We start from the raw sequence: 144,179 nt of genomic DNA, 5'->3' as shown, positions 1-144,179 counted from the left end.
CCTCAGCTGCAAAAATGGTGACTGCGCCTTTATTTTCTTATTTGCGGCTCACCAAACTCAGCCTTTGCCTCCGGCTATTTCTTTACTTTTCTTACAATGGAGGCACACCCCACTTTAGCTGTAAACATCTTAAGCTAAAGCGCGGGTGCCACGATTGCTTTTAAAGTAAATAAATAGAAGAAAAAATGCATCCCCACGCCTTTTTTTTCTATTTCTTTACTTTTGAACCCAATGGCGGCACCCACGCTTTAGCTTTAAGCGACTTAAGCTAAAACACGGTGCCGCAATTGCTTCATAAAGTAAATAAATAGAAAGAAAAAAATACTGCTGCACACTTTTTTTTGTTCTATTTCATTGTAATATTTCTGCTTCTGCCTGGGTTGGCCACTGCACACAGTTATATGCAGGTAGTATGGATAAGGACCATGCTAACCCTGTTGTGGCGGGGTCTTTCTTCAGAGGAAGGGATAGCCCAACTAAGAACAATCTGGGTGGCAAGGATATTAGTTGTCGAGTCCCTCGGCCAGTGTAGATTGTTGCTCTGGGGTGGGGGGTTGGGGGGGGGCAAAGGAAAGGTGGGGTGAATTCTCACACGAGACTGGCACTTTTACGCCAGAGAATAGTGGTATCAGGCCCATAATGGCCAGTGAGGTCTTAGAAGCGATCAACTAGATTATCACAGGCAAAGCAGCTGGGTTAGACAAAGTGCCAGGGGAACTATTTAAGGCTGATAAGGATATTTGGAGTACTTACTTTACCATGATCTTTAATGCAATATTGAGAGGGTCTACTTTGCCCCCCCACGTGGGCTGGAGCAGAAATCATCTCGGTTTTTAAGAAAGGCTTAAGATAGTTAACCTCTGTAGGACTTGGCCATTTCCCCAGAAACTTTTTGCTTTTTATTCCCTTAATTTAGGATGTCCCCCATAGTAATAAAATGGTATAGGCCTTGTGTAGTGGAGAAAGCCCTGTGTAATGTCAAACTAATGTTAAGGTGCAGGTGCTTCCTTCCCCTAAAATGGCTGCCACTGACCCCTGCTACTGCAGCGCGGTCTTTGTGGGCGCATTCTAGTAGCCAGGAGCTGGCTAGAACCCTCAGACAATGTATCCATACTAGCTGCCCATAGCCAGAATGGTGGAACCTCCTGGAACCTTCTGGAACAGGTGAGGTGACACCAACTGCCACTACCAACTGTCAACTGGCACTATAGAAGGAAAGGGAGGGAAACTTTCCTGTCAGATTGAGGGAACACAGACCTTGGGGAGAACCTACGCAGGAGTTCTAGGCAGTGGGGCCTAGACAGGGACCTATGACACTGGGAGTGACAGGGCCTAGGTGCTACCTACCAAGTGTTGAGGAATTCTGAACTTGCCCCCTGATCTGGCCCGGCGGAAGGGGAACCCAGGGACCACTTGAAGGGAACTGGCTGAGGAAATTTGATATCAGCCAACAACTCAAACCCCCCCCTTCAAGGAACGCAGAGACTGCTATTTACAAGGGCGCAAGAAACATAAAGCGCCAAGAAGAAACCAAACCACCACAGGACTATTGAGAAATCAACCAGGTATTGGCGCTGTGTCGCTCCCTGCGCTCCTTGACGCCACCTGGGACCCCTTTTGCTGGTTTGCCACTGTTGTGTGGCCTGTCCTGTTGGTCCCGCTGATCTGATTCTAACTTAAATGAACGGTCTGCTGGCTAAGCGCCCCTATTCCCTAGCGCTACCATCCTGGACTACCTGTCCTGCCGGTGCTGACTGAACTGTCTTATCTATGGGAAGGGCCCCTGCGAAGTGATGTACCAGAGAAGCGCTATCTCCAGGACTGTCATATTCCCTTCCCCTACAACTGACACCAGAAATCCATTACCAGTGCTGTGAATTAGTCGCACTGTGTACCTGATCCCTGAAACCACTACCAGCGCTGTGACTGCGAAGCGTTGTGAACCTGTGAGCTCTGCTGCTGCCTGAGCACCCTTGAGGTACTGTGAAGAGCTGTACATCCAGCATCTGTCATTAATTTCAAGCGCTGCATCAGCGAGGCGCTGTTGGCCCAGGACCTGAATTTGCTGCCTGGCGCTGTGTCAGAAAGTGCCCTGTGCCCAAGATCATTGCCGCTAGTGTGAGCGCTGAGGCTGTGGAGAGCACTATGAGGAAGAGCGCTGTTACGCCCCAGAACACCTCAGCCAGTGCGAGCGCTGTGGAAGTGTAGAGTGCTATGAGGGGAAACTGTAGTTGGGCCCTGTTGGCCCTGATCAGGCCCATAAAAGCATCTGAACTGAGCCTGGTCCCATTTAAGAATTAACCCCCGGTTAGGGGTCTATTATGGCCCTGGTGATTCTTGCCACTGAGAAGGGTTAACAAGTTAAGGGGCTGCTGGGCCACTAAGGTTAACCCCGGCCTGGGAGTAAAGTTAAGTGCTCATTTTGGCCTTATACCGGGTTAGTGCTGGCTAATGCAATGGTTATCTTTGATGCCAGGTTTATTCTTGATGCAATATCTCCTTGCTGTAATGATTATTCCTGATGAATTGGTTATTGATGCTACAGTGATTAATAACTTGCTCCCTTTGCTCACATAATGAAATGTTGACCCCCAGTTAAATGCAAAGGTTATCCTGGCCTAATGAAATGTGGGTTTTTTGCATAATGACATATTGCCTGATCTTTAAGGAAGTGTTTTCTACTCCTGCCTGATGCCAGGGTCTCTGAAACACCTACATTTATATAATGAAATGTGTCTGCATAGGGAAGGGTTATATGCCAAGTGCAATGTTCCTTAAGTACAACTCCAGGAAATGTTTAATGCTGGGTAATGTAATGTTTTAACCTTTATTGAAATAAGTTATTGCTAATGAGAATATGAATGGCTCTACATGAAATGTTGTTCTCACCTGCGAACAGAATACTTCCTAATGAAAGGTCCCTACTAGATTAAGGGGGTGCTTACCCTGGTATTGGACTGTTTTAGAGGTCCCAAGCCCCACAGTTTATAGGCCTCAATTCATAAAAGGTTAACCCCTGATTAGAGGATGTAATGGAATGCCTACAGTACCAGGATGAAGAGAATTAGCGAGGGCTAGGCCCAAACCCAGGGATTATCCCTATTTCGCCTAGTGTCCTGCTCAGCCTAGGCCTTATGCATGGCTTACCTGTTATTAAATGTTTACTTCTGCTCAGAGAAGTGTTTACTTCCTGGATGAAATGTTGGTGCATAACTAATGAAAAGTTCTACTTCAACTATGGAACTGCTTAATGCTCATTCCTGCTGGGAGTGATTCTTAAAATGGTAATCCTGCAGAAGGGGATGTTTATCCTTAATGAAATGTTTTCTCCCCTTTAGTGCCGTATTACTGGAAGCCTACAGTTATTTATGTACATGTTCTTTGCTGTGGAACGCTCACCCTTGTTTGGTGAGGAGTGGGTAATATGCCTACAGAACTAATATGATGCAATGACATTTGGTTGCTTTTGTGATGTATTCCTTACAGGTGCTGATAAGAAGCAAGGCCAAGGTCAGGCCTGTGGTTATTTATTACTTAATATTTAATATTTAATATTTATCTTATATTGCATATTTATTTATCTAGTCTCCATTGCCAAGTGTTGAAACATATGAATTTTGAAGAAATCTAATAAGATATTGATATTGCAATTGTCGATCACCCTGACTCTGCTCTACATAAAAGTTATCTAATTTTTTTGTACAAACTAACTGGAGTGGTGTCACTCATTGCGTGCCCATTTTACTGTCTCTGTGGATGCGTGTGCTGTATGGTCGCTTTACACATAAGCTTTCGGATGCCTGCCCGCTCGTGCCATGCTACCCTCGGGGAGCTGGTGACCCCAGTTCCAACACCCTCCAACTATTGGCCTATTAGCCTGATTAATTCTTCTCAGAAACTCTTTAGCAGGATCTTGTTAGGTAACTCGCAAACCTGGATGGATGACATGGGATTATTGACCCCTTGCAGGCAGGGTTTTTTAGGGTGTGGACTAGTACCATAGACCAAGTGCTTCGCCTAAAACTTATGCGGTCTTTGTGGACCTCCGATCAGATTTTGACCTTGTGCCTAGGGATTACCTGTGGTAGGTCATGAATGAACTGGGAGTGCCCAAGTATCTTATAGACGTCATCCGCAGGCTCCACTTAAACTTCAGGTGTGGCTCCCTTGGGGAATTAACTTTACCTATTCCCATTATACGGAGTGTCCGACAAGGATGTGTCCTTGCTCAGACTGTTTTTGTCATACATAAATGACTTGGTGGCCCAGCTAGAGCTATGTAACCATGATGCCCCTAGCTTGGCTAACAGGAAGGTTCCGCCGCTTCTGTTTCCTGATGATACCCTGTTGGTTTCTAAATCTCCTATGGGTATCCAAAACCTATCAAATCAGTTTGGTGTGTTCTGTAGGCACAGAGGCTTGGAAATTAACCTCTCCAAAACCAAGTATATAATATTCAGTCTTTGCCCGTCAGCTCGTTCCCATCCTGTGCTAGATGGTGTTCCCTTGGAGAGAGTCCACAAGTTTGAATATCTTGGGGCTTTGCTCGGTAGAGCAATTTAGCTGGATGCTGCAGATATAAAAGAATAGATTAAAAGTGGAGCAGTATACTGGGGATGCAGCGAGGGGCATTCGAGTTGCTTTTCATCCTATTTTCCCCGTTTTGCAAATTTATATCTTGCAGGCCCTTGGAGCACCACTACATGGGGGGAATTCTGGAGCAATGCTATTGTTGGGGAGTTGGAATTAGTAGGGAACAGGTTCTTTCGCTCTCTAATTAACCTCCTGTTAGCACCCCACTTGTTCCGTTATGGCTAGAGATGGACCATATATCCTTTGCCCACAAAGTTGACCCGAGACCCCTGTTGTATTGGAGGCGGATATGTGCATCCCAAAAATGATTGTGCTATCGGTTGGGTCTAGAAGAAATTCTGAATCTACCAAGCACTGAAAGGATTCTATGGTTCCAGTTTATTAAACAACGCCACACTGAAATAGTTTGTGAAAATGTATGGTCTGCCCTACAGAATGCCTGCGCATTATCATATTCCACGCTCAAGGGAATTTATTAATGAGTGGGTGGGCTCACTCACTGTAGCCTTTCTGGAGTTTAAAGATACTTTTTTAGGTTTTGCTTGCACTTTGCTTGTGAAATCTATGGTTTTAATATAAACTTAAAAAAGGGCTTACATCCTGCCTCCTCTCTTTCCTGACTTTTCACTGGTTCCTGTGTGTGCCACTTACTTTTTCTCCATTTCTATTGGCTGTAGCATAATTTCCTGCATTTACTGTCTGCTTCTTATCAGTTTCATGTAGCCGAAATACTGCTAACATCAGCTTTGGTGGAATTCTTTTTTGATAAAGTTTTACCTCTTTTTGCTGTTCCGTCTTTCAGCAGATTTATATAGCAACTGATGGACAGATTAAGTAATTTGCACAGAATCACAGGAGGTTGTGCCTCCGAGACTGGAACCGGGATCCCCAGTTCTCGAGTCAGCAGCTCTGGCCACTCCACCACATCCTCTTCACTCCTGTGATACTTGTTTCCCTTTCCACTCTGTCAGCCCTTGTGAGGAACATAATTACATTATTTACCCCCACCTCATGAGCCTTCCACCAAAAATAAGCAGGCCACACAGAGACAGCCTCATCACAGCTAATTCCTCACCACCGTGCAGATTCTTTGAGACAATCAGATGTCTGTGCGCCGTTTAAGCAAAAAAGATCTCTCCCAGACAAACTCTTTCAGTGTCACTTTAATTTTGATAAAGTGTGCGGTTTCCTCTAGCCTCAGTGTAGAGCGCAACCAATAAATGAGGAAGGTTTTGAACACCTGCAGTGGTGGAACTATGTGCATCTCTTTCAGAGGCGAGAAGAAGTGACAAGCACAGAACAATCACCGTGACGAAGGTGTTCGACCCTTCAGCAATTATTCCAATGAGGTACAGAGAGAAACCCTTTTAAGCTCCGTTCGCAGCTGTTTTTATTTTCAGCATGTATTATTAGTTCACAAGGCTTGCAAAGCATCGCTGGTTATGCCCAGAGTTGTACTAATCCACTGGATCCAAGCTACCCTGGCAGATGAGGGGTGAAACCCCTGAAACCGGTCCTAGTATACTTGTTTCTGGTCCAGGGTGGATCTGGCTTGACTGTTCCCATGAGGCACAGGGTTCAAGACTGATTGCATATGGCCAGGTCTAAACTGGGTTGGCAGGGTGAGCAAAATAATGATGGATTTAACCCAGATCTCTTGAGTGGGGGTCAATGTTTTGATTTGTTCTGCATTCCTTCCATCAATTGTGTGGTTTCTGCTTTCCAAGCCTCTATTTCAGCACTAAGCCCCGCCCTCTGCAAAGCCTCAAAGTTATTTTATGTTTTGCGTGTTCAGTGGCACAAACCATGGCTTTCACGTTCGCTACAGGCAAGATGCCTATTGCAGTGTAGCACTACTTGTTCTACTAATTGCATTACAATTGTGCTTAAACAGGACTAGCTATTCTTTCAAACATGATGTTTGTGTGAATGAATAAGCAGATGGGGCGTGGAGTACAAACAGGTCCTTACTGCTCATGAAAGCATATTAGGCTTTTCATTAGTTAATTGTATCAACGCATAGATGTAGTGTACAGTGATCGTCACATATATGTTCTCTCTAATTATCAATTGTGTAGTGCGGTTTATTAATTACAGGCAAAACTCATGCATTACCAGTGCCGGTTATTGGAAGGCTACTTGGATGAGACTGAGCTGTCATTTGCTAAGTCACTTGATGTGAAATTTCTAATTGGGACCTTGCCACTGTGCACAGTTCCGGCGCAATGGCAGCAACCTGGATCCAAGCCAGATTTGTTCTGTTCCTTTTCAGAGGCATTCGAATCTTCAGATGATGTCCTTATTTTTTAGCCCCACGCATCATGCATCTAGAAGGAAGTGGATCTTGCCGTTATGTCGCAATTAGGGACTACAAGTCTGCGCTTAGGTTACCAAGAACTGATACATCACAACCGTCTCTTTGCTGTTTAATCTCAAACATGTGTCAGATTCAGCAAAACAATATAATCTCCTGAATTAAGTTGTGGTTGATTTACTACTTTCAACCTGTATGAATTGTTGGTCAAGTGTGTTTTTTATATTAGGTCGTATGTGCCTGGATGTTTTTGATGATATCAAATGCAATTTATGAACTATGCTGCTACTGGGTGTATACTTTATTTTTTTTAAATCCACAATTGTTTTAAATTCTTCTTTATTTTTAAATCTTTTTTAGCACTTGTATTTCTCATTCGGTGTTTTTATGGCACGTTGCCGAAATAAAAATGATGAAATATGCCATGACATGGCCAGCGATGGCTGCATCATAGTGCTTATTTCCACCCACACTCTTTGTCCATGTTGCCTCTCCTCCACCTTACACAAACACACACACAAAAATCCATCCATGTGTACATGGATAGATTGAAAAGGCACTGAGGAGACTAATAGCTCTATGCATGACCTATTGACTTTGACAATGCTCGTCTTCCTAACAGCAAAGCCTTCAGGGCTTTTGTTAATTTCATGCAGAACTATTGGGCAGAAATGTAGCTACCCACACCCTACACTTCTTCACTGGAGGGAAACCTGTCACCCATAGGCATAGGCTTTAGGCCACTCCCACTTCCTCAAAACCCATTTAAACTCTCCGCCCGGGCACCCAGTTCAAGGAACTCAAGGGTGCCTTTCCCATTGGGGCCTCGAAAAAGGATTCAGGCCAGAATCTTTGCTTATTCTCCTCTCCTGACTTGCTACTGAGCACCACGAACGGGCTGGTCACTCCTATGAGGACTTAGTGGAGTAAAATGACCTCCATTCGCCTGGCTCATTTAAGTCTTCACACTCAACTTATGTACAACAGGCCATGCAGGGGCGGCTTTAGGCTCATGGAGGCTCTAGGCAGCGGGCCCTGGAACTAGGCAGCGGGCCCTGGAAGAGGGGGGAGGGGGGAGGTCAGGGTGTTTGGAAGTGGAACAGAGCCGGAGGCCGCCAAATCCCTGCCAGGGGCCGCCACGCAAATATGTATCCATCCACAGAGGATTAATATATTAACCCCTTGGCTGCTGGAGTCATTCCCCTGCTGTGCTTGGGGGACTGGCACAGCGCCCTAGTGCTCATGACGAGCTGTGCTCGTCATGAGCCACAATGGTCGTGTGCTCATGACCAGCTGAGCTCGTCATGACCACACCCGTTTCATTGGAACGTTCGCACAGCAGGGGAATTTGCCCAGCGTGCGAGCGTTCTAACGGTCATGACGAGCTCAGCTCGTCATGAGCACACGAGAACCGTGGCTCATGACGAGCTGAGCTTGTCATAAGCGTGGGAGGGGTTAAGGATATATATTGGCGTGGTGGCCCCTGGGGTTTGGGGGCCCTGTGCAGAATACCAGCTCTTCCAAAATTGAATTCCTGGATGTATGGGTACAAGTCAACAACAGCTATATTGAGGTTTCACTCTACACTAAACCCACGGCCAGGAACACCTTATTGCTCTACGACAGTTTCCACCTGCGGAGCCAGAGAAATAGCATACCATTTAGCCAGTTTCTGAGGCTCTGCCGTAATTGCACTGATATGAGTGACTTTGAGTTCCATGCTGCACAATTAAGAACGAAGTTCCTGGATAGGGGCTACCCTAATAGATTAATTAGGGATTCGTACAAACGAGCCAAATATTTTGATCGGACGACACTTTTGACCCCGAAAGAAAAGAATGAGGGCCACAAATTCGTTGCTGTGACCACGCATTTCAATTTTAATGAGAAATTGAGGTACATTATCAATTCTCAATGGTATCTCTTGAATATGGATAAAACAACTGAGAAACTTGAAAAGCCTATCTTTGTGTTTCGACGCAATAGAAATCTGAGGACCTTCCTGTCCTGAGTCAAAGAAGCATTACTGGCACCAACCCTGTTCTCGGAAGCCATAGATGCTTCCGAATTGAATTGGGGCAAGAGAAAAATCCATTTCAAGGAAATGACTAATTGTCGGACTAGCAATGTGATTTATCTTCTCTGTCCGTGCTCCAAGGGTTATGTGGGAGAGACTGGAAGGGAGTTCAGGACCCGATTTTCTGAACACAAATCGTGTATTAGAAATTTACGTAGGGGGGCCCCCCTGGTCGCCCATTGGCAGGCCTTGAAACACTCAGTGGAGGACCAGAAATGGCTCATACTTGAACGCATTCACTGCCCGAAAGATGGGAACACTGATGCTCTGAGAGGCAAAAGGGAAGTGTTTTGGATTTTTACCCTTGAGACGGCGGTCTCGGGACTCAATGAGCAGGTCCCATGGGAAAATGCCATTCTGTAGACGCCCTTCTATCAGATTATTTCTGAATATTACCTTCTTTCCCCTTCTATTTGCCCCAGTGGGACTATTTTATTCGGTTGTTCCTATGAGTATCTGATGTACCGTTTTTTATATAAATCTTTATTTTGGATATAGTCCCCTTGTTCCGCATTTCCTCAGTGTATTCATTATTGGGATTATTGCATCCTGTCTTCCTCCTTTTTCCTTTACTTGTATAATGTTTTGCTGTTTGGATTCAGCAGGACTTCGGCGCCACAGCTGCCCTTAATGCAAGTCTTTTTTCTATGTTCTTGATATTCCTAACACTTTGGTTTTTTATCCCATGTCTTGTATTTTTATTTTTCACCCTTAAACCTTCCCTTCCCTGTGTTAAAACGACTCCTTTTTCCTTTTCTTTATCTATTTATTGCATGTTACTCCTTTACAAGACTCTCAAGAGAGTTGACGGACGATCGCCATTTTTCCACTTGATAAACGGAGAGAGCGGTCTAGTGGTTCTTTACTGGTACGCGCTCAGGTGTTTGAAATCGGACCTTCATTGAAGCATATTTAAACTCCTCATTTTGCCTCGGTTCTCATTGCATCCGACTCCTCGAAGCCCGCGAGAGGCGTCCCGATCGATAGACCTCCATAGACACGTTTTTGTCCACTTTGAGGTAAGCAGGCGGTTCACCCCCTTTTTTTATATATTTTTTGGCAGTATACTACTAGACCTCTGCCTTTAAATCTAAGAATTGTTCTTTATTTATTTTTTAGGATTACATAAACTTTAAATGTACTTCCCCTGGCCAAACTTCTGACGCAGGGCCTTTTCCGAATGAGTTATCTGCTCCTCTGCATACTATCAGGTATTCCATCTTGTGTCTCCGTTGTGTAGTTTTGTCACTGCTACCATTTTTTATGGGATTTCGCCAGGCTCCTGCCTTGTATAGTCGTACAAATTTTTTTTTCCCGTAGGGCCCCCGCTCCCTCCTTTAGAGTACTTGCCCCGTGTTAACATCTTTTCAAGCGTTGTTTGTTTTTTTCTTTTGATTCTGTGGGATATATCTAGAGACCTTGCTCCCCTACTGAGCGCCCGAGCACCTAAACCGTCACTGTGGCCACAGCGTCCTTTTCTTGATACATTGTTATGCTCTTACCCTGCATTGTCAGGCATTTGCTCTTTTTGAAGGGTCTCGTATATATTTCTTTCATTTTTTGTCCTTTTTAAACATCTTTGTGTGCGCTCTATGTACAGCACACTGAACTGAGCCTTACCACGCTATGTATTTCATTTAGACATACTGCTCCTTGATTGAACGCTTGAGCTTGTGCCTTACGCTACGTGAAGTGGGGAATGCGATTTCCATAGGATCCAAACCGAATATGTATACCCATGACTCCAGTTTCAGGTAAGCATTTACAGACTTTTCCTGTTAATGAACCTTGGTGGACCTGAGGACCCGATAGGAATATTGCATGTTTGTCAGTAGGCAGTTCTTCATTTTTATTTTTTTTTTTGCTAGTTTTTGAGACTCTATTATTATTGACGCCTGGATTTGTCCAATAGCTGACTCGGACCCATGATGTTAACTCGTTTATGTCTGTACCTACTTTGTATTATTCTTTACTGTGGAGATCTATAGCCATTTTCACGTTTTCATTTTCCAGCCCTTTGTCTTCACTATGGAGCCTGTAGGAATCTTTCGCTCTATATATTTTTCTGGAAGCATCTGAAGAAGCTTTGTTTATCCATATCCTATGGTATGCTATCAATTCGATGTATCTTTTCCTTACTACTTATCAGGCAAGGCCTATCATTGGACTATCCCTGTGAATCTGGTATTCCTTTTCTGCCCTGGTGGTTGCTGTGTAACTGGTTGTACTGTTTCTATTCTATCGGTGTATAAGGTATTACCTGAGGCACGACCTAAATGTTCCCCTTTCTTTCTAAGTATGAAGGGTGTGACTGTTTGTTTGAAGATGTGAGGACACACTGCTTTGCTCTTGGTTGTGACCAGCTTTTAATTTTGTATTTATATTTGCTGATATTTGATATATATTTTTCTCGCCCACAGATACGCTTTGCCAGCCCTGAATTTGACTAGGACACATGTCTAAAATTGGGTCTTTGGATCTTGAGAGACCGTGCTGATCATTGTATTTATGATATGCGCCCTGATGAAGGAAGCTCTTATTGAAGGAAGCTCTTATTGGCACTGTTCCGAAACGCGCGTCGGCGCATTCTCTGTACACTTGATGGATTGTTGTTACTGTTTGAGTATGTATGTGTGTAGTGGTTTGGTAATGAATCAGTGGTTGATAGAATGAGTGAATGATTTGTGTGCCATCTTCCATTACTCGCTGTGTTCTTGGGCTGTTGATGTGCGTTTTATGTGTGTTTTTTCAAAACATGTGAAATTTATATACAAATGAAATAATTAAATGAATTATGTATTGACTTGAACTATTTATATCTGATACATATATTTCTTCATGAGAATATAAATAAAACAAAAAATTGAAAAATATTTAGCGGTTCTGTGGGCGTTTTCTGTCTAATATTGGAACTTAATTGTGCCTTTTAATAATGAGAACTCCCCTTTCCATGTTGTTCGAGATTTACTTTACCCTGGTGAGTGGTTCCCCCTCCCTTTATCTGGTTTAGGCTTCAGGGTCCCTCTTTTGTTTTTTGTACTGTTACCCAGCACTTTGCTGTGGGGGTTTTGTAGTTGCTCCTTCTGTTCCTCTGAGCTAGGCAGAGCTGTGTGTTAGGAAAGTCCAATCGGACCAATGCTTGGGGTGTTGTATTGTGTGTGATATTTACTTTATGTTTTCAACTTTCTTAGGAGACTTTGTATAATTTTTCTTTGGTGTCCTTTGTCCGTATTTGGTTTGTGCTGTGTTGGGGTTCTTTCACCTGTCTTCTCACTATGGATGCCATCAAAACTTTTGGGTTTAGTGAAGAGGACTTCAACCGGCTATTGGGGCCATCTACTTGCTCAGAGCACCCCTTTTCACTCAATAAAGGATCAAACGATGAATGGCTTAAACTCCTTAATCTTAAAAAGAAAGCAAGAAGGACTGAGTCACATGCGGACTTATGATTCAGTATCTTAAGGCAGGAGTCATACCTAATGGTCTCCGCGTTAGGAATATTCCGGGATTCTTTATAGAGATCCAACGTTTCCTTGAGAGATGGTCCCTTATCGCCAATCAGTGCTCTAGGGACCTAATGTTACTGATTATTGAAACGGCCAGAGAGGTGGCTTTAGGACTTCTGAAGGAAATCACTGAAATGGAGGAATCTCTTCTTAAAAATGATGTGATTGGAGATGCTAAACGTAAATTGGAGGAAGTTAATTTGGAGCTTGACTCATTCAGTGATTATATTGTGAGAAGGAAAACTGATAAATTGAAAAAAGACATTCGGTACTTCTCAGAAGAAAAAGTATATCCATACCTGAATGCCCAATACTATTCTGCTAGGGATGCCAACCAACAAGGAGACTGTTGGACCTGTCTGCCCTTTGGGTAGTCCCTCCTATTTAATTATTTATTTTGTCCCCTTTTTGCCCCTCAAACCTTTTCTTTTTACCTTTTCATGTCCACTGGATTTTTTTTTATAGGTATTGACCTAGGTGTTAGATGCTCTTTTGCCCTTATAGTCCTTTTCCTGAGGCCTAGGTGACTTTTCTTGACTAGAAAGTATGGGTCACGCAAAATGGTGGTCAGCAACTGCCATAACTGTCACCTCAGGAACAGGACCCATAGGATAACACAGGGAGACTCTAGAACCTTCTGGCCTGTTCTGGACACTTGAGGCTAGGGGTATATAAGAGCAGAACCTGGTCGGCCATTTTGTGTAGCCACTGAACCAGTCGGAGTGCAGGCTGTGGGTATAGAGGGTTAGGAAGCTCAGAGGGTTGACTTCTTGTCAGAGGGTTACTGCCTTACTGGTGCCACTGCCCCTTTCCCACGGATCTGGCCCTGCTGAATGACCACCTTCTTGTTCCGACTTGGGGTCCCCTGACGAGTTAGGAGGAATTGACCTCTAGCCTTAGGAGAGACCGCGGAGGAGAAGGAAAGGATAGAGTGGGTGAGCTGAATTAGACTTCCTAACCACTATCCCTGGCGTGGGAGTTAATTACCGGTCCCCTGAGCTTTGAGAGAACCAAGGCCTGGACTGAGAGAAATAAGCCGCCTAAACTTTACCTGGGTCTTTTCTGGACACTGCCCCGCAGTCTGGGCCCCATCGGTTGTCTTCGTGTGGTGGAAGAAGTGGGTCCCATCCTTTCCTTGTCACGCTCCTGGGCAGGAGGGCACTGCCGCTGTGTGAGGAAGAGGTGACCTGGCCGTGGACCCGGTTCCGGCAGTAAACCCAATCCTTGTTCGTACTACGAGGCGAACGTTAGGTGAAAGAGCCGGATCGAGGAAAACGCTGTTCCCCTGCGCAGGCTCACTGAGTAGTGTCTGAAAGTGTCAGGGGGCGGAGTGGCCTTGGAGACTTCACCGCTGGAGGGCGGAACCTGCTGTGAGCATTGCCGCCAGCGAGAGGAGGAGGCCGGCCCTGCGCCTCAGACGCTGTTCCTCTGCGCAAGCCCAGTGTGCGGCTGGTGACGAAGGACGCTTGTGTGAAGAGACGACGAGACGCGATCCCGACGGCTCAACCTGGAGTTCCCAGAGCTGGCGCGGAGATCGGCTGGCAGATTCCTGGTGAGGCCGGGGGAAGTGGAAAGCAGCGTCCTGCCATCACAAGTAAGCAGGTTCTAAAAGGGAAGGCGGGGGAGTCTGAAAATAGACATCTGCATTCCCCGCTTAAAAGGCTGGATGGTCCGGAGCCCGAAGGAACTGAGTTAGAGCTGTGGAGCTGAGCTGAAGAGACCATCCTTGGAAGGCATTAATGACTTGAGCGGAGGATTCCTTAACTGAGCTTCTGGGTGGTCCAGACCGAGAAAAGCTTTGTGTAGTAACACATGTAGGTCATTGCCAGATATCGGTTAATTCATCTAGTGCCCCAGTAGATGAGGCGAGGGGAGTTCTTCAACCCAACTGAGGTTGTGATGCCCTGGTTCAAGTTACAAATAAAATGTCTTCTAATTTAAGCCTTACATCATAACCAGTGAACACCTTACAAGAGAATCTAGGTATAGATGTTAATCCTTTAGTTCTTGTGAACCTTGTACAAGCAAACCTCCTCTTGTAGTGCAATCCAATGTTGTAAACAGTGCCGAATCTGAGTACTAAGACAGTGCATCATAGTGTAAAATCATTGCAGGAAGTTTGAAATGCTAAGGGGTTGTTGAACTGAGTACTAGCGAATGTGTAGAAATTAAGCGACCAAGCCTGTGTTACAAGGTATGTTTGGGGAAAAAGTCAAGATGTACAGTGTATTTAATTGTTGAACTACAGAAGAGAGTGAAAATTTAACAAAAGAATTTTACAAAACAGCCCGTATTTTTCTAAAGAAGGTGTGGTGTCATTCTTTTCTAGTGGAGGGACATTGGGTTACTGAAGGGTGTGACGCAAACTTTGCACATGTACCTTGGAGTTAGGCCTTCCCACTTAGTGCCAAGCTACCCTAGGTGACTTGGAGATCCCAGGTCCAACATAATTGGTGTCTAGCGGTGGGATGAGAACTGTATTTGCGTCTACTCTGCAGTAACTAAGTGTACTCCACAGGCCTACACCTGGAGTTTTCTCCTGGCGGACTTCCCAATTACTTCTTTTGCTTTTCTAAATTTACTCCTGGTGGTGGGTGGAGGTAGTTTCGAATTGCCCCTTTGAACCAATTCTTCCCAAGTGATTGTCCCGATATCTCTCATCAGCAAAATGGAATTTTCTCTGGAGGAACTGGAAACCTATTCTGCAGCCCAGCTTAGAGTTTTTTGCCAGAGGATTGGAGTGTTTTTTAAGCGTGGTGCCAAGAAGGGGGAACTCCAGACCAGTTTGAGGGCTTGGGTGGCGGCACATGGAGAGGGAAAGGAGGAGGAAGAGGGGACGGACCGGGACCCAGTCATAGGGGTAGAGGGATTGTTCCATCCTGAGATGGAAAACCTACTCCCAGCACCTAAGACCTTCTCAAGGGGGGGGCAGCAGTGTCTCCGGTAGAAGCTTAACCGAAGCTGAACTAGTGGACAGGAGGGAAAAAAGACAGCTTAAGTGGGAGTTAGCCAGGTTGGAACAGGAGAGGGAAGAACAGAGGATGGCTCATGAGTTAAAACTGAGAGAGCTAGAACTCAAGGCCCTACTGTTAGGACCCTCCAATTCTCAAAATGGTGGCAGCGAGACAAAAGAAGTGACCAGGGAATCGAGACCCTACCTACCTAAAGATATAGTTGCCAGCTACAGCCCAGGGGATGATATCGCCAAGTGGCTGCCTGCCTATGAGGTCTCCTTAAGAGCCCATGGGATCCAGGAAAAGCACTGGGGGTGGTTTATACAAGTATATGCCTCCTACTGGCCGGGACACATTATTGGCCCTGGAACAGGAAGAGCAGACCCACTACCCCACCATGAAAGTGGCGGTAATTAAGAAGTTTGGGCTGACCCCAGAGAAGTATCGGCAAAAGTTCAGGGGGAGTCACAAATTAGGCACCCAAAATTGATTGGATTTCCTGGACTATGCAAGGAAGGCACTAGAGGGTTGGATACAAGGCAGCGAGGTGAAGGACTATGAGGGATTATATGACCTTATTCTCAAAGAGCATCTACTCGAGAAATGTTTTCCCGAGCTGCGTCAACACCTGGTGGACAGCAAGCTGACCAACCCCCGGAAGCTTGCAGAGGAGGCGGACATCTGGGCAAGTACCCGGGTGTCCTCAAAGGGGACTGGAGGGGATTCCCAAAAGGCCGGACAGGGCGCCCCCCAGAAGGAGGGGGGGAGATAAAAAGCGGGAGTTCTCAAAAGGTCCCCAAAACAGTTTCCAGGGAAAGGGAACAGGATTCACCCCTAAGGCTAACCCGCCCAGAAACCCTCATCCTGGCCAAAGCCAGCAGCCAAGGGTTGTCCACTGCTTTGAGTGTGGTGGTGTTGGACATTATAAGGGAGATGTCAAGTGCCCAAAGAGACCACCCCCTCCCAGCGGAGGAAAATCCCCGGGAGTAGCTAGTGTAGCGCTCGGGGAGGAGTTGCCCTTAGATAAGGGGGGTGAGTGGGCGGGTGTCACCTTAGTGTCCCTGGGAGACCAGGAGATGGTTCCTAAGATCCAGGTGCCCCCAAATACTACCAAGTATGGGCAATGGATCACCATCAATGGCCAAAGAGGGGAGGCTCTGAGAGACACAGGAGCCAGTATGACTATGGCAAGGAGTCAACTGGTGTCTCCAGAGCAGGTGATTCCACATGTACTCCACCCCGCCGCGATGGCGGACGGCAGATTGGGCTACTATCCTGTGGCCGAGGTGGAATACCGGACTCATTCGGAGATGCTGGGTACACCTGACTGGGCCTGTGCAAGCACCAGGTCTGCGACTGCCCAGAGAGGGAGTTCGCCTGGGCTGGAGCCTGGAACAATGGCCCAGCCCGCTGCCAGAAAGGGACAGACCCGAAGACAGGAGAAGCCTGCTTCGGCTTCCATGCCCCATGAGACAGATCGGCCACCTGCGGTGGTGGGCCAGGAGTCCGTGGAGGGGGAAGTAGTCTCCCTGGAGGACCTACCCATCCCTGCTGAGTGGCATGTGGAGGGAGGGCCTACCAGGGAGGAGTTCTGTAAGGGCCAGAAGGAGTGCCCTACCCTTGAGGGACTGAGGCGACAGGCCGAAGCCCAGGCAGCAGGGAACGTTGCAGGGCACTACCACATTTACTGGGAGGATGGACTCCTCTACAGTGAACCCAAGGTACCTTTACCCGGTTCATCACGGGCCTTGGTAGTCCCTCAACGATACCGAGCCTTTCTGTTAGAATTGGCTCATGAGATTCCCTTGGCAGGACACTTAAGTCAGGACAAGACCTTTGCCCGGCTTGTCCCCCACTTTTACTGGCCTCAGATGAGTGGCATCTGACACCTACTGTCAGACTTTTGTATCCTGTCAAGCAGTGGGAAAACAGGGGTGAAGCTGAAAGCTCCCCTGGAACCACTACCTGTCGTTAGCACCCACTTTGAAAGGGTGGGCATCGACATTGTGGGGCCATTGGATCCACCAACTACAGCTGGTCACAGGTTTATCCTGGTTCTGGTGGATCACGCCACGCGGTACCCAGAGGCAATTCCTCTGAGGACTGTCACTGCACCTGTTGTGGCTAGGGCCCTGATGGGGATCTTTACCCGAGTGGGTTTCCCCAAGGAAGTAGTGTCCGACAGGGGGACCAACTTCATGTCAGCATATATGCGGGCAATGTGGAAGGAGTGTGGAGTGACCTACCGGTTCACCACTCCATACCACCCCCAGTCCAATGGACTGGTAGAGAGGTTCAACAAGACCTTGAAAGGCATGATAAGAAGTCTGCCTGAGAGCCTGCGGAGGAAATGGGACGTCCTCCTACCCTGTTTGCTATTCTCCTACAGGGAAGTGCCGCAGAAGGGAGTGGGCTTCAGCCCCTTTGAGCTACTGTACGGGCACCCTGTACGTGGACCTCTCAGCCTGGTGAAGGATGGATGGGAAAAGTCTCCCAGAAAGCCTCCCCAGGATGTGGTGAGCTACATGCTGGCTTTCCGGAGCCAAATGGCTAAGTTATGGAAGCAAGCTTCTGACAACGTGGAAGCCAGCCAAGCAGTAATGAAAGAGTGGTATGACCACAACGCTCACCCTGTGGAGTTGGAGCCTGGCCAGAAAGTGTGGGCGATGGAGCCTGGAGAGCTAAGCGCTCTCCAGGATCGCTGGACAGGCCCCTTTGAGGTGTTGGAAAAGAAGGGCATGGCCACCTACTTGGTAGATCTTAAGACCCCTCGACAGCCCCTACGGGTGCTGCATGCTAATCGCCTCAAACCCCACCATGAGAGGCCAGAGGTCATCTTGATGATGGTGACTGATGGAGGAGAGGAAGCGGAAAGCGAGCCGCTCCCTGACCTGATTTCGTCTCAGGAAAAGGATGGGTCGGTGGAGGGAGTAATTCTCTCCCCATCCCTAACTCCTGAGCAGCGGGAGGACTGCCGCCAGATATTGGAGCAGTACTCTTCGTTGTTCTCCCTTGTCCCGGGAAGGACCCACCTGTGTACCCATGATGTGGACACAGGAGACAGCCCACCAGTGAAGTCAAAGACATACCGGCTGTCAGACAAGGTGAAGGCCAGCATCCACGGTGAGGTTACCAAGATGCTGGAGCTAGGAGTTATTGAACCTTCCAGTAGCCCCTGGTCCAGTCCGGTGGTTCTGGTACCAAAAGCTGCCCCACCGGGCACCACTCCAGAAATAAGGTTCTGTGTGGATTACCGGGGACTGAACTCAGTGACCAAGACTGATGCTCATCCGATCCCTAGGGCAGATGAATTGATTGACCGGCTGGGAGCTGCCCAATACCCGAGTACCTTTGACCTTACTTCAGGGTACTAGCAGATCTCCCTTACAGATGGAGCAAAGGAAAGGTCAGCTTTCTCCACACCTGAGGGACACTACCAGTTCTGTGTGATGCCCTTTGGGCTCAAGAACACCCCTGCCACTTTTCAGCGGCTGGTGAACCAGGTCCTCTCCGGAATGGATGCTTTCTCCGCTGCTTACCTGGATGACATTGCCGTCTTCAGCAGCAGTTGGGAGGACCATTTGCATCACTTGCATGCTGTTCTCCGGGCCTTGAAACAAGCTGGCTTGACAATCAAGGCCAGCAAATGTCAGATTGGGCAGGGGGTCGGTTGTGTACCTAGGCCACTTGGTGGGTAGGGGAACAGTGCAGCCCCTCCAGGCAAAGATTGAGGCAATCATGGCCTGGGAACCCCCCAAGACCCAGACTGAGGTCTGAGCTTTCCTGGGCCTCACAGGTTACTACAGTTGCTTTGTGAAGGGGTATGGCACTATTGTAGCGCCCCTCACAGAGCTCACATCCAAGAAACAACCTCACGGGTAGTCTGGACAGAGGCTTGTCAGCAAGCCTTTGAGAAATTGAAACAGGCAATGTGTGCAGCACCGGTCCTGAGGGCTCCAGACTTCTCCAAGGAGTTCATTGTCCAGACAGACGAATCAGAGCATGGCATTGGGGTAGTGTTATCGCAACTCAATGAAGAGGGTCTGGATCAGCCAGTAGTCTTCCTGTCCAGGAGACTGCTTCCCCGGGAACAGAAGTGGAGTGCAATTGAGCGGGAAGCTTTTGCAGTGTTTTGGGCTCTGAAGAAGCTGCGGCCATACCTGTTTGGCTCGCATTTCCTGGTTCAGACTGACCACCGACCCCTTCGTTGGCTGATGCAAATGAAGGGGGAAAATCCCAAGTTGTTGAGGTGGTCCATCTCCCTACAGGGAATGGACTTCCGGGTGGAACATCGGCCTGGAGTGGACCACGCCAATGCAGACGGTCTCTCTAGGTATTTCCGCCTTAGTGATGAGGACTCCCAAGGGGTTGGGTAGCTCTCCCCACTTTCAGCTGGGGGGGACGCGTGTTAGACCCGTCTGGCCTTTGGGTAGTCCCTCCTATTTAATTATTTATTTTGTCCCCTTTTTGCCCCTCAAACCTTTTATTTTTACCTTTTCATGTCCACTGGATTTTTTTTATAGGTATTGACCTAGGGGTTAGATGCTCTTTTGCCCTTATAGTCCTTTTCCTGAGGCCTAGGTGACTTTTCTTGACTAGAAAGTATGGGTCACGCAAAATGGTGGTCAGCAACTGCCATAACTGTCACCTCAGGAACAGGACCCATAGGATAACACAGGGAGACTCTAGAACCCTCTGGCCTGTTCTGGACACTTGAGGCTAGGGGTATAGTTCAAGTTCAAGAATTTATATAGCGCACTACTCACCCAGAGGGTCTCAAGGCGCTTGGGGATGGGGTTCATTATTTATCGAATAGCCAGGTTTTAAGTTCTTTTCTGAAGGAGATGTGGTTCTGTGTAAAGGCGGAGGTGGGTGGGGAGAGAGTTCCAGGTCTTGGCCGCCAAGTAGGAGAAGGATCTACCTCCCATGGTGGATCTTTGGATGCGCGGAATTGCGGCGAGGCCTTGATCGGAGGATCTTAATTGGCGGGTGGGTGTGTAGAAGGATAGTCGAGTGTTGAGGCATTCGGGCCCTAGCTTGTAGAGGGCCTTGTGTGCGTGGGTGAGGAGACGGAATGTTATTCTCTTGTTGACGGGGAGCCAGTGGAGGTCTTTCAGGTGGCCGGTAATGTGATTTTGGCAAGGGATGTCCAAAATGAGTCTCGCTGATGCGTTTTGGATGCGTTGGAGTTTTTTCAGTAATTTGGCTGTAATTCCGGCGTAGAGGGTGTTTCCGTAGTCCAGTCGACTCGTGACTAGTGCATGGGTGACAGTTTTTCTTGTCTCGGAGAGGATCCAACGGAAGATTTTTTTGAGCATACGCAGTACGTTGAAGCAGGAGGATGAGACGGCGTGGACTTGTCTGGTCATCGAGAGTGAGGAATCTAGGATGAAGCCCAGGTTGCGTGCGTGATCTGTGGGTGTGGGTGCTGTGCCCAGAGCCGAAGGCCACCATGAGTCGTCCCAGGCAGAGGGGGATGGTCCTAGGATGAGCACCTCCGTTTTGTCTGAGTTAAGTTTTAGGCGGCTGGTTTTCATCCATTCGGCAACTTCTTTCATACCTTCGTGAAGATTGGTTTTGGCGGAGTTAGGGTCTTTGGTGAGGGAAAGGATCAGCTGGGTGTCGTCAGCGTACGAGATGATGTTAAGGTTGTGTTGACGCGCGATGGATGCGAGTGGACTCATGTAAACTTTGAAGAGGGTGGGACTGAGTGATGATCCTTGTGGTACACCGCAAATGACTTCGTTAGCCTCTGATTTGAATGGGGGAAGTCGTACTCTCTGGGTTCTTCCGGCGAGGAAGGAGACGATCCAGTCCAACGCTTTTCCTTGTATTCTGATATTGTTGAGGCGTTGTATGAGGGTGCTATGACAGACTGTCGAAGGCGGCGGAGAGGTCGAGTAGAATGAGGGCCACTGTTTCTCCGTTGTCCAGTAGTGTTTGGATGTCGTCTGTGGCTGCGATGAGGGCGGTTTCGGTGCTGTGTTTGGCTTGAAAGCCGTTCTGTGAGGGATCGAGGGAGTTGTTGGCTTCGAGGAAGGCGGCGAGTTGGCTATTGACGGCTTTCTCGATGACTTTTGCCGGGAAAGGGAGGAGGGATATTGGGCGGTAGTTTTTGAGTTCAGAGGGGTCTGCTGTGGGTTTCTTCAGGAGGGCGCTGACTTCGGCATGTTTCCAGCTTTCTGGGAAGGTAGCAGAGTTGAAGGAACAGTTGATAACATCACGGAGGTGGGGTGCGATGATGGAGTCTGCTTTGTTGAAGATGTGGTGGGGACATGGGTCGGTTGGCGAGCCAGAGTGGATGGAATTCATAAGGCGGATGGTGTCTTCGGTGGTGATTGGGTTCCAGGCATTGAGATTGTTGGAGGGCGGTATAGGTTATGAGGGGGGTGGGTAGGATTGTTCGTTGGTATTGTTTTCGAAGCTGTTATGTATGTCGGCAATTTTGTTGTAGAAGAACCAGGATAACGAATCGCAGAGGTCTTGGGAGGGGGTGATGTCGTTTGAGGCTGCGGTGGGGTTGGTAAATTCTTTGACGATATTGAATAGTTCCTTGCTGTTATGGGCATTGTTGTCGAGTCGATTCTTGAAAGCTGATTTCTTGGTGGATCGAATCAGCTGGTGGTGTTTGCGGGTGGCTGCCTTGAAGGTGGTCATGTTGTCGGTGGTTGGGTTTTTTCTCCATGTTTTCTCGAGAGTACGGCAAAGTTTCTTGGATTTTTTAAGGTCATCGTTGAACCAGGGGGCCTTTTTGCTGTCTTGTTTGGTGTGATGGTTTTTCAAGGGTGCTAATTCGTCAGCGCTGTGAGTGATCCATTGTTTGAATTTGATGGCAGCTTGGTTAGGGTCAGATGAGAGGGCGGGTGGGTTTTGGTTGAGCGATGTGAGGAGTTGGTTGGTGGTGATTTTGTTCCATTTTCTTCGGGGAATAGGTTGTGGGGGGTTGTGGGTCGAGGTGGTTTTGTAGCTGAAGTGAACACAACTGTGGTCCGTCCAGTGGAGAGCTGTGGTGCGATCGAAGGAGATGTGTTTGCTGGAAGTGAAGATTGGGTCTAGCGTATGTCCGGCTATGTGGGTGGGGGTGTCAACAAGTTATTTGAGTCCGAGATTGGCTAGGTTATCCAGTAGGGTGGTGGTGTTGCTGTCGTTATTCTTTTCCATGTGGAAGTTGAGGTCTCCTTGTAGGATGTAGTTCTCGGAGGCGAGGGCATGTGGACTGATGAAGTCAGTGATGTCCTCGCTGAATTGTTTACGTGTTCCTGGAGGCCTGTAGATGAGGGTGCCTCTGAGTGTGGTTCTGGGGTCAGTGTGGACCTGGAAGTGGATGTTCGGCGGTGGAAAGGTTAGCGTCGGAGCTGGTCGTGATTTTGACGGTGTTTTTATGGACGATGGCGATGCCTCCTCCTGTTTGGACGGGGCGGTCTTTACGGATGATCTTGTAATTGTCCGGGATGGCTATGGCGATGTCGGGTGTTGATGATGCATTCATCCATGTTTCAGTGAGGAAGGCGACGTCTGGTGATATGACGTCAAGTAGATCCCAGAGTTCGGTGGCGTGTCTGTGGACCGAGCGGGTGTTCAACAGGATGCACTTCAGGTGGTTAGGGTCAGACCTGTGTTTGGGGTTAGTGGTTGTGGTAAGGGTCTTGACGCTGGTAAATTTGCAGGAGTGGCATACGAAGGGCCCATGAGTACGTCCTGGGGCAGCTTCGAAGCATTGGGGAGTACGTCCGGGGTTAAGGGCTAGGAGGGTGGCTGCATCATACTTGATGCGGCCAGAGTGCAGTTTGCGGGGGCCAGGGGGTCTGGCGCTGGGCGCGGTCCAGGCGCGGACGGGCGTAGACGGGCTTACCTTTGGCGCACCTTCGGCGCGGCCGCAGCGCGTGGACGGTGCTCGTGGACGGTGCGCGTTGGGACATCTGTCATAAATGGAGAGTGGAAGGGGCGGAGCGTGGGAGGGTCAGCTGGGAGGCGGGAGCGGGGAGGAGACAATGGGCCACAAGTAAACACAACAAAATGGCAGTAAGGTAGCGTGATCGGAGCAGGGGCACCGTCGGAGTGAGAGCGGAGCAATATTAACACACAAATCAGCAGTAAACACTTTTCCTGTACTTAACAAACAACGCAATGCAGGGCCAACGTGCAGGACTCAATGAATAAATGGAAAAGCGAAACGATACTATGCGCTATGTTAAATCGAAGCGCTCTAAGTTGTAGGCGATGTAGAGGGTATCCAGGAGCTCGGTCAGGCAGGCGGAGTGGTCAGCAAGCGGAGAAAAGCGTCTCTGGGCAGGCAGTGAGCTGGGGGAGCGACCGCTATGGAGCAAGTCCATAAGAGCAGAACCTGGTCGGCCATTTTGTGTAGCCACAGAACCAGTCGGAGTGTAGGCTGTGGGTATAGAGGGTTAGGAAGCTCAGAGGGTTGACTTCTTGTCAGAGGGTTGCTGCCTTACTGCTGCCACTGCCCCTTTCCCACGGATCTGGCCCTGCTGTATGACCACCTTCTTGTTCCGACTTGGGGTCCCCTGACGAGTTAGGAGGAATTGACCTCTAGCCTTAGGAGAGACCGCGGAGGAGAAGGAAAGGATAGAGTGGGTGAGCTGAATTAGACTTCCTAACCACTATCCCTGGCGTGGGAGTTAATTACCGGTCGCCTGAGCTTTGAGAGAACCAAGGCCTGGACTGAGAGAAATAAGCCGCCTAAACTTTACCTGGGTCTTTTCTGGACACTGCCCCGCAGTCTGGGCCCCATCGGTTGTCTTCGTGTGGTGGAAGAAGTGGGTCCCATCCTCTCCTTGTCACGCTCCTGGGTAGGAGGGCACTGCCGCTGTGTGAGGAAGAGGTGACCTGGCCGTGGACCCGGTTCCGGCAGTAAACCCAATCCTTGTTCGTACTACGGGGCTAACGTTAGGTGAAAGAGCCGGATCGAGGAAAACGCTGTTCCCCTGCGCAGGCTCACTGAGTATTGTCTGAAAGTGTCAGGGGGCGGAGTGGCCTTGGAGACTTCACCGCTGGAGGGCGGAACCTGCTGTGAGCATTGCCGCTGGCGAGAGGAGGAGGCCGGCCCTGCGCCTCAGATGCTGTTCCTCTGCGCAGGCCCAGTGTGCGGCTGGTGACGAAGGACGCTTGTGTGAAGAGACGACGAGACGTGATCCCGACGGCTCAACCTGGAGTTCCCAGAGCTGGCGGTGAGATCGGCTGGCAGATTCCTGGTGAGGCCGGGGGAAGTGGAAAGCAGCGTCCTGCCATCACAAGTAAGCAGGTTCTAAAAGGGAAGGCGGGGGAGTCGGAAAATAGACATCTGCATTCCCCGCTTAAAAGGCTGGATGGTCCGGAGCCCGAAGGAACTGAATTAGAGCTGTGGGGCTGAGCTGAAGAGACAATCCTTGGAAGGCATTAATGACTTGAGCGGAGTATTTCTTAACTGAGCGTCTGGGTGGTCCAGACCGAGAAAAGCTTTGTGTAGTAACACATGTAGGTCATTGCCAGATATCGGTTAATTCATCTAGTGCCCCGGTAGATGAGGCAAGGGGAGGGGAGTTCTTCAACCCAACTGAGGTTGTGATGCCCTGGTTCAAGTTACAAATAAAATGTCTTCTAATTTAAGCCTTACATCATAACCAGTGAACACTTTACAAGAGAATCTAGGTATAGATGTTAATCCTTTAGTTCTTGTGAACCTTGTACAAGCAAACCTCCTCTTGTAGTGCAATCCAATGTTGTAAAGGGTGCCGAATCTGAGTACTAAGACAGTGCATCATAGTGTAAAATCATTGCAGGAAGTTTGAAATGCTAAGGGTTTATTGAACTGAGTACTAGCGAATGTTTAAAAATTAAGCGACCAAGCCTAGTGGTGTTACAGGGTATGTTTGGGGAAAAAGTCAAGATGTACAGTGTATTTAATTGTTGAACTACAGAAGAGAGAGAAAATTTAACAAAAGAATTTTATAAAACAGCCCGTATTTTTCTAAAGAAGGTGTGGTGTCATTCTTTTCTAGTGGAGGGACATTGGGTTACTGAAGGGTGTGACGCAAACTTTGCACATGTACCTTGGAGTTAGGCCTTCCCACTTAGTGCCAAGCTACCCTAGGTGACTTGGAGATCCCAGGTCCAACAGAGACCAACAATATTGGTCTAACAGACAAATTCGTACCTTCTCCGATACCTCGGAATCAGACAACGAAGGGGCATCTGCCCCTAGGGATAACCTTTCCAACAGACATGCCTATTTTGATGGTCCCCAATGATCGAATCGTTCTTTGGGGAATCGTCGAGGCACAACTCGAGTCAGATTCAGACCTCAGGGGCGGTACCAGCAGACAGGTTACCAACAGACAGAGAATCCGCCTCGTTTTCTGAAGACAAGGCGGAATCAATATTGGAGGGAGTAACAAAATCTAATGATTCCTCCCTCATTCCTATTTTTAACCTGTCCAAAAAACCTTTGGAGAAAAATCACCATTGATCTTTTATCACGTGGACTTTCATTTGTCCCCAGTACTCCTTTCAACTCTTTTGAACTTAATAAAGATATACAGGCCTTTTTTCGAAAGATTAGGCAAAAAAAAAAAGTCTTCTCTGGCAAAGAAATGGAACCGACCAATAATATATCTGGCTTCCGACCCCCTTCGGTATTCACTCCGACCCTTGAACAGGTTGGCCCTGAAGTGGGCATTTTTGAAAGGAGTGTTTGTGCTAAAATCTAAAGCATGACGAAATTCGTCCCAAAACCAGCCTACAACTTGAGTTATGATGAATATCAAGCACTCAAAAAGTTGTCTGCTGATTACACCCTCACTGTTAAACCCAGTGATAAGGGGGGCGGGATTGCGGTTCTCGATAGTTCGGACTATAAGGAGCAAATTCTTTCTATGCTCAATTCTCCTGAACATTACCGTATGGTTACGTCATATCCCTCGAGAAGAATTGAGACCGAGATCTTTGATGTCACCCACAGTGTTTTACAGCGTGGATCCATCTGCGACTTAGAATTTGATTTTTTTAATAGAAACCTTTTTCAAAATTCCGGTTCTATATGGACTGCCTAAAATGCACAAGAGCCTTTCGGCTCCACCATAATGACCGATTGTGTCCACGATTGGATCACTCATGGAACCGCTGTCCAAATTTGTGGACGCCTGCCTCTCGCCCATCATTTGTCGCCTCCCTGCATGTGTTCGAGATACAGGCAACTTGATCTCTAAGATTGAGGGCCTGGACTTCAACATTAATACGGATATACTTGTCTCAATGGATATGGAGGCATTATATACAAACATTCCTCAGGAAGGCGTTTTAGAGGCAGTGAAAAAGTTGCTTGATGGGGCGGATTGTCCATCAGAAAACGTATTCATTTTGGAATGTCTAGCCATTGTGCTTAAAGAAAATTACTTTGAGTTCGACAAGATCATCTACCAGCAAGTGCTAGGCATAAGCATGGGTGCTGCCTGTGCCCCGAATGTAGCTAATGCCTACATGGGTGCCTATGAAGAAAGGTTTATTTACAATGAGATTGCCCCATTTTTCGAAAATGTCACTAACTATAATCGATTCATTGATGACATTTTCTTTATCTGGCGAGGACCTCAGGAGCAACTTAATGAATTTATCCAATGGATAAACCTTTGTGACCCACATTTGAAATTTAGTGCGAATACCAGCTCTTCCAAAATTGAATTCCTGGATGTATGGGTACAAGTCAACAACAGCTATATTGAGGTTTCACTCTACACTAAACCCACGGCCCGAAACACCTTATTGCTCTACGACAGTTTCCACCCGCGGAGCCAGAGAAATAGCATACCATTTAGCCAGTTTCTGAGGCTCCGCCGTAATTGCACTGATATGAGCAACTTTGAATTCCATGCTGCACAATTAAGAACGAAGTTCCTGGATAGGGGCTACCCTAATAGATTAATTAGGGATTCGTACAAATGAGCCAAATATTTTGATCGGACGACACATTTGACCCCGAAAGAAAAGAATGAGGACCACAAACTCGTTGTTGTGACCACGCATTCCAATTTTAATGAGAAATTGAGGTACATTATCAATTCTCAATGGTATCTCTTGAATATGGATAAAACAACTGAGAAACTTGAAAAGCCTATCTTTGAGTTTCGATGCAATAGAAATCTGAGGAATGTGTTAGTTAGGGCAGCCCTCCCTGACCTTCCTGTCCTGAGTCAAAGAAGCATTACTGGCACCAACCCTGTTCTCGGAAGCCATAGATGTGGCGATTGCCATGCCTGTGATCATGTTAGAACTACTTCTGAATTAAATTGGGGCTAGAGAAAAATCAATTTCAAGGAAATTACTAATTGTCGGACTAGCAATGTGATTTATCTTCTCCTCTGTCCGTGCTCCAAGGGTTATGTGGGAGAGACTGGAAGGGAGTTCAGGACCCGATTTTCTGAACACTAATAGAGTATTAGAAATTCACGTAGGGGGCCCCCCTGGTCGCCCATTGGCAGGCCTTGAAACACTCAGTGGAGGACCTGAAATGGCTCATACTTGAACACATTCACTGCCCGAAAGATGGGAACACTGATGCTCTGAGAGGCAAAAGGGAAGTGTTTTGGATTTTTACCCTTGAGACGGCGGTCTCGGGACTCAATGAGCAGGTCCCATGGGAAAATGCCATTCTGTAGACGCCCTTCTATCAGATTATTTCCGAATATTACATTCTTTCCCCTTCTATTTGCCCCAGTGGGACTATTTTATTCTGTTGTTCCTATGAGTATCTGATGTACCGTTTTTTATATAAATCTTTATTTTGGATATAGTCCCCTTGCTCTGCATTTCCTCAGCGTATTCATTATTGGGATTATTGCATCCTGTCTTCCTCCTTTTTCCTTTACTTGTATAATGTTTTGCCGTTTGGATTCAGCAGGACTTCGGCGCCACATCTGCCCTTAATGCAAGTCTTTTTTCTATGTTCTTGATATTCTTAACACTTTGGTTTTTAATCCCATGTCTTGTATTTTTATTTTTCACCCTTAAACCTTCCCTGTGTTAAAACGACTCCTTTTTCCTTTTCTTTATCTATTTATTGAGTGTTACTCCTTTACAAGACTCTCTAGAGAGTTGACGGACGATCGCCATTTTTCCACTTGATAAACGGAGAGAGCGGTCTAGTGGTTCTTTACCGGTACGCGCTCAGGTGTTTGACATCGGACCTTCATTGAAGCATATTTAAACTCCTCATTTTGCCTCGGTTCTCGTTGCATCCGACTCCTCGAAGCCCGCGAGAGGCGTCTCGATCGATAGACCTGTAGAGACACGTTTTTGTCCACTTTGAGGTAAGCAGGCGGTTCACCCCCTTTTTTATATTTTTTTTGGCAGTATACTACTAGACCTCTGCCTTTAAATCTAAGAATTGTTCTTTATTTATTTTTTAGGATTACATAAACTTTAAATGTACTTCCCCTGGCCACACTTCTGACGCAGGGCCTTATCCGAATGAGTTATCTGCTCCTCTGCATACTATCAGGTATTCCATCTTGTGTCTCCGTTGTGTAGTTTTGTCACTGCTACCATTTTCCTGCCTTGTATAGTCATACAAATTTATTTTTTCCCGTAGGGCCCCCGCTCCCTCCTTTAGAGTACTTGCCCAGTGTGAACATCTTTTCACGCGTTGTTGTTTTTTTCTTTTGATTCTGTGGGATACATCTAGAGACCTTGCTCCCCTACTCAGCGCCCAAGCACCTAAACCGTCACTGTGGCCACAGCATCCTTTTCTTGATACATTGTTATGCTCTGACCCTGCATTGTCAGGCATTCGCTCTTTTTGAAGGTTCTCGTATATATTTTTCATTTTTTGTCCTTTTTAAAACATCTTTGTGTGCGCTCCATGTGCAGCACACTGAACTGATCCTTACCACACTATGTATTTCATTTAGACATACTGCTCCTTGATTGAACGCTTGAGCTTGTGCCTTACGCTACGTGAAGTGGGGAATGCGATTTCCATAGGATCCAAACCGAATATGTATACCCACGACTCCAGTTTCAGGTAAGCATTTACAGACTTTTCCTGTTAATGAACCTTGGTGGACCTGAGGACCATATAGGAATATTGCATGTTTGTCAGTAGGCAGTTCTTTATTATTATTTTTTATTTGCTAGTTTTTGAGACTCAGCCCTAGAGCAAGTCTCTATTATTATTGACGCCGGGATTTGTCCAATAGCTGACTCGGACCCATGATGTTAACTCGTTTATGTCTGTACCTACTTTGTATTATTCTTTACTGTGGAGATCTATAACTATTTCCACGTTTTCATTTCCAGCCCTTGGTCTTCACTATGGAGACTGTAGGAATCTTTCGCTCTATATATTTTTCTGGAAGCATCTGAGGAAGCTTTGTTTATCCATATCCTATGGTATGCTATCAATTCGATTTATCTTTTCCTTACTACTTATCAGTCCAGGCCTATCTTTGGACTATCCCTGTGAATCTGGTATTCCTTTTTTGCCCTGGTGGTTGCTGTGTAACTGGTTGTGCTGTTTCTATTCTATCAGTGTATAAGGTATTACCTGAGGCACAACCTAAATTTTCCCCTTTTTCTTTCTAAGTATGAAGGGTGTGACTGTTTGTTTGAAGATGTGAGGACACACTGCTTTGCTCTTGGTTGTGACCAGCTTTTAAATTTTATATTTATATTTGCTGAAATTTGATACATATTTTTCTCGCCCAGAAATAAGCTTTGCCAGCCCTGAATTGGACTAGGACACATGTCTAAAATTGGGTCTTTGGATCTTGAGAGACCGTGCTGATCATTGTATTTATGATATGCACCTTGATGAAGGAAGCTCTTATTGGCACGGTTCCGAAACGCGCGTCGACGCTTTCTCTGTACGCGTGATGAATTGTTGTTACTGTTTGAGTATGTATGTGTGTAGTGGTTTGGATGAAAACATGTGTTCCTATCAAAGCTCAATGTGGTTGCTGCCCTATGGTTAATTAGTAATCTACTCTTGGCGACCTGGCTGTTCCAAGAGCTGGTGTTGGAGAGGCAAATACCCAAATATTCAAAGTCTGAGACTCGCTCTAAATTGACTCCCCCTAGTCTAACTGTTCCTCGAAATTGTCTATGTGGGTGGATAGCCCTGAATTTGATTTTATCAGCATTTATTGCTAGCCCATTGGTGGCACAAAAGAAATCTTTCTAGCAATAATTATAGGCCTTTGGGGGTTTTTGACACCAGAAGGGTGTCATCAGCGAATAGTAATGACGGGATTTTAACACCACCCAAGACCGGAGAGTCGTTTACGCACCACATTAGGAATTCAACCCATCTGTTAATAAAAAGAAGAAAAAGTGTTGGCGCAAGGACGCATCCTTGCCTTACACCCTTATCTACAGAAATATGATCAGTAAATTCACACTCTTGGCCCCATCTGACTTGGGCATAATTTCCAGAGTGCAGTCTCACAATTATTTCCAGTAGCGCAAGAGATTTTCATGTCCCTCAGGGCGGCCCAAAGTTTGTCTCCGGAAACCATATCGAAGGCAACTTTGAAGTCCACAAATGCTACGTAAAGGCTCCCTCCATTAAAGTCTATCATTCTCCACCTCAGCATCAAGAACCTAAAGACGTGATCTATGGTGCTTATTTTAGTGCTGAACACAGCCTGGAATGGGGACAGAATAATATTGTCCTCCAGCCACATGTTTAGGTGGTTCAGGACTTGTTTGCAAAAGATCTTCTGGGCTAGATCTATCAGGCTTATTGGCCGATAGTTAGCCGGGCTTCTCTCGCATCTTTCTTATTTTTAGGGACTATTATTGCTCCCTTCCAGGAGTCAGGGATGGGTGCACCTGCCGCGATGGAATTACAAACGTGGTTTAAATATGGTGCCCACATTTCAGGTACAGATTTAAACAAGTCCCTGGGAATTACATATGGCCCAGGAGCCTTACCAACTTTTAATTCAGGTTATGTTAGGTGAGAGGGCACATGCTAGGTGCAGGTCCATGGAGCGCAGCATATGGTGCAGTATATATGGCGAGAGATGATCAGACAGGATAGGAGGAGCTTGGTGGGTGAAGACTTTGTGCACAATACACAAGGTCTTGAAATGGATTCTCTTGTTCACCAGCAGCCAGTGTATTTTGGGAATGAGTTTTGACATTGAACAAAATTTAGGGTGAGCGAAGAGAGTACATGCTGCTGCATTTTGAACCCTCTGCAAACTATGTATTCCAGATTTGTTAGCACCCAGAGACAGGGAATTGCAATAATCCAATCTGGACTAAATCTTAGACTGGATAATGATCTGATGTGTTTGTGGGTCTGAGAACCCTAACAATGGCTTAAGTCCGCGCAGAAGCCCAAAACAAACCCCTGCCCCTGCCACTACTTCTGTTTGAGCTTCAAAGGAGAAGGCAATGCCAAACCCATACGCCCAGGTTTTTCACAGCCTCCTTGGGTGAGGGTTCAGACTCAAGCACATCGGGCCACCACTGTTCTGCTCATAAACAAGTGTCTTTTCCCCAACAGCAGAATTTCAGATTTGCTGGTATTAAGCTGCAGACAATTTGACGGCATCCAGTCCGCTACAGGCAGCATATTCTCATGAAATTTGATTAAGTTCTGGTTAGAATTTTTGGAAAAGGAAATTACCAGCGGAGTATCGTCAGTATAAGATTCAAATGACAGTCCTCTGTTTTTTGTCACCACAGCAAGGGGTTGTATATAGATATTAAAAAGCATCGGGCTCAGTATCGATCCCTGTGGTACTTCATGATTGACAGCATATTCAAGAGAGCAGTAAGGGGGTGCAGTAATCTGAAATGATCTGCCATCCAAAAATGATGTGACCCAGGCTAGTAAAGCACCTACAATACCAATCTCCTGCAAGCGCCAGAGTAGGATCTTGTGAGACACCTTGTCAAACGAGTAGGATCAAGGCTGAGGTGTTTCCCTCAACTAAAGAGCTACGTAGGTGTTCTGTGAGGAGTACAGAATCTCGTTGGACTCTATTTCATTAGCATGGAATTAAAGGATTCGCTGGCCTTAGCCAGTAACAGGAGCCAGGAGATGGGGGCGATAATTTTCAAGTTCAGATACGTCCAGAGGTCTCTTCAACAGCAGGGTAACTTTAGCATGCTTCCATGCAACAGGAACTGTAGCCGAAGCCAGATTAGATTAGATTAACCAACTCACAAGCAGAAGTAGTTCCTGGAATTCGTGAAACTAGTCAGGTTTCATAGGGTCAGCTGGGGAGCCAGATTAACTTTTATTGCAGAGGGTACCTACCACTGCCAAAGATAATGACGGGAAGGAGAGTAATGAGCAAACTGTGGTGCTTGTCCCTTCCACACACCTTACGCTGCCCCTAGTGATTTAGAAGTTTTTATAAATGTTCTGTACCTAGTTAATGAAATAGATGGCGAACTCGTCACACTGAGTATTTGAGATGATGGAAGGTTCGGCTACTGAGTTAGGATTCTTCAAGTCATTAAGAAGGGAGAAGATGGTCTGCATAGGGTTACTGCTATCTTTGATATTAGATGCAAAGTAATCAGCCCTGAACTTCCATATTAGCTTCTGATAAGCTCTGATGGATGCGCGATACTGTCCTTTTACGTCTGAATCGTAGGAGCATCTCAAAGCACGTTCTAAAACAGTGTTTTTTTCCGCAAGGGTCAGTGACTCATTTAAACCAGGGGTTGGTCGGAGTTCTTTGCCTGTGGGTAAGCTTAGCGGGATGCAGCTATCAAGGGCGTGTAGAAGCCAAGCCAGAAAGAGATCATTCACTGCCTCTATGTTGGGGGGCAGCTGGGGCTTCTGTGCTAGGAAAAGGTCACAAAAATGGTCCACAACCAGTTTATGCCATGGGTATTTCATAGTAGGACGAGTACGAAACTGCTGTGGTTGACCATGACAGCATATAGACACAGAAATGGATGGACTGTTGAGTTTCTCTCAATGTGAAAACTATAGTTTTGTTTGGGAGTCCTAGCCAGGACCCGGATGGATCTCGGCCCGTGTTTGGTTTGATCTTTTGGCAAGGGTTCTTGGGTGGGTGCGTCTCGCTCGGAGTAGGTTGGTTTACCCTTGGTATAAAGGGATTCAAAATGGGCCACCCAATCCGTGGGCAGAATTTTGATTTCAGTTTTTTTTTGGTCCGTATGGCTTTTAGGGCAGCCTCCCAAATTAACGAGTCCGAGGTTTTTTGTTTCCTGTTTTCAAGAATTACTTTATACCTGGCCCATGCTTTCCGTATTAATGGTTGTTGGCCATTTTCTATGGATTTAACTAGGGAGGTTTTATCTTCACTGCACTCTTTGTTATACCAGGCGTGGTTATTAGTATGTGTGTGGTTATGATTTCCTCTCATTTTAGCGAAGCAGGTGTTCCGGACAACAGTGAAACAGTCATCATGAAGCTTTACTGCATCCGCGGGGTGATATCATAATCACTCAATTGAGTTAGAAGAAGGCTCTAAGTGGATGTATAGCTTACTTAGGGCATCAGGATTTGAAACACCATCCCATTTGACATTTCTCCTATTGTTAAAGACATCCAAGGCTCCTGTGACCGAATATTTGGCCAGGTTTACCGGTTTAAGACCGCCCCCAATAGTTAAAAGCAAGGGGAAGTGGTCACTCATATCTTTTCTCAACTCTCATGTCAATCAGTGCTGCCCAAGAATAGAGATCTAAGAAAAAGTTATCAATATTATTTCTATAAAGAACCCTACTGAAAGTAGGATGCCTCTTTAGGTCGGAGGGAGTACATTGCATATGCCATTTCACAAGTGCATTTGTTTGCTATTCACTCGTTTTTAGGGTAAAGGTTACTGCTATAATTATTCATGCAGGATGGTGTTCTTATTTTCCATGTGATGTGTTTTCTGTTTTACTATTTGATGCTACGATGTATCTTTTGTTTCACACCATGGTAAGAGTTCAATTTCTCCATTTGGAAAGGTATAAAACATGATGTATTTGAGATGTGAGGTAGGTTTTTTCTGTGCGATATTTGTCTGCCTTACTAAATGTATACGTAAAGACTTCCCTGGGCCTTCTATTGAGCAATTCCCTATGACCCAATACTCTTTGCACTACACTTATGTATTTTACAGGACTTGTCATTGTTTTTAAGTTGAGCAGGCCTCCTGTCTTTCTTGCCAATGCATTATTTTGCTTTGTACTAGACTGTGTCTGGTCTTAGCCATTTAACTAGAAATAGGCTCAGTCAGTATTATCCTATAGCCAATGTGTTTGCATTTAGATACTTATCTGCATTTTGATTTAAATTAACAATTTAATGCACAGAGGCTTCATCCATTGGAACTCGTACATGCCTGATCCATCTAATTAGCACTTTCAGTGGTAAAAAGCGCCAGCAGCATGCAGCAACTAGTCAAGTCAAGTCAAGTCAAGTCATAAAATTTGTATAGCGCACTACATACCCAGAGGGTTTCAAGGCGCTTAGGAAGGGGAGGAGGAATATTTGTCAAATATCCACGTTTTAAGCTGCTTTCTGAACGCTAGGTGGTTCTGGGTGAGGCGAAGGTAAGCGGGGAGTGAGTTCCATGTTTTAGCAGCCAGGTAAGAAAAGGATCTGCCTCCCATGGTGGTCTTGTTGATGCGAGGTACAGTGGCTTGGCTTGGCTGGAAGAACGTAGTTGGCGGGAGGGGGTGTAGAAGGACAGTCGAGAGTTGAGGCAATCTGGTCCGATGTCGTAGAGTGATTTGTGTGCGTGGGTAAGCAGTCGGAAAGTGATCCTCTTATTGACGGGTAGCCAGTGGAGGTCTTTAAGGTGACCGGAGATGTGTTCGTTGCGTGGGATGTCTAATATGAGCCTGGCTGAGGCGTTTTGGATTCGTTGGAGTTTCTTCTGGAGTTTAGCGGTGGTACCTGCGTAGAGGGTGTTTCCGTAGTCCAGTCGGCTCGTGACCAGAGCGTGGGTGACTGTTTTCCTTGTTTCGGAGGGGATCCAGCGAAATGTTTTTCTGAGCATGCGAAGAATGTTGAAGCAGGAAGAGGATACGGCGTTGACTTGTCTGTTCATTGAGAGAGAAGAATCCAGGATGACGCCAAGGTTCCGTGCGTGGTCTGTCGGGATGGGTGCTTTTCCGAGGGCTTCCGGCCACCAGGAGTCGTCCCAAGCAGAGGTGGATGTGCCTAGGATGAGGACTTCTGTTTTATCTGAGTTCAGTTTCAGACAGCTTTGTTTCATCCATTCGGCGACTTCTTTCATTCCTTCGTGTAGGTTAGTTTTGGCGGTGCTGGGGTCCTTGGTGAGAGAAAGGATCAGTTGAGTGTCATCCGCGTAAGAGATGATGTTGAGGTTGTGTTGGCGGGCGATGTCCGCGAGGGGGCTCATGTATACGTTGAAGAGGGTGGGGCTGAGTGATGATCCTTGAGGTACGCCGCAGATGACTTCAGAGGCCTCGGACTTGAATGGAGGAAGGCGGACTCTCTGGGTTCTTCCGGTGAGGAACGAGGTGATCCATTCAAGTGCTTTTCCTTGGATTCCGATGTTATTGAGGCGTTGTAGAAGGGTGCTGTGGCAGACTGTGTCGAATGCTGCAGAGAGGTCGAGGAGGATGAGGGCGACTGTGTCTCCATTGTCCAGTAGAGTTCGAATGTCGTCTGTTGCTGCGATGAGGGCGGTCTCAGTGCTGTGTTTTGCTCGGAAGCCAGATTGTGAGGGGTCGAGTGATTTGTTGGCTTCGAGGAAGGCGGCGAGCTGGTTGTTGACGGCTTTCTCGATGACTTTGGCCGGGAATGGAAGAAGCGAGATGGGGCGGTAATTTTTGAGTTCGGTGGGGTCCGCTGTTGGTTTTTTCAGAAGGGCGGTGAGTTCAGCGTGTTTCCAGTCTTCTGGGAAGGTAGCGGAGTTGAAGGAGCAGTTGATGACGTCTCGGAGGTGCGGTGCTATGGCGGAGTCTGCTTTGTTGAAGATGTGGTGAGGGCATGGGTCTGTGGGGGATCCAGAGTGGATGGAATTCATCAGGCGGATGGTTTCCTCAGTGGAGATTGGGTTCCAGGCGTTAAGGGTGTTTACGGGGGGAAGATGGTCAACAGATGGTGGGGTGGGTTGGTTTCCGGGTTGGTTGTCAAAGCTGTTGTGGATGTCTGCAATCTTGTTGTGGAAAAAAGAGGCTAGGGAGTCGCAGAGGGTTTGAGAGGGGGTGATGTCGTTGGAGTTGGCCGAGGGGTTGGAAAATTCCTTGACGATGTTGAAAAGTTCCTTGCTGTTGTGGGCGTTGTTGTCAAGTCGATCCTTGAATGCTGTTTTCTTGGCTTTTCGGATTAGTTGGTGGTGAGTGCGGGTGGCGCTTTTGAAGGCGTCCTTGGTGCTGGTGGATGGGTCTTTTTTCCAGGCTTTTTCAAGGGAGCGGCAGAGTTTCTTGGATTTTTTAAGATCATCGTTGAACCATGAGGCCTTTTTGCTGCCAGGTTTGCTTTGACGTTTTTTCAGTGGTGCTAAGGTGTCAGCGGTGTTGGATAACCATAGGGTGAGGTTGGCTGCGGCTTCGTTGGCGTTAGAAGAGAGGGCTGGGGAGTTTCGAAGGAGCGATGCGGAGATTTGGTCCGTGGTGATTTTCTTCCAGTTTCTTTGCAGGGTAGGTTGGGAGTGGATGATGGGTTTCGGCTTGTTGTAGGTGAAGTGAACGCAGCTGTGGTCGGTCCATAGGAGATCCGTAGTGTGGCTGAAGGAGATGTGATTGCTGGAGGTGAAGATGGGGTAGAGTGTGTGACCTGCGATGTGGGTGGGGGAAGTGACTAGTTGTTTAAGTCCAAGGTTGGCGAGGTTGTCCACGAGGGTGGCGGTGTTGTGGTCGTTTATCTTTTCAAGGTGAAAGTTGAGGTCTCCCAGAAGAATATAGTCTTTGGAGGGGAGCGCGTGTGGAGAGATGAAGTCCGTGATGTCTTCACTGAATTTTGCGCGGGGTCCTGGTGGTCTGTAGAGGAGAGTGCCTCTGAGAGAGGTTTTGGGGTCGATGTGGATCTGGAAGTGAAGGTGTTCGGAGTTGGCGAGGTTGGTGTCAGAGCTGGTTGAGATGCGGATAGATTTCTTATGTACGATAGCGATTCCTCCTCCTGTGTGGCTGGTACGGTCTTTGCGAGTGATCTTATAGTCTTCAGGGATGGCAATGGTGATGTCTGGTGCGGAGGAATCATTCATCCATGTTTCCGTAAGGAAGGCGACGTCTGGAGAGAAGGTGTCTAGTAGGTTCCATAGGTCAATGGCGTGTCTGTGCACCGAGCGGGTGTTGAGAAGGATGCATTGTAGGTGGTTGGGGTCGGGAATCTGTGGTGTAGTCGTAGCGGAGATGTTGTCGGTGCCGCTGAATTTGCAGGAGTAGCAGGAGAAAGGTCCATGGGTGTGTCCAGGAGCGGCTTGGACGCAGTTAGGGGCGCGACCGGGGTTAAGGGCTAGGAGGATGGCGGCATTGTAGGTAACGCGGGGGGGCTGGGCAGCGCGAGGGGCAGGGGGTCTGGCGCTGGGCGCGGTCCAGGCGCGGACGGGCGTAGACGGGCTTACCTTTGGCGCACCTTCGGCGCGGGTTGGGCGCGGTCGCTGCGCGTGGACGCTGCGCGCGGGAGTAACTGTCATATATGGATGGTGGAGGGGGAGGGGCGAGGGCGCTTCAGCTGGGAGGCGGGGCGGGCTAAGGAGGACGACAACAACAACAAAATGGAGGTGGAGGGGTCAGGGCGGCAAGAGAGCTTGGGGGGGAAACGCAAATACTGCAACAGGGTCGCGCTATTGAACAAAATGCAAATGAGCAAAAGCGGCGAGATGTAAATAAATTATACTACAGAGTCACGCTGGCAGTATCACACTGCAAATAGGCAGATCGGCAAATTCAGCAATCAAAATGGGCAAAGCGGCAGTTCCAGCACGCAGCGGTAATTAGAGCGCACAGCAGGCTGTAGTTATTAATTACAGTCCAGAACAGAGCAAAAGCGCTGCAGGAGTATGGGAAAAGCTACATAAACACCAATACATCTAAAAAGCACAAAACACATTGTTTTGCATGGGGGCAGTTAAAACTAGAACAAGTCACTTTTAGTAAAAGTGAACTGTGAATTCTGACCCAAGAACAGGATCAGGAAAATACTCTGCGAGAACCTATACACATACTGGGCAAATATGCTATGAAGCTCACTGTGTACTGGATCTGGATACTCAATGAGGTCAGGGGAAAACTACGGACTTGGGGCTTTTATTTGCTTTGCAATGTCCAACGAACAAGTGCTAGTTCAAAAAAAGAAAATAGAAAAATACTAATAGGGACGACTGTTCCCTTTTAAACTGATCCAACCCTATAAATCCCAACTGACCTTCAATTGTGTTTTCTGGAGTTCAATACTGGAAAAAAGAAAATACGAAAGATCTACAAGGTTTTAATAATGTATTTATTTGAAAACAGTCACTGGACACGTAAACAGCTCAGCCACCAGGCATTCCTGAGATCGTGTCGCTTAAACGGTCGGTGCATTATCAACTTCAGAAAGTATTGTGGTCTCCACACACACCCTGGTAAAGCAACAGTCTTCCACTCATTTAGGTGTTTTGGCATCAATAATGAAGATTCTGTGGAGACATCACAAAACAAAGAGTAAGACTGCAAAGCAAGCAACAACTGGGAATAGTCATTTATCCCATGGTGCACATTCCCATTGGTAGCAGGAAAGAATAAGGGCTGGAGCAATTGAAGCCTAGCTTTAAAGGTTGATGGCCCCCACCTCTATCTTCAGCTCCTGGGGAATTATGGCAGCAGACACAGAGGGGCAAAATAAATAGAAAGCATGGGAAAGAAATAGACAGGAAAAACAAATAGAAGGGAAAGGAGGCTCGTTTGAATTTTTTCCATGGCTGATTTTGGTTTCCAAACTGTCCCAGTGAGAAGGTACAAAACATCAGAGGCAAATTACCCAACATGCACTGTCTTCAAGCCCCCCTTTTAACCCCACACATTCTTTGTAATTCACCAACCACAAAACCATTTCAATTGCACCTCAAAGGACATGGAATGCATATGTGCCGGTCATTGGACTACACAAATAGGACGAATAACATGCTATATTTCAAGTGAATGGGCTATAGCTGGTGGAAGGCAAATAATGTGATGCTGCATGGATCAGGAGAACAAACTTCTTGGAAGTTTAAAGACTTAACACGTTGGAAATAGTAAGTTCTTACTCTGAAGTATGGAGGAGTCGGGTCTGAAGCTGAATCTTACCTAGTAAAACCTTATAAAGGGCATCATGCCTTGAATAGGTCATAGAAGTAATTGAAGAGGATAGCCAATGGATAGCAGGGACACAGAATTAATAATTTAAACAATACAAACCAGATACATGGTACCTGATAGCATCAGTAGTGCCTTACTGTAAGATCACCTCCCCGTGGGATAGCACCATCTCCTTTCTCGCCACGAAAGCCTGGAACAACCTGCCATTTCACCTACGAACATCTCCCTCGCTGGAGAACTCAAGACCTGGCTTTTCAAATTAGGCCACCCATACCTCAGTACCCAGATACCCTCATGGAGGAGCAGCGCTTTACAACAGTGAGTGATTGATTGTAAGCATTGACTGATGCTGGCTTTTGCACCGATCATGGTTGGTAAGGGTTTACTGAAGAAGCCATACTGTAATGCTTTCCACAAACAGGCTCCTGAAAACATTTTCCTTTTGCTAATGATTACAATGACGTGTTTGTGTATGGTTCATACCACACTTTTGCTTTTTCCAAGCATTGTAAATAACAGGATTTATTATTATCCAGTTTAGAGGACGGATGAGCAAAATGAAAATGTGGCTCACTTACTGGTGAGAATCAATGGAAAAGTTTCAGTTAATTGTCTCTCCTGCTTTTGCCTTGACACCACCATATTTAAATGAATTCCTACAGAACTGTGTGTTGTACCTAAACCTGGTTTCCTAGCACACTGCGTTTCGTGTCAAAGGCCAGATTCTGTCCCAGAACTATTGGACAAGCACCTCTGTCATTAATTCTAATCTGCCATTACAATTCTGCTAAGCCGGACAAAGTATGCTTATCTGAATTATCAGTCACAACTCACTATAGACTACTATCATTGGCACTGAGGCTCTGCATCTCTAACACAGAGGTCATGTTTTCACACTACAGTGTTTTACACGGAAACCCATATTTCAGACTATCCATAAAAGCTGGCCAGAGAAGGCTAATGCTGCACAGTAACTGCCCAGGTGTTACAACAAGATATAACAAAGGTCCATGGTAGATTCAGGTCATATTTTCAGGTTATCCACATAACATCGCCACTGTAGTTAACTCCATCCCCTCCAGAGACCCTCAGCAGAGGCAAAGATCCTAGCCAACTACTGGTCTATCTCCCTGCTATCGTATTGGGCAAAAGTCATAGAAGAGATGATAAATCCCTTGTCACCCACCTCCTCAACACCAACCAATTCAGATTTAGGCACACCACTGTAAAGGAACCACCCTCCTTGCCCCCCAAAAACGACATTGAGATGATCATGGACAGAGAGGATAACGCAGCCCGCAGATGTTTCCACAGCTTTCTACACGGTCTCCTAACTAACAAATGCACGAAGCCGGCACCCAAGGTACAGCACTTTGCTGGGTTTGATCCTTCCTGATAGACCGCACCCAGTCGGTAAGTCTAGCCCCCTTCACCTCAGATGCCATCAATTTCATCTGCAGAGTTTCACAAGGACACTCACTTAGCTCCACTCTGTTTAACACCTACACAATCTAACTCGCCAGCATCATACACCCCCAAGGAATACACATTATACCCTATGCTGAAGACACCCAGCGCATACTTTCCTCTTCTGACAAGACACCAAACACCTGGACCAATTTCTACACCTCCATAATCGAAGTCACCAGATGGATGACAACCAACTGCCTCAATCTCAACACAGAAAAGACTCCAACTGGTGGCCTAACAAAGACGAACAAAAACCCCTCCCAGCAAACCACACACAGAACCTCGGAATAGTAGAATAGAACCTTGGAATAGACCACTAATTCACCATGATCAGCCAAGCAAATGCAGTTTCCATTTCCTGCTTCCCCACACTCAAGAAGATCTTAAAATGGCTCACCATCAACGCTTGCACAACTCATCACTAGCAAGCTGGACTGCAACAACAAATTATGCTGGAATCAACGTTCAGTTGACCAGAAGACTCCAGACACTACAAAACTCTGTGGCCAGGCTCTCCCTCAACCACTCATCCCTCATTTACATCTCCCTCCAACAAACAAGCGCTCTTAAAACATGCTCAAATGCAAAGCCTAAGACAACATTGCCCCCAAGTACCTCAACATTTACATAAACTTCAACAAATGTACTAGACACTACTGCTCAACCGGACTCCTACTGACTCTCTCTCTCCCACACAGAGACAGACAGACAGATATCCGGCAGTCATAACTTCTACCTCACACCTAAAACCTGGAATGACCTGCCCTGAACATCTGAGACTCCCCTCTTCAGTTGTTTGATTCCGCAAAATACTGAAAACCTGGCTCTTCAGCTAGCCCCATCCAGGGCTCGGCCTATATAGTGCCTCCTTCAGCGTTAGGATTCCCTCCTGGGTGAGATGTGCACTATGCAAATGCATATAGCATAACAAAATCTACAATGAACTATTTGGAAATGAATTACATAGTCAACAGTTATCCAGACAATCTGCTATGGTGCCCCTCACTCGAGAGATGTGTAGTTTTCTATTGATATGCCTTCAGTAGGTATTTTGGCGTCAATGAAGCATAGTGGATTAAAAAGAAACAAGTGAGTTGTTTTTTTCAAGCAGCACCACCTGGCATCATACTGGTGGGTGTATTTTACTTTAAACATCTCTAGCCGAGTCCTCCTTTTGGGCCTTTAATGCGGTTTAGCGCTCAGCCCATCTCTAGGTGGCATGCTTTGCCAGGCTCGCTTTAGGTATTTCTGTATCAGGTCAAGTTACCTCTGAGTGGTGAACTCCGTGAGGACACCTGGTGGGGATTTGTAGAGTCACCTCAGTGTGTTGCTTAGAATGGCTAGGGTGATATATGGTGACCCAAATGCCTCCTTTTGCTGTGGGTTGCTCAGATAGGGTAAAAGATTTTGTTAGGTGGTTCAATTGACATAGTGAGGTATATATAGCGGTAGGATGATAGGTAAAAGCAGAAATAATATGGTGGAAGCCCTCATACAAATGTGGTGTGTGAGGCTGCAAGATTTGATAAAGCCTGGTGTTCAAGCAGTCTTGTATTACGAGTTGCACTAGGTCTGCTGAGGGAATAGCAGCACATGTGATAACATACTCGCCCCATCCACACCCCCCACTGTGTAAAGTAAGAAATACAAGTGAGGACTCATTGGGTGGTTCAGGGGGGGGGGAGATGAAGAGAGTGGCCAGAAAGCTGCAGAGTAGAATAGGGGCTAAGCAGGACACCAGGTGAGAGGCTGTTGAGGTTTTACCTGCTGTTGGGTCATTGCTGTGGGGAGTAGTGGCAGCAAGCAAGGCAGAGCTTCTAGTGTGTAGTGATGGCCAACAAGTGGTGCCAAAGTTGAGAAGTGTGCTACTGTGGCAGTAGCAAAGGAAGGCCTTTAATGTTCATTTTAGCGAAGAGGTTAGGGATGTAGCAGAAGCAGTTTATAAAAGGGAGTAAGGAGAGAGAAGATTTATCAAGCATGAAGTGACAGGCAGTAATGCTAGCAGAGGATGTTGAATGCATAGACTGGGGGGGGGGGGGGGATGTTGAGAGAAGGAGAAATGGGGGAGGAGAACATTTAGTGATGGCGAAAGGATGTCCAAGTAAAAGGACAGGTAGCCACCTTGTGTGGAAGTAAACTGGGTGGTGAGGTAGCTGTGTAGACCCCTTCAGTTATGGCTAAGGGGGATCGGTGTTTGGGGCATGTCTGCTAGCAGCCTAGTGACTTAGATGGCATCCACAGGGCAGGATGGAGGTACTTGGTAGGATATGAGGCAATTACAGTGCCAGGCAGGCTGGGACACTCGTTGAAGACTGCATTGGGTGGGAAGGTGCTCTCTGTAAGGATTTTGTAGCTGACTTCTCAAATTTTAAGTGGAGGACAGGAGGAAGGCCATCACAGGATACTCAACACACAAAAAAGGTTTGATTAGGGTCGGAGGCCAAAATTTAAATACTAGCTGGAATATGCAGCCCCTAAACTAACTTGAACATACAGAATATACTCCAGCGTCTAGAAAATAAGAGAACTAAAGAAGGAAGTTCCCACCAAGAATCAAATATGTGAAATGGCAATAAACATAAAAATGTATGTGTATGGATTCCCATCATTCACCAAACCTGGTGATTAGCTTCATCATTTGGGTATCCCTTGATGTACGAAATGACAGACTAGCTCTATGAACATCAGAGCTTGCGAATGTCAAAAGGTATGTTTACCAAGATGAGCAAGATATAGTATGTGGGACCCAAAAGAATTTTTTGTGAATATTTTTAAATGCAGTGAAAAATGTGGGGTGTGAAAATATAAAATTGGTGCGTGAACAGACTAACTATTCTAATTCGTGTCAGTCACGATCAAGGATTAAAAACGTGAACGCCAGGACTAGTTTTGACAAATAGCTGTCCTAAGCAGTGGTGGTCAACATGTTTCAGCACTTGAAGGCGAAAGATAGAGCCATGCGCTTTCGTCAGGACCTCAACAAAACAAAACTACAATAACTGCTATTTATAATACATCAAAAAAGGATATGGTGCGAGTACAACAACATCTCACAATCCCGATTCCCTCTTGATATCTTCAGTTTTCTGAAAAATAATAATAAGTGAAGAAAAGTACAAAACACATGAGATTCTTGGAAAAAAACGACCAAAAAGTTCTCTCTTAATATGTGGCCACAAAACATTATGCCTACATATGTGCCCCTGAATGGTACGTAACTCCATCTTACCTTTGTAATATGGAAGATAAAGCCTCACCCCACCTGGCAACGGCTCAGGATATAGGAGGCACCGCTCTAAAAAGAAGAATACACCAAACTAAAAATCTTGTGGTGTATCAGACTTCAACATTAAAAACAATAACATCTATCCACAGCACACAAACACAAAACAGTTCGGTATTAGATACACTCTCAAAATGTGTGTAGTTTGACACCTAATGATGGTAATTAAAGATGGACCCAAAAGATGTCTAAATACGAAATGCTCAAGAATACACTGCAACTAAATATATGCAGAAGATTCAGCTGTTATGATACATCTTGGGGGAAAGGTTACTGCTACTTTCTAATAGACAGATGGTCATCCTCCATATACAAAGACCCATATGATCATATACTGCCAGTGTTTTTTTATAAAAAGCCAACTGCTAAGGTGAGTTCCGAAATCTAATCCTAGTTCCTTGTATTAAAGTAGTAAGTATCTTATGCCCCTTGTATGTGAGCAATACGTGTAAATCTGGTAGAACTGTCTCCAGAGATGCGATGTCAAAATCTTAGGCCAGCCTGGCCTTAGCAGAGCGGGACCCGGAAGACTGCCGTAGCTGTACAGTATACTTAATCCTGATCGCCCACCCGTTCGGTACCTCCCCGAAGGCTCTGCTGACCGTCCGAGGTACCGACGGAAAGGTAGGCGGTGACTCGATTGTTCCACATGTTAAAGAATCTCTTGGCAGAACGCGGAGCATGCGGTTACAGGGGGGCTGTTCTGCTAAGGCCAGGCTGGCTTAAGATTTTGACATCGCATCTCTGGAGACAGTTCTACCAGATTTACACGTATTGCTCACATACAAGGGGCATAAGATACTTACTACTTTAATACAAGGAACTAGGATTAGATTTCGGAACTCACCTTAGCAGTTGGCTTTTTATAAAAAACACTGGCAGTATATGATCATATGGGCCTATGTATATGGAGGATGACCATCTGCCTATTAGAAAGTAGCAGTAACCTTTCACCCAAGATGTATCATAACAGCTGAATCTTCTGCATATAGTTAGTTGCAGTGTATTCTTGAGCATTTCGTATTTAGACATCTTTTGGGTCTATCTTTAATTACCATCATTAGGTGTCAAACTACACACATTTTGAGAGTGTATGTAATACCGAACTGTTTTGTGTTTGTGTGCTGTGGATAGATGTTATTGTTTAAGTCTGATACACCACCAGATTTTTAGTTTGGTGTATTCTTCTTTTTAGAGCGGTGCCTCCTATATCCTGAGCCGTTGCCAGGTGGGGTGAGGCTTTATCATCCATATTACAAAGGTAAGATGGAGTTCCGTACCATTCAGGGGCACATATGTAGGCATAATGTTTTGAGGCCACATATTAAGAGAGAACTTTTTGGTCGTTTTTTTCCAAGAATCTCATGTGTTTTGTACTTTTCTTCACTTATTATTATTTTTCAGAAAACTGAAGATATCAAGAGGGAATCGGGATTGTGAGATGTTGTACTCACACCATATCCTTTTTTGATGTATTATTGTGACGAGGAGGACCCGGACTCGGGCCCTCCTGGCTTACCCTTACCTGTGTCCCCTCTTTTTGCACAGCATACGGATACCTGGAAACCGGCGACCGACTGGCTACATCCCACACAAGACCCGGAGGAGCCGTGTTACTTTAACTGGGCGGAGCTGGACCCGGAACCCGCCCACCAGGTGGAGGTAAAGGAACGCCCGACCCGGACTCAGGTGTGTAATACACCCGGAGGGAGTGGAGAGTGGTGGCGTGAGAGAGGAGCGGAGTGGAGGAGGACGGAAGACGGCGAAACGAGGATTGCGATCGAGGAGGAGGCGGGTGAGCAGTGGAGGAGGAAGGGAGACGAGACAAGCGAGGAACATCGGCTGGAGGAGACGAGTGAGCAGAGGAGGAGATCGGGTGAAGAGTGGAGAGTGGACCATCGGAAGGAGGAGGCGGGAGAAGAACAACGGAGGACGGAGGCAGGCGTCAAGGGAGACAGCGGAATACGGACCTGGGAAGCCGAGGGAAGACAGACCAGAGACGACCGCGACAAGCCGGGAGGCCAACGGGAAGGCGCATCGCCCAGCCACACTTCACACGAAGTGTGGCTAGAGCAGGTAGGGTCAAGGTTCACGGGGTGGGCGGGTCGTAAGTGGGGTAAACCGCCTTAGCACGAGCAACCGACCCTCTGTGCACCGGTACCCTTCCTTCACTTTACCGGCACCCTGTTATTGAAGAGCACGTGTGATCCCTCACTTCCCTACCCCGATAAAGTACCAGAAAACATTGCCTAATAGTGGTTTCTTTCTGTTTTGGTGACATCTCGGACGAGAGGCGAAAACGGCGGAAGCAAGGCCTACAACGCCCAGAAGGCACTAGGAGAGTTGGCGAGTGGGAGCGGCAAAACAAGCGGCCGAGGACATCGACAACCCATTACCCTTCTACCGAGTGCCTGTACAAAAGAGGAGGCAATACAAAACAATAAAACCCTCATTGCCTAGAACCCCCTTGTCCGTGAGTTTGTTTGATACCCCGACCGAAAGCCCACAAGTGGTGGAGAATGCGGGCACAGAGGTAACCATCCAGGACACTAAGATGGAAGCAATACTACAAGCATTGGTGAAAGGACAGGAACAGCTGGGCTGGGCTGTGGAGCAACAGCTCGCCTCTGCCCAACTAGACCGGGATACCTTCCGCAACACGGTGGTGACACAACTAGAGGGATTGCAGCAACCCGCTGACCCAGCTAGCAACCCCGTACGTGAGACCCGACCCCCTCCTACACTGGCCGGCATCTCCCTACAAAAGTATATCTCTGGCGAGGATCCGGACGCCTTCCTGCTGAATTTCGAAAGGGTGGCCCTGGCATGTGGATGGCCATTAGAGAAGTGGCCTTTCTTTCTGGCACCCCTATTGACAGGAGAAGCCCAGGCTGCCTATCAGGTGGCCAATGGTAACGGACAGACTCCCTATGGGCAGATCAAAGCTATCATATTGGACCACCTTGGTTTGGATGCGGAAGCCTACCGAGTTCGGTTTCGTAAAGAAAGGGGGCAGGCGGGGGACAACCCTAAAACTTTGTTCTTCCGCTTGAAAACAGCAGCTGATAAATGGTTAACCCCCACAACCAGCTCCAAGGAGGACATTATGGATAAAATCTATCTGGAGCAATTCCTCGAGGCGCTGCCATATGGGACACAGCGGTGGTTACGGCAGCATTCCAACTTAACAACCCAGCAAGCCATGGAGATGGCCACTACATTCGTCCAAGCCCAGCCACGCCTGCACCCCAGTGAACCCGAAAAAACCAACAAAGCCCCCTCCAGACCGGAACGCCGACCTAGAGCACCTCCCGGACTACCCACCCCACGCTTCATGAATCCGGATGGTCCTCCGTTCCGGGGACCTCAATGTTTTGATTGTGGCGCCTGGGGCCACATCGCTCGCTTCTGCCCACAGAAACGCAACAACGAAGAACCTATGGAAGTAGGATACATGCCGAAGGCTGTCCTGTACTCAGCCGAACTGGGAGGCGCTTATCACGTGAGTGTTACCGTCAATGGGGCTGTAATCAGGGCCCTGTTGGATTCGGGGTGTAAACAGTCGGTAATGCGGGATGAATATGTCGTACCTCCCCAGGTAATGCCCAACGACCAAGTGTTTATAAAATGTGTCCATGGGGATGTGAAGGGGTATCCGGTGGCATATGTCCCCATAGACATAGAGGGCAGGGGTTCATTGGTGGTGAAAGTGGGAGTGATGGGTTCCCTTCCTGAACCGCTCATTCTGGGTACTGATAATCCCCATTTCTTAGAACTGTTTGAGGGACAACTACTGAAGAACAAAACCCTGAGTAAACCCCCTGTCCCTGCCCTGCTGTCCCCAGATCCATGGGAAGGTGACAGGAGCTTCAAGTTCGCACAAGCCAATGATTTCAATCTGTTCAACGCTTGGGAAAAGGCCCATGCGGAACAAGATAGCCCCCATACGAGTTACCCCAGATTCCTGATAAAAGATGACCTCTTGTATCGGCAAGCTAAAGCCGAAGACCCGATACAGCTTCTGGTGCCGACATGTTTTCGCGAACAGATCATGTTCTACGCTCATACACACTTACTGGCCGGACACACCGGCAGTGAGAAAACAACCCAAAATGTACTCCGCAGCTTCTACTGGCCAGGTGTGTATCAAGATATAAAAGCACACTGCCAGACTTGTGACATCTGCCAGCGGAAAAACACCCACAGACCCGCAGCGGTACCCCTACAACCCCTCCCCATCATTGGAACCCCTTTTGAGAGGGTCGGGATGGATCTCATCGGACCATTACCCAAAACACGGAAAGGACATCAATACGCTCTAGTGATTGTGGAGTACGCCACGCGATTCCCCGAAGCATTTCCCCTGAAAACCCCCACCTCGAAAAACATCGCTGAGAAGTTCCTGGAATTATTCTCCCGGGTGGGATTTCCTAAGGAAGTCCTAACGGACCAGGGCACCCCATTCATGTCAAGAGTCATGAAGGAAATATGTCAGCTTCTGAACCTCCACCAGATCCGGACGTCAGTGTACCACCCCCAGACAGACGGACTGGTGGAGAGGTACAATGGGACCCTGAAAACACTGTTGAAGAAGATGCTCACGGTTAACGGGAGTGAATGGGACCTCTTGCTGCCTTTGGCGTTATACGTCATCAGAGGTCAAACCCAGAGCAGTTTAGGCTGCTCCTCCTTCGAGATGTTATACGGTCGCCAACCACGCAGCCTGCTGGATATGACCAAAGAGGTATGGGAGAATGAGAGTGATGGGGACACGAGATCCTTGCTGGAATACAGTCAGAACTTGAAAAATAAACTCGGAAAAATACGAGAGCTGGCCTTTACTCAGCTTGAAACCAGTCAACAGAAACAACATGCTCATTACAACAAAGGAAAGAAGTGGCGACACCTCAAGGTTGACGACTGGGCTTTGGTGTTGCTGCCCTCTACGGCAAAAAAATTCCAAAACAAATGGCAAGGACCATTCAGAGTCATTGAAACCATTGGAAAAACGACTTATCGGCTACAATTGAGTAGGAAGAAGACCCAGGTTTTCCACATCAACCTTCTTAAAAAGTGGTTGGGCCAAACCCCTCTGGTATCAATGTTGACAACCACCGAAGAAACCAACCAAGGAACCACACTGGGTGAACTAGTGGTAAACGACGAATTATATGACTCAGAACAAGACGGACTACAGAAAACCCTGCGTCCCTTTAAGCGGATCTTCTCCAACCTCCCAGGGACAACGACGCTAACAGAACACCGGATAGAAACACCAGAGGGCGTTACAGTGAAACAAAGGCCCTATAGAATACCAGCAGCTAAGAGGAACGCCATAAGCAACGAAGTAAAAGAGATGTTGAAGTTAGGGGTCATACGCCCCTCTCGTAGTGAATGGTCCTCGCCCATCGTGATGGTGCCCAAACCAGACGGCAGCAGCAGGTTCTGCATGGACTTTAGGGCCTTGAACGCGGTATCATCATTCGACGCCTATCCAATACCCCGCATAGACGAACTGATCGAGAAACTGGGAAATGCAAAATACATCAGTACCCTCGACCTAACGAAAGGGTACTGGCAGGTCCCTCTGAGAGAGGAAGATCGGAAAAAAACGGCCTTCGCCACCCCGGACGGACTCTACGAGTTCAACGTCCTTCCATTCGGCCTTCACGGTGCTCCGGCCACCTTCCAGAGGCTTATGAATGAGGTACTAAGAAAACATCAAGACTACAGCTCGGCCTACCTGGACGACATCATTATCTTCAGCCCCTCTTGGGAGGAACACCTGAGGCATCTACATAATGTACTGCAACAGCTGATGGAAGCGGGACTTCACATCAACTCAAAAAAATCCCGAGTGGGCTTCCAGAAGGTCAAGTATTTAGGGTATGTCCTGGGGCATGGGGTCATTGAGCCCCAAATAGAGAAGGTTAGGGCGATTTCAGACACCCCTTTTCCCACCAGTCAGAAGGAAATGAGGGCCTTTCTTGGCCTGGTAGGCTATTACAGGAGGTTTATCCCCTCCTTTTCTGATATAGCTGCCCCCTTAACAGACACCTTGAAGAACCACACTAAAAGCCAGGTCCTACACAATCCAACCCCCGCTATGTGGAACGCCTTCCAAACCCTGAAACGTGCCATCACGACGAGCCCCGTCCTTACTTCCCCGGACTTCGGTAAAACGTTCCTCCTACACACCGACGCATCCGATTTTGGCATCGGGGCGGTGTTGTCGCAGGAGACTGAAGCCGGTATAGAGCGACCCATACTGTATATCAGCCGCAAACTATTCCCGAGGGAGGTGAAATACCCAACCATAGAGAAGGAATGTCTAGCGATCAGGTGGGCTATAGACAAGTTACGGTATTACCTGGAGGGGCATTCATTCATCCTCTATACTGACCACGCCCCACTCACGTGGATGAGCAGGAACATCTCGAACAACCCGAGGGTCCTGAGGTGGTTCCTGGCCCTGCAAACATTCCGGTTCCAGGTCCGTCACTGTAAAGGGAAGGACAACGCCAACGCGGACTACTTATCCCGTTATCCTCTCCCCGATCGGGAGAATCGTAGGGGGGAGGGATGTGACGAGGAGGACCCGGACTCGGGCCCTCCTGGCTTACCCTTACCTGTGTCCCCTCTTTTTGCACAGCATACGGATACCTGGAAACCGGCGACCGACTGGCTACATCCCACACAAGACCCAGAGGAGCTGTGTTACTTTAACTGGGCGGAGCTGGACCCGGAATCCGCCCACCAGGTGGAGGTAAAGGAACGCCCGACCCGGACTCAGGTGTGTAATACACCCGGAGGGAGTGGAGAGTGGTGGCGTGAGAGAGGAGCGGAGTGGAGGAGGACGGAAGACGGCGAAACGAGTATTGCGATCGAGGAGGAGGCGGGTGAGCAGTGGAGGAGGAAGGGAGACGAGACAAGCGAGGAACATCGGCTGGAGGAGACGGGTGAGCAGTGGAGGAGGAAGGGAGATGAGACAAGCGAGGAACATCGGCTGGAGGAGACGAGTGAGCAGAGGAGGAGATCGGGTGGAGAGCGGACCATCGGAAGGAGGAGGCGGGAGAAGAACAACGGAGGACGGAGGCAGGCGTCAAGGGAGACAGCGGAATACGGACCTGGGAAGCCGAGGGAAGACAGACCAGAGACGACCGCGACAAGCCGGGAGGCCAACGGGAAGGCGCATCGCCCAGCCACACTTCACACGAAGTGTGGCTGGAGCAGGTAGGGTCAAGGTTCACGGGGTGGGCGGGTCGTAAGTGGGGTAAACCGCCTTAGCACGAGCAACCAACCCTCTGTGCACCGGTACCCTTCCTTCACTTTACCGGCACCCTGTTATTGAAGAGCACGTGTAATCCCTCACTTCCCTACCCCGATAAAGTACCGGAAAACATTGCCCAATAGTGGTTTCTTTCTGTTTTGGTGACATCTCGGACGAGAGGCGAAAACGGCGGAAGCAAGGCCTACAACGCCCAGAAGGCACCGGGAGAGTTGGCGAGTGGGAGCGGCAAAACAAGCGGCCGAGGACATCGACAACCCATTACCCTTCTACCGAGTGCCTGTACAAAAGAGGAGGCAATACAAAACAATAAAACCCTCATTGCCTAGAACCCCCTTGTCCGTGAGTTTGTTTGATACCCCGACCGAAAGACCACAATTATAAATAGCAGTTATTGTAGTTTTGTTTTGTTGAGGTCCTGACGAAAACATGGCTCTATCTTTCGCCTTCAAGTGCTGAAACATGTTGACCACCACTGCTTAGGACAGCTATTTGTCAAAACTAGTCCTGGCTTTCACGTTTTTAATCCTTGATCGTGACTGACACGAATAAGAATAGTTAGTCTGTTCACGCACCAATTTTATATTTTCACACCCCACATTTTTCACTGCATTTAAAAATATTCACAAAAAATTATTTTGGGTCCCACATACTCTATCTTGCTCATCTTGGTAAACACACCTTTTGACATTCGCAAGCTCTGATGTTCATAGAGCTAGTCTGTCATTTCGTACATCAAGGGATACCCAAATGATGAAGCTAATCACCAGGTTTGGTGAATGATGGGAATCCATACACATACATTTTTATGTTTATTGCCATTTCACATATTTTATTCTTGGTGGGAACTTCCTTCTTTAGTTCTCTTATTTTCTAGACACTTGAGTATATTCTGTATGTTCATCACAGGATACTGTCAAAAGGTGGGTACAACATTTGTCTCAATTGAAGGGGATACAAGGAGCCAGCCAGAAGGAGTCTATTTTATCACAGGGTTCAAGAGAAAGAGGTTTAATGCAAAGAAAGGAAGTTATGAAGGGGTACACAAAGGCGGCTGCAGGTTGGATAACAGAAAGAGCCTACACTGAAACAATGTATGATTTTTGTGCAGATGGGGGCGTGGAGAGAAGCATGTGTGTTGGGAGAGGTCTTGTGGTTTTTGAGGTAGAGGGGCATTTTAAAGGTGGCAAGTACATGATGGATAGATGGGTGGGTATGGGACATGAGTCAGTGGGAAATAACGATAAGAAAGAAGTGTAAGAGTATGTTATTGACAAATGTAGTGATGGCGACAAGAATGGTGAAGAGAGAAGGCAGAAGGAAACGTTTGGATAAGCCCAAGAAGTTGCCACATACGCTGGTTACTAATTTATTCGGTACGCATTTAATGGCAGTGACAAAAGAGAATTTGTAAAGAGGAACATATGGAAGTCATTAAGCTGTTGCACAGGGAAGTGGGGAGAAGGGAAGGGTTTATGAAGAGGGGTTACCCAGGTGCCCTTAGGTGCCTATTAAGATTGGCTTTTGAACTGCAGCATCTTTGATATTCGCTAGAGTGTACTGTGAGAAATTTCTACGAAGAGGTGTGGGATTGTTTAAATATATCACCCTCATTCGTGAGTCACAGATTATGTTCTGGGGTATGATTTGGGTATGTTATAAAGAGGAGGTTGATTCGGGTTACCAGAGATTCAAAGAGAAAATGGGAAGAGCTTTCTACAGATTTGTGGTTACAATGGATGGCACCACCTAGGCCTGCAACAACGACTTACGTTGCAAGTGGGCTGTCTGTGTTGTATCAGACCTTAGAGGACGGCCCACCCCAAGCATGTCTGGTTGTTGGGTGGTGTGTCAAAAGGGCACTTTCTGCAAGAGGCAGTGATTTGGGTATACAACAGGAGTGGGGCTTTTAAAAGGGACAAGGGCATATTTAGACAGGAATTGGTGAAATACAGTTCAAAACATCCAGTGATTCAGTCATGTTGGTGGTGGTGCCAAGGTATGGAAGGGTTAGAGTGGCAGCCGTAGCAAGGTATGAGATTGGTTTTGCATGGCTCAATGAGAAACGTCTTGTACAGCATGTAAAATTCAAGTACCGCAGTACTGGGTGAGTTTAATCCAAACATCGAGGAGAGGAAAGAGGGAGAGACTTTAGGACCAGCTGAGGAACACCCAAATGTGTTGGTAGGAAGTTGCGCAAAGTAGGTTGAAGAAGGGAAAATGAAAGGCCCTTTTGAATGCTGACCTTTGAGGATGTAATCCTTTGTCCAATAGTTGTGATTACAAAAAATGCAAAGGGGGAGTTTGATCTGATTCAGTATTTGTCTTGGCAGAAAGGCCAGTCAGTTATGATTTAACTTCTGAGAAATGGAGTTTCATGCACTTTCCTACAGTGGCAATCATTAGGTTTTCAGAGCAAGGGACCTGGATGGCTAAGTGGAATCTCAAATCCGCCTTGCGTTTGTCATTCGTGCACCAGAATCATTGGTTGTTGGGTTTGCAGTTTCAGGAGCAGATTTATGTACACAAAGATTTGCCTATGGGTGATTTGATTTCCTGTTCATTGTTTGAGAGATTTAGCATATTCTTGCAATGGGTGTTCACATTTCCAACTGGTTTCACAACAATTACACATTACTTGGATGATTCTTCTTTACTGGTACAATCATGGAGTCTCCTGGGGGGTTTAACGGCAATTTAGTTTTTGATTCCAGAATGAGGGATTCCCATGATTCCAGAACCGACTGAGGATCTTACTACAACATTTTGTAGAATTGAGATGTATACAGTTGGGTTGGAAGTGAAGTTGCCAAAAATAGAAAACCGACAATAAAACGTTTTTTGAAGGTTTATTGGTGTGCAGGAAGTGAAAGTCCCCACGTTATTCACACTATGTATTATTGGCCTAACAACTTTTCTAGGCCAGTGTGATGATGATGCACCCAGGCTGGCAAACCGGAGGGTTCCTGCCTTCATGTTTGCCAACGATACTTTACTCCTCTCTAAATCACCAATGGGTTTCCAAAAATTGCTGGATCATTTAGAGTGTTTAGGCAAACAGAATTTGGAGATTATTGTGGGACGTCATTCGACTGTGTGCGCACGTTCTCGCATTTGGGTATTACCCATTGTAGATTAAAAATGGAACAAGCAGGTGGAGGAATAACTAAGTTGTTGCTAAGCTCACAGTTCCAAGCCATTCTGCTGGCAAATCAGATCTACAACCATCAGGCCTTTGGGACAGCAGAGCTGTGGGGGCACGTGGATGAGACTCCTCTAGTCACAGTAGAAAATAGATGTATGCGCCAGTTGGTAGATGCACCTATAAGCATCTACCTGCTCCCACTCAGGCTGGACCTTGCGCTTAGAATGCTCGCTGAAAAGATTGGTCTGCACCCCATACTATACTGGAGGAGAATATGGGCTACCCCAGAGCTGTGTTACTATCGCCAGGGCTTAGAGTAAATATTATGCCTCTCTGGTTCTTGTGATATACCCTGGCTAAAATATGTGAAAGCCACACTGATTGGGTAAGAAAGCTGATAGAATGCCCTGGTGAGGCTGGGGCGATTCCTACAATACAAATCAAATCAGGCTACTGGGAACATAAAGAGCATCTTTTACATACTCAGACGAAATTCAGCTCACTAGCTGATGCATTTCTCACAGTTAAGGGCTCCTTCTCAAAGGAGGACATGCTGAATGAGATAGAGCCATCATTATTTATTCGCAGCTTCGGTACGGGACATTGCCCCTCCATTCTTTTACTGCAAAATGGGCACGAGCACCCAAGGTTAAGGATTGGTGGTGCTCATCTTGAGGCAACCCTAAAGAAACCCTCGAGCAGGCTATGTTCTTCTGCCCTGCCTACACAAGCAGTAGGGGGTGCTAGATAATCCCGCTGTGTCTGAACTTGGATGTAAGGGAGCACAAGGAGGCCAGATATTAGTAACCAGATTTTTTTGCCTTAAGTCGATACTGGATGGCAATGTGGAGAGTCAGGCAAAAATGTGCGCTTTCTCTGGGAAATAAGCCTCCAGTGATTTATCCAATGTGCAATATGTTTATCTTTTGTTTTACTATTTATAGTTAGAGTTTCAGAAGACACAAACTTGAATGTTCGTATGAAGTTTTACATCATTTTGAAATAGTTTTAATTAGAGTTTCAGAAGACACAAACTTGAATGTTCGTATGAAGTTTTACATCATTTTGAAATAGTTTTAATTATGTCAATTGCGGACAGATTTTCAAGGGAATTTTAAGGTCTTGAAAGATTGTACCCAGAGATTCCTATGGGAACTAAAACACCGACAGATTGCGCTTTTACATGATTTTATGCAATTATTTTTTTAATGTACTTTTATGGCCATTGTACCAAAATAAAGATTTTTGAAATGGTAGCAACGCTGATGCAGATTCTGTTGGATCACCTATTTTTTTTATTTTTTTTGCCCCATTCGCCTCTGACCCCAGCTTACAAGTGATGTGCAGTTTGCCACCGTCACTCACTTTGGAGAGGTAGGGTTTTTATTGATGGGGTACTGCCCCAACTTTGTTCGCCCGCCTACCAGTGGCTCCAAGACTATCTACCAGTTTCGCTGACATCTCGTTGTTAAGGAAAGGGTGGTCGTACTCTCCCCTGATCTTAAGAGACAAGTATTGTAGCTGGAGTTCCGCCTTAGATCACAGTTATCTATGCTCCCGTGATATCGGCAGAGTCCAGCACAAACTGAGAGTATCCCATAAGCCTTAATCATAGGACAAAAGGGGATTTGGTAGACAAAAAAGGTGGTGTAGAATACTAATCATAATGGTCACCTACATTTTGCATACAGTTTGTTCAGAGTAGGAAGGTCCTTTTGTAGGACACTGGGTTTGGCTTAGTCATGAACATGTCTACCACATCAACATGTTAGGCTTTCAGCGGGGTTAACGGCACACTTGAGTGTGTGGATCAGTGGCCTTTTTGAACATTTCAATGGCATGACTGTTACATTTGAGAGAAGAAGCAGAATAGAAAGTGCATTTTTTTCCAGATGTGGAAGTATGATCTGGTTTTGCAACTGTTTAGTAATCTAGGAAGGAAAGTGGTGTGCAGAGCAATTGACAGAGGATCAGGAAACGGGTGACTTGTTACACTCCCGGTAGAAACTTAAGATCGTCACACCAACATCTGATTAGATTTAAGGCAAACATGTGAGAATCTTAACCTACACCAACTACTACTACAGCCAACACATCAAGGAGGGGGCACGTCTTAGATCTCCTGTTTGCTAATCAGACCGAGACTGAGGTGGTTGATATACTGCCGCCTAGTTGGACTGACCACTCTCTAATTCACTTTACATGGCGGCCGCCAGCTGAATGGCCGCGGCTCGGCTCCCCTCGTGAGATGTCTTTTTAGTTAGTTTTGCTGTTCCCTCTATGTAATACATAAGAAGGTATCGCTTGAAAATCGTTTGAAAATCTGGTAAACACCCCCCCCATTACCCGTTATGCTGTTGGAGCGTGTTGTCAGATCCTGGACCCCCGTGCAGCGAGGAGAGTAGTCCGGGCAGAGAAGGAGACAGCAGTTGCGGCCGGCGCTGGCGGTGGGTGGAAGCAGCTCGAGCGCGAAGGAGACGCGACTCGGCTCTCTTCCTGTTCCGGGTCGCGGAAGGCAGCGACGGAGATAGCGCTGGCTTGTCTGCGAATGCGGTGGAGAGGGGAGTGAGTTTTTGCTCGGCCCTCGCAGCGGATGCCAGCACAGAGGTAGGGAGTCCGCATTCTTTTTTTCTCCATCAGATGCCATATTGTGGGGAGGACTTGCAGGAGAGTGCGGACCCTGGAGAAATCTACTGTGCCTGAAGAAAGGGGGGAGAGAGTCTTAGAGGCTTCGGACAGATGGGTGGATGCAGAGGGAGGGTTTAGTATTGGTAGTTTTGCTGGACTGGATGGTCGTAGAAGCACGGAAGTGGCACTGCCAAAGGAGGTCCTGGCCTTTAAAGGCAATAGGTATGCCCTCCGTGCCAGGTCAGTTTTTGATCTTTTAAACGAAAAACCGGTCTACTTCCACGTGTTTCCCCCTGTTTCGGAAGTAAGGGTTTGCACCAGACGAGGCAAAACCAAAGGGTGCAATTCTGACGAAGGCGCGGTGTCTAAAATCAAAAAGAGAGATATTGCTGGTAAAAGAAAAGGAAAAGGTAAGAAGGGATCTCCTCCTAAGATAAAAAAGTTACCCCGTCACTTAAAACTTTTTATAAAGTTATGTCTACCAGTACCACCTCAACAACCCCCACCCAACCAAATCATGCAGGTGATACCGTAGAAAATGTAAGTCAGGGGGGTCCTAATACTGACAATATCATAAGTCCAGCAAATGAAGAGATCTGAGAGCTACTTGCTGAGGGATCAGCAAGTAGCTACAGCCCCGATAATGATACATCCAGCAGTAAATCTATCCAATAAATATTCAGTTTTGGCAAGCAACGACCCAGGAAGCTCCTCTATGGAGCGGTTTGGTGCTGGTAATTTAGAGCAACTAGGAGCTGTAGAGGATAATGGTACTACTAATAATGGTGCAGCCGATATAACAAGAAAATCTGATGCAGCTTCCTCCACTCTGGCGGATATGGATGAAATAACCTGCAGATTTACAGTCTCTGAAAATAATCATGCAGAGGTGACCAATAGATTCCTAACCTCAGAGGCCAACCAGGCAGCAATTCAGGCCTCCTGTGAAATACTAACAAAAAGATTAGACAAAGTCACATTAAGAACTGAGGCCACGGAGAAAGAAATCCCGAAGATAAAGGACTCTATGCGATCAACCGAAGCGGAGGTAGCCAAATTATCGTCTCAGAATAGAGAATTGAAAGAGGACATTGAACACTTAGAAAATCATTCTCGGCGGAATAACCTAAGGCTTTTAAACGTTTCTGAAGCATTGGAGGGGTCTGATCTTAAGGGGTTTGTAATTTCTTTGTTAAAAGGGACAGTCCTGAAAGGAGCGCAAGAAGTAGACCCAGTGCATGAAATCCAAAGGGTGCATTGTGATCCCTTCTAAAGGAACCTGGCTAAGCAAATACCAAGGAAGATTTTGGTCAATTCTCTAACGTACTCAGTTAAAGAGCAGATCCTGTTCTCCGCCCTAAAAGAAGGTTCCATCTCTTTCAATAGTTCAAATCCCTTCTCCTTTCAAATTAGATCAGATATTTCTCATGTAACCGCTACTAGACAGTGGGAGTTGGGGAAAAGGCTGGAAGAGCTGAATAGTATGGGGGCTAAGGCACAGCTGAAGTTACCTGCACTGCTTTGTGTGATGTGGAACAATCGCATGTACCAGATAAAAATCAGGTGAGGAAGCAGATGCCCTCATTGTAAAGATTAAGGAGGAGCAGGGGGTTAAAAAGTAAAAAAGCTTTTGACTTTATTGTACAGGTACTAGCAGGAACTCGTGGGGAGGAGGAGCCAAATAGGCTTTGCCTTTTGGAAGGGAGGGTTCCTCATGGGGTCATAGGCGCAGGGGGTGTGGGGAGGGGGGCGAGGGGAGGCACACTGGTGGGGAGCACTGGGTAAAAAATAAAAAACAATCTCATCTCACCTAAATTAGTTTGTAATGCATCATGCCGAGATGAGGAGTTAGCCATACAGGTAGATTGGGAAGATGGCAGGAAACCAAGGTCTAAGGCATGGGTACTCACAAACTTTCTCTCGGGGGCCAAATTTACAGTGTGGTTTGTGTCCGAGGGCCGCACCGGTGGGGGCGGGATCAGTGGACAAGGGGGCGCGGCTAGAGCAAAGAAAACCTGAGACCATGAGGTTGATCACAGGTCCCTGCAGTGGACACCTTCGTCCACTGAGCCACCAGACCCGGCATACATACATCTCTCTCTCGCTCTCTCCCTCTCTCTCTCTCTCTCTCTTTCTCTCTTTCTCTCTCTACCCCTCTCTTTCTCCCTCTCCCTCCCTCTCTCTCCCTCTCTCTGTCTCTCTCTCATTCACTCTGACTGTCTCACTCCCTCTCTTCCTCTGTCTCATTCACTCTGACTGTCTCACTCCCTCTCTTCCTCTGTCTCACTCACCCTGACTGTCTCATTCTCCCTCTCTCTCTGTCTCCCTCTCTGTTTCTCTCTGTCTCCCTCTCTGTTTCTCTCTCCCTCACTCTATTTCCCTCTCTCTCACTCTATTTCCCTCTCTCCCCTATCCCTCTCTCTCCTTCCCTCCCTCGCTCTCCCTCCCTCCCTCTCCCTCCCTCCCTCTCCCTCCCTCCCTCTCCCTCCCTCCCTCTCCCTCCCTCCCTCTCCCTCCCTCCCTCTCCCTCCCTCCCTCTCCCTCCCTCCCTCTCCCTCCCTCCCTCTCCCTCCCTCCCTCTCCCTCCCTCCCTCTCCCTCCCTCCCTCTCCTTCCCTCCCTCTCCCTCCCTCCCTCGCTCTCCCTCCCTCCCTCTCCCTCCCTCCCTCCCTCCCTCTCCCTCCCTCCCTCCCTCCCTCCCTCTCCCTCTCCCTCCCTCTCCCTCCCTCTCCCTCCCTCTCCCTCCCTCTCCCTCCCTCTCCCTCCCTCTCCCTCCCTCTCCCTCCCTCTCCCTCCCTCTCCCTCCCTCTCCCTCCCTCTCCCTCCCTCTCCCTCCCTCTCCCTCCCTCTCCCTCCCTCTCCCTCCCTCTCCCTCCCTCTCCCTCCCTCTCCCTCCCCCTCCCTCTCCCTCCCTCTCCCTCCCTCTCCCTCCCTCTCCCTCCCTCTCCCTCCCTCTCCCTCCCTCTCCCTCCCCCTCCCTCCCCCTCCCTCCCTCTCCCTCCCTCTCCCTCCCTCCCTCTCCCTCCCTCTCCCTCCCTCTCCCTCCCTCTCCCTCCCTCTCCCTCCCTCTCCCTCCCTCTCCCTCCCTCTCCCTCCCTCTCCCTCCCTCTCCCTCCCTCTCCCTCCCTCTCCCTCCCTCTCCCTCCCTCCCTCTCCCTCCCTCTCCCTCCCTCTCCCTCCCTCTCCCTCCCTCTCCCTCCCTCTCCCTCCCTCTCCCTCCCTCTCTCGCTTTCCCTCGCTCTCCCTCGCTCCCTCTCTCGCTCTCTCGCTTGCTCTCAAACCCCAGGCACTGCCCGATCCTATGTCGCTACCTCCCCCCCAAACCCCCCCCCCCCCCCACCAGACCCCTCGTGCAGACACCAGGACGCTCGGAGAGGCTCGGCATCGTGCCTGGAGGCCTTATGGCTCGTCCACCACCTGTCTTCACTACCGGGCTGTACCCCTGAGCTGACGGACTCTTTGAGAGCCACGGCAGCCCAAAACCGGGCGCCGCATCCCTAAAGCCAGTGAAACTCATGCAGAGGGCAGGGCGCTGCGGAAACCTCGGCTCTCTCCCTGGAGCCCTTACAGGCAGACAGGGCTCGTCAACCTATCTCCACTACCTGGACACCTGAGCTGACGGACACTCTGAGAGCAACGTCTTTATCTCTGGCGCTGCAAAACACCGGGCGCTGGGTCCCTAAAGCCAGTGAAACTCACGCAGAGAACAGGGTGCTGCAAGAGCCTCGGCTCTGTCCCTGGAGCACGCAGAGGCGGGCAGCACAGGACACTCCGCAACGCCCCTGGTGTTCCCAGACATTGTTGGACCACGTCAGTCTTGGAAACTGCGTGTCTCCTATGTTGTTCAGCTTCAAAGTGCTGCTGCCCTCCTGCGAAGAAGCGCAGCGATTTGAGAACAGTTCTTTACTGGGCACAGACACACAATCTCCCCACACAGCCGCACCCAAGCACTTCACACGTTTTTAAACGACGATTGGCATGTTAATGAGGTTTTGTTCACCTCTCAGCGCCCCTGCAGCTCCACTCTGACTACAGTGAGAATCGCCCGGCCCCCACAGAGCAGCAGAGTCTGAGTTGCGCTCTGTTTGCAGACACACTTGAAAGAAAAAAAAACTCGGTACGATGGCTGGAAGGTCCGCGGGCCGCCAGGGAAGGCTTGCCGGGCCGCCACTGGCCCGCGGGCCGTACTATGAGTACCCCTGGTCTAAGGGATAGAAGGACCATCTTTATCTCTTGGACCGTGAATGGATTGAGGTGCCCTCGGAGGCAAAGGCTAATCCTTAAATATCTGGAATTATCCACTGCCCACGTTTGTTTATTGCAAGAGACACATCTGAGTTTCACAGAAAGTGGTTTAATTTTTTCCAAAGTCCCTTGGATAAAATGTTTCAGTGTGTCGCATCAGACGTCTCATAGCAGGGGCGTGGCAATACTGGTAAAACATGGCGCCTTATGCTCCATTAAAAAAAAACACAGACTCCTCTGGGAGGAGGTTAGTGGCTCAAATTACATTAAATAACACTGACTCGTTTTGCCTGTTTTGACTGTTTTGCCTCGTTTTATGGTCCTAATATTGACGATTCGACCTATATACTTAAGCTGCAATCAATACGGACATTGGAGTCACCTCCTTATATTTTAGGTGGGGATTTTAATGTCCTATTGGACCCCTCAAAAGACCGGTCTAATATGAGCCATTATATAGGCGCCCCAAAGGTACGTCGCGCATTATTAAACCCGATCCAAGATTTAGATCTGACCGATGTATGGAGAGCTCTGAAGGGTAAACAACAGGGCTTTACGTTTTATAGTAAGAAATACGGTCACTCCTCTAGGATCGATTATGTCTTTACTGATAGACAGTTCTCGAATGACAATGGGGATTACCGTTATGCCAAGCCACCATTCAGACCATGCACCATTGCAGTTTATATTTCAGAATAAAGGGTTGCAGTTACAGTCAAGATGGACGCTAAATAGAGCCATGCTTCTCGACCCTGAAGTTAATGAGACTGTGAAGTCTTTCACGTTAGAATTTTTTCCCTTAAATATGGGATCTTCAACTATGGATTTTATCTGGGATGCATACAAGGCATGCCTAAGGGGGAGGCTACCCGGCATCATATGCTCCAAGAATAGGACAGAGGCCGGGGTACTAAAAATATTGAGGAAAGAATAAGTCAGTTAGAGAAGGACAGAAATGCCTTAAATAATGGGGACTCAGATCATCTTTCGCAAGTTCTGCAGGACCTGGACGAGGCACGACAGGAGTATAGAGGAAAATTGGATGCAAGGTGTAGAGCCCAATGGGACGCTAGAAATATGCAAAATTTTGAGTATGGGGAAAAAGCAGGAGCTCTACTGGCATGGAAAGCCGGAGTTGACCGTACCAGAAACGACATTAAAGAATTGATCGTAAATGGTAACCGAGAGACATCAAGTAAAAATGAGGATATGCAAACCTGCCTTCTTTCGCTGTTCTCAGACCTCTATAAAGAGGATTTGGCTCTATCCCCGCGTTCCATCCGCTCATGGTTGAGCAATAAACTGCTGCCCTCCTTTTCCGAGGAGGGTAGGAACAACGTAGATGCTCCTATTACTTTGGAGGAAATCACAGAGCAGATTAAAAAATGTAAGAATAAAAAAGATGCTGTCTCGGATTCACTTCTAAGTGAAGTATATAAGCATCCTGCAGAAGAGCGGTCTCCCGTTTTGGGCACTATTTTTAATTCCGTATACTGTCTTGCTGGTAGGGTACCCAACTCGTGGAAGGAGGCAACAATCGTTCTGATTTTAAATCCAGGCAAGGATCCTTTAAAGGCAGATTCATACTGGCCAATCTCCCTGCTAAATGCCGATTATAAGATCTCTATGGGCATTTTGGCGGGGAGATTGGCAAAATTGGTTCCCAAGCTGATACATACAGATCAGAAGGGTTTCGTGGCTGGAAGGTGCACCCAGGAGCAGACACATCTGTTAATAGGCAATATAGATCTAGCCATTCAGAGATCTGACTCCTTGGCCGTAGTCGCATTAGACGCGGCCAAGGCGTTCGATAGAGTCTGCAGGGTGTCCCTTTGGGAGGTTTTGGAGGTAATGGGATTCGGTCCCATATTCATTCAAACCTTACGAAATTGCTATCAGGGAGCCTCTGCGCGGAATATCTTAAACGGTCTATTAACATCAAGTATTAATATCCAGTGAGGAACTAGGCAGGGGTGTCCTATCTCCCCTCTTTTATTTAATATCTATATAGCACCCTTGGCGCAAGCTATAAGGTTAAATGAATCAATCTGCCCCTATAGGTCTGAACATCATAGCTCTAAATTAGCTCTGTATGCAGATGACCTGATATTATATACAAGCGACCCGGAGGTGGCGTTTCCTCTGGTTGAGTAGTTATTGGTCGAATTTGGGTCTATGTCAGGCTATGCAGTTAATAGATCAAAAACAGAGGTTATGTGTTGGAATTTGGAGAAGTGGAGGGGACCAGTTAGCACAGAGTCTAGATATCTGGGGATTTCTATTGTGAAAGATCTGGAAAGAATTCCTCAGATTAATCTAAACAGAGTGACCAAAGAAATAGACTTAGGTAGATGGAGAAATCTCCCCTTAACCATTTACGGGAAAATCCATCTGGTAAAGATAGTCATTCTTCCTAAGCTTTCCTATCTATTTAGCACTATACCTCTAACCTTCTCGAAAAAGAGCATTACTAAGGTACAGAGCAAGATTGGGAGCTTTGTGTGGGGGACTAAGGGGTCCGACTGGCATGGAAAAAACTCAAGACGTAGACTAATCAAAGGTGGGATGGCCCTTCCTGACATCGGCCTGTATGCAGTAGCATTTCAGTTTAAGAGCATCCGGATGCTACTTGTGAAACCCGATGAGTTAGCCTGGGGTAGGCTGCTGGGAGAGATGGTGAGAGCTGAAGGAGGAGGAGGAGGCGAGGCTTTTTCTGTACAAGTTTGGGTCCCCAGATTCTTTAAGCAGGTACGCCTGAAGGTTTTGAGGGCAGCTCTGGAGTTGTGGCACAGGGCGAGACTCAGTTGGGGGATAGGCTACTACTCGGACCTCGCACCCGTCTGGGAATCCCCCGGAACTCCGGAATGCCTGAGAGACAGTCTGGCGTTGCCTATAAAGAGGGCAGGTATTAACACCTGGATCGAGCTGGCAGATTTCGAAGGAGTACACTCCTGACAATATCTGAGAGCTAACATAGGTATAGGACTATCCAGATTTAAATACTTACAGCTAGTGTCTTGGTATGATGCGGAGAGGGTGGAAGTAAGGGGAAATGGGGTGATTGAGAGGCTGTGTCAATCTGCTCTCCCAATCAAGAAGGAAATCTAGATATGGTATCACCACCTACTAGAAGCTGAAGATCTAGAGATTCCTTCCTTAGAGGCGGTGTGGAACTAAACCCCCTTAGAATCCTCAGTAGAGACCCTTTTTGAGCCATCATTAAAGACACTATATAAGTATATAAAACCTGCTTGCCTGAAAAAGAATAATGTTTTTGTCATTAATAGACTATTATACCCCTGCAAGGATAGCAAAGTTCGCTCCAGTACCTCCTCCTAAATGTTCAAGATGTCACACACACACTTCTAGCTAATGACCTCCACGTCTTTTTTGAGTGTTCAGAATTGGAATACTTCTGGAAAGAGGTGGGCGACTCACTTCAGGAAATTTTTAAACCAGGATTGATGTTAATCTTCCCTTAGTCTTATTCGGAGATGATGGTTTCTTCTGCCAGATAGCCTCACAGTTGCACAGAGGTCTTTTTGTTATATACGATTCTGTTGGCGCGGAGAGAGATCTGTAAGAAAGGGAAAGATCCCCTCTCCACCAAAAAGAGAGGGCTGGCTTAAAGCCTTGTTTGCTATGGCCCGGCTATAATATGAAGGCGTAGAGGATAAGTCATTAAACATCTGGCTTCCTTTTATGAGCTGGGGGCGCAGCCTAAGATTAATCCAGCTGGTCCTATGATTACATCATAGGACTGTACAAAAGGGGATGGGTCAGGTGACCCAAGCTTGTGCAGTAAGCCGAGAGGCCCTCAGTTCGTGAAAACGGCTTCATAAGATCCGCAGAGGCTTAAAAGGTGAGATGAGGACCAAAAAAAAAAAGAAAGAATTACGATACCCAGGTTGGGGGATAACAAAGAAATGGAAGAGAGTGGGCCAAGTTAGTAAAAAACAGGATATACCCGACATTCCCAAACCAGAATCTTTTTGCCCCTACTGTCCCTGTGGAAAAAATTATCAAACATACTGTAATTACATAGCTGGAACCCATGACCTATTAGTTCCAGTAAAAAGACTCAAGAATAGGAGAAAAAAAACCTCAGCCCCTTGGTATAATGAGGAGCTGAAATTACTGCTGATAACATGTAAGAAGATGAGAGAAAATGGAGATGGTCATACTCAGAGCTGGATACGAAAGAACTGAAATTGGTACAGGCCCGAAACAAGGAGTCTATCTCTTGGTCAAAAGCAGGCTTTTATGCCAAATCCATTTTGCAAGCACCAAACGGCGCAAAAGCACTTTTTAATATCTTTAGGGACCTTTCTAGCACAGCCTGTACAGGCAACAAGGTGGTTGCATCGTAAAAACGTTGCGATGAGATTGCTTCAAGAAAGTATTACTAAAATTGTTGGAGATCTTCATCCCAGCAACACCAGTGGCCAGGATGATTCACCTTGGAAGTCAGGTGAAGAATCTCTCATAGAGGATTCCTCTAATAACCTCGCCTAAAGTGTTTCCTCAGGTTCTCCTTTAGACCCTCTTCCACACAGATTTTAAAAGGAATTTGGGCAAGAAACCCTCTCCTTGGAAGATGGAGTGGTACCAGAGGTATGGAAGCAGGCAGTAGTGACCCCCTGCTCAAGAAATCCTCTCTGGACCTTACAATTCAAGCAAATTTTAGACCTATTTCCCTCCTGCCATATCCGATTAAAAGCTTAGAAAATGCAGTTAGCAAAACTTTGTCATGCTATCTTGAGGATAATCGTCTGCTGGATAGGGACCAGTTCGGTTTTCGTCCAGGCCGCGGTATTGAGACAGGTTTGGCAACCGCAAGGGACAATCTACGAATGCTCGCCGACAATGGGAATTCCACTGTTCTAGTGTAACTGGAAATGTCGGGCGCATTCGACACGATGAGCCACACAGTACTGCTGGAAAGACTGAAAAATATAGGGGTGAAAAGACGGGCCTTACAGTGGCTGCAATCCTATCTGTCAGGGAGACAACAGGCTGTGACCATGACACCGTTCACTTGTAGTAAGTCTCTGCAATTAGCCCTATTCTTTTTAATATCTATCTGCGCCCTCTGTTCCCCATTATTAAATCCTTCGGAATTGACCTGGCCAACTATGCTGATGGCACCCAATTGGTGTTCTCCCTGGAAGGGAAACAAGTGGTGTCCATGGATACGTTCCAGGAAAGTATGTGCTAGACTACTAGCTGGCTCAAGAAAAATTCCTTGCAATTCAATGGGGGAAAAACAGAGGTGGTATTCTGCTCCACTACCAGAATGTCTCAACATCTACCGCTGGAGTTCAAGCTTACCCCAGAGGATGAACCCCTGGCTCCGGTCAAAACGGTGCGTAATTTGGGCGTGGATGATAATCTCCAAATGGAGTCACAGGCTAAAAAAACAGCTAACGCCTGTTTTTCCCTGCTGCGCATGCTACGGCAGATTCTTCCTTTACTTCCTAGGGATGCTCGATCTCTTGTAGTGAGGCGTATTATTCTGAGCAGACTGGACTACTGCAAATCCCTGTATTTGGGAGCGCCACAATTCATCTTGCAAAGTCCAGTCCATGGCAGCAAAACTGGTGTTAAGTAGGCCATTGGCCTTGAGAGATCTTCATTAGCTGCCCATTAACAAAAGTGTCCGTTTTAAATCTCTTTGTGTTGTGTTTAGAGCAGTACATGACTTGGGTTCAGTCCCATTGCAGGAGAAATGTACCAGGTATAAGCCCAAGAGGCAGCTTTGCTCCTCTAGTGCAAATCTGGTAATGACTACCAGATTTAAGAAATCCAGGATGGGGGGGGGCAGAGCTTTTGGTGTTGCTGCTGCACACCTATGGAATGAGTTGCTCCAGAATATCAGGCAGGCCAATTCTCTAACTTGCTTTAGGAAGAGTCTGAAAACCTGGCTGTTTCCATGGGTTGAACACTAGGCCTTCCCACTGATAAATTGGCCAGGATACCCGTAGGGTGACAGTTCGCGCCATATAAGTTTTCAATACAATACAATACAATTACTGTGCCCAAATTCGCTCGCTCTCGCAGAGGGGGCTGCACCTTTCAGGTGTAGGTGGCCCGCATTTGGAATGGGATGCCAATAACACTCAGACAGACTACCCACCTATTGTTCTTTAGGAAACAACTTAAAACCTGGCTGTTGTTTCAACAATAATCTATCGGTCGAGTCTGCCCTGGAAGCCGGTTCTCGCAAGTACTGCCTTAGGGCCGGGACACACTGTTGAGTAGCTGCGTGCTCTACAAGTATTAAATAACAAAACAATAACAAGAGCAATGCATTTGGGGATTTTTTTTCCCACTTTAGGTGGTGTTGGCTTGGTGACAAGTATTTCAAGCATAGAAATGTGACTTTTAATGCTGATAATATGGCAGTGGTGGTGGAAATTGTAAACAGGCAGTCTCAGAGATGTGCGAATTTCGCAGCTATTGCGTTTTTTCGAGTTTGGTTGCTTGCAATACAATATTATCTTTCACGTGCATCATGTGTCAGAGGTTAACAATGATGCTGCAGCTATGTTCTTATTCGCTGTGTGGATGTTTCATGGTCCAGCTCCAGAAGCAGACATTTTCAAGATGCTGTTCCACAGGAGCTCTGGGAAACAGGCAATGAGGGAGATGCGGCAGATTGGAAATTTGTTGGTACCATGTGGCAGAAGGTGTTGTAGACAAGCGTTACTTGAATTCATGGATAGCTGTGCAAGGTAAGGATGGTGAGCTGGGGGCAGTTGGAAAAGTGCAGGTAAGAGATTGCTGCCTTCATCATATTAACCCCTTGCGTGCTGCCGTCGGCCGCACTACCTCCCTAGTGCTGCCGTTGGCCAACGGCCGACGCAGCCCTGCCCACTCTTCAAAACACCCGCACCGCTGCGGAAAAACTATGGATTTTAAGACCGTGGAGCTGTGCGGTTTTGGGAAGAATGTGGGTTTTTGCAGATTCTCTGGTTCAAGCATAATGGGGATGGGGTGGGTGGGGAGATAAGGTCTCTTTCTCCTGATGTTGGCAGATATATTTAAAAGGAGGAGAGAGTGCCCTGACACCTTTGCGATAAATCTTGCTAAGAATTATCTTGTTCTGTTGCAGCAGACAGAGACACAGACAGGTGGAACTTTCGTGAGCTAGCATGACCATAGTTGGGCAGAGCAAACACCTTGCAGGGTTTACTTAGCCTGAGGGAAAAACACTTAGGGCCATATGTATCATACTTCCGTTTTGCGAATTTTAAATTGCGAATCTTAAGGAATCGCTATTTAGAATTCGCAAAACGGTAGGTAATCTAGGAATTTTAGCGATTCCTTACTATTCCTTATTTGCGAATTCGCAAATTGCGAATTCGCAAATAAGGAAGACTTCCCATTCATTTCTATGGGCCAGGAGGCCCATAGGAATGAAGGGGAAATTTGCTAATCGCAATTTGCTAATCGCAAATTGTGCGAATTTTCAAGGGTGCCGGGGGTGTCTCAAGAACACCCTGCTGCACCCCTGAAAATGACATGTGTGCGCATATGGCGCACATACATGCCCTAAGGGCATGCATGTGCGTCACATGCCACAATGAAAAATGCCAATTTGTGCTTATTGAAAAGGAATCGCAATTTACCACCAACTTTCAGTTGGTGGTAAATTGCGATTCCTTAAACCAAATTCGCAAGAGAAAAAAGCTTCTTACATAGCAATTAAGGAATCGCAAAATTGCGATTCCTTAAATGCTATGGCAAAATAAGGAATCGCAAATTTTTGCAATTCCTTATTTTGCTACTTTTTCATACATTGCAAATGTGCAAAAATAGCCGTTTCCGATTCGCAAAGGCCGAAATTCGGCGAATTTCGGCCTTTGCGAATCGAAAATAGCTTCATACATATGGCCCTAAGTCCATCGATAAGGCCAACCTTAACATGAATAAGGAAATGTGGGGATTTAGCAGGGAAGGATGGGATTTAAAGGATCAGGCATTAGTAGCTGCATTTTGACATGTTCAGTATTTCCACGAAGACTGTGTGCATCTTTTTTTGGGAATGGAACTTCATTTGTTGGAACTGAAGAAAAGAAAGATGTGTTGCTAAGGGGACAAGTTTGATGTTCAGTGAAAGGAAACTGGAGAGAGATTTGCTAGTAGGTGGGGGGGAACAAAACACTTCAGAAGAGGACTTTTTTGAGTGGCAGGATTTGGTGTTCACTACCTTGGATCTCACTACTGAGCAAACGGGTGGATTAACTTGATGCGGGTAAGGAGTTTGACAGATTTGAGTAGAACGGGACAAGATTTTAAAAAGTGTGGAACAGAGAAGGTTTTGGATCCTACGTCTACCCAGCCCGGATCTCAACAACAGAGTAAACAGAAAAAGGTGGCTGGACAGGGAAAATTCATATCATGAGTAACAGCAACGCAGTCGATATGTACTACGTAGCCACGGAACTTATGTACCAAAACAAATTTATTTTCTTTTTATCTAGTTTTTCAAAATTTCAAAAACACAAGGACAAACCAAAGACTGTCACGACAGTGAATTCATGGGCACAATATCTACACATATACAAGAGTACAAATATACAGTACTTACAAAATGAATGAAGCACAACGAATAAGGACAAATAGAAATGACACACCAAAAAACAATGAAGTAATTCAGTATTCAAAAAAAGCGCCATCCTGTCCAATGCGACACTCATTTTGGGAGTCTGACATACTCCATTGTTCAGAACATGGCCCAAACTACATGTACCATGATGCTCTACTAACCCCGCCCCCAGACACTCCCACCAGTCCACCGACCCGGTAGTTTCCAAATACCCGGGCTGAGCTTTGCGTCTCACTGATAGACTGTGTGTTTCCTCGGCTGAGAGAGATTAAATCTTCCTAAACAAGTAAGTGTACTGCAGGCCTTCTGCACCCGCGTTAAGCGCTATACCGCTGTGGCTCCCGCTTAACGGGAACGCTTTTTCAAAAATACACTCGCTTTGTTTAAATACAGGTCCCGGCTCACTGAGACACCGCCCGCCGGCTCCAAATTGGCCTCTGTGATCAGACGCCCTATTCTGCTAAAGCTGTTTACCAAGGTAGAATTTGCCACGCTGTCCCGCAATCGCCACAACCGGTTTACATAAGAAAATCCGGCTAACCTTGCATACCCAATTTTATGTGTCCTCTCCAGCTTTCTAAAGACAATACAGTTAAAATGTGAGCCGTTTCCTCTTTCGAGTTTGTACCGCGCGGCGGGCAACATATCCACGAGAATTACACTCGGCTAACCACAGGTATGAGCTATTATCCTTTATGGCCATAGGTGACTTGTACCAGCCTAGATTTCCTATTATTCCCCAATGGACCAGTGTGCTAAGCACCCCTTGTATATGTCTTTCCAGAAACAATCATCCCTTTGTGAATTACCGACACCACGGCATACTCCTTGCCACGTGCAGGTAAAAGTCCTTTTCATTGTGTGGAGTCATTGTTTTTTGTTACAATACTATGGTATACAACCCCGACACCTATTCTGTATATTGTTACAGACTCACTGTTCCCAGTCCCCGTCCTGAAGAGAACCCTTAATACTCCGGTTCGAAACGCGTCGACACTTCCACCCTGTGGTTACTCAAAAGGGTGCATCTAGGAAAAGAAATTGTCCACCATTTGGGATCCTAGTTGTGCAACCCAATATAAACATTGAACCACAGTTTTGTCAGGCAGGCAGGCGTCCCATTCCATCTGCCCCCGCCTGTCCCTTGGTTTCATATTCCCATGGACTGGTTGTACCCTTGCTTCTTGCACGAATTTTTTCACTGTATATAAATGCAATTAATTTTTGAATACTGAATTACTTCATTGTTTTTTGGTGTGTCATTTCTATTTGTCCTTATTCGTTGTGCTTCATTCATTTAGTAAATACTGTATATTTGTACTCTTGTATATGTGTAGATATTGTACCCATGAATTCACTGTCGTGACAGTCTTTGGTTTGTCCTTGTGTTTTTGAAATTTTGAAAAACTAGATAAAAAGAAAATAAATTTGTTTTGGTACACAAGTTCCGTGGCTACGTAGTACATATCGACTGCGTTGCTGTTACTCATGATATGAATTTTCCCTGTCCAGCCACCTTTTTCGGTTTACTCTAAGATTTTAAAAAGAGCAGAAATTGCAAAAAAAAAAAAAAACACAGGACGGAGGAATCGAGAGAGGTAAAGTCTGATTGCAGTTGTGGGATGGGAAGTTTTAGACTGCATTACGTCACACTAGAAGTTTCATGGGACATAAGGGTGGAGATTTCAGTGAGAAAAACTATGTGTTTAAAAGAGGTTGTATACAGTCTGTCCAGTTTTGGGCCAGGTTTTTTTTTTGGTAACATGCTCAATGCCTTATGAGCAGATTTCCGGTTCCGGAGCAGAGTGGAACGCAGGAAGAGCGGAGCGAAGAGGAGCTGGTGGCAGGTTTCTCTGAATGCTGGTGGCTGGTTTCTCTGAATGCTGGTGGCTGGTTTCCCCGATTGCTGGATTGCGGCTAGTGAGGGCAGGTCTCAGTTTGTCTCAGTTCTGTGGGACTGAGATCTGCGGTCGCTGGGATTTTGTGGTGCGCAAGGACCATGAGAGCATCGGGTGAGGATCGCGTGGTGGCGGACGCCGTGCCCCTGCTCATATCTGTTCTTGGCAGCGCTTTGTCCCAGACGACCCAGCTGACCTGGAGCCAACCGACCTGTCCTGACCTGGTAAAAGGAATTGCGCTGTGTACAACAAGCAGTGTACGGTGCCCAGTGCTGAGCAGTGGAATAGCAGGAAGGAGGACTCTCACACTTAGGTCCCGCCCGGTCCTGCTGGAGCAGTGGATGGTCGGTAGACCGGGGGGTTAACTGCGAGGAGTGGAGCTTAGCGGAGCAAGAGCAACCTGTAAACCGGTAAATAAAGGAGGTATGTTCTGATTAACAGTTATTAACAGCCATTGCCACTAATACTGAGGAAAACACTGAACACCGAACAGTTATTGCTCCTCCCCTCCCCGTGCCCCTGCGGAAGGGGTTCGGTGGTCTCTCGCTACTGGAGTTCGGGACAGAGCGCAGCTTGCGGTGTGGCTCTGGGGTATTGTGAGGAGGGGCGGGTGGCTTGACTGCGGCAGAACCGTGCAACCAATGCTTTAATTAACCTACTGCTTGTTCTACTCAGGGTTGGGATAGCTGCCATTCATTGAAAAGCTACAGTGGAGCTTGGAGGAGGACGATGATATCAAGTCGGTTTACTACCTAGAACTAACCTCGGATTATTCTTGCATCACTCCCATTGGTTTTTATCAGGGATTAATTACATTGTGATGTACATTAGTAATTTATAAAACAATAATTGGCTCTAAATATTAACAAACTAGGCAGTACAACTAGTTTGGCCACACACGCCCTCCGGACACAAACACCTCAGAGACCCCTCAAAAGGAGCAAAGGAAAAGACCAAAAAAAAAAGAGCCAAAATCGAGGACAAAACTGAATACAAATCCAGGGGCAGGCGGAAGCATTTTTACTTCAATCACAGCGGCAGGTTAATACCAGGTCTGTGCTGTGGTGCAGTAGAACACTGACTGTAAGGCATATTCAAGAGCAAAAAGGCGCTCTCTATACATATTATGAGGTCAGGATGAGCGAGAGCAACACTTCCATTAACAAAAAGGAAAAATAAATCCCAAGGATCAACTGCAAAAAACAACAAAGCAAAATAAGAGGGTGCGGCGCAGCCTTTAATCGCACCAGTGTACAGAATGTTTGCAAAATCAATCAGCATACCAAATAAGTTTAACTTTTTAAAAGATCCAGCGGACGCAATGTTATCCCATCAAGATCCGCGGAAAGGATGGGATCACTGGTTACCAGCGCCAATCCTACCATCTATTCACGCAGGGGCTTAAAACTCGAAGAATGATCACATTAATTTTGAGTCCACAATTTTAACTGGGCCCCAGCAGGTCCAAGAACATAAAGAACAAATGGACCATTCATGGGGGTCTATCAAGGACCAGGACCTTCTGATGAACGGAGACCTCTCACTACAACGGGACAAACATTCTACTGAAACTCCTGCCAAACAAATACTACAAAATTCTCAAGAGCAATTTCATATCACTAGAGTCCAACAACCAATTGAGGTAGAGGTTAAAATCAACAAGTCCTCCTCAAACAGCACACAACACGTGGATCAACATGTGGATATAAGTGTAATGGATGCCAAAACACAAACACCAACTTATACAGAACCGTCACCTAGCACACAAAACATCGTAACAAATGAGGGACCAGGAGGGAAAAATCAAGATGAAGAGGGAGCTGAAGCCCACAGTAGGCTGGTTCAAACTTCGGAACATACATTTCAAATAGTAAAGACAACATACTAATTCACCTAATTCATCTAACAGTCGAAGGTGAAGCTTTTCCTAATAACACTCCGGCAAGGGTCAACATACTGATATTACACACCCAGAAGCAACTAGACGCAGGAACAATATGGGATATTTTCTTTAAAACATCTCAACTTACACTGGAAGCACTGAATTAACAATCCAATAAGATGATGTCCAAGTGGACTTGCTTAACATCATGGCAACAACAATATCAGGAATTGATCAAAAATTAGCTAACTTGAACAAGCTGATAACACGAGCCCAAGAAAATGCAACCTCCTTAAACACAGACTGCACCTGTGGGCCAACAATTGACAAATTGTTATCAATCCCAGAAATGCTTACTACCCTTATTGAGGACCTAAAATTACAATCAGCTCAAACAGTAAGTAATAAAATAATAGTGACAAATCAGCAAATCACCCAAGAAAAAAATCACAAAAAAGGACTGTACAAATTGAATCACAAACATAGACTTGGAACCAATAACCATTAATAACCATTAATCAAACAATAGAAACTAGAGGAATCCCGGATAAGGAAAAGAACCAGGAAATTCCAACCAGTAACACCTATTTAAAGTTCACGACTTATAAAGAAAAAACAAAAAAAACAATTAAAGCGCCAAAAGTCTACACAAATTAGAAGGAGCTGGGATCAGCCCGCGCAGGTCTCTACAGAGGTTACAATTAATTCCCCTCCAAATCAGGAAAGGCAAGTATCAAATAAACTATACGCGATATACACTAAAACCCAAAAACAACATAAATCCTCGGGTGAAGACAATCATATAGAAAAGGTTACATCAAACCCACCAGCGTTTCAGGAATTAATATCCACTGAAAACGGTGGAGCAACAAAGAAAATTGTACAAATATTAAATGAAACTGTTAGGGATAAAATGGAATACAGGTTGCTTAAGGAAACAATGGGAGAAGGGTAAAAAAAAATGTACATTCAAAAAAAGCTGTGTTCACTAACACGGACAATGCACTAGGCGAGACACAGTGCAAAGAACCACACCCTGAACCTCTGTCAGGCACAACACCAACCTCTGTCCTCGCTAGAAATAGGTGTAAAACAATTCTTCAACCGCAGTCCAAATCGAAGGGGAGACAGGATACACTGAACAGGGGGAACTTACTACGGCTTCTTCAACATATACCCACACTGTCTCACATAAAAAGTGAGGATATAGTTTGTGTTCAATTTGAATCAAAAGACGAAGACATCAGTAAAGAAGACACCATAATGACCTGTCTAAACCAACATATTTCTGAAGCTGTGCTTAGAGAAAAAAATATATTTTTAAAAATTGGGGTATTGGTGTTAGTGCATCAAAACAAGTAAAGTACCCATCAATTCTACTGGAGCCGGTAAACACAACAAACCGCACAACGATCGTGAAAGAGCACCCACAAGGGATACTGCGAGGCACATCAAAAAAGCATTTGGACAACAACTATAAGAAATTAACCATATCAGTTAGGGGACAGGAGGACATGACCATAAGTAGGATTGTGAAAGAGGATGGGCTACTGAAAACGCAAACGAACAATCAATTTAATAGGATTTAATAGGATAATGTCCAAGTGGTCACATTAGACACCCTATGGAATCAACAAGGGCCGCTTACCACAAAACTGATATCAGAAACGTCCAGTACACACTACATTAATCACAAATCACTTTCCAACCTCAAAATCATCTCTTGGAATGTGGCAGGAATACGTAAGGCTCTTAAAAACGAAACAGCCCAAAAATACTGCAGGATGGAGACATTGTATGCCTACAAGAGACCTGGGCCACAGATTATGTACACCTTGAAGGCTATGCTGGTTTTCATAAACTAGCAACCAAACACAATTGGTTTGGTAGACCTTCGGGTGGTATCTCGATTTACGTAAAACATCTAAAACAGATAACACTAAAAAGGGTAAAAATCGAGAAGATAGTGCCCCAATCCTAGTTATAAACCTATACCTAAAAGCATACCATCAGAAAAAATTGGATGCTACTAAAAATATTATAACCTTAATAAAGGAATTTTTACATTCTAATGTGCTATTGGCCAAAGTGATTGTAGGAGACTTTAATCTGCACCACCTGGGAACATATAAGAATGACAGGTTGGGTCTAACAAGCTCCGAAAGAGTTGGATTCCTTTTTGCAAAATTATTACTTAAAGTCCGCCAGTGAAACTTGGAAACCTCTGGATTCCAAGCACTCTGATACTGCCACATTTAAGAACTGTCCCACAATTGATTACATCTTTCTATACAGCCTGCTCATTCAGAAAATTTTCAACTTTTAAGTTAAAATACACTAAACTAGCGGCCACAAATTGTTGCAGATGGAACTAAACTCTGGCATTACACAGAGGGAACAAGCAGCTGTAGTATCCCACTCAACAGGGATTGAAGAACATACATTAGTTAGAAGGCTAAAATGGACCAAGCATCAGGCAAGGCTGTTTTAATGCATGGAAAGAAAAACAAGAGTGCAAAGATAAGCATCCTGGAAATCAACCTAGTATGGAAAATTGGACAAGGTGGATTGGAGCTCTAAAAACTATACTAGTCAACAACCATAAAGTCACCCCATAATGTACACCTCACGACTTAGACATAACATAAAACTAACCCCAATAATACGTAAGCTAAAGAGGGCAAAAAGAGTACAAAAAATTGCAGGAACCCAAGAAACAAGGGAGAGGTGTAAAGATGTATCTAAAAAGCTCGGATATCTGCTATGGTCACTTAAACAAGATAAAATAGAGAAAGATTGGGTAATAATACACAATCTCTCAAAACCACACAAACAACGCCAGCTTTGGCAATTCATAGCAAACCTGGAGAAAGGTAAAGTAGATATGCATAACTCTGTACATGCAGATGCTTGGCTGAGACACGTCGCTACAATCTATATTGAAAAAGCAGTCTCCATAGACCCTGAAAGCTCTGAGGTCCGTCCCTCGTATAGTGCATATACAGACGAGGAGGCCCAAGTGGAAATCGTGGGTAAAGATAAAGATTCTACCGCAGTCAAACAAGTAATAAAAAGGATAAGAAAAGATGGAGCACCCGAGCCCAATGGTCTTCCAGGAGCTATCTTTAGAGAAGATCCAGTATATTGGGGAAACATTTTATCGAAACTGTTAATCGAATGTAGACTGAAAGCAAAAGTGCCCGACTCATGGCGAGGGTCTTTTTTACATCCAATTTTCAGGAGAGGATACAACACAGACCCAAAAGAATATAGATTAATTGCCCTCTTGGACATTGAAGGAAAAGCCTACGCTAGCACCTTACTGAATGAATTAAATAGATGAATCAAAGAGAACGAAATCCTCCCCCACTATCAAACCGGATTTCGTAAAGGCTGATCCACAACTGATAACATTGTGGCCATGTCGTACTTAAGCCAGGAAGCAAACTGCAAAAATAATAAACCATTTGTTGCATGCTTCGTTGACTACTTAGCTGCCTTTGATGGGGTACAAATATTACAATATGCAGACGACTTGGTGGTAATGGACGACACAAAAATCGGGCTACAAAGGGGCCTAGACACCCTCAATAAGTATAATAAAAGAAATGAGCTTATAATAAACGCTCAAAAAAACGAAAGTAGTTACTTTTCGGTCATTTTCCATAAAAAGCTTTACTGAAATGGTATGTGGGCAAAGAAATCATCACTACTGCAAGATCGTACAACTACGCGAAACTGGTAAAGCAACACTACATCTGCACAAAATGAAGGCCAGAGCACAGTAAACAACTTTTTCCCCTATGCAAACTAAATGAATTAATGCATAGTCCAACGACAGCCCCTATCAGAAAAGTAATACAAGCAAAAATGAGGCCGCCTGCAGGTTATGCACAGCAGGCATTTCCAGGCAAAATGGAAGCAATGTTGGACAAAGCACAATGCCTGGCCTACAAACGCATTTTCAAACTTCCTAAATACACTCGCAACAGCCTAATTCGTTTGGAATTCTGACTGAAGCAACAAAGTAAAGAATGCCTGGGAACGCATGCAAAGTACTACTATCAAGTTTTAAAAGCCCCAGCCGGAAGTTTAAAGAGCATGCGGAAGCCAATCTATGGAGGGTCAATCAACCCGTGGCAAGGTTACATGGAAAAAGCAGTGGAAATGTTGGGTTTGGCAATTGAAAACTGGCATGAAGGGTCGATAAATTATCTGACCATTAAAAAAATCAATTAATAAACAATGTTTCCAACTGTAGCCGAACATGTAACAGGAAGAGGTCCACCAGGGCTGTTACCATCATATGCAGGGCATAAAATCCAACCCTATTTTAATCAAGCCCTGGGAATGAAAGCACTCAAAAACATTATATGGGCCACATTAGTGCCCCTCCCAATTAAAGAATTAAACCCTGGCTGAAAGTCCCTTGAACACAAAATCAGATGTAGAATCTGCAACTTCAAACATGAATCTCTACTACACTTGATTTGTTACTGTACCGGTATGCTTCAGCCCCGTCAGAACCTTTTAAAAAAATATGGCTGCGTAACGGCGTTCGGACAGTAAAAGAAGCCGTCTCGGTACTCTTTTCCTGCACTCTACCGTCAGACTTGGCCAGGTTTGGGAGATACATGGCCGAGCTCCGACTCAGGCTTATGGAAGAATGAGGGGCCAGGCAATATGAAAGTCAATCTGGTTTATTAAATAATTTGTCTCCAGTAACCAGCTTGTGAAGACGTCATTTTAACTATTACATTTTAGAACTCTCATGAAATTTTGCAAAAATGTTAAACTGGCAATCTCTCGTCGTTTTACTTGTGTATACATTTATCTTTTTATTATGTTTTGATAGTGCTGTATGTAAACGCTTTTTTTTCTGCTCTTTATTCTATGAATACTTTTTTAAACAATGGTTGTTCCAACTTTCCTTTTAATTGTATGTAAGCTGTATTGCAAATGGTTTTAAGTAACTATGCAATATAAATAAAAACATTCATTTAAGCATGTGATATACACCAGTTTCATTAAAGCAGCCTTTTCCACATCAGCCATGTTCACTGCATCAGTATCTGCATTAGCTCCCAGTTCAGATCCACACTGAAAGAGGTTTGTGACTGCGAGCTGGAAACAGGAATCGCAGCAAGTAACTGCAATAATTTAGTCAGTCGTATTTGAGAGGTATATGAGAGCTACTCAGCAGTGAATGATGCAATACTTATATTCAAAGCTCAGTCAAGCCACTAACAAAAATACACAAGATATGCCCATATGGCCTTCGACCGTGTCGAATGGTGTTATATATATACCGTACTGGAAAAATTGGGTTTCGGACCGAACTTCTGTTCATGGGTTAAACTGCTGTACGCGGAACCGCCAGCCCGAGTCCGAGTAAATGGGGCCACAACTCGTGAGTTTCGATTGGGACGTGGCACGAGACAGGGCTGCCCCCTGTCTCCGACCCTCTTTGCCCTGCCCTGGCACTGGAGCCGCTGGCGCACTGGGTGAGGACGGACCCGGGGGTGTGGGGGATAGCAATGGATGGCGGTTGGGAAGAGCGTATCTCGTTATACGCCGATGACATCCTGCTGTACACCCGGAGCTGGCGGAATCGATTCAGCGTCCCATGACTATATTACGTACTTTCGGGGAATATTCCGGATACCAGATCAACTGGAGTAAATCCCTTGGCTATGTTCTAACGGGACCCCAGCCGCCCATGGTAGTGGGATGTGAGGGCCTGATGTGGCAGGAGGCGTTCCGCTACCTCTGGATATGGATTACGCCGACGGCCTCGGAGTTCCTCCGGCTTAACGTACAGCCACAACTTGACCGCTTGCATGGCGACGTGCAACACTGGCGCACCCTGCCGGTCTCCCTTATGGGGAGAGCGGTACTCTTCAAAATGATGGCCCTGCCACGGCTGCTATACATGCTGCAGAGCTCCCCCTTCCCGATCCCGGACTAGGTTTTTAAAATGGTGGAGGCGGAGCAACGCTCCCTTGTATGGAGCGGTGGCTGCCCATGGATTGCCCTTGCTAAGCTGCAACGCGGTCCCTATGAGGGGGGACTGGCAGTCCCTGACATCCGCCTATACTACTGGGCGGCTCAGCGGATCAACGTTAACGGCTGGGTTTTTGCCCCACAGGAGGAGCCGGCGTATCGGGCAGCCATGGGTGTGGGTACCTATCTCGTGGCCCTTTACTCTGGGACACGGCGTGGCTTCCCCTTGCCACCCCAGACTGCGGTGGTGGTCCAAATCTGGAGGCGGGTGACGAAGTTGCTCGGCTGGGAGAAGAAGCTTACGGCTCAGACGCCCCTTTGGAAGGGGGATTTCCTGATGGAAGTAGTTAAACTCAGCGATTTACACAATTGGAGCCTCATTGGCATAGACCTATTGGGCGATGTCTGGAAGAGGGGGCAAGTGGTGGAATTCGCGGCTTTGCAGTCCGAATTCCAGATGGGGAATGGCGAGTTTCTCCACTACCAACAACTCGTGCATGCCATACATTCATACTTACCGCAGGGGGACCAGCTACCTGAGTATGCCCCACTCGAAGACAGACTGCTTCTAGACCCAATGATTGATAAGGCCATCTGACTCACCTACAAGAAGTTAATCAATAACCTCCCAGATACGCTTGGGCCACTGCGGGAAAAGTGGGAGTCTGATTTGGGTTTGCTAGAAGACGACGATTGGAGCGAGGCCTTACAGTGCCCCAGGGAAGTAGCGATTCGGGCAAGATTCCGTCTGGTACAGCTTCGTATACTCCATAGGTCTTACACCCCAGTACGGTGCAATTTAAAATGGGATACGCAACATCACGTTTCTGCCTGAGAGGGTGTGGGTACGAAGGTACATTCTTCCACATCCTCTGGGATTGCCCCAAAATTCGCTCCTACTGGGTCAGGTTGACAGCCATAATGGAAGAGGTGGTTGGAGCGGAGGTGCCGCTGGAGGCCAGGTGGCATGTATTGGGAGTCACGGGAGAGGTAACATGGCCAAAGGGAGAGAAGGTGTGGTTGGCTTTTGTGAGCATGGTGGCTAAGAGAAATATTGCGCGTCTGTGGGGTAGTGACTTGCTACCGACAATAGAGGAATGGGAGTGGGGCTTGGACTGGTGCCAGAGGGCGGAGAAGGTCATATATAACAGTAGAGGCAGCCCCAAAAAATGGGAAAAGATCTGCCAGGCCTGGAGAAGATACAGGGGAGAGTGGATGGATGCCTCGGAGGATGAGTAGAGAGACCCTCCCGGGTCGGGAATCGCCCATGGTTTGTTTGTGTTTCCTCCTTGCAGGGAGGCTATGATTTTAGGCTCGGCTTCGGGCTGCATCTATAGAGGAGGGGTGGGGGAAGAGGGAGAGTCAGGAGGGTAGGTGGTTGGCTGAGCAGGGAACGGGCTGAAGAACGGACTTAGGCTAGAGGGTACACTGAACTGGAGGTGGAACATCCCATTAACCGTTAATGATTGGACTGATGTGATTTCTACACTGTAAGCTAATTCTGCTCTTGCACTGCTCCCATGTGTATTATGATGGAACTGTTTTTCTTTCAATAAAAAGATGTTTAAAAAAAATAAATACACGCGATATGGGGAGATGTTGAAAATATGTGGGTAGCAAGATCATGAATAGATTGGGAATAAGGAAGATGCCTGCACAGATGAAACTACCCGCACAGATGAAGCTGCCCTTGCACATTAGTGCCAATCAGTAAAAACAGAAGTGTGCAGGTCCGACAGAAAGCCCGGTAAGAGCAAATAGAAGGGGAAAGCACACAAATATCACCTCATTCACCTCAAGGAGCATGCATGGAAAGCAACCCCTCACAAATAAAAACCCATTGAGACAATTATCACTTCTCAGGGACGCCGGCTGGGGGTTTTGGGCAAAAGACAACAATCGTATCTCTTGTCCTGATAAATTAACAACGGGGTACACAGACATTGGCCACCCTGGAAGCCAAAGTGTACAAATTTGACATAAAAAGGGGTTACACATGAAAATGGCAAAGTTTGAACATGAGCTGAAGGCAGTGATAAAGGAAACGGGCAAGGACAGACAATGGATTAGTTGAAGAGTGAGGTTTAACTTTAAAAAGTTGAGTTCCCAGATTCTCTATGAGGAATGAACAAACATTTTAGATCAGAGTGCATCAGTCCCACATTGCCAGGTTCTACAATGTCAAAAAAGAGGGAGTACAGAAATAAGATTGCACCTTCACATGAAGAGTTTAGTATCATGGTAAAGTCCGAATATCAAAACTTCTTTTAAGTACACAAACTATTTTCCTAGACTGGCCCTCCTGAAACAGAAGGGTAGAAGCTCGAACAAGACTAAAAACAAGTTTATGGCTAAAGATAGCAGGTGGACCTGTTGCAGCCAGGAACAGAGATACAAAAAGGAAAAAAATAGATATTCTGGGGAAATGAGGGTGTGGGAATTTAATTGAAAAAGATGCAAGGAGCATAACACACAACATGGGATAGCGAACCCTAACGTGGGATTAAATCTAAGCCAAGAAACTGGCAAAAAAGGTACCTCACCCATTGTTCTTAATAACGAATTGAACATAGTATTGGCAGCAAAGCATGCCGCCCAGAAAATTAAGCTTAAAAGTAGAGCTAGCATCGCTTCTAGTTTAAGTCTAAGTCTAGTTTAAGTCTGTTTATACCTTTCATAGAACAATCTTCCCAAACTCACAAATTAAGAAAAGAATATCTTGGAATGACTATAGAGTTTTAGTTTATAAAATGTTTGCACTTGGCAACAGTATAGAAAATTCTGCTCTCCTAAAAAGGTGGAAACTGATCCAATTTCATTATGCACAGTCTTTCGGGTGAGCAGGTGCATAAATCACCATGGTTCTTGTGCATAAGCACAAGCGGTTGATAAATGCAAACACAAAAAGTACAACATATTCACATTTATTTACAAAAATTCTAAATTACACCCTTAGTCCTCAGTTAGACCACTGCCTGCCTTCATTGGAGTGCTCTAAAAAAAATACACTCCAATAAAGATCAAGGATCAGTGACCATAAAAGAGAAAGTGTGGAGCATCGTTCCGCTACAACATACATCCGAAGACAAGGGTCTGGCAGCAAAAGCAGGACATGCAGACCTGGCTGCGCTTACATTTCACAGGTTGCCTCTGAATAAAGGCAGGGCGATCAAGCTGGGGAAGTGGTGGAACTTTCTGCAGTAGCTGTGTATAAGGAAACCACAATCTTATGCTATCACCAGGTCATTTAAAGTGAATTCCCAACTATGGTTAGGTTTTGTAGTATGGAGCCTCTTTTGCATTCTAGGAGATGAACATCCTTGAAAATTCTCCCATTAAAGATCGATAATTCCACTGGAAGTAAGACAGAACTTCTTAGAATGACAATAGTATAGGTTTACAGGTTCCCAATCCCGTACATCTAAACTCATCACAGCGAATGTCTGAGCTGGTTTAAAGTTGCTTTGACACACCGTAACAAGAGGTCCCACCTCAGACCTGATGGGATTGCTTCAGAATATAAATATATATGTAAATATTGTAAAGACAGCATAATGGATTTTGGTCCCCACATTGGGAATGAGTCTGGAATCTTTACAGAGAATACATTATTTAGCTAGAGTTGGAGGTTTAGGGCTAGTAACTGCAGTGGAACTGGATGCCAAATCATTGGAACTGTTAATGGAGCTAGACTTATTCAGTTCTTATAAATTGATGAATTAGTTTAGAAACTACTACAACATTGTGCTATGCATATTAAGAAACATTCAGATAATATCAATTCAGAAATATTTCAAGGATTATACCATCGGCAAGAAGACAGAGTGACTTCAGCTGCATTCAAATAACGTTTTGATGGCGTTTAATTTCCCACATGCAATTTCGATGGGGTTTTTGCGAGTGTTCATAAACATTGCCCACATAGCAATAGTAACCACTCACAAACAAGCTAGAGTAACTGTTTTTATAACAGCTGTATTTTTGGACTGATTGTGTTAATATATGAAGGTTGATATTTTTGTAACAAATGGTTTCGGAACTATGAGACTTATTAGCGTCCTCGTGAAGGCCAACAAACAATTATACTTAATGATTGAAACATCTTTTTGAATGAACATTTTCAAAACTTGATTACCTAAATTGATGCAATGTATTTTGAGGCCCCTTTTTTTTTTAAATCAGTTTTTTAAATTCACTATTTAAGACGGTGGTTGGATTATAAGATACAGTAATAGTGTTTGGATCTGGGCAAGTTGTGAAAAATAAGAGGTCAAGATCTGACAATGGATAGAACTCATAATGGAATAAGCGTTGTGATCAGTATATAAGCACACACCTCAGGAATCATTTAGAGGTTGTGCAAATTTAACAAAACTAGGATGTTTGTCTTGATATCATAATGCAGTGTACAAAGTACTTCTTGTACATGATTAATATTTATTTATGACACAAATACCTTTTATTATCCCACAGGACAAAGGATAACATTCACCTCTTTGTGGTTACATTTTCCAAGCATATACACTATCCTCTGAAAGAATGGCAAAGTTGGGCCCCTAAGTGTCAAGGTGGGCAGGGCATAGGGCACTACAACCAAAATATAATAAACATGGATTGACTTACACTGGACCACTCATGTGTTCAAGGGAACCCTGGGCCGTTCATTGTATAACAATTGGATGGTGTCTAACGATAGCAAGCAAGGGAACTGTTCTAAATACTAGAATATTGATGCTACACATAAGCCATTTATGGATTAAGGGTCTAAAATGTTTTCATTTAAGTGCATAAAGAAAAAGTATATGTAATACTGTTTTAAAACAAATAATATTTGTCTTACTGGCGGAGGGCATCACGCATGACTGGACGTTTTAAAGAGGCATTTGTATAACCTAAACAATAGTACTTTGCAGTCTCTTCTAATACCCTCAACACAAAGTCAAATGTATGGTGGTACAGAGGAACCGGAGAGAAAAGGAATGGACATGATAGCAATATAGTGCTCTTCCCCTAAAAAAACTGTTTTGTCGGACGAAGTTATGCATTACCGGTAATCACAACGCCTTCCCTTCTGACTCCAAGGCATGTGTTTTGAATGAGTAGAAAATGAGAAAAAAGGAGGGTAAAGGACCCAGTGACAGAACAATCTTCTAAAACTAGTGCTAGGATGTACTCAAATGCAAACACCTCTTATGGTAAACAGAGTTCCTGGCTCTTTTAAGCAGAGCTCTGCCCTTTTTAGATATCTAAACCACCAGATATCTGGGTGTTGACATCTATTGGTAGATGTTTGTCACTCAAACCTAAGTTCATCACCTTCAAAAAAGGCAAACAGCTTCCCATCTTCAAAGCTTCTGAAATGTATGGATTTGCCATTTCCTTTAACAGATATTCACAAATAATGAAAATATCGGTTTTACCTTATTACGCGAGATCAAAGTGGTAGACTACTAGAAGTTCAGAGTATCTGCACATTGAACTTGAACACTGTGGTTGTGATGCATTTGCCATCACACAGAATATATATTTGAATGTCGAAGTATAAGCGAAGAGCAATTCACTTCACAAGTTAACGGAACCTGCGTTATAAGGCATTAGAAAGGAAAGTCAAATACCCTGCTGCCCACTCAGAATTCGACAGAATGGATTGCGAATTTGCACATTAAAAGTTAATTTGGTCTTTCAAACCGATTAATAGTTTTTGGGAATTTCATCTCAAAATAACAAGAATTCATGTTTGGAAACAGAGGCTGTTACAATCGCCCCTAACTTCGCAGTCCACTGCTTTGCTACCGATTTCGGTCTTCGAAACGGAGCGTTCATTTATTTTCCTGATGAGGTATATTAATCCAGAGAGCAAAGCCTCTTCCACAACTCAGTTATTCTACAGAATGAGAAGACATGGGTATGGTTTATCTGCTGCTGGTAGGCAGCGTTATTAAGTCATAAAAGACATACAGTAAGTTGGGTAAAGCAATTACCTAAACGTCAGGTGCAGGAAACATATTCAAGGTTTGCAACCTGCCGTCCAAACAAATCACATTATTAGCATAGTTAGCATATATTTATAACAACCTTGATGGTGTTTGGCACGGTCAGTGTATTTTTAGGTGTGTTGTGTTAAAATATCCTATAGACAAAGCGATTCTAAAGGGGACAGCATTGTCTGGATATACATCTAATATGGGATTGTAGTTTCTGACGTACAGTTGTGCAATTTCATAATTTATCGGGTGAGCTAGCAGAAAGATATTCAGTGGTTTCAATGAAGTAATGATTACCTACTTCTATAGGTTTTCAGGCTACTGTAATATGTTCACCTTTGTAAATACATTCTCTGAAAAACCTTCAATTTGTCAGAATGATCCCAGTTACCAAGTCTTTGGCATAAATGACTTGCACTTAATTTCTTGTTCAAAGCCATAGTGAAATTGGATCAACTTTCGCATTTCTAAACCAAACATCGATATCGCTGTTCCCAGAACAAGGTCAAGTGTAGACTGTAAACAAAAGTTTGAAAGGGATTCTAAAGTTAAATGGGTACACAAATGCTCCACTACAAACATGCCCAACTCTACATTCAGTTCCTCTGAGCACTACAGCCGGCCACTGCCAGACTATCTCATAAGCAGAAATTAACCAGAAGAGGGCTACTGCTCTCACCTGTTACAATCATGTAATCACCACCTTATGTCCACTCACAACCTTATGTCCACTCACAACGAGATGAAACTAACTGGTTGATAAGAAGTTCTAGTAGCTGGCCAACCTACCCCTGTTACGGATTATGGGACCTTCTTTATCCGAGAAGTTGATGAACAGTCTTCATGTGCCGGCCCACCCTGCGTTTCTCCAGGAAGGTCTTCCCACATAGGGTACATTTGTGAGGCCGTTCTCTGAAGTGAACACGTTTGTGTTTGGAGAAGTTGGAGGAGTTATTGAATCGTTTCTGGCATACTTCACATTGGAAGGGCTTCTCACCAGTGTGGATACGCTGATGGGTGGACAGGGCTGAAGACTGAGTAAAGGCCTTGCCACACACCCTGCAGACAAAGGGCCGCTCCCCTGTATGGACCCGCAAGTGTTCTTTCAAGTCAGTTGCTCTCTTGAAACGCTTTGGGCAGACAAAGCAAATGTACGGTTTAAATTCTGAAATGGGATTTTGGGGAACAACAAGGCACATTTTATTTGGAGGCATTTCATTCTGTTTCAAACATTCAAATGTTTGGTTGGCTATTCTTTCCTGCTCAGTCACAGACACTACCCGTTTAGGTACAGAGCTACTTTCTTTAGTAACTAAAGACTCTTCAATGTTTTTCAGAGTACAGGTAGTATCTGTCTGGTAGTTTCCTCTGCAAGCACTTGCTACAACTTCTCCATAAAGTCCTATGAGCACCCCTTGTAAACTGCAATCTTTCCTGTCCGACAACTCTGCAGCTTTGCCATCATCTGTGGCTGGTACATGTTCCTGACGTAAGGAAGGGCCTTTCAATAACTGCCTATTATCAACTGTTGAATGCATTGTTCTGTTCACTGCTGGCTGACTTGTAGGTTTGCAGCTTCTGTTTTGCATTTTAGGGCCATCCCAAGTACTCAAACTCTTCTTTCTTAGTTGTGTTGCAGTAATACCATCTATGTTTTTCAGTCCAAGAGAATCAATAAGCTTTTGCTTTAACAAGATCTCTTTACTCGTGTTAGGAATAACAAGACTTAGGCTGTGTTCCTTTGCACCATAAGGTACTAGTTTGTAATCCACTTGAGGTTGATGGTATCCAGCCTCTCTTTGAGATTCAATAGGTTTTCTTAAGAACACCAGTGGCTTCCCTTCGGATCCTAAAGCATCAAGTTGTTCTTCAACAGCATTCATTAGGTGGGTTGTGTTTGTGTGGTCCATGAAGGAGGCATCATCCACATTAGATGCATCATGGGAGGCCTTTTTTCTTACCACCAAGTCACCTACTTCCTCAACTCTCTCATTTTTTAGCCGTAGGTCAACACTGTTCGGCGCACACTCCTGGTCTGCTAAACGTGTAGTCTGTTCTATGGGCAGTTCAATTCCGTTTATATACCTCAGAGGTTGCGTCTGTGGAATTGGTACCCTTGCCTCCACAAACGTGTTTTCCAGAATATTTTTAAACACGTGGATACGCTGATGCTTCTTGAAGTTGGAAGAGTTGTTGAAGCTCTTACCACATGTTTCACAGCAGAAAGGGCGCTCGCCCGTGTGGATGCGCATATGGCCAGTCAGCACAGAGGACTGAGTGAAGCTCTTCCCACAAATCCCACACACATAGGGACGCACACCAGTGTGGATCCGCTCATGGTCTCGCAGATCAGAGCCACGTTTGAAACATTTTGCACAGAAAGAACATGTGTATGGCTTCTCAGACAGATACTGGTCCTCATCCTCCGTCTTGATTTCCATTTTGCAGTCTGTTCCATCACCACTGTGCTCGTTCCGTCCGTGAAGCTGCCTATGCTTGAAGAAGATGGAAGCATCATTGAAGGATATATCACATATGTCACATTTGTACGGTTTTTCACCCGTGTGAGTGCGTTTGTGAGTGACTAAGGAGGATGACTGAGTAAAAGACTTGTCACAATAGTGACACATGTACGGCCGCTCCCCAGTATGGACATTGTAATGGTCTTTTAAATTGGATGTACATTGAAACCGACGGCTGCAAATCTGGCACTGGAAGCGGCTCTTGGTTCCATGCATGTGCTCATGGAACATAAGTTCAGAAACATACTGAAATGTCTCCAAGCAGACCGGGCACTGGAGATCACCTTCCAATATAGGAGACACTGGTTGGACAACAGATTCTTCCAACTCCTCTTTGACCTTTACCATCTTGATATCATGGGCTTTCAATTTTTCATGAAAATTAGTTGCTGCTTTATTTTCATATTTTAAACTTAGCCCTCGGTGCATCCCATGTTTTTCGTGTCTTGGCAGACGCAGCACGTGCTTAGGGAGGCTAACAGGACAAAGCTCTAACTTAGTCTCCTTTTCTTCCACGGTACTGTGGGTGAACATAGCAAATGGAGTCGATGCAATCACTCTGCGTCCACTCCAGCCTCTAGAGCTCCTTATAGAGTGACAATGTGTTTTCTGCTACATCTGGTTTCAACAGAAAGAGAATAGAAAAGATGTTTAATAAACATGCAGCTTAAAAAATAATATAGTATTCAACTTTACTCTTAATCTACAGCACAGGGGACCTGTATTGAATGTTTCTTTTTATTGTACCAAAAGTGATTCCATCATGACCAATTAAACACTTCGAGATCACAAAATTTATTATTAAAATCAAGCCCAAGCATTCCAAATTCATACATGAATCATTCAATAGTCCTTGGTGAGGGGGATTCCTTTTAGAGCCCAGAGGTTCCTAGATAAACCTTCCCCCTGGTTTATATTTCCTGGTTTCCTCTCCTCCCAGTCATTTCTCAAAATCATCAACTATGATCTCAGTTACAGCAGCCTTTAAAATAAACATGCAACTCCAGCTTGAATTACAACTAAAGCCTCCACCCCCGAAATTAACTTAAAGTTATTCTTCAGGTGAGCAGGCATCAGCTTTCTTGACTATTTGCATATTTTGGTTGAAGGGGATAGGGGAGATGGCGTCTCAAGAGGACAAGGTAGTCCAAGGCTACTTTGCCGTTTACCCTTTTTTCTCAGTGTAAAAACTCTGCATGGTGGTCCCTCATCTATGGATGCCTGTGACAATAGCAGATGTAAGCATGGGAAAACACCCGAGACATCTCATCAAACATGGGTTACCCAGACCCAACTCTCCCTTGTGCTGCCAGCCCTGACGCTGTTTCGTCTCATTGTGCTTTGTTTGTGCTTTTCTCCTCTTGACTTGTTCACCTCACTGTGCTTTTCTCCTCATTTGTTCATCGCTTTGATTGTGCTTTTCTCCTGCTGACCCCCATTTCTCCTGTTTTCTATTCTTTGCTATGTTTTTTATCCTGTCTCTATTGTTTCTCCCTCCCGCTCGTTTACCGATCATTGCTGATAATTTTTCCGCTTCCTAGCAAGCCCCACCCAGCACTCCTCCCAGGACCTACATAAGAGGACGCTGCAGCGCGGCTACACCACCGGTGTGCCAAAGGCAAGCCCATCTGCGCCTGTGTCTGGAACGCACCCAGCGCCAGGACCGCTGCCCCCCCTCAAATAGGTCTACTCTGTTCTCCGCACCCTGAACACCAGGCACATCAGCAATCACTGCTGTCATGCCGTACTGCACTCTATGTCAGGAGCATTTTCCTGCACCAGGTGCACCTTCTCCTGCACCAGCACAACCACCATTACATTGCAGAGCACAACACCAACCTCTTACCACACAACATCAGAAGTGACCCACTGACTACATTGCCTACTCCTCAATACACACTCTATTTGAAAGCACCCCATTGAGTTATGGGTCGCATCATTATCCTCGCACCAGACATAGTCTTCCTCACCGAGACCTAGCTCAACTCTGCATCCACCCCAGCCAGCGATTCCCGACAGATATAAAATCTCTCACCAGTACTGGACCAACAAGCTGGGAAGAGGAATACCCATTGTCCTCAAAGAGACCATACAGTGCACCACCACTACCACCAATACCACCACCCCAATGGAACACCTCAACTTCAATCTCCATATAGGCAACAAGACAAGCATCAGAGGCACCCTTGCTTACCAACTCCCAGGCCTACGCTCCAGCTTCTGCAGCACCATCGTAGACTTCATTGCGCCCCTCGCCCTGGACTCCAAGGACTACATCTTCCTCAGCAACCTCAACTTACACCTTGTCGACAACACTATCACCCACCCCCTCTATATTATGAGCAGCCTAGGACTGACCAAAATCGTATGCGACCCCACACACAAGGACACCTGCTGGATCCCATTTTAACCTCCAGTACGTGTATCAAATACAGCCATGTCACAAACCTCACATGGACCGGCCACTCCATCATCCACTTTAGCATCTCCAGCCCCTGCACCATCACCCAAAAGATGGCCAGCGCCGGCTCCCCGCACCAGGATAAAACTTGGGGGCGCGAGGTCAGAAAGTGGCAACTGGAAAGGGGTACATGCCAGGGGTGTCCCCTTTTGCCTTTATTGTTCGCCCTGGCCATAGAGCCCTTCGCGGTCCGGGTCAGGACTGACTTGGAACAGTGGGGAATTAGAGTGAGTGACAAGAGTCATTATTTCCCTATACGCTGACGCCCTGTTTTATTCGGCTTCTCCCTGGGACGCACTCTTGGTACTGCTGCACCAGCTAGACAGGTTTGGAGAGGTCTCTGGATTACGACTTAATTGCGGTAAGTCCCTGATCTTTCCGTTGGCGGGACTGGCCTCAGTGCCCCTGGGGGATCTACCAGACCTCAGGCTGTGCTGGGAACAGACAGGGTTCAGTTACCTTGGGATACAGGTGGCCCCGACGGACAAACAGGCGCTAGCCCGAAATGTAGACCTCATAATTACGTCTCTACAGCATTCTGTGACATTTTGGAACACTCTTCCACTCTCACTGATGGGCAGGCTGGCCATCTCTAAGATGGTGATGCTTCCAAGGACACTATACGTGCTCCAGAACTCACTATGTCCGTTGCTGCCACGAGTTTTAAAAACTCGTCAACATGTTACTCACGTCCTGCTCTGGGCGGGCCGGCGCAGTACGGTAGCTCTCAACACTATCATCAGCTATGAGGAGGGCGGTCTGGAAGCTCCACGCTTCAACCTATATTATTACGCGGCCCATCTACAACATGCGGCACGTTGGCTCACAGACACAGACAATTGGGAGAAAAGCCTTCTCACTGACAGGGTAGACACCCAGACGCAGCAGGAAGCACTGATGCGGGGCAGGGGGTCGGACACATCTCTTCCCTATATTGGGCGACACACAGCCGGTATATGGCAATGGTTTGTTGAGAAGGTCTTAAGAAGGGCACCCTTTTACAGGAAGCTCCCGATCTTAATACTGGCCCCCTTCATAGACATGGGGCAATGCATGTCCTTTCAACCTTGGAGGGAGGGTGGATGTGAAGTTCTTGCCGACCTTTTTCCCAACAAGACCATAATCAATTACGAACAGGCGGAAGAGTCAATGGACAGGGCCAATTCCTACACTTCCGGGGAATTCAGGATGTGGTGAAAATCACCTGGCCTCAGTACCCGGACATTCCACCACCGAAGCACACCCTAGATATCCTATTTTCATGCAGTACAGGTCGCAAATTGATTTCTCTCCTCTACAAAGCTATGAAACAGGATTCCACCCCTCCTGTACTACCATCTCGGGCTGCCAGGGTCAAGGATCTCACTACCCAGCTGGAAGAGAAACAATGGGCACGCATAGGCTCCCTCACACGCACGGTTTCCTGTAACGCCAGGTTTAAGTTGACGCACTTTAACTTATTACATCACACCTATCCAACCTCGGAATCCCTGAAACGCATCTAGTGACAGGGGAGATAGATGCCCTAGATGTGCCGCAGAGAAAGCGTGCTTTTTAGGTTTCACTTGGCGAAAAGCTGCGCAAGCAGCGGTTCGCGCAGGCGAAAACTTTTGTTTTTCAGTATGGACAAAAGTCCCGCCTCTGTTTCCCATTGGCTAGCTCCATAAATGGAGGCTAGCCACTGGAAAACAGAGGCGTCCATCATTCTGCGAGGCGACTCGTGGGCGTTTCTGAGAATTTTTCTCATCCGGCCCCTTTTGTCACGTCAGTGCGGTGGTGGGCGGGGTTTATTTTTTTGATCGTCGAGGTTTCTTTTCGTCATTCCATGGCCGACCGCCGCCACAGGAAGTCCAGGTCCAGGCCGACCGAAGTCCAGGTGAGTGCCCGTTCCCGCCCCCCCTCACGCTGACAGTGTGCCGTTCCCGCCCCCCCCCCTTCCGCTGTTCATGTCTTTCCCGCCCCCCTCCCGCTGTCCGTTCCCTCCCCACCCTGTTCGTGTGCCCGTAGGTGCTCCTTATGTTTTTTTTTTTACGAACGTCTATGTAGAACGTCTCTCGGATACTTGCTTATGTCATTGATCTTTCTAGATGTTTAATATTGGTTTTGAAATCATCTTGTTCTCATTTTATACTATTCCTCGGTGGCCTGGGAGGTTTCTGGCCTTGTTACTCCTCCGTAGTGCACGTGTACAATCATTGCTGTGTCTGTTCACCTCCCACCCAACTCTTAAATGAGGGAGGCGCTCTTCATTTGCTCTTGCTCAATCTCATTTTTGCACGAACGCAGGACTTTTGTTAAAGTCCCGTTAACCATAGGTTCAGGCTCGGGGAATGGCGCCTAAAGTCGAAATGAATGAGCTCGCTTATGTTGAATAGCTTAGAACAGCAGGGTGTAAACTGGAAATGTAGTTTGATTTGTGCCCGTTACTTGCGTTTGTCCTTCCATCAGCAGAGAACTCCGCGGGAGCTGGGTAGTAGAGGGTCCCTATGAGCACCTCCCTGCTTGTAAAGTGGTTTGATGGTGTCGCGATACACCCATGTCTTCCTCACTTGTAGTCTGATTGTATAGTGGGTGACGCTCATGCGCAGCCCACATGCCTCTTCCGCAATAAGCAGAACTGGTGTACAGTGTCATTAAATTTGGCACTCTCATAAGCAAACAATCTCCTTTTACTGCATCCCAGAGCCATTTGCTAATGAGCTGAAGGTAGTGATTGCTTTTCCCTAATGCCTCGTGGTGAGTGGATTAATGATCCTTGCCGGGTGTGGGCTTATCTTAATTGTATGTGGCTTTGCGTGCACAGACTGGTTTCTGAACTACAGTCCAAGCTGCATACGGTTCCTGGTGTTTTTGCAATTAAAGTGCACTTTACCCCGGTTACTCTTATTCTTAACTTCTCACCTTATCCAAAGGATCAGATCGCGACCATTTTACAGGAGAGGCTGAAGCAGGTAAGGCTTTGTTTTTGTAGAGGAGTTTCCGGCCTCCCCTTCAACTTTACCCTCTTTGGGCCTGTCCTCCCTCTAATACCAACCCGGATTCTTTATTGTGTTTCTAGGTGTCTGGAGATCAGGTGCTCGACAATGCTGCCATTCAGTTTTGCGCCAGGAATGTTTCCGCTGTCTCGGGGGATGCTCGCAAAGCGCTGGACGTGTGCAGGTCAGTCGCAGCGCTGACTTTGCTTTGTTAATTATCCATCCCATTATAAGCGAATGTGTTTTTAGGAGCTTGTGATGTGTGTTTTGAGAAGCTTGCTTTCCACGGGGGAGCACTGCTTTCTCCCAAAGTTAAAGGCAGTAAAATTATCAGTCCATTACCTGCTGTGTGAATGCAACCGCATCCTGCTGTGATTAACAATTTACTTTAATTACATTTGCACTAAAGGCAATTTGCTTTTCCATTAGATCTATTCCCGTGGCTTTCCCCATGTTCAGTACCCTACTTTTTGGTGGCAATAAAATTTGAGCTAATTTCCGCTAGGTTTCAGTTCCAGAAAACTTTCATCTTGTGACTGTTTCAGTTTCATCATTTGGTTATAGGACTGTCCACGGTGTAGCCAATAAGAAATAATTACTTCCATCATAGATATGGCAGCCTGTATGTACCCGAAGGGCCAAGTAGACAAGTGCTCTCAAATTAGTTTAATTAATTTGTTTATAGTTTTGTGAATTTTTTTTTAAACTAGATCTGTCACTTATTTGTTTTGCGGTAGGAGAGCAGTTGAGATTGTCGAGTCGGATGTCCGAAGTCAGACACTTCTGAAACCTCTCGCTGAACGTAAGTGACTACCTCATGGCTGGTTGTTAACCCCCCCCCCCCCCACCCATTGCTGACTGGAGCGAGGAAACGTGGTGGTTTCCTTGCCTCTTTCCTGCTCGGCGTTGCCGGTGGTGTTTTCCAACACTAGCTGCAAAGCCACCTCCTGGGATGGTGAGTAACATTTGGCACCACGCGCTGTGGCCTGTGGACCATCAATTGAAAATCACACCCAAGTGCTGTGTTGAGAGCCCTAATGATCTTTGCAGATGACTTGCTTTGGGTGTAAACAGCTGGACCTATTCCAAACCAAGAGGTCGCTTCAGGGCTCTTGCTGGTCTATGGTATTGTGGAGTTGTCCTTCCCCTTTGCAGCTGCATCCTATAAACGGGTAGCATATCCTCATTTTGTGACCAGCTGAGTCTGCATTACTGAATGAGTCTGCTTCTGCCAAATGTCTACGCTCGTTTGTTGTGTTCTGAGCAGCTGTCAAGCTGCAGTGCTAGGGAGACCACGAATGACAGTCTGGATTGCACAGTATTTGGATCTCCCTGCATGCTTTGTGCTGCAGGTCCTGCCTACAGCTTTAATGGTGGAATTAGAGAATTCGCTTTACCAGCTTCAAAACTGCTCATATCTGTTTGCACCTGTCCGTTACTGATTGCTATTAAGATAAGCATTTATCCCTCCAGCTCTCCCTTTCTGTGCATTCTACACGTTTGCGAATTTCTTTACGTACTGGATAACCTCTTGCATAAATCGAAACCTTAGTCCTGATTTTAGCATGTTCTCCTGTGAGAAGCGACAGCCTTCACATGGTTGTCGCACTACGGTTTGCTGTATGCAATTTCTTTTAAGAGAACTTTACCTGTGCTTTGAATGAACTTGTGTGCTGTATGTAGTTAGAACAAAAATACTGCTGCAGCATAAACCCTCGAAATGCATTTGGTGGGGTAAAAGATGTTAACACCAACAGCTGTCCTGGATGTTACAGGTTATTTTATCTTGTGCGTTCTTGTTTGCTGCTGCTCGTTGGTGGCACTCCAGAGCCCACCAGTTGTTGTAGGGCAGTCTATCCCTGGCATGTTTTCCTCCAAAGAAATGAGTCCTAGATTAAGTATGCATGAAGATTAAGTTTCAATTCCCTGCAGTTGCATCTTTTTTGACAGAGTATACACTGATGCAACAGGCACTGAAAGCTTTGGTGCTTCTAGACTTCTGTGATGGGTAGCAGCATTGCAACCCATGGATGTTACCCACCCATGGCAGCCAACTGAATGTCGCCGATTTAGGGTGATACTGTATTAATAGAGCGCGACTGTTGTAACTGAACCTTGTACTGTGCAGTATCCTCTTACAGGCTTTTATACTCTGTTCCTTCTGCATTACTTTTAGGCAAATCGCCAACCAAGTCACTGCCATTGTCTCATGTTCCTAAACGAGTTGGTCTCCCCCACATCTCTCGTGTGATCTCTGACGTCTATGGTGACCGAATGACCTCTGGTGGTGCAGACTATTCCTTCCCATTGCAACAGAAACTGCTCGTCTGCTCCCGGTTAATGATGACCCGACAGGCAAAAGTGAAGGAGGTGACCGTGGGAAAAGTAAGCAACCGTGTGTGATATGTGCAGGGATTGTGTCAATCTAAAGCCTTACCATGTGGGCTTGCATGGATTTGATTTCTCTAATTGACCATCGGACATTCCAGTTAGATTTAGCAACAGTGTATAACCTGCACAGGGGGGCTCGCAGTGTGTGGGGGGCTCGCAGTGTGTGGAGGGCTCGATGTGGGTGTGTGGGGGGCTCTGTGTGGGTGAGTGGGGGGCTCTGTGTGGGTGAGTGGGGGGCTCTGTGTGGGTGTGTGGGGGGCTCTGTGTGGGCGTGTGGAGGGCTCTGTGTGGGCGGGCTCTGTGTGAGTGTGTGGGGGGGCTCTGTGTGAGTGTGTGGGCGGGCTCTGTCTGGGTGTGTGGAGGGCTCTGTCTGGGTGTGTGGAGGGCTCTGTCTGGGTGTGTGGAGGGCTCTGTCTGGGTGTGTGGAGGGCTCTGTCTGGGTGTGTGGAGGGCTCTGTCTGGGTGTGTGGAGGGCTCTGTCTGGGTGTGTGGAGGGCTCTGTCTGGGTGTGTGGAGGGCTCTGTCTGGGTGTGTGGAGGGCTCTGTCTGGGTGTGTGGAGGGCTCTGTCTGGGTGTGTGGGGGGCTCTGTGTGGGCGTGTGGAGGGCTCTGTGTGGGCGGGCTCTGTGTGAGTGTGTGGGGGGGCTCTGTGTGAGTGTGTGGGCGGGCTCTGTGTGAGTGTGTGGGCGGGTTCTGGGTGTGTGGAGGGCTCTGTCTGGGTGTGTGGAGGGCTCTGTCTGGGTGTGTGGAGGGCTCTGTCTGGGTGTGTGGAGGGCTCTGTCTGGGTGTGTGGAGGGCTCTGTCTGGGTGTGTGGAGGGCTCTGTCTGGGTGTGTGGGGGGCTCTGTCTGGGTGTGTGGGGGGCTCTGTCTGGGTGTGTGGGGGGCTCTGTCTGGGTGTGTGGGGGGCTCTGTCTGGGTGTGTGGGGGGCTCTGTCTGGGTGTGTGGGGGGCTCTGTCTGGGTGTGTGGGGGGCTCTGTCTGGGTGTGTGGGGGGCTCTGTCTGGGTGCGTGGGGGGCTCGCAGTGTGTGTGAGGGCTCTGTGTGGGTGTGTGTGGGGAGGCTCTGTGTGGGTGTGTGTGTGGGGGGGCCTGTGTGTGTGGGGGTGGCTCTGTGTGGAGGGGCTCTGTGTGGGGGGGCTCTGTGTGGGTGTGGGTGGCATTTGCGAGAGATTAAGCTATTGGCATTGTAAATGACAATGCCATTTATCGGTTTTCAAAACGAACACAAATAAAAAAATTGTCATTTACAATGCCAATAGCTCTAACTTTCCCAAAGGCGAAACCGTTGCATTGTAAATGCTGGTTACACTTGGCATGGGATTGTCCAATGGTTAGGCAGTTTTGGGTGGGGGTGGTGGGAAGGATTGTTGCAGCCAGAGGCATTCAGATGATGCCTGAAACCTTGCATTAGTCCGGAAGCCCAAGAAAAAGAAACTCCCATATAAGCTCCTAGAATTAATGCTGGTGCTCGCTAGGCGCAGGGTAGCTATAACTTGGATGGGGCAAAGGGCCCCAGAACTACCCATCTGGCTCAAAGATGTCCGTCAATGGTCCCTGGCCAAAGAAGCCCACATGAAACTCACCCGAAGGGACGAAAAGCTGCAAGAAGACCTAATGGCTTGATGTGACGTGTACCTCTGGGCTGGCGGAAGGGGAGCCCTACTCGCAGGATACAACTGACAGTGAGGAGAGTGGGTTAGATATAGACAGTGGGTTTAATACTAGCGGGGAGCGAAAGGGCCGATCCCGGTAATGTAAGCATTGAAATTCAGTGCCATGTCCGGTTTCCTTCGTCACTGTACTATACTTGCAAATGATTTTCTTTCCCCATTGTACCTTCCCCCCTGATGCTGCCTTCTGCGCTACGTGCAATTAATAATGTCAAGGATATGCCTACATACGCTGATCTGATGCCAACTTGTTTTTTTGTATTTGCAACATGTGAACTGAAAAATAAAGTTAAAAAAGAGATGGCCAGCGCTCCCCCATCGCTGCTGTTGCAAAGTTTATGAGACCCGTTGAATGGATGCCCTCAACACCTCCAACCCAGCCACCATCACCAGCCTGGAACAGAAAATTAAGAACTTCAATGCCTGGATCACCAACTGCGCAGACAGCTTTGCCCCCATCAAGAGCAACAAAAAACTGAAGATCCTCCAAAATGGTCAGCTGGCACTCCCAAGAACTCAGAACAGCAAAAGGTGACAGCAAATAGCTGGAGAGAAGATGGCGCACCAGCAAGGAAACCCCTGACAAGGCAGCCGACGAGGTAGCCTTCAAGGCCTCCCTCAAAATCTACCACCACTTGCTGAGGTAAATAAAGAAGACAGCCCTAGCCACATTCGAAACCCGCACCAACAACAGCAAGGAACTTTTCAAAATCATTAAGGAGTTGTCCAACCCAGCTGCCAGCAAAAACAACATCACACACTCACAAGAGTTCTGCGACAACCTCGCCAACTAGTCCCATGACAAGATCGCAACCATATACAGAAACTTCGAACCCCAACCTACACCAATGGATTTCCTTGACTGTTACATCCTTCCTGCAACAGACATGAATCACAGACTGACCACTTGGAACCAGCTCTCCACCCAGGACACTGCTTCCATCATGAAATCTATCCACTCAGGAGCTCCCACAGACAGATGCCTGCACCACATCTTCAGCCACAGAAACCAAAGAATCAGCCAGGAACTCACCACCCTGCTCAACACCTCAATCACCACTGCAACATTTTCTGATGCCTGGAAACCCACCAAAGTCAGACCACTACTCAAACCCTCCGCCGATCCCAGTGAACTCAAAAACTACAGGCCAATCTCATTGCTTCCATTCCCAGCCAAGGTACTGGAAAAAGACTATCAACAGGTTACTGACACACCTGGACAGCTACTCAACACCTCCCAAACCGGTTTCCTTAGCAATCACAGAACAGAGACCGCCCTGATCACAGCCACTAACGACATCTGAACCCTCCTCGACCAAGGAGACACAGCAGCTATTATCCTTCTTGACCTCTCAGCGCCTTCCATTACTGTATCCCACCACACGCTAATCAAAGACTACACCATATTAGCAGCAAAGGTTTCGCACTCAGATGGATCACCACCTTCCACAATGGAAGGAGGCAGAGGGTCCGTCTACCACCTTTCACCTCCGAACCCAAGGATATCGTCTGTGGTGTCCCCCGGGTCTCTTCCCTCAACCCTACGCTCTTCCAACGCATAAATGGCTCCACTGGCCAACATAGTCAGATCCAATGATCTCAACATAAAATCCTACGCAGGCGACATCCAACTCATCCTCTCACTCATCGATGATCCTACCATCACCAGGACAAACTTCCACAGATGCATGACAAGTGTTGACAACTGAATGAAGAACAACTGCTTCAAGCTGAACACAGACAAGACGGAACACTAATCTTAGGCAGCAACCCATGGAACAACTCCTGGAGACCCCAGATCTGGGACCTGTACCCGGAAACACCAGCGATAACAAGCTCACCATGAAATAACAGTTCAACGATGTCTCCTCCGCCTGCTTCCTCACTCTGCGCATGCTAAGATCTTCAAATGACTACTCCTGCACACAAGGCCGTGACACAGACCCTTAACACCTCCTGACTGGACTATGGCATCGTCCTCTATGAAGGAATCACTGCACACCTCCTACAGACTTCAAACCATACAGAACGCCTCAACCTCCTCCGATGAACCCACATCACACCCCATCTCAGGCAACTCCACTGGCTCCACGTACAGAAGAGATGCCAATTCAAGCTGCTGACCCATGCACACATGACTCTACACAACCAAGACCCACCTACATTAATCAATGCCTGAACTATTACCAACCATCAAGAAGCTTACCTTCCATCTCCTTATCACTTGCCCACATGCCAGGCATCCACAAAGCAGAAGTGGCGGACGCTCCTCTTACATCACAACAAATGCCTGGAACAGCCTCCCCATGCAGCTCTGGACCGCCACCTCAATTCCGAAGGGACCTCAAGACCTGGCTGTTCAAATTAAGCTTCCGGGGCCGGCACATGCTATATACCCTATCGGGTGATTAGCAGCGCTATAAAAATCCTGATGGATTGATGCCTAACAAATGCATTTCCCCACAGAGAATATTTATTTATTCTTTTGAAATGTTATATACAGCGGACTTTACATTTCGTTAACAATTATCAACATTTGTGACAAACCCATAGAAACATTTATCTAGTCAAGTTGGGATACACACCGACTGAAAAAAAAAAAAGCATTTGCAATGCTATAGGTCTTGCATTAGGAAAGTTTGAGCTATTGGTCTTGTAAATGACAATTTTTTTATTTATGGGTAGGTTTTGAAAATAGCTAAATTAATAGCTTTGTCATTTACAATGCCAATAGTTATAACTTTCGCAAATGTGACACCTATAGCATTTGTAATGCAACATGTTTTGTATTTACGTGACTTAGATGTATTGACATTACAAATAACAAAGGCTTTTAATTTTTTTTTAATAATTAATACTTAAATAAAAGTGATTGTAATTTATAATGGCAATAGCTTAAACTTTTGTAAATAACTTTTGTGAAGATTATGTTCAATGCATTTTATTGTGACGAAAATCCAAGAACAGAAGTGAAATATTAACATCTTTTTTGTGACATTTGTAATAAAGCTTGAACATTGATAGAACATATTTGAACCAGTTGTTGAATGGTTGCACAGGTTGATGCTGTGGTGGCGCTGAGTGATGTGGTGGTGGTGCTCCTGAGTGATACTGTGGAGGTCCTGAGTGATGCTGTGGTGGTGCCGAGTGATGAAGTGGTGGTGCCGAGTGATGAAGTGGTGGTGCCGAGTGATGAAGTGGTGGTGCCGAGTGATGAAGTGGTGGTGCCGAGTGATGCTGTGGTGGTGCCGAGTGATGCTGTGGTGGTGCCGAGTGATGCTGTGGTGGTGCCGAGTGATGCTGTGGTGGTGCCGAGTGATGCTGTGGTGGTGCCGAGTGATGCTGTGGTGGTGCCGAGTGATGCTGTGGTGGTGCCGAGTGATGCTGTGGTGGTGCCGAGTGATGCTGTGGTGGTGCCGAGTGATGCTGTGGTGGTGCCGAGTGATGCTGTGGTGGTGCCGAGTGATGCTGTGGTGGTGCCGAGTGATGCTGTGGTGGTGCCGAGTGATGCTGTGGTGGTGCCGAGTGATGCTGTGGTGGTGCCGAGTGATGCCGTGGTGGTGCCGAGTGATGCCGTGGTGGTGCCGAGTGATGCCGTGGTGGTGCCGAGTGATGCCGTGGTGGTGCCGAGTGATGCCGTGGTGGTGCCGAGTGACGCCGTGGTGGTGCCGAGTGACGCCGTGGTGGTGCCGAGTGACGCCGTGGTGGTGCCGAGTGACGCCGTGGTGGTGCCGAGTGACGCCGTGGTGGTGCCGAGTGTCGCCGTGGTGGTGCCGAGTGTCGCCGGGGTGGTGCCGAGTGACGCCGGGGTGACGCCGGGGTGGCGCCGAGTGACGCCGGGGTGGCGCCGAGTGACGACGGGGTGACGCCGTGGTGGCGCCGAGTGACGCCGGGGTGGCGCCGAGTGACGCCGGGGTGGCGCCGAGTGACGCCGGGGTGGCGCCGAGTGACGCCGGGGTGGCGCCGAGTGACGCCGGGGTGGCGCCGAGTGACGCCGGGGTGGCGCCGAGTGACGCCGGGGTGGCGCCGAGTGACGCCGGGGTGGCGCCGAGTGACGCCGGGGTGGCGCCGAGTGACGCCGGGGTGGCGCCGAGTGACGCCGGGGTGGCGCCGAGTGACGCCGGGGTGGCGCCGAGTGACGCTGTGGTGGTGCCGAGTGATGCTGTGGTGGTGCCGAGTGATGCTGTGGTGGTGCCGAGTGATGCTGTGGTGGTGCCGAGTGATGCTGTGGTGGTGCCGAGTGATGCTGTGGTGGTGCCGAGTGATGCTGTGGTGGTGCCGAGTGATGCTGTGGTGGTGCCGAGTGATGCTGTGGTGGTGCCGAGTGATGCTGTGGTGGTGCCGAGTGATGCTGTGGTGGTGCCGAGTGATGCTGTGGTGGTGCCGAGTGATGCCGTGGTGGTGCCGAGTGACGCCGTGGTGGTGCCGAGTGTCGCCGTGGTGGTGCCGAGTGTCGCCGTGGTGGTGCCGAGTGTCGCCGTGGTGGTGCCGAGTGTCGCCGTGGTGGTGCCGAGTGTCGCCGTGGTGGTGCCGAGTGTCGCCGGGGTGGTGCCGAGTGACGCCGGGGTGGTGCCGAGTGACGCCGGGGTGGCGGCGCCGAGTGACGCCGGGGTGGCGGCGCCGAGTGACGCCGGGGTGGCGCCGAGTGACGCCGGGGTGGCGCCGAGTGACGCCGTGGTGGCGCCGAGTGATGCTGTGGTGGTGCCGAGTGATGCTGTGGTGGTGCCGAGTGATGAAGTGGTGGTGCCGAGTGATGAAGTGGTGGTGCCGAGTGATGCTGTGGTGGTGCCGAGTGATGCTGTGGTGGTGCCGAGTGATGCTGTGGTGGTGCCGAGTGATGCTGTGGTGGTGCCGAGTGATGCTGTGGTGGTGCCGAGTGATGCTGTGGTGGTGCCGAGTGATGCTGTGGTGGTGCCGAGTGATGCTGTGGTGGTGCCGAGTGATGCTGTGGTGGTGCCGAGTGATGCTGTGGTGGTGCCGAGTGATGCTGTGGTGGTGCCGAGTGATGCTGTGGTGGTGCCGAGTGATGCTGTGGTGGTGCCGAGTGATGCTGTGGTGGTGCCGAGTGATGCCGTGGTGGTGCCGAGTGATGCCGTGGTGGTGCCGAGTGATGCCGTGGTGGTGCCGAGTGACGCCGTGGTGGTGCCGAGTGACGCCGTGGTGGTGCCGAGTGACGCCGTGGTGGTGCCGAGTGACGCCGTGGTGGTGCCGAGTGACGCCGTGGTGGTGCCGAGTGTCGCTGTGGTGGTGCCGAGTGTCGCCGGGGTGGTGCCGAGTGACGCCGGGGTGACGCCGGGGTGGCGCCGAGTGACGCCGGGGTGGCGCCGAGTGACGACGGGGTGGCGCCGAGTGACGCCGTGGTGGCGCCGAGTGACGCCGGGGTGGCGCCGAGTGACGCCGGGGTGGCGCCGAGTGACGCCGGGGTGGCGCCGAGTGACGCCGGGGTGGCGCCGAGTGACGCCGGGGTGGCGCCGAGTGACGCCGGGGTGGCGCCGAGTGACGCCGGGGTGGCGCCGAGTGATGCTGCCGGGGTGGCGCAGAGTGATGCCGGGGTGGCGCCGAGTGATGCTGCCGAGTGATGCTGTGGTGGTGCCGAGTGATGCTGTGGTGGTGCCGAGTGATGCTGTGGTGGTGCCGAGTGATGCTGTGGTGGTGCCGAGTGATGCTGTGGTGGTGCCGAGTGATGCTGTGGTGGTGCCGAGTGATGCTGTGGTGGTGCCGAGTGATGCTGTGGTGGTGCCGAGTGATGCTGTGGTGGTGCCGAGTGATGCTGTGGTGGTGCCGAGTGATGCTGTGGTGGTGCCGAGTGATGCTGTGGTGGTGCCGAGTGATGCTCTGGTGGTGCCGAGTGATGCTGTGGTGGTGCCGAGTGATGCTGTGGTGGTGCCGAGTGATGCTGTGGTGGTGCCGAGTGATGCTGTGGTGGTGCCGAGTGATGCTGTGGTGGTGCCGAGTGATGCCGTGGTGGTGCCGAGTGACGCCGTGGTGGTGCCGAGTGTCGCCGTGGTGGTGCCGAGTGTCGCCGTGGTGGTGCCGAGTGTCGCCGTGGTGGTGCCGAGTGTCGCCGTGGTGGTGCCGAGTGTCGCCGTGGTGGTGCCGAGTGTCGCCGTGGTGGTGCCGAGTGTCGCCGTGGTGGTGCCGAGTGTCGCCGGGGTGGTGCCGAGTGACGCCGGGGTGGTGCCGAGTGACGCCGGGGTGGTGCCGAGTGATGCTGTGGTGGTGCCGAGTGATGCTGTGGTGGTGCCGAGTGATGCTGTGGTGGTGCCGAGTGATGCTGTGGTGGTGCCGAGTGATGCTGTGGTGGTGCCGAGTGATGCTGTGGTGGTGCCGAGTGATGCTGTGGTGGTGCCGAGTGACGCTGGGGTGGTGCCGAGTGACGCCGGGGTGGTGCCGAGTGACGCCGGGGTGGCGGCGCCGAGTGACGCCGGGGTGGCGGCGCCGAGTGACGCCGGGGTGGCGCCGAGTGACGCCGGGGTGGCGCCGAGTGACGCCGTGGTGGCGCCGAGTGATGCCGTGGTGGTGCCGAGTGATGCTGTGGTGGTGCCGAGTGATGCTCTGGTGGTGCCGAGTGATGCTCTGGTGGTGCCGAGTGATGCTCTGGTGGTGCCGAGTGATGCTCTGGTGGTGGTGCCGAGTGATGCTGTGGTGGTGCCGAGTGATGCTGTGGTGGTGCCGAGTGATGCCGTGGTGGTGCCGAGTGATGCCGTGGTGGTGCCGAGTGATGCCGTGGTGGTGCCGAGTGATGCCGTGGTGGTGCCGAGTGATGCCGTGGTGGTGCCGAGTGATGCCGTGGTGGTGCCGAGTGACGCCGTGGTGGTGCCGAGTGACGCCGGGGTGGCGCCGAGTGACGCCGGGGTGGCGCCGAGTGACGCCGGGGTGGCGCCGAGTGACGCCGGGGTGGCGCCGAGTGACGCCGGGGTGGCGCCGAGTGACGCCGGGGTGGCGCCGAGTGACGCCGGGGTGGCGCCGAGTGATGCCGGGGTGGCGCCGAGTGATGCCGGGGTGGCGCCGAGTGATGCCGGGGTGGCGCCGAGTGATGCCGGGGTGGCGCCGAGTGATGCTGCCGAGTGATGCTGTGGTGCTGCCGAGTGATGCTGTGGTGCTGCAGAGTGATGCTGCCGAGTGATGCTGTGGTGCTGCCGAGTGATGCTGTGGTGCTGCCGAGTGATGCTGTGGTGCTGCCGAGTGATGCTGTGGTGCTGCCGAGTGATGCTGTGGTGCTGCCGAGTGATGCTGTGGTGCTGCCGAGTGATGCTGTGGTGCTGCCGAGTGATGCTGTGGTGCTGCCGAGTGATGCTGTGGTGCTGCCGAGTGATGCTGTGGTGCTGCCGAGTGATGCTGTGGTGCTGCCGAGTGATGCTGTGGTGCTGCCGAGTGATGCTGTGGTGCTGCCGAGTGATGCTGTGGTGCTGCCGAGTGATGCTGTGGTGCTGCCGAGTGATGCTGTGGTGCTGCCGAGTGATGCTGTGGTGCTGCCGAGTGATGCTGTGGTGCTGCCAAGTGATGCTGTGGTGCTGCCGAGTGATGCTGTGGTGCTGCCAAGTGATGCTGTGGTGCTGCCGAGTGATACTGTGGTGCTGCCAAGTGATGCTGTGGTGCTGCCAAGTGATGCTGTGGGGGTGCCGAGTGATGCTGTGGGGGTGCTGAGTGATGCTGTGGTGGTGCTGAGTGATGCTGTGGTGGTGCTGAGTGGTGCTGAGTGATGCTGTGGTGGTGCTGAGTGGTGTTGCTGAGTGTTGATAGTGAAGTGGCGTCTGTTAGGGCGGCGGCTTGGAGTGTGTCAGTGTGGTCACAGTTCGTACTTGTGAACGTTTCTACTTTGTACATTGCTGCCAGCTTTGGCAGTGGATTGCAAATTAGAGCTAACAAGGGGAGAACAAGGAAACGATAATGTAAATAATACCAAATAAACACCTACATAATTTTAACTTGCAGCATTTAGGCGGATTTACCAAAGTCTACATTTTAGAAAGTGTGCCTTCATGCGAAGCCAGTGTAGGCTAAATGTGACCAGATACTAAACAAGAAAAATAATAATAAGCAAACACTGGCTTTGTTTTCAAGCAATCCCGTTCAAAGCCAGTAACTGAAGGAGGCTGGAAGAAAAAAACTTTACAGGCTTGACTCTTCCTGCCCCGGCGGAGAGAAAAAAAAATGAAAAGTGGCCAGGAAAAGCTCTCGGCATTGCGGGGGCCGCATTCCTTTGAAGTGTGAAGCAGGAGCGGGAGAGCGGATCCCTCTGAAGTGAAGCTCTCGACGCGCTGGAGAAGCGTGGGCCTGGTGTGGGGGGGGGGGGGGGGGGGGGGGGGGGGGGGGGCGATGCCAGCGAGTGGGAGGGAACGGGCCAAGCACGCACTCGATAAGTCACGGATGAACAATTAACACACATTGTAGGAAATCCGGCTGGTTTAAGAGACTTTGGTTCAGTAGTAATAGGTTCGAGTATAACTCGACCTAAAAAGCCCTCAACAGCCACTGGCTAACTTCACTATTAGTGTTGGCAATTGGCCATTTCGCGAGGAGCACGGCCACACACAAATGAGTTCCCTTCAGTTGCAGGGACGACTGTGCCATTGTGGGCTAACAGATTAAAAATAAACAAATTTTTCTTTTGGCTAATTGTTGAATCTTTCAGATTAATGAGGGCCCAGCAGATTTCCCAACAATAAATTTGATCAAAAACCACAACAAAGCAAAAACAAGAATTGACTTAGCCAAAAGGGAGACTGCAAATGCCAGACCTCTTGGCTTTGCCAATGCTGGTTTCCAATAGCGAGAACACAGTCTGGATGGACGCCAACATATAGCAGGGGTGAAGAGATCTTTACACAATGTACAGAGGCAGTGAGTAATGATGAGAAAAGAGTTTTGTCGGTTGGCACGTATGTTCCCTCGAAGGTGCCCGCGCTCCAAGCACCCATGTTCCGTTTCGAAGCGCACTCCAATCATGCACAAAGAGGCACTTTGCAAAGTGCAGATTTAAAATGAGCGGCACAGAAGTTCCTCGTAGTGCCCGCCAGCACTCCCTGCTCTGTGAAAGATCCCAGAAGTGTGGGAGCATGCATTTCAGGGCAGAAGCTGGCGGATTCTGCACACACACCCTGGCCCTCAATTTGTCTCTGCGGGAGAGCTGCTGGGCTTTTTGTAAATAAATAAGAAGCTGACACCAACCACTGAGCCCAGAAGCTGCTCCGCTGCAGACAAGAGCGGCTCAACAATGCCACATCCCCGGGACTGAAACAAGCACTGTGCTCCCATCCCATACTTTGTTTTATTTAGGGTTTAGGCGTGAAGGTCTCCCTTTAGGTTTCCGCTTTGAAGTTTGAGAACATGCAAATCAGAAACAATGAAAGTTCCACTCCTGATGGATATTGCATTAGACAAATTGTAAATTCCTTCCGTTGGCTCGTTTTGCAAGAAATGGCCTTTTGTGGGTTACCAAAGAGGGCTGACGTGAGTGCCCCGTGGTCCTCTCTGCAGCATCGCTATCAATAGTCCGGCAGGTGCAGTGCTTCGGGCTCAAGGCTGAACAATAGCCTTAAAGTCCAAATATATTGCCTTATGGTTAAACAAACCAAAAGCGGCATTTCAAATGTCTTGCTCGAGATATAAAAGAGTCTGTGTGATTCATTTGTGACTTCACTCTAGAATTATTCCATTTTTTTGTTCTGTGTATTCCCAATGTGCTTCGTTTGCACATTTACTTTTCATTGTAGCGAGGGTTGATTACAGAACATTACACCCTGATAGACTGTGAATGTTTATGTTTAATTACATACTACTGGTAAGGAGTTGCATGCTTTGTACATCAGAATCTTTTAAATCAGCAGAAAGAACTCGAAAAGCGTGCTTGGCATATACTTGTAGCGCCGTTTCATGCAGTGCGTTAAAAATGAGTAAACAGAAATTGTAAATATTGTTAACAATGCATTTCCTAGAGCTGCTAAAATGTGAAATGTGTTATCCCTAAGACCCAAATAAAATATCTGTTTGGGAGAGAGAAGCGGTAATCACATCTAGAGAAAGAATGTATTGCCGCAGGTCCTTGAAATGTGATTATGAAAACAAATCGTCCCACAGCCAAAAAACAATTTTACTTGAAGGATACACTCGTTCAAGGAGAATGAAGTCTAAACATATATTTTAATACATAATCTAAAGCTGGCGCAGAGATAACCAAATGTTCTTTTTAGAATGAATTGTAGGGTTCATGTACGGAAGCTCTCAGGATGCAGCTCTTAATAAATGGAAGCCTCGTGTGGCGCTATTTCAGTAACTGAAGGAGGCTGGAAGAAAAAAAAAAAGAGAAGCGGCCGGGAAATGCTCTCGGCATTGCGGGCGCATTCCTTTGAAGTGTGAAGCAGGGGGCGGGAGAGCTGATCCCTTTGAAGTGAAGCTCTCGGCGCGCTGGAGAAGCGTGAGCCTGGTGGAGGGACGGGATGCCAGCGAGTGGGAGGGAACGGGCCAGGCGCGCGCTCGAGAAGTCACGGATGAACAATCAACACGCAGTGTAGGAAATCCATCTGGTTTAAGAGACTTTGGTTCAGCAGTAATAGGTTCGAGTATAACTCGACCTAACCAATGTGAATCAGAAAACAAGTAATTTCATAGAGACAATGACAGGCTTTCCTGGTGAGGTGATTAATTAGACTTATTAGCAATGTGTAATTTACTAGGAAGAGATTTGGTAATTTTTGAGAAAGGCGTATGGGTAATTTTTCAGAAAGGCGTATGGATTTAAAGATCTCAGCAGTGGCAAATCAGCACTGCAGTGCGAGTTTATAGTGAAATTCTATCAGTAGCATAAGAATTATTTAATTCCTTTCTTGTATTTTGGGATTTCCAGCATAAGTTGTTTGTCTCTGGGATTTCAGTTTCGTACTAGGATGTTCTGTTTCTTTACTAGTTAGGTTGGGGCGTTATGTCGGATTTATAGATTATGAACACCATCCTGAGTAAGAAGCGTTGCTCCATTGGAAGAGTGCCAGAGATCTTGGTTAGATATTGGGCTTTTGTTATTTTACTAATTTTTCATTAAGGAATTGATCCACATAAGGAAGATTTTGTAAGGACTGTCCAAATTTAGTGGCAACAATAGAAACAATCCAAGAGTACCTTTTTCTGTGTTCAAAGCCAACATTGCAAAAACTTGCTAAACTCATGGACAACAAACCAGAGCCTTCACAGTTCAGTGCCTTTAAAATAATAGAAGAGTAGGGTATGAGGAGACCAGCACTAAAACTTAATGTTAGGATAGAGGCATCTTCAATATCAGGAACAAAACAATTGTTTCCAACTTTTGAGGGCATCCTGGGCAAATGGGATTTTCCCAAGCCCACTTGCACATGTCATCACTGTGCCCTTCTTGAAAAAACAAAGAGCAGGCTCATGATTATTGACCTTAGTGGTCATCCCGCCCACCTTCCACAACCTAGCAAGATCTAGAAAGGAGGAACAAAGGCTGTGACAATAAACAAATCTTCCAGCTGCAAAATCAACAGTTGCGGTTCAGAGACATAAGCAATGTTAGAATACAGGCACTTTAGAGGTAATAGCCTCAGCGAAGGGTGGCAATCCACTTTAAGACTCTTCCAACTCGGAGATGCATACAATATGGTACTCCTCAAAAGACAGAAATAATGTGACTAAGAATGCAGAATGGATTTAAAATAGGTATGTTTCTTCCTCCCCAACCTAAGCCACATAGCACCGATTGGTTCTATGGAATTGTCATTAGGTAGGAGGCCATGAGAAGTGGGCTAGTCAGACCCTCCAGGATTTCACGGTTTGCCGCGAAATCGGCACTTATGTAAAAATGCCACGATTTTTACAAAAGTGCCCGCGAAATCGGCACTTTTGTCAAAATCGCCGCGATTTTTACAAAAGTGCCCGCGAATCCCAGCCTAATATTAAGAAACTCACAATGATTCCAACTGTGGTGATACTGCCATAGGGAATCAAAAAATATGAGAACTACACTAGCCAATATGGAACAGCACAGATCACCACATAAATGATAAGGGAGGGAGACAGGAATGTTCAGCCTGCTTTTAGTTGTAGTCTCAGTAGGCCACCAGGAAAACTCTGCGCCACCAAGATTACCAATTAGTTCATGAATTTCAGGAAGGATGATGTTTGTGCCTGTGGTACATGCCGACCAGAAAGCTCTACTGTTTGGTATGGCAACCTCTCACCTCCCATGCCAATGCACTAATTGAGGGGAACAGGAGTAGGTCACTTTCTTGACCACAAAAAGCATGTGTAGCGTGTGAGGGGTGAGGAGTAGGTTGACTGTGGTCCCACTGTGCTAGGGTGACCAGAATTTTAAAACAAGAAACCGGGACATTTCTCAAAAATAGAAGGACTATAATTTTACATCAACCGAGCGCACAGAATGACAGCGCTCCTTAAGATGCAATGTTTAAACCCAGTAGCTTGCCTGGGAATTAAATTGTTTTTTGGAACAACTGCTAACTATTTCTGCTTTGTAAAACATAAAAAAACACCTCCCCCAGCTTTTAGTCGACCCTCTCTAAAAACCGGGACATGGGCTAAATTCCTCGAAATCTGCCCGGACAGCTGGTGAAAAACGAGGACCGTCCAGGCAAATCCAGGACGCCTGGTCACCCTACACTGTGCTGCAGGTGCTACCCTCACAGAGAAGGTGGTGCTACGGGGGCAGGAGTCAGATGAGGTGAATACTGTTGAGCATGTCAGAAAGTAGACCCCATCCTAATTGCAAGTGATGTATTCCTGGGAGCACGTGGCCATGTGTGGTGAGTAATGAACAGACCCTCAAAAACGAAGATATCTGTTTTTGTTGTAGGAAAAACTGCCAAATAAAATGCCGCTTAATTTCCATATTTGTGCCGCTAAATTTGCTAATCCATGCCGCTATATCCTGGGGGGGTCTGGCTAGTCAGCAAATACATGGGCACAGCAGAGCCAAAGCAAGCAGGGGTCTGGCATGACCCAAGCATTTATGAAAAGTAAGTGTTTACTTACCGAAAAAATATGCCTCCATCCAGAATACCATGGATGATCCATTCAGTGAACAAATAACACAGAATAAACGTTTACTATTATTAATACCCATGTAGATCCATTATTTTCGTTTTAATATATGGATTCTACAATCCCTGTAAAAACCTGCCTCTAATCCTTTTATAATAGGCGACTTGTGACGCACCCAGTCACCTATTATCAAGAAAGAACATAACCACTCAACTGTATTAACGTATCAGTTGGGTTCTGACATCAGAATACCTGCTGCTAAGAGGGAAGGCAGGTCAGGTCATGGAACATAATTAAAGCAACTGTCTAAAGAAGGAAGCATGGCTTTAAACTGTGTTTCTGGCAGTACAGTGATAAGCAGAAAGTAGATATTTATGGCAACATGTTAATATTTTGCACTCCTTAGGTAATTGTGGAATAGTAATAATCTTTCTAATGCTCTTTTTTCTTACAATTATGAAACAGATTCTAATATTTTTTTGCAACAAATATCTAACAGCTTTTTTGATGTGTTTAATTTTGCACTAGAGATTTCCTTTTTATTCTTTAGGTTTCGGTTAAACATGCTCTTTTATTCATATGAAAGAGCTACTATGCTCCAAGGATTTAAGAGGTTTCTGGGAAAGGTGATTCAGTGATCGCATAGTATAAGAAATAAAGTACCCCCCCTGCCGTATGCAAGGATATTGAAAGTCATGTCAGCGTACCGTAAACGTATAAAGTAACTCTGCCTTTGGTCTCCTTTCTCCAAACGGTCACGAGGCTCCTCGTTGACTTGTAACATCTTTATAATGTACAGCAAAGGGTACTTTATCCCATAGATGTCAAATGGTTTTCTTTTTACAGACAAGGGGACCCGATGGGTACACTAGGACCATGGGTAATCAAGCACTTTAAAGAACAAAGGTCCTAAGTGTGAACTGAATTAACAAAAATGATTTATAGACAAGAGTCAGTACTATAAATTTGATCCCTGTGCCTAGCCGGGCAAGGAATATTTATTAGATCAATAATGTAGTAACCAAAAGTGGACGTACAAACACAAAAAGATGGGGCACAATCCTGTACCTATCCAAGAGGAAAAAACAAATTAGAAAAAGAGGTGGGAAGTAAAGAAAAGAGTATCAGGCAATAACGGAGCCAACTGCGGCTTGCAAGTGGTTACATATTATAGCAAGCTCTAAAACAGTATCTACAATTAAATAGACACAATGGTTATTTTGCAGAACTGTTTTGAAAGTCGACGTTTCGATCCCCTGGCTCCTAATAAACCGGGATCATCATCAGGACTATTGATTTAATTGCCTGGTATTTGAAATTGAGCCTGAGCGCGTGAGAGATAGGGAACTGATCTCGTCAAGACAGCGAGTATGTGCGGCTGTCATACACGGATGTGCCTAGGTTTCCACCGGCGAGCTGGTGGAAACAATGGTGATGCAGTAACCTTGTTAGAGTCAGCTCTATCGCATGGTTCAATTGCAGTACAGCCGTACTGTGATGTCTCTGGGGTTGTAGAGACTGTTGTGCGGGTGGGCGGACACAATGGGCCGGTTGACTCCTCGGAAAGTCGCGTAGGTGGCGGTTCCCTGTAGGGCTGAGCTGCTCTCAGTAGTCTTATTGTGATGGAAGGAGACAACGCGATGGTCTCTCCTTCACGCTGCGCATAATAGCGAATGCTCATAGATGTCAAATGGGGCAAATATTTTGTTTTTGCGTAGGTCACACACAGAAATGTATTATTTTGAGGTATTCCGAAATTTGGAAGTCAAGTAAAATTAAATAAACTGAAGAAAATGGATTTGCTAAGGATCACACAATTTAGTTGACTGCATGTCAGCCATTAGATAGTATTTTCCTTGGCCAGTTTTTACACAAAAGCAAAAGGCTCTATGCTTAGTCGTCTTTCAAAACCTAATATAGTACATGGATTTCCATGAAGCCTACTTGATAAATACCTGGACAAGTAAAGTCTACTAACAGTCAATATGTAACTTGTTCTGCTTGAATGGAATACTGGCGATTCCAGGTTCCCACTTGTATAACTCCAACACTTCTGAAAAGTAATTTGACATATAGAACTTTGAACCCTATTAGCGTAAGTTTAAGAACGGAGAAAAGGTATTCCCAAAAGCTCCGGCTCTAGAAAATAATGATTGGAATCATCAATTTGCCACAAACCGTGGAAGGACAGAATCGACAGAGGATGGGTTTAGCTGCATCACTTATCTTCGTTGTCTTGGCATTTTCTACAATTAGGAAAGTAGAGTTTTTATAAACTTTTTCCAGTTGTTTTTTTTTTTGTAAACTGCTTCACGCGAGAGAATCCCAGGTCAAACAGGATTACTTTAGAAGCCATCCCAGAGTCATTGGATGATCATCCAACTCCCCTAGAAGTCATTTACACGTCATCAGACATCATCAAGCTGCAGAAGCTCTGCCTCATGATTTGAGGATGACTTGAAAATGAGTATCTGATTACTTTAGTAGGTTTCAAATGACTCTCCGATAACTTTACAAGATGACATTGTTCCTGATGACTTTGGGGTGATTTGAAAATAAGCATCTGAATACTTCAAAGGTACTATTGTGTTTTCAATAAGATGTTTTTTGAGTCTGGTGATTTTAACAGGAATTGCTTGTCTATTTAAAGAGCACGTCCACCACTTTGGTTTCAGTTTTCCAGAAAAATGCAAACGGTTGGATGATTGCACAATGAATTGCAGATAAACGTCTGACCTCCTGCAGCTGGGAGCCCCAAAACCCAAACACACCCTGAACCCCAAATTAACCCTTGCACCCCAAAACCCAAACACACCCTGAACCCCAATATTAACCCTTGCACACCAAGCCCAAACACACCCTAAACCCTAATATTAACCCTGGCACCCCAAAACCCAAACACACCCTGAACCCCCAAATTAACCCTTGCACCCTAAAACCCAAACACACCCTGAACCCCCAAATTAACCCTTGCACAACAAACACACCCTAAACCCTAATATTAACGCTTGTACCCTAAAACCCAAACACACCCTAAACCCTCAAATTAATACGTGTGTCCCACGTCTGTAGGAGCATCGTGTTGGTTTGAAGAAATAAAGTAATTGTCAACTTGCTTTGGTTGGTGATTCTTAACACCCAAACATGCTCTAAACCCTTAAATTACACCTGGCCCCCCAAAACACAAACCCACCCTCAACCCTAAAATGACCATATACGCCCTAAAATCCAAAAGCCCTACAAACCCCCAAACTGTTTATGAATGCGGAATGCCGGGAGGTGCTGCTGTGATTGCAAATGATACTTTCTGTACCCCCAGGCTGCACTTCCTTCCTAGAGTATTTCCATAAACACATAGTTTAGTGGAATCCGATTGTTAGACTATTTAAACAACTGCGGACAGACCTGCTCATGGCCCGAGGAATAGGTCTTGCAAAGGAAAACAAGCTTTGTCGTCATGGTGACTGCCGAAATCACTCCATCACAATACTAAAATACATTTTTAAAAAGCACAGCTGCCTCGAACACAATGCAAAAATCACCTACTGTAAACCATCAGTCTGCCGGCTGGCTGGGAACCGAACCGCAGATCCTCAATGGAGAGCAGCTCTCTCACCTTTTCATTTACCGGAAGCCGGTGGATTCCTCTAGCAATAGGCTACGCACATCCGGGAGCGCCGGGAGTGACGTCAATGTTCTGCGGCAAGAAGGAAGACTGCCGTGAGTGCAATGGCCATTAAAGGGACAGATGAATTAAGACGCAGCTCCCTGCATGTGTGTGCTTCGTACGTGTTATAATGAATGCCTGCGTTGCAATGTGTGTGTATTATGTGTGTTTGATGTTTGTCTGTATCAGCCTGCCTACTTGTTTGATATACACCTTTTGTGTTTGAGCATGTGTATTTTTGTGTATGTGTGACGTAGTGCGTGCCTGTGTAAGTTGTGGAAAATTGCAAAAAGCCCCAAAAATGTGTTTTACAGCAAGTTCTTCGCCGTAGGGAAAAATAAATTACTGCCCGTATATTGTAGGTCCCATGTTGGTTACAAGTGCACCTGCGTGTATTCAAGATTCTCGACCAAATGGAGCAGTTTTCGATCTACTGAAAAGTTGTCAATCAAAGAAGGCTAAACACATTTATTTATGTGAATATTGTATATTGTTGAGCATTACTTGTGTCCTTGCTACTTGTAGTGAGCTTTCATTACTAAATGAATGTGTGCTCTATTGTTGAATCCTGGTCACGTTTCCCAAGCTGTGTAGTGTGCAGAGCAGCACATGTTCTAAAACACTGGCAGTTTTCATGGATGCGTATCAAAGCATAAGGATAAATGCTTCGAAATAACTTAGCCGTTGTAGTGCTGGTTCCTTATTTTGTTTGTTATTTGTGTAATTGAAAGGGCTGTTTGCCTGTGGCGATTGAGGTTTACGCCCTATTTAGGAAACGTAGCATTCCAACATCTTGCAATATCTACTTTCGCTATCAGTCTGGTTTCGTTCCATGTGCATGCAATGTTTTTAACTCGTTTGTATATAATATTGAGACAGGGCCAATTACGTATTCCCTGTTTGCGCTAATTTACCTTGACCGCTAAGATCTCTGTAAAAATGAAGCAGGTCTTGTTACATCTGCCACTATCGATCCCAGCCATATATTATCCAGTTACAACCTGACATACTGCTAAAGTACTGAGGCAAAGGGATCGAGCCCTGAGATAAATCACATTAATATTTCCTATTAATTCCAGCCCATTGGGTTTCAATCATGGCCAAGCAACACTCGGCCCCATTAGCCTGCGTGTCCTGGTGGCGGTGTTTACACAGTGGTTGAGACGCGGTAAATCATCTACCTGCCTTAATGGAGGATTATGTATTACCTCGAGCTGGGGTCTAGACAAGAGCTGCGCAGGCATCATTTCCAACCAAGCATCCTGGCCCAATGCTTCTCTCTCTCGTTCTCTCGTTTTTTCTCTCTCTCTCCTTCTCTTCTTCTCGCTTCTAGCATTCAACTGCCTTGGATCATGTGTTAAATATTTATAAGGTGAAAGCATGCACAAGTTGCAGTAACGCGTGCCTTCCCCATTGATTGAGATCTTATAAGAGGTTTCCCCATGCCCTCTTCTCGTTTGAACTGCGGGTACTGCATGTGTCAACGAGGTATGGGATCCCTTTATGTTAAATTGCATCTCTTACCAAACTTCCAAACACCTCTGGCAAAACACTTTTAAGGTCCCAGAGGGGAGACCTATTGGCTATGCCAATGCTTTTGCTTTATGTATTTGCCATTGTAATGCCTTTTGTTTCATTTATAAAGCCATTACATATTGCACAGTTAACGTACAATACTACTAGCAAAGCTAATATCTTTAGCTTAATAAAAGGTGAAACCTATTGCATTTTTAATGCTTGTCCTTTAATGTTGGGGGTGCTGGTGGGCAGAGGGTAGCAGGCATCTGACTCTCTATGCATCTGTGGGGATAGGTAACTTGATTTCCCATCACAAACCCCAGTGTGAAAGTTCACTTATTGATAGTTCTTCTATTTCTCTCATAATGCCTCTACTTTGCTATTACTATTTGTCTGAGCAGCAAGACCTAAGCATACACTCTGGCTCTCCAAAAATAAAGTTGATTATTAGGTAATTTCCTCAATGGCCTTCAGTGCATGCCCAAACACTTCTTTTTGTAGTCCAAAGTCTAGGCATATTAGATAGAAATTGCACCAGGTCAGTGTACTTTTCGGGGTGCTTTTCTCCAATTAAATCTGTTAATCAGTTTGATATGCTTTGTATTTTACCTCTGAAACTTAAACCACACACAAACTAATTCCTGATTTTTATATCTAGCAGGACATAATCATGGTTTCATTCAACGTCCTGTTTTTCACTTGCGATCATTCTGTGTGTGTTCGATAAGATGGTGACTTCCTGCTTTTGGACAATCTCGGGGAAGTTCTCTGTAAATGGCTGGTCGTAAATGTAGATGAAGCTGGTCGGCCAATCACCAAAGAGAGATATTTTAAAGCTATGATTCTGTTCCAATCATCTGGTAAGCACAATAAGTAAACCTTTATAATAAGTTTGCAACTGCAGGATAACTGTACAAATTACCAACCTGTTTCAGTAAAAACCTACATTTGTGATTAATTAATCCAATAATGGACAGTAAAAATGAACATGCATGTCCCCACATATGCCTTGGATTGCTCTCCAGAGACAAATGTAACACTTATGAAAAGGACTGAAATGTTTAGCTTGTGGCACTACTATAAGGCAGCCATTTTTGGATAAACTATTTTATTTAGGCAACTCTTTTCAGGAGGTTCAAGTTGAGGCTTACAATGTGTACTGTCTATTAAGGAAAAGTTACTTACTTGGTTATGGATAGATTGTACATTTGTCCTTTATTATCAATACCTCTTTATTTATATATTACGGCTAGAGCCTGAAGATATATTGCAAGTGGTCAATGTGTTCTTTTCTATTTTGAAGTTTATATGTAAATATATATTTTTTTCTCTTGCATTTTTTTAGTGAAGAAACAGTGTCTAATGATTCAGGATATTTTTCAAGAGATAACTGCAAGCTATTCTGGCACAACAGAGGGTCTAAAACAGGTGTTACTTCAAAGGGCACTGGAGGAAAAGCAGATGTTAATGGACTGTGGCAATCGGGGAAGCGCTGGTTGACTTAAGAGGGTGTTACGCGAACTACAAGAGGAAGAAATTGCAGAGAAAAGATGCAAGGACAAAAAAGCCAAGCCAAGCAGAGTGGACTGGATTATATAAGAGTTGGTAACAAAGCTCATGCTGAAAGCACAACCTCTCAGCCCGGTGATGCAAGTTCGCGGATGAATTTGCAGAAACTTGAAAACCTGGCCCTTTTAGCAGGGGTGGCTAGTGTCCATCAAAAATCCACAACTAAAAATGACGCATCAGACCGTGAAAATGAACCTGTCTTGGAGTCCCCGCTTAAATCCAAATATCAAGGACAAAAACATGCCTCCCATTCACCACGTCATCCTAGAGTAATCAACACTCATTCTGAAAATATAATGGGGCCATTCTGATGTAATCAATAGCCATCCTGAAGCTGTCATAGGATCATCCAGGAATAATCCACAGTCATCCAGAAATTGTCATGGGATCATTCCAGAGTAATCCACTTCCATCCTGAAGCGGTTATAGGATCATCCTGGAATAATTGACAGTCATCCTTAAATTAGCTAGAACCCATCCTGGAGTTATTATCCCTCATCCTGAAGTTGTCAATTAGTATTTGTGGAGTTGTAAAAGGTAATACTCCTGCCAGTAGAAGTCATCAGAACACCATCCTACTGTAGTTTTTGTGATGAGTCTAGGTTTGTCAACACATTTACATTCTTCGTCCTACAGGCATACTTCAGGATGGCTTGGGATGACTTCCCCATATAATTGCAGGAATAGCCTGACTGTAATCATCAGATGAGTCCAGAATGACTCCAGGATGATCTTCCTTTTTGACATGGGATGGCTTCTCCTTCTCACATCTCACAATCCCTAGCCCCTCCACAACACTTTACCAGAACACCGTCCTTATCTAAGCTACACTTCATCCCTACACGCAACCCAACAGAGGACACTAAATCCAGACACGTTTACCCCACACACACATGCCCAGCGTACACTCTATCCCAGCCATTCAGACATATCTAGTATACCGCAAACCGCTCCATGCACGTTTCTTTCCACCAGTTACATTTATGAGATAATTCCGAAAATTCAACGGAGTTCCCATTTGAAGATTACCACGGCATGCCCTGAAGTGGATCCTATCACAAAACAACACTTAATATTGTTCTAATTGTAGGTAAAGCGCCTTCGTCATGATTCTTCTATGACCTGCATGTGGCATCTGCCCTCCCTCATGCACCTTCGAGCCATCGCTCCCTTCCTCACCTGTTTTGGTGCAACACCGGGTGAGCCCCGGTGTCTCCTACCGGATCCACGCGGCTAGTCTCCTGACAACTTTGAGATAACTCAGTGCAGAACCTCTACATAGGGGCAGCCATTTTCAGCCGCCCATCCCCCGAAGATAGGCCGCCCCTTTAAGTCTTAAAGGGATGGTGCGCTTAGCAACTGTTATGACAAACGTCGCTGCCATCTTGGGTCTGGTTGAAAGAGCTTCAAATAATGAAATTACCTATCTTTAGCATAGTTTAAGACGGGTACTCCGAGCGCAGTGTTTCGAACTGATTTATGTATAGCTTCCATCCTTTGATGCAATTGTACCTCTTCAAAGGCAAGGTAAAAGTTATTCAAAAGTGGTTTTACTACAAATGTTACATTTTGCACGAAACAGTCGAATGTGGAAATAGGGATCATACATGCTAACAATTTATGTTAAAAGTAGGAAGTTTTGAAAACAAAAATGGGTAATAGACATTTCTTGAAGTCGATGACATTTTGGGAGGGAGACATCTAAAATAAAGTCATTTGTGAGCTAAAAAATCTGGACTCTTCCGCCAGAATTGGGTCTTTTCGCATGTACAGGGAGCTACTGTGATGTTGAGTGGACCACCCTAAATGCTTGCTTCTGCAGGTACACACCTTAAACACAATCAATATCACTGGCTGAGCGGATCAGCTTCCGGTTATTTATCCTATCCCCTAGGACGTGCCAGGCCGGGGGTTGCAGGCCGTGTCACTACGCATATAGTAGAGCCCGAGTGGCTCGTACTACATAAGCATGGTCTTAAAGTCATTGATTGGGGAGCTCGATTGAGCCTCAGGTTAGAGTGCTGGGCTACCCCCTAGGGTTTGTTCACATTAGGAGGGTATCAGGTCAGTCTCCTGGATTTTGGCAATGATGATCCGGAACTGGGGTTAGGCCGATACCGGGGCTCAGCGTCAGGAATGCCCCCTTTCCCTCCCCTCCGGGTTCCCTGGCTCTGGCATGAGCACCTCCCCTTTCCTCCACCACGGGCTGTCAGGCGGCCACTTTCCTGAACCACAAGATATTTTCGAGAGACCGTCTCTTCTCCTCGGTGGGCAGATGCCAGAGTTCCTTGGACCTCACTCACTGCCCATTTCCCCCCTCGCAAATGGTGTTGGGAATTTCCATTCAGAATGTCTCTCCCTGATTATGACTTGGGGCCAGATGTAAGACGGATTTTTGCATGCGCAAATGGCTTTTGAACCTGTTTGCGCAAATGGCCTTTAGACCCGTTTGCGCATGCAAAAAACCTGTGGCCAATCTACTAACCCTATTTTGCGAGTCGCTGAATAAATGGGGACTCGCAAAATAGGGTTAGCAACTCGCTATTAGGAAGGGACGTTCCGAGGGCGTCCCTTCCAAATAGCGAGTCGGAACCCTATGTAAGAATGTTTTGCGACTGCAATTGCGGTCGCAAAACACTCGGGGGCAGATTTACAAGCCCCTCGCACCACTTTTGCGCCACTTTCCCATGTTAAGAGTGACGCAAAAGTGGTTCAAGAGGCTTGTAAATCTGCCCCTCGCAGTTTACCACCCTCTTCAACAGGGTGATAAACCATTTGCAAACAAGAAGGGGTCCCCAGGGGACCCCTTCCCCTTTGTGAATGGGTACGCAAACATTTTTTCAGAGCAGGCACTGGTCCCAGGGACCACTGCCTGCCCTTAAAAAATGAAATAAAAACGTTTCATTTTAATTTTTTTAAATGCAACCCATTTTCCATTAAGAAAAAGAGCTGCATTAAAAAAAAAAACTGCTTTATTTAAAAGCAGTCCCAGACATTGAGGTCTGCTGCCCCCAGCAGGTCACCATCGGTGGGAGTGCTAGCCATTCACAATGGGGTCGCAAATTGCGACAGCCTCATGAATATGCATGAGGCATGCAATTTGCGACCCTATTGGGTATCGCAAACAGTGTCTCAGACACTTGTACACCGGCAATTGTGACTCCCAATTTGGCGCAATTTGCGACTCACAATTGCCAATGGTCGTACATCTGGCCCTTGGTCCCCAACTGCTATGTCAAAACCTTTGGCTCGCTTAGCCTAATTCATTCTCTCATTGGTTTTCTTCCTGCGTCCTTAAGTGCCAACGGAGTTGAAGCTGCGCAGTCCCCATCGAAATGCTATCCCTGAGCAGCCTTTCCAGTATTACGGGGATGGTAGCACAGTGATTAGTGCAGTGTGATGTGTTTCTGTACATGTGCAACAAGTAGTATAGACTCCATTTCAGGTTGAAATAAGGTCTCCAGACCCTTATGAGGATTGAAAGATGATTTATTGAAGAATCAACTGGCCCACGACGTGGCACATCCTGTTCAACTGGATTCCAGCCAGGCAACTGCTCAAACGGGAACCCATAAGAACACACTTGCCACGAATGTGGTGCATAATCAAATACTAACATGTTTATACAGCAACAGGTGTGCCGAGCCAGCCTGCTCGGCCAAGCATACTTCATGTGGGCCGCTTTCTCCCAGGGAATGAGAAATATATCTCAGTGGATGAGAAGTAATTTTTTACAGTGCAATGTGGGAAAGACGGAAATTATGCTTTTCGGGGAAGCTCAATTATTGTAGTCCCCTGACTGGTGGCCTTCAGATCTAGGCACCCCTCCTGCCCCTAAGATCTGCATAAAAAATGTAGGCATGCGCATTAAACAGACCCTTACCATGAAAGAACATGCTGCTCAGACAGCCGGCTCATGCTTTCATGTATTGGGTCTATTACGCCGTATTCTTCCCTTGCTCCCTGACTCATCCAGGAAGACGCTTACCCAGGCACTTGTATTAAGCCGCCTGGACTATTGCAACAGTCTCCTGCTGTCAGCTAACGAGACCGCCCTGGACCGTAATCTGGTTGTCCAGAATACGGCAGCCCGTTTGATCTTGAATGCACCACCCAGGACGGCCTCCTATCTGTTGCATTGTCAGCTCCACTGGCTTACGATACGGAAACGTGTGCGATTTAAGGTTTACTGTACCATCCACAAGGCCTTGTCCAACTCTGGCCCCAGTCACCCGGAAGATAAATGTATTCCTTACACTCCCGGACGGTCTCTTTGTTCAGAATCTAAACATTTTCTTACAGTACCTAGAGTCAAACGAGCCAGGCAAGGTGGGAAGGCCCTATCCTATCTGGGACCCTGCTACTGAAACAAGCGCCCGGTACAGCTAAGACAATGTATGGATCATCTTCTTTATAGGAAACAGCTTAAGGCCTTTCTGTTTACCTCTGCCCCTTAACAGCTAGGTTTCTCGTGTTGGCGTCCCGTCTAGAGCGCGGAGATACCCCTCAGAGGGTTGATTCAGGCGCTTTATAAATAAATAAATAAAATAAAATAAATTTAACATACTGTTAGGGTATCAGTTGTTGAAACAAAACCATAGTACATCCATTTAGAGTGATAGTCTATAAGTACAATCGTACATCTCATGGATTCTGGTATGGAGGAAAAAGGACCTGAAAAATGGAGTCCTACTTTTCCCCAAGCCTGATCTGGAAATGGAGTGGGAAACAATGGAACACGCATGTTTTTCCAGTGCTTGTCACACAACAAACATTCAGGGCAGCGGTCAATCAAAGACTAAACTTGGAACCCCAAAGATGGCCACCAATAATATTGTTTGTTTTCATGCTTGTCTTGGTACATACTAAATGACCATCATGAGCTTGAGCTACAATGAATGTACATAGCTTTGAAGGCGATACGAAAAGATCTCCTCTAAGCAAAATGTGTTTTCCAGGGACAGTTCATCAGCGACCTGAGCAAATGTTTTCAACTCCCCTTGAAGATTCCTTATCTCAGGCTATCCCTTGACTGTGTATTCTATAACTTTATTAAAAATAGTGTCTTCCTCAAATGCCTTGACTTAGTCTTGCTTGATTACTACTGATTTGTAGTCAGAAATGGCATCAACCAAAGCTTCACATTCCACCTCCTCTAACAAAGATAGATCCTCCTCCTTACACTCAAGCGGCATGCTTGACAAACAATCTGCACGAAAATTATTCCCACCTGTGATGTAACTAATGGTGAAATTATATTCTTGCAATTTTGAGACTAACCTGGTCCGCCTGGCTGACATATTACCATTTCCATCCCTCAAGAAAATTTGCATCAAGGGTTATGATCAGTAAACAATTAAAATTTTGTATCCCAAATATATGTCTTGAATTTATGAACAGTCCAAACACAGGCAAGAGCCTCCCTTTCTATGGTACCGTATTCATACAACTTGAGTGACCTGGATGCAAATGCCACTGTTTTTTCAGTACCATTAATTTTTTGACTGAGCACAGTGACTAAGCCATGCGCACTTGCGTCCACAGTAATGATTGATGTTTGAGCTTCACAAAATACACTAAGTTCAGGGGCTGTAATAATACGTTTTTTAACTAATTCAAATGCTGTATCTTAGACTAACGTCCACACAAATTTTTGTCCTTTACCTTAGTAATAATCGAAGTGGCTCAACAGATTGTGCATAACCAGAGACAAAGCATGCATAGTACTCTGCTAGGCCAAGAAATGACCAGAGGGCATCTCTGTTGCATGGAGCCTTGGCATCACTAATGGCTTTGGTCAATGACTCTTTCGTTTTAATACCTTCACTAGAAATTGTGTGTCCTAAGTACTCCAATACGTTGTTGGCAAACTTGCCCTTTTCTAATTATACACTAATTCCTTTATCAAATAAAGTGGCCAATACCTGTTGGAGGATTTTATTGTGTTCATCAAGCTCTTTGGCAAAAGTTAAAATATTGTCTTGATACGCCTGCACACTAACCATGTTCCTAAACAAGTTGTGCATGAGCTTTTGGAAAACGCTGGCGGCAGACGCCAAGCCAAAGGGAAGTCTGTGATATTTGTATACTCCGTAAGGGATAACAAAAGTGGATGGCTTTTGCGACGCAGGGTACAGTGCAACCTGGTGATATGCTGACCTCAGGTCAATGATGGAAAACAAACAGGCCCCACGTATGCTGGCCAGTAAATATTGTATTTTAGGAAATGGGTGGTAATCCACTATAATATGTGGGTTGAGTGCGCGCAAGTCGGCACATAATCTGATATCACCAGTCCTTTCGCGTATAACGACTATGGGAGCCACCCACTGAGAGGAATCCATGGTTTGTATAATTCCTTGGTTGACCAACTCATCAAGAGTGTTTTTCAACTCTTCTCTGGCGTTCAAAGGGACGGGGCTAACCTTGTGTGCGACAGGTTGTGCACTGAGGACTAATCTAATCTTGTGCCCAAAACCTTGAATCTTACCCACACGTTTTGAAAATAAAGGTTTGAAATCTGCAAGAATGGAAACAATTTATTCTTGGGTATAATTATTAATGTGTGAGGTGGGTATTTTTAGGCATTCCCCCAGAACCACTGGATTGTCTGAACCAGCAACTAACAATATGGCCATTCTAGACAAAACCTGCCACCCCACTATGTTTCTACTATTGATAGCCACATATACTTTGGCCCCTACCTTGGCACAAAACTTTTGCTTTAAAATAGCCCAGCATGTCTATATCTTGCTCACCGAAGGCTTTTGTATTAAGATCTGTTGGAGAAAGTAAGAAGTCAGAGTTCCAAGTTCGTAAAATGTAGAGTCACATAAAATAGTTATGGGAGACCCTAAATCGGCCATAACACTCAACCTTCAATCAATCAATCGTAGCATTTGTAAAGCGCACTACTTACCCGTGAGGGTCTCAAGGCGCTGGGGGGTTGGGGAATGCTGTTACTGCTCGAAAAGCCAGGTCTTGAGGAATCTTCTGAAGGTCAGCAGGTCTTGGGTCTGCCGTAGGTGGATGGGGAGGGTGTTCCAGGTCTTGGCGGCGAGGTGGGAGAACGATCTGCCACCGGAGGTCGCTCTTCGGATGCGGGGGGCTGTGGCGAGGGCGAGGTCGGCGGAGCTGGTGGGTGGGGGTGTAGAAGCGAAGTCGTCAGTTGAGGTACGCCATTCCGGTGTTGTGGAGTGCCTTGTGTGCGTGGGTGAGGAGCTTAAAGATTATCATTGTTGACGGGGAGCCAGTGCAGGTCTCTCAGGTGGGGTGTGATGTGGCTGCAGCGAGGGATGTCGAGGATCAGGCAAGCAGAGGCGTTCTGGATGCTTTGAAGCCGTTTCAGGACTTTGGCCGAGGCTCCTGCACAAAGAGCGTTTCCGTAGTCCAACCTGCTGGTGACGAGGGCCTGGGTGACCGTTCTTCTCGTTTTGGTGGGGATCCACTTGTAGATCTTGCAGAGGGTGTTGTAGCAGGAGGAAGAGACGCGTTGATCTGCTTGGTCATGGAGAGGGTGGAGTCGAGGATGACCCCTAGGTTGCGTGTGTGGTCGTGGGTGTTGGAGCTCTTCCCAGTGCGGTCGGCCACCAGGAGTCATCCCAGGTCGAAGGGGTGGATCCGAAGAGCCCTGGGGTACGCCGCAGATGATTTCAGTGGCTTCAGGGCGGAAGGGGGGAAGGCGAACGCTCTGTGTTCTGCTGGAGAGGAAGGAGGTGGTCCAGTCCAGGGCCTTCTTTTGGATCCCGGCATCGTGGAGGCGTGTTCGTAGTGTGCAGTGGCAGACCGTGTCGAAGGCGGCTGACAGGTCCAGGAGGATGAGGGCTGCGGTTTCTCCGTTGTCTAGCAGGGTCCTGATGTCATCGGTGGCGGCGATGAGGGCAGTTTCGGTGCTGTGGTTGCTGCGGAACCCGGACTGGGACGGGTCCAGGATGCTGTTCTCCTTGAGGTAGCGGGTCAGTTGTTTGTTGACGGTCTTCCTCGATGACCTTCGCAGGGAACGGGAGCAGGGAAATGGGTCGGAAGTTCTTGTGGTCCTGGGGATCCGCCTTGGGTTTTTTGAGTAAGGCGTTGATCTCTGCGTGCTTCCAGCTCTCCGGGAAGGTTGCTGTCTCGAAGGAAATGTTGATAGATTTCCAGAGATGGGGTGCGATGGCGGTGCTGGCTTTGTTGAAGATGTGGTGTGGGCATGGGTCTGACGGAGATCCGGAGTGGATGGTGTTCATGATTGTGATAGTGTTGTCGTCGTTGATGTTAGTTCAGGAGAGCAGGCAGATGGTCGTGGGGGCGGAGGTCTCAGTGGTTGTCGGGGCGGTCGTGGCATTGAAGTTGTTGTGGTTGTCTGCGATCTTGCGATGGAAGAAGGTGGCCAGCTAGTCGCACAGGTCTTGCGAAGGTGGGATGTCGTTGGTGTTGGAGCTGGTGTTGGAGAGTTCCTTCACGATGTTGAAGAGCTCTTTGCTGTTGTGTGCGTTGTTGTTTAGGCGTTCTTTGAAGGAGGCCCTTTTGGCAAATTTGATGAGGTGGTGGTGTCTGCGGGAGGCATTCTTGTGGACTGCGTAGCTGTCCGGTTTTCGTTCACGGAGCCAGTTCTTCACCTTGTACTATCAACCATAATTTCACATAATGGACCTTTAGAAAGCAGTTCTATTGTATTACATTCTAATGTTAGGATAACATTGTTAAGTGAGGAAGCACAATGTACTACACAGCTTTCCAAACTTTTCATGTTGGTGACACACTTTTTGGAGATGCATCATTTTGGGACACAGTAAGGCAGTGTAGCGAGCGAGCGTAGCCAGAACCACCTAGGGAGGGGGGTTCTCATTCACTCTGTCTGTCTCCCTCTCTCTCTCTCACTGTCTCCTTCTCTCTGTCTCCCTCTCTCTGTCTCCCTCTCTCTCTCTCTCCCTCTGTCTCACTCCCTCTCTCTCCCTCTGTCTCCCTCTCTCTGTCTCCGTCTGACTCCCTCTCTGTCTACCTCCCTCTGCCTATCTCTGTCTGTCTCCCTCTGTCGCCCTCCTCCCTCTGTCTGTCTCCCTCCCTCTGTCTGTCGCCCTCTGTCTCCCGCTCTCTGTCTCCCTCTGTTTCCGTCCCTTTGTCTCCCTCCCTCTGTCTCCGTTCCTCTGTCTCCCTCCCTCTGTCTCCCTCTCCCTCTCCCTCTGCCGCCTTCTGTCTGACTCCCTCTGTCTCCCTTCCGCCCTCTGTCTGACTCCCTCTGTCTCCCTTCCTCTATCTCCCTCTCAGTCTCGCCCTCTCTCTCTGACTGACTGACTGAGTATTTTTAGAGCGCTCTTATGCGAGGCATCTCTGTTTCCCTCCCTCTGTCTGTCTCCCTCTCCTTCCCTGTCTCCCCCTGACTGTCTCCCTCTGCTTCGCCCTTCATCTGTCTCCCTCTCTCTGTTTCCCTCCCTCTGTCTCCCTATCTCTCTCCCTCTGTCTCTCTCTCCGTCTCCCTCTATGCCTCTCTGTCTCAATCTCTGCCTGTCCCTGTCTCTTTCTGTCTGTCTGTCCCTGTCTCCCTCTCTCTGTCTCCCTCTCCGTCTCTGTCTATCTGCCCCTGTCTCTGCCTCTATTTGCCTCTGTCTGTCCCTGTCTCTGTCTCTCTATCTCTGTCTGTCTCTGTCTCTCTCTGAGTCTGTCTCCCTCCCTCTCTCTCCCTCTGTCTTCCTCTGTTTGTCACCGTCTTTCTCCCGCTGTCTGTCTACCTCTGTCTCCCTCCCTCTGTCTGTTGCCCTCTGTCTCCCTTTTTCCATCCCTCTGTCCCCCTCCCTCCTTCTCACTCTCTTTCTGTCTCCCTCTCCTTCTGTCTCCCTCTGTCTGTCCCCCTCTCCTTCCCTCTGTCTCCATCTCTCTCTGTCTCTCTCCCTCCCTCCCTCTGTCTCCCTCTCTCTATCTCTCCCTCTGTCTCCCTCTCTGTCTCTGTCTGTCTCAGTCTCTGCCTGTCCCTGTCTCTGCCTCTGTCTGTCTGTCTGTCCCTGTCTCTGTCTGCCCCTGTCCCCCTCCCTCTGTCTCCCTCTCCGTCTCTGTCTGTTTCTGCCTCTGTCTGTCTGCCCCTGTCTCTGCCTCTATTTGTCTCTGTCCCTGTCTCTGTCTGTCTCCCTCCCTCTCTGTCTCCCTCCAGCCCTCTCTCTATCTCTCTCTCACTGTCTCCCTCTGTCTTACTCTGTCTGTATTCCTCTCTCTCTCTCTGACTACCACTCACTGTCTCCCTTCCCCCTCTCTCTCTGTCTCTCTCCCTCTGTCTCCCTCCCTCTGTCTCTCTCTGACTACCTCTCACTGTCTACCTTCCCCCTCTCTCTCTGTCTCTCTCCCTCTGTCTTCCTCCCCCTCTCTCCCTCTGTCTCCCTCCCTCTGTCTCCCTCCACCCTCTGTCTCCCTCCACCCTCTGTCTCCCTCCCTCTGTCTCCCACCACCCTCTGTCTCCCTCCACCCTCTGTCTCCCTCCACCATCTGTTTCCCTCCACCCTCTGTCTCCCTCCACCCTCTGTCTCCCTCCACCCTCTGTCTCCCTCCACCCTCTGTCTCCCTCCACTCTCTATGTCTCCATCCCTCTCTCTGTCTCCATCCCTCTCTCTCCCTCCCTCTCTCTGTCTCCCTCTCTCTGTCTCCCTCTGTCTCCCTCTCTCTGTCTCCCTCTCTCTGTCTGTCTCCCTCTGTCTGTCTCTAGCTGTCTCCCTCTGTCTGTCTCCCTCTGTCTCCCTTTGTCTCCCTCTAGCTGTCTCCCTCTCTCTGTCTCCCTCTCCCTCCCTCTGTCTACCCCAGACTCCATCCCACTGTCTCCCTCTCTCTCTGTCTCCCACGGTTTCCCCCTTCCTCTGTCTGTATCCCTCCCTCTGTCTCCCTCTATCTGTCTCTCTCTTGTCTCCTTCCCTCTGCCCCTCTTCCTCCATCTCCGTCCCTGTCTCCCGCCCTCTGTCTCCGTCCCTGTCTCCCTCTCTCTGTGTCTTCCTCCCTCTGTCTCTCTTCCTCTGCCTGTAACCCTCTGCCTGTTCCCTCTGTCTGTCACCGTTTGTCACCTCACCCCAGCTTCCCGGGAACACACACAGCCGCACCTGAGTACTTCGCAGGTCTTTAAAAGACTATTTACTTGTTAATGAGGCTTTGTTGTGAATTGCCCGGCCCCCACAGCGGACTCCGAGATAATTTTTCAGAGGAATGCCTCTTAATTAGCAGCAGTTATGTGCTAAATGCCCTTAACACTGGTGTCATCCCGCGACAAACCCACCATTTGCAGGCGACGCAGTACTGTGTCGGGACACACAGTTTGGAAAGCTCTGATCTACTACATCTACATCAACATTTCCTACTTTACAGTTAGGAAAATTACTACGGTGAGTTTTAGACCCACACTTGTAGCAAGAGCCAACAAACCTTTTGTTAAATGTGTGAGATGGGTATTTTAGGCATTTCCCCTAGAACCACTGGATTGTCTGAAGCAGGAACTGACAATATGGCCATTCTAGCCAAAACCCAGCCACCCCAATATTTTTCTACCATTGACAGCCACATATACTTTGGTGATTATGTCCCTACCAAGGCACAAAACTTTTGCTTTGAAATAGCCCAGCATGTCTATATCGTGCTCACTGAAAGCTTTTGGATTAACATCTGTTGGAGAAAGTAAGAAGCCAGAACTCCAATGTTTGTAAAAGGTAGAGTCACGTAAAATAGTTATGGGCGACCCTAGATCGGCCATAACACTCAACCATGTACTATCAACCAGAATTTCACATAATGGACCTTTAGAAGGCAGTTCTATTGTATTACATTCTAATGTTAGGATAACATTAAGTGAGGAAGCACAATCTACTACATCTACATAAACATTTCCTATTTTTGCAACATGTTTCGCACTTCTGCACACATTGGAAATTACTGAATTGTTTGCAAAGGATACATTTCTTCCCGATGGCGGGACAGTTAGGAAAATTACTAGGGTGAGTTTTATATCCACACCTGTAGCAAGAGCCAAAAACCTTTTGTTAAATGTTTTAAACTGTTTGCCTTAGTACTATTTGCTCCAATGAGTTCATTGCACTCATCAGTAGACATGACTGATGACGGCTCAGGATGTTTAAAATTTTGAGGAAATTAAGGACCTCTCAATGCTTTATGCTAAATCCAGTATCTCTGTGAGTGTTGGAATCTGACATCTTAGGAGTCTTTCTTCAATTTTTCTGGAAGAACAGTCAAAAACAAATTGGTCCCATATGTAGATGTCCAAATTTGGAACAGATTCACAGGAAAAGCTAATACTCTCAAGGCTGACACATATTCTTCAACATTTTCTTCCTGAAACTGTTTTCTATTAAAGAAGGCGTGTCTTTCAAGCATAATGTTAGGTTCATCTGCAAACTGTTTATGTAACCTAAAAATTGCCTAAAGATAAACATTCCATTGACCATTCCCAGAAGGTGCTTGAATGATTGGTAGGCTGTCAGAAATTCACTGAGCTGCATGCCCAAGACTTTTATATAACAAAGCAAATTTGTGTTCAGGGTTATATGAAGTGGCATCTTTGGCAAATTAAGTTGTTTTCAAATAGCGTAGACAAATAAGTCCATTTTATTGATGGTTTACCTGGTTGGATTAAAAATGGTGGAGGTTGAGTCATAGATTGTTGTGAAATTGACACTGCTAAACTGGAGCATGAGTTTGTGTTGGAATTACTGTTAGACATCACAAAATATTGTAAAGTTGAAATAACAGTACAAGAAACCAAAAAATTAAAAATAATAATGAAGAACAACTGAAAGAAGTTGAAACAACAAATAAAAATAATGGTGTGCCTATCACAGTGTGCAGGCACAATTTACCATAAATACTTGAAATGCTGAAGTGTTTTTCTTTTGTGGTTGCTGCTTGATCTTGTCTGAAGATGGTGTGCCTGTCACCGATAATGAGATAGCCGGTCACCGATCATGCAAGCGAGGCTCTTTTCATAGAATAAGCGCAGGTGTGCCTGTCACCGATTGGCAGGCGTGTTGCTAGGAAATGGCTAGTTTCAAGATGGCTGTTGGTGCATCGACGTGTGTAGGAGATGTGGGCATCCCTGACCTGGCTTCAGTTTGAGGGAGATGGCTGCTAAACAGGTTGGACTAATGTCATCACGCTGGCATCGAAACACGTCCCAGGCGAGCGATCCCCAAATTCTCCTTCCAACACAAGCACCAAAACTGAAAAGAAGCAGGAGGTGACCTTTGGGAAATCGTGAAGGTAGGTGGCTGGTTTTGATAGTGCCGCTTGCAGGATGGTGCTTGATGGACAGAAGCCTCTCAGAGGATCAGAGATAAATTTGGAATACTTGAAAAATATATCAATTTTGGTCGGTTTGCCAGTGAAGGATAACTTGTCGCCAAAATGAAATAAGGTCTCCAGAGCCTTATGAAGATTGAAAGGTGATTTATTGAAGAAACAACTGGCCCATGATGCGGCACGTCCTGTTCAACTGGATCCCAGGCAGGCAACTGCTCAAACGGGAATCCATAAGAACACACGTGCCACTAATGTGGTGTATAATCAAATGCTAACATGTTTATACATCACCAGGCATGTTGAGCGGGCCCGCTCAGGATGATCATACTTCACGTGGCATTTAACATGCAATAAATGGAGTACTAAAAACTCTACAAAAGAAACAAATGTTTCTTGAATTTACCTACTAGTGTGTGCTACACAGTGTAAGAGGGCTGCCAGTCCCTCATCTAAACATGAATGTGTGGGGTTGATCAAGCGTGATAGCCTGAAATGAACTGTGTGCACAGCTGATAAATGTTAGGCTAACTTTACAAAGTTTATGCCAAACGAACTTAAAACTTTCATGCAAAATGTAACAAAAACAACAGTATTCAAAATGATATCACCATCAGTTTTCATTCAGATTTTTGAAAAAAAGAATTTTCTGAACAACTCATTAAATCAATAAGATAATCATTGACTCATGATTGCTGATACATCAAAGACAATTACACAATAAAGACAACATTGCAATAATCTTGATGGAGATTGCGTTTGATGACATCATGCCCAATGCATTTCGGGAACTTAAGTCCCTACTTCAGGGGCCACTGAAATGTAAAAAACATAATTTTTCATTTTATGGTTGTCGGAGCATTGATAATTGTACAAATGAAGCCATCTCATCCAGCGACACCTACATGTGTGGAAAGAAAAGAAAGTAAACCTTTAACATACAATGCCTATATTACACAGGTCCACTGCAATCCTGAGAGATGTAAGTGTGCATATAAAGTGCTCCAGGTCACCATTCGCCTGGGACCACTGTAGCGTGATCTTCTGAAGATGGTTCCCCAGCATATCCAGGTATTCCTTGAATTGTGTGCCCTGGAACAGGGGCCTGTTGTCTTTTCTAATTACATCAGAGAACACAAACACGACAAATGTATTTTCCAACAACAACCTGTTGCATTAAAGGAGTTAATGAGCACACAGAGCAAGTCAAGGTCTTAAAGGGTTTATTTTTGTCACAAAATTAATAACCCACGAACAGCAAGCAGGAGTAATAGATATTGCTGCCATCCAGTGAGTCAGTCCAATGTGGAATGCCTCACAGAACACATTAAGCATTAAAGCAACAGAACACCGTGGTGCTCAGTTAAAAGTATACAACAGACCCGTGAGTGTCAGTTACATTTTGCTCACTAAATGCTTGTCAAACGCTAATTTTAATTGTAGTTTTGTGTTCTCTCTCTTTTAGAAAGAACTTCATTTGCGCATACTTGCACACTAAAATTTTAATTCACATAGAATTTAGTTATATATATACTTTTTTGTTGTATTTCATTTGGAATGCTCTTGCTTTAAAATCGTTTTTAAATTTGTACCTGTGGTAGTTGTTTGCCTGGCTCTGCATGATCCCATACTCTATGGTATGGCTGCCCCCTGACTTTCAGCCTCTCTAGCCGCACAGACACCTCTCGCTCGTATCATCTCGAGCGACATTCTAGCTGCACTCTATGGTCCTTGACTCTATTTTAGTGGACAGATGCAAGCGTGCAGCCCATGAGTGTCAGTTACATTTTGCTCACTAAATGCTTGCCAAACACGAATTTTAATTGTAGTTTTGTGTTCTCTCTCTTTTAAAAAGAGCTTCATTTTCGCATACTTGCACACTAAAATTTTAATTCACATAGAACTTAGTTCTACATATACTTTTTTGTTGTATTTCATTTGGAATGCTCTTGCTTTAAAATCGTTTTTAAATTTGTACCTGTGGTAGTTGTTTGCCTCGCTCTGCATGATCCCATACTCTATGGTATGGCCGCCCCCTGACTTTCAGCCTCTCTAGCCGCACAGACACCTCTTGCTGGTATCATTTAGAGCGACATTCTAGCCGCAGTCTATGGTCCTTGACTCTATTTTAGTGGACAGATAGATGCAAGCAGGCGCGCCGATGGTGTGCCAGAGACAAGCCAGCGGGCGCGCCTATGGTGCGCCAGAGGCAAGCCCGTCCGCGGCCAGAAATTATGGTCAAAATGCGATCACTGTAAGTAAGAGAATTACATACTCAGCTGCGTAACTTCACAGACGTAGTAAATATATTTCTCCTAAATGCGCTGTATGTACTCCTCCTTATCGCGGCTTTACTTGCATTCAATGCAATTTTACATTGGGTCCTATGCGTCTTATAAACACCATTTCCAGAACTCGCCTTCCGGTCTGTCACAGCAACACCTCTGCCAAAATGGCATGTCGCCAGAATTTGTATTTTTTAAGCCTTAACTGTCGTTCTCTGGCCAAAAATAAGCAGCATATTTTTGACCTTCTTAGTACTGAACATCCAGATGCACTCTTTCTGACCGAAACATGGCTTCATGCCAGTTCGGGCCCGACATTGCCACTGCTCTTCCTCCTGGCTATGTCATCGCCAGGAAAGATTGTGAAACAGGCAAAGGCGGAGGGATTGCTATAATTTATAAATCTACTAATTTTTGTAAATGTAAAGCTGTTTCCATCGCAGAGTCTGAAGCGGCTTTGTTTAAACTCTTGGTATCCCCTCAGCTGACCTTGTCTGGCATTTTAATTTATCGCCCTCTGGGGAAGCCCGGCCCCTGGGCCTCCACTTTCCCTGACCTTATCGCTCCCTTTATTTTAAAGGCAGCAAATTTTACAATCCTAGATGACCTGAACCTTCACCTAGAAGATAATCAGAATAACATCTGCCACACTTTTTTATCTGATCTGGAGGCTCTAAGCTTACGGTTATGCAATCAGGGCCCTACTCATAAGGCGGGACACCTTCTGGACCCAATTTTGTCTAATCTGTGCTATGACTGAGGTACTCCAGCGCTCCAGTTACATTGGTCTGACCATTTTATAATTCCATTCAACCTGCAGCCTTCTATATCGAGGGTAGTGGCCCCTCCTACTAGCTCAGGTAGTCTCAGACCTTGGGGCAAGTTGAATATGGAGTCTTTTAACACTATTCTGTCTACTAGCATACCTGATGTCAGTTTACCTTTGCTTTCATTAAATGCTGCTGTCTCGGACTGGCTAACCAATGCCATTGACATCTGTCTGCCCCCTGTACCCAAACGCAGCTTTACTCATCACCCCCCTGCCCCATGGTTTACAAACGATCTAAAAGTTATTAAGTCTAAATGTAAAGCACTAGAAAGAACATGGAGGAGATCGTATTCTTTAACTTGTAAAGATGCTTACAAAGCTGCTCTTAAAAGTTATCATTCGGTGTGTAAAGAGGCACGCATTCTTTATGTTGCTAACACAATAACTAAGGCATCCAATCGTCCTCGGGCTCTATTTTTGGTAGTGAAGAAGTTAGCTGGCTCTGATACCATCCCTCCCCCTCCTGTCCTTGATGAAAATCAATGTAACAACATTGCTTACTTCTTTATCCAGAAGGTCGAACTCATTTACAAGTCACTGTCTGCTTCTTCCCCTTCCTTGTGTAGTATGGCTTATGCATTTGACCCTACATATCACAGTAATTGTGACCAGATAGCCAATATTTTTTCCTGGCACCCATTTGAAGAGACGTCTTTCCAAAATTGTTTAAACAGTATTAAATCTGGGTCTCCTTTTGATCCTTTGCCTATTAACATCCTGTGTCAGCTCTCTGCCACATCCAAAGGCGTCCTTATCGATCTTCTTAACGCCTCTATGCGGGAGGCCTTGGTACCCCCCGAATGGAAGCGAACCATGATCATCCCTTTGTTGAAAAAGGCCGGAGCAGACCCTTATGTACGATCTAACTTTAGACCTCTATCTCTGCTTACGGCTTTCTCCAAAATTTTGGAGAAACATATCAATACTCAACTTACACAACACATAGACAAAGTTGGCTTTCTTCATTATTCACAATCCGGGTTCAGAGCCAACTTTTCAACTGAAACCGCTCTGCTTGGGGTCACTGAGAAACTGCACCAGCATTTAGATCAAGGGGAAACTGCGGCACTCATTCTATTAGATTTGAGTGCCGCATTCGACACTGTGTCATATAACATCTTGCTCAACGCCCTTAGGTCTCTTGGGCTGGACGGACCTGCCCTATCTTGGTTTGCTTCATTCCTTGATGGTCGCACTTTTCAAGTCTTTTCTGCTAAGGCATCATCTAAGATCTGCGTATCAGCGTATGGAGTCCCTCAGGGATCCATTTTAAGCCCCCTGCTCTTCAACATCTATGTCAGACCTTTGGCAGAGATTGTGGAAGAGGCGGGTCTTTCCCTATATTCGTATGCGGATGATACGCAGATTGTCTTTTCGCTGTCCACCACTAAAGACGCTATGACATCTGCCCTTCAGTACGGCCTACGGCAAGTGACAGAGTGGATGCGCCTTAACTTTTTGAAGTTAAATGGGGATAAGACTGAGGTCCTTATCCTGGGCAAGCACAAGGACCTATGGGGCCCTCACCACTGGCCTCAAGAAATGGGTTCCTTTCCTCTACCTGTCACCCATGTCCGTAATCTGGGCTTCATTATTGATGATAGTCTCTCTATGAGACAACAGGTGGTGAGTGTTGCTGCCATCTGTTTCACGATCTTGAGGTAGCTTCGTAAGATCATTTGGATGCTTTCTGCCTCAACCCAACGCACGGTAGTCCAGGCACTCATCACCTCTCGCCTCGATTACGGCAATGTTCTTTATCTCGGTAGCTGCCAAATGGTATTGAGAAAGCTACAGGTAGTCCAGAACTCTGCAGTACGCCTTCTTTGTCAAGTTCCTAGACATGCTTCCATCTCGCCATATTTACGTGACCTTCACTGGCTTCGAATTGATCAAAGAATCAAATTTAAAACCCTGTGTTACATCTTTAAAATCAAACAAGGTGTGGCACCAGCGTATCTGCAAGAGCTCATCCATCCTTACATTCCTTCTTGTCCCCTGCGCTCTACAGCCCATGGAGACTTCGTGATTCCCAGATTTAAACTTGCAAGAATGGGAGGCAGTTTCTTTTCTTGCCTTGGCCCTAAAATCTGGAATTCTCTTCCGGTGTCCCTGAAGAATGACCCGTCCTATCTCACTTTTCGAAGAAATCTTAAAACCTGTTTTCTTTTAGTAGCAAATGGTTTTTGACTGCTCTTTTCTAGCAATTTGTGTGGTAGGCGCTGGGAAACCCTTTTTGGGTAGTAATAATAAGTAACAGCATTAATATCATTTAAATACAATAACACAGACATGCCACATTTAATACAATATATATACCCATTAGTGTAAAAGCACACAATACAACATCTCCCCTTCAACAAAACAAGAAAGGAAAGACAAAAATGTAATATATTGCATCATTTTTGTACTTGGAAGGTAAGACAATTCTCCTTCTGACATGGTTTCCCACATGTCCAGAACCAGACAAAACATTTATTTGAACGTCTGCGGTAATATCAAAGCTAGAATTATTACTGGAATGTAAAGAAACTAGAACCCTGTATTGAAGTGCAGTGTCTCCACAAGGAACATACTCAACAATTGCTTCACTGGACACCAACTCAGGATTACCAACATTCCACAATTAGACCTAGCTTCTCAACTACCAACACTTCCAAACACACCTAGATTATCTGCATTCACAATAGTTTCACTATTACAAAGATCCCAGCTAACACAACTGTCTTCTAACACACCAGCATGACGTTTACCCTTCTCAATAATTTCTTTCTGGAAATGTTTAATACTCACTACAGAAAACCTGTTCCATCACCCCGACCCTTGAGTAGAACAGCTGATATAGAGACTCTTAAAATTTGCAGAGAATCTGAAAATGTTGTATTGCCCGTCGGAACTTTTCTGGGTTTCTTACCAAAAACCTAATCCCCAACACCAAAATCTTTATTAGAAGAAGAAAAATTCTCATCACAACTTTTGTACCTTTGTGTAAAATCTTTCCTCACACACTCACCCAGACTCCATTGACCCCTCAAATTAACTAGAAATGAAACATGATCCCCCCCCAGTAAGGTGTAAGAGATGTTTAAGCTTCCCTTTCTTTTAACAAGAGAAAACATGAAAATCCTGTAACTGAATGAGGTGTATTTAAAAAAAAACACAACTTTTCACGTAAATATGTACGCCATCTAAATTGGAAGCCATTGCAGTTTGGATTCCTTCTTTAAAAAATGTGTTACATCTTTCAACTAACCTATTAGATGTGGGGAAATAAAGATGATTTTTTTCGTGTCTGATTCCATGCTTCAGTAAAGAATCAGACATTTTCTTTGAAACAAAATGAGTGCCATTGTCAGAAACCAAAACATTCAGACTTCCATGAACAGCAAACACCTTGTCGAAAAATGTAATGACCACATCAGTAGTAGGCATGGAAACAAAATCATATACCAACCACTTAGAGTAGTAATCTATAATAACAATAAGACATTTCATATCACTAGGTAACTTGTGAAAAGGTCCTGAAAATTAAATTGCTAACTTATCCCAAGCCTTTTCTGGAAGTGTGTTTACTCCAGATTTGCAGTTACTGAGTTTCCAATGCTTATCAGACAATAAAGACTCCTTACATTTGTTAACAAAATGTTCCACACATGTATCCATGCTTGGCCACCAGTAATGCTTATACACAACCTCTTGATGCCTGACATGCCAGGGTGCCCAATATGGGCAATAGTCAATAATCTTTGTTTCAATCTCTCAGGAGATATACAAAGTCCCTGTATAGTCACCAAACAATTTTCAACAGACAAGTCAGCTGAAATTTGCTCATAAAGCACCAATGTTGTGTTCACATTTCTCACCGTTGGCCATTTACTTAAAACATATTTCTTCACTTCAGATAAAACATCATCACTATTAGAATGCTGTAACCATTCCTCTTCAGTGACAGCTCCAGAAGAATGAACAGCAGCATCAATTGCAGAGACAACACATTCCTGTTCTTGAAACAACTCCTCATTTGTATCTAATTTGAGCGGTATACATGATAAACATTCTGCTCTGAAATCTTTTCCACCAGGAATATACTTTACATCAAATGTATATTCTTTCAATTTGGATAATAATCACACTAGCCTAGATGAGGCTGCACCCATGCCATTACCATTCATTAGAAATATAAGAGTTTCATGATCTGTAATAAGAACAAAAGTATGTCCCCAAAGAAAGGACTTGAACATTTCCACAGCCCATGCACATGACATTGCCTCCCTCTCAATACTACCATAATGTATCTCCAATTTACTCAGAAATCTCAAACTGAAAGCAATGGTGCGCTCCTTACCATGATGATCTGAGTAAGTACAGCCCTTAGACCATGGGTGCTCACAAACATTTTCCAAATGGCCACAAGTTTAGTCTGTGATGTGACAGAGGGCCATATTGATGCCAGTGGGGTTTAAGTTGGGCGGGAGAGGGGGGGGGGGGGGGGTGGTTCACATTAAAGTGGGTATAGATGAAGTGAAGCATAATTTGAAAACAGAAAACCTGGGATTAATTCCAGCTTCCCCACTTTATTAAATTGTGTGATGTTAGGCAATTGTTATATTTCACTTTCCCTCCTTTTTCTTTTCTTCATTTTCACAAATATGAGGACCTCGGATAAAATGATTTAAGGATGTGCATTGTACAAAACCTTCTCCTGTGTTTGATTTAATAAACTTTGATGCTGGTTATTTATAATAGTAACCCAGGTCACCCAAAGAGTGCACATGACAACTGATTTGCCTCTTTAGTTCACCATTGGCATTATTGTCAGGGTAGAGGGAAGAATTGTCGGGGTAGAGGGAAGAATGAATGTTTATAAATTCACGTTTGATAACCATCACTTTTAAAATGATACTGGTAAATACACTGATATAATCTGATAAACTAAGGTTAAACGGTTCTGCGGGTTAATTAAATACACTTTTTGAATTTTAAAGAGGCTATCATATTTTTACACTTTTGCTGTATGATGTCCTTAAAAATAAAGATGCTCTTAAAGTTGAGCAGTGCAGGAGTCCCTAGTTATTTTCTTTCTTTAACACAAATTAACATTTCAATAAATGTTTGCCTGTTTATTTTGCATCTTTTTATTGCTTGTGCTGAGACAAGTAAACAGCAGCCCAGAGCTTCTGTTAACCAGGGGGCCACATGTAAAGGTCAGAAGGGCTGCATGCGGCCGTGGTCTGTACTTTGAGTATTAGTGCCCTAGACCAACGCAGCTAGCAACAACAATGACTGTGCACCTATCAGTACTATTGAAAGGTTGCGAAGTTAATGAACACAAAATCATGTCTTTAATGTCCATAAATGCATTATCATGTGCTTTATCATGTACCTCAGTCCAGACAAACTTTTCTTTTTTCCTAAGAAGACCTCTTAAAGGTTCTACAATTCCAGCATAGCCCTGCACAAATCTGGCGTTATATTCACGAACACCTAAAAAAGATCTCAATGAGTCTTTGTCAGACAGTGCAGGAGCCTTGTAGATACATCAATCAAATCTTGCTTAGGCTTAATACCCTCAGATGTAATAGTATGTCCCAAATAATCAAGCTCCTTAACCAAAAATCGACACTTTTCCTTGGACACAGTCATACCTTTAGCGCTCAAGATAATTAGATCTCTGTTAAGTACAGCTATATGTTCCATGACACTACTCTCAAATACAAGAATGTCATCCTGAAACGCTTGCACACCCATGACGCCTTTAAATAAAGAGTCCATCAACTTTTGAAAAACACTAGCGGCAGAAGCTAAACCAAATGACAATCTTACAAAATGTAAAAGTGTCAAAGGGTGTAACAAACGTAGTCAGTTCATGAGATCTAGGAGTTAGTGCTATTTTATGGTATGCTGACTTGAGGTCAATAATAGAAAAGAAGGTGGCATCACCAATTACCATTAACATTTCCTGAATTTTATGTAAAGGATGGCAATCCACAACAATATTCTTATTAAGTGACCTCAAGTCTGCACATAAACAGAAATTTCTATTTTTCTTCTTGGTCAAACCTATAGCTCAAACCCATTCAGATGAATCAACAGATTGAATTAAGCCATCGTTACTAATGTCCATAAGTGCTTTACCATGTGCTTTATCATGTACCTCAGTACAGACAAACTTTTCTTTTTTTAGGGCTCGACCTCTGCCAATGCGCTTGCGCATTGCAGATGTCGAGACATATAGAGATGGAAACAGGAAAGCTGAACCAGGCGGATTACGCCGAGTGCATTTGCCCGTGCACGCGCAGCCGCCTCCATTATCGCATCAGTCGCATCGCACAGAATGCCGAGAGCTTCACACTTCAAAGGAATGCTCTCCCCCACGCCCCCTGCGCAATGCCTCTTCTCTCACCCTTTTGCTATCTCCCCTGCCATCCCACCTTCAGCCTCTTCCTCTGCAGTCTCCGCTGGACCTGCCTTCCCTCGCCATTGGTATGCACAGCGCACTCTCTTCCCCCCTCCCTCCTCCTCACAGGGCTACACCACGAAGGTTGGCACCCCGCCTTGTCTTTATCTCTGCCCTCTCCTGCTTCACCCCATCATGCTCTCACACATGTGGCAACGCACACGCAACCAGTCAACAAAAGATGTGATTATATTTATAATTTAGTTTGATGTATTTGAATTTAGGGTTTCCTATAGTGACAACCATGTCTTGTCGATGTCCGAGCTCTCTATACAGGGATGAGATTTAAGATAAACATATCGCTGCGATACATAAACAGGAAAGTTGTAGCATCTATCTTGAATTTCATATATGCTCCAATTGTCCGTACATTTATATTTTCCAAAACCCAGGCACATCAGGGCGACCCATAAGTGCTAAGAGCTCCCTTCTGTGCTGACCCATCCTCGCTGTCCTGTGAAGGGTTGCTCGCATCTCTAGTTCGTTCATGAGCATTTCTTGGGTTTAACTTTTTCGAGTACATTCCCTCTTTCTCTTTTTACTTCCACATATACAGTTTTGTTTAGAGTTGTGACTGTATTGTTGTGTTACCGATCCGCCTCTGTTCACTTTTTTTCGGTTGATATTACATGGTATTTGACACATTCATTATCAGTGTTTGTCGTTATTTGCGAACTAGTTTGTTCTTTTGTAATTGGTTCTAATGCCCTCGGGCCATGTTGGCGCTATAGAAAACTGCATCAGTAGATCAGTGGCATATAGGCGCTAGACAAACATGTCTTTACAGATCAACACTTGCTGTTCAAGGGTTTGATATCTGATAATGTGAGCACAGACTTTATCTTTCTGATGAAAGGACGCCCGCAGATGTAGGTAATAATGAAGGTTTTAACCAATTGTCATCCAGGACAAAGGTCACCAGCCTCTCTCGCTGCCCCCTCCCTCTTTTGACTCTTATCCGCTTACAGTTGCAGCAGGGAGGAGCCCTTTGTTCCCCACCAGGGCGGTACGGCAGGCCTGAGGCCCAGTACTAATGTCATAAGGATGCCATTCACAGCAGGACAAGGATGGGGCAGCCCGCGACACGGCCTTCAGCCTTTTTAGGGCTCGACCTCTGCCAATGCGTCCATGTATCTCTAACTATTTCTTCCAGCTATAGTAATTCAGTACCTTTTGTTTCCTACATCACCATCATATGTTCCTGTAATGTGTACTAAAATAATAATGGTTTGGCAACAACATGCTTTCTTTTTTTTTTGGTGGAACATGATTGCAATAAACAGTAAATACATTATTTCTTTTTTTTTTTTTTTTTTTTTTTTAGTGCGCAACTAATACCCTAAGGTGTCTAGGCGCAGCAAATACTCAGAATTACAACACCAATCAGAGCACGTTCTCATTGATTGAAAAGCCAAGTCTTCAGTGATTTGCGAAAATTAATAAGGGTGGGAGCAGTTTTAATGTGCAAAGGGAGTGAGTTCCAAAGCACGGGAGTTGTTACCAAGAATCGTCTGTCACCCCATGTAGCCGTTCTTGTCCGGGGGACGGTCAAAAGATAGCTAGCTGTTGACCTTAGATTCTTTTTGGGGATGTACACCTGAAAAGCCTCTTTTAAAAACTTCGGTCCTGTCTGGTGAATGGCCTTATAGGCTATGCTAAGAGCTTTAAATTTGATCCTGCTTTCGACCCTTAACCAATGGAGATGGCGAATGGCTGCAGAAGTGGAATGTCGCCTAGGGATGTTAAGCAGGATCCGTGCTGCCATGTTTTGGACGGACTGAAGTTTGTTTAAGATATATTCGTGTGTACCAAGAAAGAGAGCATTTCCATAATCTAATTTTGAAAATACTAGGGTGGTAACTAGCGTTTTTCCTTCAGATACTGGTAGATACGGCAAGAGTTTTTTTATTTTCTTCAGTACAAAGAAAGCAGCCGAAACCACCTTGTTAACATGGCATCCAAAAGATAACCTGTTATCAAAAATCACTCCCAGATTTCTGACCTTAGTGGCTGGCACCGGGGGGGTGGGGGGGGGGGGACATCTGACTGGGCCACCATGTGTGGGACCATTCTGGGGAAATTGTGCCAAAGGTCATAACCTCAGTCTTCTCTGCATTAAGTTTCAGGCAATTACTGTGCATCCATGATTGTACATCCAGTAATCCCTCCTGAAACTTAGCTGCTACCACAGGGCCATTCTTGTGCACCGCCAACACAAGCTGGGTATCATCGGCGTAGGTGGTTACACGCATCCCATGGAATTTAATGACCCTCGCTAAGTCCGAAACATAAATGTTGAAAAGTGTAGGACTTAGCAAGGATCCTTGAGGGGCCCCACAAGGCAATTCTGTGGTGGGCGAATAGTAATTGCCCAGCTTTACTGCCTGTCTACGGTTGGCTAAAAAGGAGGCTATAAGGTCTTTGGCCAGATGATTGATTCCATGGGTCGCGACACGGTCGACCAAGATGGTGTGGTCGACCGTGTCAAAGGCCGCCGACAGGTCCAATAATATAAGAACTGCAGCTCCTCCTGAGTCCATAATCTCTCTAATTTCGTCCGAGGCTTTTATTAATGCTGTCTCAGTTCCGTGTTCCCTCCGGAACCCGAACTGAGTGTCATCTAAGAGTTTATGATGTTCAATAAACTCTGAGAGCTGTTTATTCATGGTTGCCTCTATGATTTTGGACGTGAAAGGAAGGCAGGCAATAGGCCTGTAGTTGGACGAAATAGTGGGGTCTAAGGAAGGCTTTTTAATTAAAGGTTTAACAATGGCCTTCTTCCAGCTTGCTGGGTAGACACCTGATTTAAATATGGAGTTGCATATTTCAGTTAGCGGCTGTGTAATAACATTCTGTAATTTATTCATTATAGTGGGGGGGCAAGGATCGAGTGGGGAACCTGATTTGATCTTACAAATCAGTGCACTGATCTGATCTTCAGTAGCTGGTTGAAACTGATCAAAGGAGGGATGATTGAGTACTGGACAAATGATGGGTATAGCATCAGTTTTTCCTGCTTGTTCATTAGAAAAAGTAGAATAGATGTCCATCACCTTGGTTTTAAAGAAGGTGGCTAATGAATCACATAATTCCTGCGAGTTCTCAATCACGGGTCCACTTGGATTGGAGAGAGAATTTACCACTTGAAAGAGCATCCTAGCTGAGTTATGTGCTTGCTCAATTTGGCCAGTGTAAAAGAGATTCTTTTGCGTGTTAATAGCTTTTTTGTAAATTGCTAGAGCACTCTTATAATCTTGCTTAGCAGAGGGACTGTAATGTTTCCTCCAACGCCTTTCAAGATTTCTACAGTACTGACGCTGGAGGCGCAGTTCCTCTGTGTACCATTGAGCAGATGGAGTAGCTCTATTGGGGCGATAGCATTTTTCAGGTGGAACTTGGTTGGCTGCCTTTAAAATCCATTCCTGAAAAGTCGTGGACATGGTCTCAGTATCACCTATGT

At 46.4% G+C, this 144,179-nt stretch overlaps 1 protein-coding gene and 2 long non-coding RNA genes across 4 annotated transcripts; 2 read left to right on the top strand and 1 right to left on the bottom strand.

Annotated features, from left to right (window-relative positions):
- Window positions 1–38,815: 38,815 nt before the first annotated feature.
- On the bottom strand, window positions 38,816–114,832 carry LOC147701813 (uncharacterized). Its single transcript, XM_086930453.1, has 3 exons — window positions 114,687–114,832; window positions 86,898–89,248; window positions 38,816–39,011 (listed from the first exon to the last, which is right to left on the bottom strand). Exon 2 carries the CDS (start codon window positions 89,162–89,164, stop codon window positions 86,924–86,926), a length of 2,241 nt encoding a protein of 746 aa, XP_086786579.1. The 5' UTR covers window positions 89,165–89,248; window positions 114,687–114,832; the 3' UTR covers window positions 38,816–39,011; window positions 86,898–86,923.
- Window positions 94,154–96,325, top strand: LOC147701814 (uncharacterized). The gene is made up of 3 exons (XR_015297199.1): window positions 94,154–94,250; window positions 94,804–94,868; window positions 96,243–96,325. It is a non-coding gene; the product is annotated as an uncharacterized LOC147701814 (long non-coding RNA).
- Window positions 114,808–119,625, top strand: LOC147701812 (uncharacterized). Of its 2 annotated transcripts, none has more exons than XR_015297479.1 (3): window positions 114,808–114,860; window positions 116,987–117,185; window positions 117,671–119,625. It is a non-coding gene; the product is annotated as an uncharacterized LOC147701812 (long non-coding RNA). The 2 variants fall into 2 exon arrangements; XR_015297478.1 differs by having other exon boundaries at window positions 114,845–114,914.
- The last annotated feature ends 24,554 nt before the right edge of the window (window positions 119,626–144,179 follow it).

Source organism: Lissotriton vulgaris, chromosome 7 (assembly GCF_964263255.1).
Source record: "Lissotriton vulgaris chromosome 7, aLisVul1.2, whole genome shotgun sequence".
Lineage (NCBI taxonomy): Eukaryota > Metazoa > Chordata > Amphibia > Caudata > Salamandridae > Lissotriton > Lissotriton vulgaris.
This window is presented reverse-complemented; position numbering and strand designations above follow the sequence as displayed.

What these genes read in the sequence shown, in the direction of transcription:
- LOC147701813 (XM_086930453.1), bottom strand. Translation starts at nt 89,164, where the DNA reads ATGTTCACCCACAGTACCGTGGAAGAAAAGGAGACTAAGTTAGAGCTT.